The 144,179-nt window shown below is 34.0% G+C and overlaps 2 protein-coding genes and 1 pseudogene across 2 annotated transcripts; 2 read left to right on the top strand and 1 right to left on the bottom strand.

The window, feature by feature from the left end:
• Nucleotides 1-61,671: 61,671 nt before the first annotated feature.
• On the top strand, nt 61,672-63,867 carry LOC126878589 (E3 SUMO-protein ligase KIAA1586-like). The gene has a single exon (XM_050641397.1). The coding sequence runs from the start codon at nt 61,672-61,674 to the stop codon at nt 63,865-63,867; it is 2,196 nt and encodes a 731-aa protein (XP_050497354.1).
• A 5,293-nt stretch (nt 63,868-69,160) lies between these two features.
• LOC114340507 (electroneutral sodium bicarbonate exchanger 1-like) lies at nt 69,161-116,903 on the top strand. Its single transcript, XM_050641395.1, has 9 exons — nt 69,161-69,185; nt 71,721-72,179; nt 77,533-77,778; nt 83,735-84,504; nt 93,547-93,705; nt 97,848-97,994; nt 99,632-99,911; nt 110,599-110,984; nt 116,601-116,903. The coding sequence occupies exons 1-9, from the start codon at nt 69,161-69,163 to the stop codon at nt 116,901-116,903; spliced, it is 2,775 nt and encodes a 924-aa protein (XP_050497352.1).
• A 9,463-nt stretch (nt 116,904-126,366) lies between these two features.
• Nucleotides 126,367-129,836, bottom strand: LOC114340506 (putative ATP-dependent RNA helicase an3; annotated as a pseudogene).
• Nucleotides 129,837-144,179: the final 14,343 nt, after the last annotated feature.

The following is a 144,179-nucleotide window of genomic DNA, read 5'->3' as shown; positions in this document are numbered from 1 at the left end:
TTTTAACAAGAAAACATGTATTTATTGTAACATACAATATTTTCATTCATACAATATCAATCCATACAATATTTTTTTAAACCAAACAAGAAGAAGAAGAATAGTAAATGTAAAAAATATTCGAAAAAGTACATTCAAAAATATATAAAAAAACAAAACAGAAAGTTACACAAAACAACACATGACAAACAAAAAAATATATTTTAAAAAATACATATGACAAAGATTAGATGACTTTTTCTTGATTAGGCATTAGTAATCTGTCATATAATACTATCACAATTCAGTTGCTCCAACATTTCCTATAATACAATAGTGATATGTGCCTAGATTTTCTTGACACAAATTTAGCGGTAAATATAATTTTATTCTTTTTAAAGCCGAAAAAGACCGCTCGCCTGACACAGTAGAAGTTGGTATCGTGAAATAAACTTGCAGTAAAGGTAAAATACTTGGAAATGTTGCCTACAATCCTTACATCCTGGATGACACCAAATTTTATAAATTTATTCAACTTTTGGCATGTTATCATCATCACGTAGCGCTACAATCCTGGGTGGGTCCTGGCTGACTGTACAACTTTCTTCCAATTTGTTCGGTCTTCCATCAACCTAGGGTCAAATTGGATGTTCATTTTTCGGAGATCTGCTTGGATGTTATCTCTCCATCGCATTCTGGGACGTCCGAGTGGTCTTTTGCCAGTAGGAATCTCCAGTAAGTCTCTCGTTATGAAGTCTGTGCACGTGGCCTGCCCATCTTAGTCGTTGTGATTTAATTTCTTGGACAATATCGGTGTCAGTGTAGAGTTCTTTTAATTCCAAGTTGGTTCTGATCCTATACTGGTTTCTGTTAATGTCGTGGTGAAGTCCGAAAATTTTTCTAAGTATTTTTCGTTCAAAACGTCTGAGCTTTTCTTCGTTTGATTTGGTCATGGTCCACGTTTCGCAACCATATGTTAGTACAGGTCTGACGATGGATTTATAGATTTTGATCTTGGAACTTCTTGTAAGATTTTTTGATTTTATAAGCTTATCCAGTGCGAATAGACAGCGATTTGCTGATTGGATTCTGTCTTTTATTTCTTTAGTAACATCGTTGTCAGCTGTAATTATGGCCCCAGATACTTAAAACGTTGTGCTCTTTCGAAATTAAAGGTGTTGACCGTCACATTTTGTCCTATCCTGTCTCTTCGTGTCGATCTATTTATAGACATATATTTCGTCGTCTCTTCAATAATCCTCAGCCCTACTTCGCTTGTTGCTCCTGCCACCTTGTTGAAAATGGCTTTTGTGGATAAGATGGAGTCTCCAACGAGATCAATGTCATCTGCGTGAGTGCACTATATTATAGGCATGTTATAGAATGAGTAATTTTACTATGCAAATTCTCTTTGGTTTTATCAATATCTTTTTTATATTTCACACATAAGGTATTAATTGACGTCTTGACTGCTTCTTTATTTAGCGTAGAAGAACATCTAACAGCTGATGTAACATCTTTATAGCATTTAATTCTCTTTAAAAGAACTTGAGTAATTATTGTAGCATATAACATTAAATACTTCAATTTCGAATCTTTCTTTCCTCTTGAATTGTTTCACTTTCACCTGCTTCATCGAAAAATGTTTTGCTCTTCTTTGTTCTTTGAAGGTCAGTTGTATAGAATATGTTTGAGATATCCTCGTCTTCGTAAAAAAATATTTTTAGCTTCTAGTTCAATTTCCCTTAACATATTACCTATTTCTTACGTCTTCAACAAATCTCAAAATAGATGTCATTAATTCTACTTCAATTGACACGTTTAAGTCCACAGTTTCTTCACGTTCACGTTTTGCTTGTTGCATTACCTCGTTGCAAAATTTTTGTCCAAATCAGTGTCAACAGAACTGTCTCAAAGGTATCCATTTTATTCTGCAGTGTCTTGGCTTCATTTTTAATTGCTAATTTTTCGTCTCTGTTATTGCTTAACTGGAAAAAATAGATTTGATGAATGATGGATCCCTAGTTTTTAACTAAAGCATTTACAGCGTCAAAAGTGTCTACAAGTTTTGATTTCATTACTTCCAAGAATTCATTACAAATTTAGTGATACAGATAGCTAATTTAACTTTTACATTTATTCGCATTCCGTTGTAAATGTTCAGCTAAAAAGCAGTCAAATTTAGCCTAGTATACAAGACAACTTAAGTAATTTCCTTTATGACGACTTATTAAGTTAAATCCTCATTGTATCTTTGAGAAGCAAGTAATTTGGTAGTGAAAACAACTCTTCTTATGAAGCTTATCCAATAGTCAGCTTCGCGTTCTACTTACTCTTTCAAGGCAGCGTCTATAACTATAACTCCAATTAATGATGATCTTGTTCTTAATGTAACCATGAGTTCGGATGAAATTTACTTTCTTAATGTAACCATAGAGTTCAGATGAAATTTAATTTCTTCGTGAGATTTGAGCAAACTATTCAAATGTTTCCAGTGAATCCGTCCAAAATCAGTTAACTATTTTTTCAATTGAAAAAAATTTGCACGGGAAACAATAAACACTTGCGTCGTATATTAGCCAAGCTCTCTATTTTCTTTCCCTTCATTGGGTTTTCCTCTATAAAAGTTGCTTTTATTTAATCTTCTATAATAAGGTTTGTCTCCATCTTGATACATTGTTTTACAGTTTTCTCACTCCTTGGTTTAAAATCACTCTTTGGTTTAAAAGTTCACAGTTTTTAGAAAGTCATCAGTCTTAAAATCAGACCATTTCGAAATCGCAGGTATTTCGTCGTCTTTTTTTTAATTTTGGAAAATATGTAGATTATTTAGCGGACTAAACTTTTTTTATTAAGAAAAGGAACGGGTCTCTACGGGCCCCTCCGGGGCCCGGGCCCCTGGGCGCCCGCCCCAAGCGCCCAGTGCATAAACCGGCACTGAGCGAAACAGCCCCAGAGGTAGTACTTAATTCATCTCGCTAATACAGTATCTACTTCTAATTCAGTTTTAAACCGAGTTTTGCTTAAAAATAAAAATTGTCTCCATGTTTCATTAAGAAATGATTCGAAAGACTGATGCTTATAAGCAGAAAATTTCTCCGACATAAATAAATTAGAAGCAACTAAATGTCCGGAGAACGTAGACCTTTGAAAGATCTGGTACTTTGAATAATATGAACCTTTAAGTCGTTGTCTAATTCGGCGCTAAAATTGACCAGCTCCTTAAATATGCCTCTATTTTCTGAATTTTCTTTTTCGTCGTGACCTCTTAAAGCTAACTCGAAAGCTCCACAACACCTTATAACATTTGTAGTTTTTTTTCTAGCGAAAAACCAACAAAAAAATGTTTTAAGATACTAATCTTCATTGTCAATTAATAAATTAAACTTAAGAAATAATCAACATATTATCAAAATACCCACGATCATGATGCAGTAAAAGTTTAATTATAAATACAAAAACTTTTTAACAGAAAATATACATAATAAAGGCGACAAACCAGCACGTAAAGAAACTCAAAATAAATAGACCTGGCATCATACCCTCGTGCCTGGCACAGAGATTCTAATTTTAGGGTATACTAATAGTCCAATATAGCTCTTTCTCTGTCACTTACATAGAATGCTCGTAAAATCTTTCTCTCTTTAGTCGTGCCAGTATTGACTTCGGCACGAAGGAGATTCTCCTGTCGAATACTCTCCGCTGTCGGCAGGGATTGTATTACGCCCATAGTTGCCATATTTTATATAATTTATGAAGATCAAAAGAAATACACACAAAAAAATTAACAGGAATTAAAAAGCTTTGAAGATAAAAAATATGTTTCTGCATAGTTAGCAAGGTAGTGCCATGGCTCTATGGCACTACCTCACGGGCCGCCACTGCTTCATTTCTGTTTAAAACGTCACTAAATTTATCTTTAATTTTTTTTAATTGTCCCTGAAAGATTTGTTATTCTTTCTTTGATATTATTATTTGCAAATGCTATTTTAGAGTTTATAATTATGTCAAAATTCTATTTTATATAGAACAGTTCATTCTGAACAGAATTCTCACTAAAATTTTTTGACATTATTTAAAGGACGTTTTGCCAGAGAACAATAACCACAGAGAAACGACACGCCTTTGATCTTTCGTGGCTAAGCCGACAACAACACTTAAAGCAACCAGAGCGGCCATCGAAGCAATAGTCAGTGGGCATATCACACAATATAAATTCGTAAATAAAATTAAACATTTATCGTTCATTTATGTTGACTTTCAATAAATATAAAATATCTCACCGAGAAAAAAGTTGCGTACAGGGCCGGCTTTTGTTGGCATTCTTTATAAGAATGGAATTATTTTTGATTTACAAAAGGTTGCAAATATATCGCACAATGCAAAGTAATGGTGAAAATCATATGGATTGGAACCATAAATGAAAATACCTTTTTGTTTATCCTGATTTTGGCATTGAAAGACCAATAATAAAATATATCTATTTATTACGGTAGGTGTGCCATTTACTGCTTGTTTTTGGCTTGGGCTGATACAAGATATAATTTGTGCGTCGAGGTATTTCCTAATAAATTATATTTTTTTAATATAGGTTATCGAAAAAAACACAGCCATTGTAACGGCCACGGAAATGTCACAAACACTGAAAGTTCCAATTCTCTTTGGGTGACAAATGTTCGTGATCGATAACAAGAAACTTTATGTTGAAATTGAATATCAATATTGTTCTTGTCTTGGAAACGTATCAAAAGTACATTTTTCCTTTAAAGTCGAATATCGGAGCAAACGAATAAAAACCCAAGAAGTACTGTAAGAGTATATTTCTATAAATATAAATATGCAACAATCTAAACAATAATCAAAAAAGTCTTATACGAATCGTTACAATTACACCGATTTGTAACATTACATACACTACATACATTCAGTATCATTGTAAATCCAAGATGTCCACCGCTATAAAATGGCGGATTACATATTTTTTCACAACTACTTCAATATGGGTATCAAATGAAAGGGCTTGACTATTAATAAAGAGTTCATTATAGAAAATCCAAAAGGGCCGCCAAAAAAAAACAGAGTTTGATTCGTACAGCCGGTATACAATGAAAATTTACCTGTTTAGCAATAATATGATTACAGCGGTATTGTTTAAGAATCAAGCTACAACATATTAAGAAATCACTTAAATCGGCCAACAGGTTTAGGAAATACGAGATATCAAAAATGACCAAATTTTTAAATGGGCTGATTTCTATGCACGCAAGTTTATTTCTCCCTCGCTTTTTTGCGGCACTCCCCATCGGCTCGTGCCAACAAACTTCTGCGCTCGTGAGAAATATGTGTTTTTTCTCACTTGTTGTACAATATACTATTTTTAACTGAAATGTACACAAACCTAAAACGATAATCTTTTTTGGTGGTTCTTGAATATCTTCACCGTGGTCAATTATATTGCTTATATTGCATGGAAATATTGTAGGTAATGCGTCAGGGACTAATGTTTTTCTTGTATTTCCTTTTAAAATAAGCTTGTCTTCAAAGTGCAGTTCACAAATCCTATAACTATTATATAGTGAATCCATTTTAAATAGCAAATCTTGTCTGTTACAAGCTTTTATCCATGCTTGGGCACTACAAATGTTAAACAAAGAATTTATAGATTTTTAGATAGAAAGATATTTTTAAATTTTATGGACTATATATGGACTCTGATATATCTTTGGAGCAAAAGTATGAAGACATTTTACATTTAATTCTCTCCATGTTTCATAATTTGACAATTTTTCTTGAAGTTGAATTTTATCTCTGTATTTTAAATAATAGTAATAATAATAGTTTTAATATTTTAAATAGCTCTAAGCAGTACAAATATTGCCGAACGTCAAGAACCTAAAGCTTGTCACGCACGGGGACCTATACTGTAATATTCAGTGATAAGTGCGCTAATACCCGAAAAAATAACGCAAAAAACGGAAAACATAATACGTTGTGAAATAAAATACTAGACTACAATATAATATCGATGTATACACCTTTGTACCTTTGCATCCACAAAAGACATGTTAAACTACAAAATCGTCTATTTTCTTTGTTTCTAAAGATATCAGGTACATTCAAAAAACAAAATGTTAACAAAACATATGACTACAATACGATTTAGATGTATACTCCGATCGATATATTTAATCTTTGTTATATTTAACGAATTAAAAGTTGGCAATATTTTTGTATACTGCACTGCAGAAGGTAGATAAGTATTTAACTTTTTCATAATTTAATGTAAGTTTGTTAATTTACAACCGTGTTTTTGCAATTTTGAAGTCTTGTTCTTCTATAATTTTAAGATTTTCAAAATTATCGCCCCAATTATGTCTCCAACAATTTTTAGTTTGAATAGTATTTTTTTTTGCGTCGTTTAAATCAGATCAGAAATTGTCGTGTATATAGAACTCTTTATATATTTTTATTTCATAAAAATAGGATATCTTGGAATGCGATGACACCCGGACAACATCTGTTTTGACCTGGTTGGCCCTTTGCAGACTTGCGTCTGTTATGAAATACATGCACTGACACCAAATTTATTATTTTTTGAAATATCCGTTGCTTGGCAGAACGAAGTTTAGTTTTTTATGCATTACTTAGGGGTAATGTATACAAGAAAATGAATCACTTTCGTCATGATTTATTATCAATAATGTTTAATCAAGTCAAATTAAGACTATTAGAAACCTAATAACTAATATGTATAAATTACAAAGCAATAACAATTACCTGTTATTATTCTTAGGAAATCTAAATAAACTTATTCCTCTTCCTGTCGCAGAGAAACATCCGTGAACCACACACGAGTAACCAGACATTTTAACTATTATGTATAATTATTATATAAATGCTCAAACAAACTTGTTAAGTCGAGTATTTACCATACACGCCTACGGACTATCGTAAAACAACCAGAGCGACCGAATTAGCTGGAATTAGCATGTGTTGGGAACACTTAAAGCAACCAGGTTCGCGCATGCGTCTACAAAAACAGTACACGTTTTAAGTACGGTCGTGACGCTTCTCTGTGGTTATTGTTCTCTGGTTTTGCGGTAAAGGGGATTTAAAAACGAACTTACTATACTACCTGTTGGCCCTATTCTACTGATAAACAGTTCCAGATGGGTTTTCCCAAACAATAAAACTTGTAATAAAGCCATTTAGTAGATACATACTTGGAATAAAGTAATAAAGTTATTTAGTAGATACCCGAAGTTTATACCTGCTATGAATAATTTCAAGAAAGTATTATCTAAGTATACACTAATCACAAAAAGTATCGCATAATTTTTTAAACAGAAAAAAGTTTAAAAATAATTTTGAATTTTTAGCAGAATGTTATAATACCCGTCTATCGTCTTCTTTAGGTGCCTACAAACCCATAACATTTTAAGTTGTAGCGTGTTTTTGCCGAAAAAAAAAAAAAAAACAAGAAACAAAACGTTGCTAAAGCAGAATATTATTTATTTTGAACATTTTTGTTCGAGAATTTGATCTGTGCACTATGTCTGCTTGAGTTTTCAATGAGAAGGTGCGTTGTTACAAAAAATGAGTAATATAACGTCAGAACAAGCAGCCCAAATTGTATGTTTAATTGGAGATGGCTGATAGCAGCAATATCTTGCTGAAGTTATGAGAATCCACCTATCAAGCGTTTCAAGAGCTTTAAGAAGGTATAGAGAAAGTGGAGGATACACAAAAAGACCAGTTCCAGTACTTTCTAGGTGCATGAACCCAGCCGATGAACGTTATTTACATCTGCAGACTTTGCGTACACATCATGTTACAGCTGTACTCCTCTAAGTACAGCAACTCGTTTTTTTTTAAAGTTTTTTATATCAAGCCTTTGAAAAAGAGACGGTAGCTTTTATTTTTCACTTAAAATTTGCGAAACCGAGTCATAATAGGAGTTACATCTGGATAACTTTTGACGAATGGACTGATACTGAAAACGGCGTTTTTGCGTGTTGCTATTAATTTGCTCTCCCACATGCAGCGACAAGTTTAGACTTGCAAAAAGTACTCGGAAAATGTACTCGTATAATAAACGCGGGTACCGGGTATTTTATCCATATGCTACAGGTACGAGTACCGACTGCTTTATTGAAAATATACTCGGGTACCGGGTACTGAGTATCCAAAATGTACTCAGAGTACAAACTTCGAGTACTTGTACCCGGGTATTTCCCAGCTCTGGTTGTGTCACTTTACATCAAAGGAAATTTGACGTCTATACACGTTCTGTCCGTCAACGTGTTAACTGACACATGCCCAGTAAGGGAACCTGTTATAACTCTGAGCTGATACCTGCTTGTTTTCAGTAATAATTCAGCCATTAGCACATATCCGTCCGATATACATTCTGCCATGTGTTTGACCGGGTACACCCTCCCAATATAAGCTGTGTTGGCTTCGGATCCAGGCTTTTTTACGTTTGCGGACGGCACTCTTTTTGGCACTCCCACAGCCGACTTTCTGTAGCTGATGCTCTCCTCGCAAGTGCATCAACTCTTTCGTTACCGTAAATGACCCGATGACCTGGAACCCATACCAGTATAACACGAACACGAGGTGTCGACATTCCCACACCAATGAATGGTTTAATGTCACTCAGTCACATGTTTTACTGTTACTGGATGTAACTCGAGAAGACCCGGTCAAGTGAGACAACGGAGAAACGGTTGTTACCAGAACTTCTCTACAAAATGACTTTATATAGATATATATTATTGAGGTTTCCATATTTTTCAAAAATAAAACAGAAAATATTGAGACAAAAATCAAATCACCGACCAACAGATATCACAACACCTTGTAGGTATATTATACTAGTTAAGCATTAGATTTAGGAAGTGTTTTTCGGAATTACTGAATCGTATTCGGTTTAAAGACATTCTCCGAAGAGAATAAAACAATATATTGGTTTTTCTACCGTTTAGTTAGATAGACATTTGTAAACATTCGATGTTGAACTTTCTATTGTACGGCATACCACAAAACAATGAAAAGATTATACAAAGGTTTAGTAAATGGTCGTGGAGAATAGGTATAATTATCATTTTTTCCGTAGAAATTGAAAATGATAATTTGTCTTTATTAAAAATTGCTTACGAATTATTTGGTGGTAGAAAGTTGGTTTTTTTAGAAGACAGTAAAATTGGTGTGGATAGAGATATCTGCTGATGGGGTGAGAGAAAGAACGAAGTGGGAGATTTGAGGTTGATAGAGTTTTGCCATGAGAGAAAAATATCATTGTGAATTGAATACCGGAGGAGTACACTACGGGGTCTGCGGAGACGACGACGGTGCTAATTTGTTGCCAAGTTTTGAAAAAAGTATATGTTGTGAAAAGTTGTATTTGTGTGTGGTGGAAGGAGTTTCAACTGTGGTAGCAGATAGAAGAAATAACGGACATGCTGTAAGTAATAAACAAATGTATCGTTTTATATGGGACCAAGCCGATTAGTTGAGATATCCTTGTGTCTGGAGAGAAAGGGGTTTATTCATGTAGTCAAGATTTGGAGTGAAGGAATTGGCAGGAGTATTCGGAGAAACTGAAGGGTACGAGCAAGGTGGACAGGACACAATCAAAGGAGAGTAAGAGGAAGTCATCAAGTTTGGAGACAAAGGTTACTTTCGTCATTTTAGTAAACAGAGACTATCAATCACGACCACCTATGTAGATTAAATTACAGTTATTCATTTTGTTGGTTTTTATTGAGAATTAAAATAAATGATAATTTATTGTGAAGCACTAAAATTAAGATATCTTTAATTTGGATATAAGTGTAATTAATTTGAATTGATAATTTTGGATGTATGATTTGATGGATGTTTGAAATTGTATTATGCTAATCATTGTATATGGTACATGTTTATCCAAAATTTTTACTTTTAATATTTGATTGATTTTAAAATATAACTTGTGCTTTATAATTTCATAAATTTGTTGTAAATTTATTTTCCTATTGCCTATCCCTTTTCCTCAAAGGCAACTGGCAAAAAATACTTTAAAGACACGTTTGTTTTTTGATTAGTAAAAGAGCCCTGAGATATCATATTAATTTCTTTAATTTGATTTTAATTTTATTTAATTTCTTACATTTGAGCAAAGCACAACAATATATTCGGTTTCATAACGTCTTTCGACGTTGTCTGACTTCCAAACGCCACTGTATTCTGTCCTGAGTTAGGTCTTCATTTAGATTTCGAGCGCTAAACGACCTGCGCCCTGGATGGGCACCCAATCAGGCACGTAGCCAAAGGGGGGTCCATGGGGTCCGGACCCCTCCCAAAACTGTCTCAGCTTTGGTACCAAAGCAGCAAGTTTATCCCCAAGTTATTATTATTATTTTTTAAAAAGTAAACGAAATTATTATTATTTTTTACTAGGATTATTTGCTTTTATTTAGTGTACGTTTCAATATATATCCAGTTTAAAAATCAGATTTGCCACGAGGAAAAGTATTCTATCAACATTTTAAATTCTTTTACCTGGATTTGCCTCTACAGAAAAAGCAGAATTGCTAGAAAATTTGTCTGCCTATTATTCTCACGACATTTCTCTTACAGCGATAAAAGCTGAATATATGTTATGGTATAACTGTAACACAATATCATCTTTGGAACCAAATACCGAAAGTCTCCGCGTAATGAACATTGTAATAAAGATTTTTTTCCAAAAATTTACAAATTCCTTACAATTTTGGCAACTATCCCTGTCACAACGGCCAGTGTAAAACGTTCGTTCTCAACAATGAATCGAGTAAAAACTTCACCCGGAAACAAGATGGGAAATGAAAGCGAAAGACTCATTTTATTGGCTCTTTGGTCCGTTCATTGGAATGTTGAGTTAAAGCCAAGTACATTCTTTATCAAATAACCAAAATTACTGGGTCGACAACTGAATAGAAGACCAGATGTACTCTTTTCTATGGAATCCTATATTTCGTTATACAGTAGAGCGTCGATTATCCGAACGTCGATCAACCGAACGACCGCTTATCCGAACTCCCAACTTGTCGTGTACAAACTCGATTGAAAATGCCTAAACGTAAGCGTATTTTCTTTTCTATGAAAAATAAACACGAGATTAACAAACGGTTAGAGGGAGGTGAATCTGCAACCGATTTATCCAATGAATACAAAGTTGGTAGGCTGGTAAGACCGATAAAAAACCAAAGACGGGCATAAGTAACTTTATGTTCTGGCTTAATTCGTCTGACGGATCCACAAATCGTAATACGATAAAACTTGCCCTAAATACGCGATGTAGATGATGCTGTATATAAGAGGTATACTAAAAAAACCGGGGGGCGGGGGGGGGGGGGGGGACCTATTTCTCCTTCCTAGATCCCAGGGAGTTTTAACTTTGTTGCATGTAGTTTGTGATGCCAAACTGACACCGAAAATCAAATTTTATTTTTTAATCCATTCTGAAATACTTTGCCAGATGCATAGTTAAAAAGCACGTAACCCAGCCGCTCGTAAACTGGACAGTTGTATCGATTGATTCATAATTGGGGAAGGGGTTATTCGTAATTATTCGCAATTAGATGGTACCGAATATAGTACTAGCATAGTAGTTGGTCTGTAGAGTCTGAACCAAAGTTGTAGTACTCCGCTGCTGTTCAAAGAGGTAGGTGGCGCTATTTATTATATCAGAAATATTTCTTTTTTAAAATTTGTTGGCTTTGGTAAAGACCAATTATATTTATGTATTTATTTTCTTATTATTTATATTACGTCTTATCTACAAATATTTTATTTTTATGTTTGAATTGTAGTATTTTTGTAAAAACATTACAATGGTTCCTTTTTACATATTTTCAAAATATCAGATATTTATTCACAATAATTCCAGAAGAAATTTTTTAAATCGTTTAGTTTTTATATTATATACTTACAGGATTTCTCTAATATTTCTATACGTCTCATTTACCTTACCTTAGTGCCTCTACTGTTTTTTTTTAATCTATTAAGCATATTTTTTATTTCTTTTCAACTCTTTCATATAATAAGACTAATTTATATCATTTTTGCAAAAATATACTTGTTCTTGTAGGTACATATTTTATAATATCAGCTTATATATTTTGTACCTAATTTTATTTATTATTTTATTTTATTTATAATTTGACATTTTTCCATCAGATTCTAGGAAAGTTTTATAATAGTTTCCTTACATTCAAAATTTGGGATGGGATAGTTCTCTATTTTAGTTGGGAGTCTCTATTTGAAAGAATATAGTTCTCCAAGAACGCACCACCTTAAAAATTGGTCAATTTTTATCTCTCGAACTTTTTAAACCTGTTGTCCGATTAAGTGATTTTTTTTATTATGTTATAGCCTTATTCTTTAACAATATCACTGTAATAATACTGTTGCTGGACCGGTAATTGTCATTGTATACCAGGTGTACCAATCAAACTGTGACTTTTTCTCAAAGTTCGCGTCACCCTGTGGACTATTCTAGCATTTATAAAATACTGAAATCAATACCCAACTATAGCCTTAGATTTTCTTAATAGCCTGTTTTTTAATTCATTCGCTTATGTTGGATAATAAAAAAATTAGGTACTTTAACCCGAGAGCAGTCGCGCCGCGAGAAAGAATCTCACATTTTATCTAAAAGAAAAGAAAACATTCTTTTCTTTTCTTTTAGTTTATACTTTATTTACTTTTGTGGATATTAAAGGAAATAGTTCGCTAAAATTATTATCATGGTGAATGACAGGACGTGAAATGCAATTTTAGATTTCCCTTGTCGAGTATTTCACCACTCTGGTCTCAGAGGATAAATAATTTCGAATTTTATTTCCTGACTTATTTGACTTTTCACATTTTATCCTTTTCCGTGATCACTTGATGAAAAATTTTGCAAAATTACTTTCCACTCGTAAGTGCCTCGAGGAAGATCGTAGTAATGCGTGGAATTTTTTTTTAATTTTTTTAAATTGTTTTTTATTTTTTTTGTGGATTTTATGGCTTTGGTGAGAACAATTAGCTTTAAAATTGTTAGAAATAGATATTTTTAACATAACAATTCAATAAAAATATTATAAAATAGAAATTTGTTTTAAATTCGTATTTAAATTTGTATTGTGAGATTTTTTTCTACGCGTGACTACTTACGTGTGAGCGCGACTGTTCCCGGGTTAACAACTAGCCTTGTTTTTCATCAATACAGGGTGTTTTTAAATAAGTATGGCGAGAACTTTAAGAGGTTTCTGCATGAAAAAATATTAACAGTTTGCTTTATAAACGTATGTCCGCAAATGCTTGGTTTCCGAGATAGGGGGTGTATAAATTTTTCTTACAGACTGAGGATTTCTTTATTGCTCTAAAAACCGGTTGAGATATGCAAATGAAAGTTTGGTGGGTTTTAAGAGGTAGTTATTGTACATTTTTTGACATACAATTAAGAATTTTATGTTCATCATTGACGCACATAAGGGTTATATTACCCGTATGCACACCAATGGTGAATATTAAATGCCTAATTGTATATCAAAAAATGCAAAATAACGCTCTTAAAACGCACCATATTTAATTTGCTTATCTTAACTTGCTTTAGAGCAATAAATAAACCCTCCCATGTCTCGAAAACGAAGCATTTGCGGACATACGTTTATAAAGCAAACTGTTGTTATTTATAAAGCAAACTGTTATTTTCATGTAGAATTGCCCTTTAAAGTTTACCTGTTAAAGTAGCTAACTTTTTTATTATCCAACATAAGCGAATGAATCAAAAAACAGGATGTTAAGAAAACATAAGGCTATAGTTGGATTTTCAGTATACTATAAATTCTAGAATATTCCACAGGGTCACGCAAACTTTGAGAAAAAATCACAATTTGATTGATCCACCGGGTATACCTACAATGACAATTTACCTGTCTAGCAACAATAATATTACAGCGATATTATTAAAGAATAAGGCTAAAACATGTTAAAAAATCACTTAAATCAGACAACAAATTTAGGAAATTCGACACATCAAAAATGACCAATTTTTAAGGTGGTGCGTTAATTTCTTGGAGAAGTGTAGATCTTGGTCCTCTTGTATTTTCAAAGGTATACTTGTATTGTTCTTTATGAGGGAAAAATATTATTAATACGTAGTTAATTTGAGCTGCAAAAGTCAGTTAGAAGATCACCGTTTTCATGGCTAATATCCCTGTTCCTGTTGTTTTATCCCTGGTTCTTTGCTATCACTAACGCGGGCCCTTAAGAATCAGCTGCAGTATTTAAGTTTTATTTCTTCTCAATATATGCTCTAAATCAGATTGCCGGTTTTCTGTCATGTGGAGATTTGTATTATTCTTTCATCACGATTAAGAGCTTTAGAAACGACTGCTCTGAAAAGTTGATTCGATGTACCTACATCTGTACTATTTTCTCAGGTTGCGCAGCCACGATATTCGGCGTCTTCCTATGCTTCTTTTTCCTTTAATCTTTCCCTGCACAATCAATTCTAGCAAGTTATTTTTCTCTTCACGTGTAATATGTCCGAGATATTCTAATTTTCTTGTTTTGAGGGTATTGAAGATTTCCATTTCTGTATTCATCTTTCTCAGAACCTCTTTGTTTGTGGCGTGTTCTGTCCACGATATTCTCAGAATTCTTCTGTACACCCATAGCTCGAATGATTTAGTTTTTTCATTGATGCCGCATTCAAGGTCCAAGCTTCCATTTTATAAAACAAAGTCGAGAAAACGTAGAAGTTTGCCAACCTAACTCTTAGCTCTAACTTCAAATCTCTTGTGCACAACACTTTTCTTATTTTGTTATAATTAGCTCTAGTCTGTTATATTCTGATTTTGATTTCCTGGAAGTAACCACCTGTGGAGTTGATCATTGTTCCAAGATATGCATATTGGTCAACTCGTTCGACATTGGATCCGTTTATGAAGGGATTCTCGTTATTTTTTTTAAGTTTTCGATATTCTCATAAATTTTGTCTTCTTGACGTTCATTGTTAGACCGTTTTCTTGTCCAAACTTCGCTATTCTAGTCACCGGCCTCGGAATATCCTCAATATTTTCGGCTAAGATGACAGTGTCATCCGCATATCTAATAAAGGGAATGGGAACTCCGTTTACCTTTATTTGAGCTGTTTCTCCCTCAAGAGATTTTTTGAAGATCTCTTCCGAGTAGGTATTAATAAGTATTGGCGACAACACGCATCCCTGTCTCACCCCAGGTCTGAATTCAATTTCCTCTGGCAGCTGATCGTTAAGACGTCCTTTTGCTCGTTGTTCATATAAGTACTAAAACACAATAAAGATGCACTAGAAATAAACAAACGAAGACACGTTGAATGTTACGCGGAGCACCCAAAAATCATGATTTACAAAGCTTATACATTGCAAATCGTGATTCAGGATTGCTCCTAGTAACATTCAACGTGTCTTGGTCTGTTTGTTTCTATTGCATCTTGATTGTGATTTTAGTTTAGTATAAATTCGATATAATCATTATAATCATTATATAATGATTATATATATTTGGGACAGATGATAAAAATAAATAAGGAAAACCAAACAGCGGAGGTAAAAAGAAGGGTCAGATTGGCCTGGGCAGGATTTGGAAAATTAAAATGGGTCCTAAAGAATAAAAAAATACAACAATACTTAAAAACAAGAGTGTTTGACCAGTGCATACTCCCAATTCTCACATACGCATGCCAAATATGGACCTTGACAAAGGCAAACATGGATAAAATAATGAAGACACAAAGAGCCATGTAGAGAGCAATGTTAGGAGTAAAATTGACAGACAAAAAGCAAAACAACTGGGTAAGAAATAGAACAAAAGTCAAAGACGCAGGCCAACATATAGCCAGGCTAAAATGGAGCTTCGCAGGTCATAACGCTAGACAAACGGGAAATAGGTGGAATAGCACGATACAACAATGGAGACCATGGACAGGAAAGAGAGCAAGAGGACGACCCTAGATGAGATGGGGAGACGACATTAAAAAGATAGGAGGAACGCACTGGAAACAGAAAGCACTAAACAGAAGCGAATGGAGGAAACTGGGGGAAGCCTATGTTCAAAATTGGACGAATTAAAGGGCAAAAGAAGAAGAAAGAAGAAGATAAATTCGATATAATCCTGAGGTCATTGTAGTCTATCTTCTTTGGTTTCAGCACATGCATTAAATGTTCAGGTCACACTTTGTCGAATGCTTTATTACAGCCAATAAAACATGCATATACAGAGTTGGGCTAAAGAATGGAACCAAGCAAATATCTTTGAAACGAAAAGAACAATATTTTTGAAACTTTGCATGCAAGTACAGTGATGCAAAACGCATCTGTTGCTATACTTTTTGTTACTAGTTCACTTCCGGTTTCACCGGAAATACCCTTAACTTATTTACTTTAAATGGGGCACCCTGTACATTTTTGCAGATTTTAAAAGAACTTTTTATTTGTAATTCATAAATACCAAGTTTGGAAGAAAAAACTATTAAAACAAGAAATAAATCTCTTTACAGTTAAAAAATAGGTTAATTTATTTACGTTAGACCAATGATAATATGTAAAAATAAAAAAAAATAATTTCAAATGTTGAAAATGCCCGCCATTCACCTCTTGACAACGTGCAAGCCTATAAATAAATTCTTGAGTCACTCTTTCCAGAATTCCTCCAAGTATTAGATCACATTCATCAATTATTCTCTGTCTCAAATCCTGCAAGCATGTTGGTCTATTAACGTAAATCCGTGATTTTAGATAACCCCAAAGAAAAAAATCTAACGGATTGAGGTCGGGAGAACGAGCTGGCCACTCTAGGAATCCTCTACGTCCAATCCATTGATTTGGAAAATTCATATCCAAAAAATCCCTAACCCGTCGATCATAGTGGGGAGGCGCTCCATCTTGTTGAAACCAAAAATTTTGTGGTAACTGGCCATTCTGTTGAAGTGCAGGAATAATTTGGTTATTTAGTAAATTTAAATACTTGTCACCATTCAAATTTCCGTCTATGAAAAAAGGGCCTATTAGTCTATTTTGAACAATTCTCATCCAAACATTTAACTTTTGTGGATGTTGGGTATGTGCTTCAATAATCCAACGAGGATTCTCATTCGACCAATACCTACAGTTATGGCGGTTAACGGTTCCATTTAAGCAAAAAGTTGCCTCATCGGAAAACACTACATTACTTGCAAAATGTTCGTCATTGTTACAAATGTCCATCATTCGTTCGCAAAACTCTAGCCGTCGGTCAAAATCATCATCTGACAATTCTTGAACCAATTGTATCTTATACGGATGATATTTTTCCATTTTCAATATTCTCCTTACAGAACGTTGACTTATTCCATGGTTTAGTGCCAAATTTGTTGTGGAAGTTTGAGCTGATTCCTCTAAATCAATTGCAATATTTTGTTTAATAACTTCGTTCGTTGCAGTCCGTGGTCTTCCAGTTTTTGGCAAATTTTTGACTATCCCAGCTGCATTAAAACGTTTCAATGTTTTAGTAACCGTTGAACGTGATATAGGATTTCTTTCAGGATGCAATTCATTAAAAATATTACACACCTCGTCATGAGTTCTAACACGATCACCATGACCGATTATCATTAATATTTCAATGCGATCTCTTTCACTTAAATGAACGATTTTGAATAAAACTTATTTCTGTCAATCAGTTCAGTAACAGTTACCTACTATGCTAAATTCAAATAAATACAACAATAGTTTTAGTCTATAGTATGGATGGTAGTACTCGTTTATTTTTAATACAAAAAATTATCTACAGACACTTTTGAACTATTTTTTCTTCCAAATTTGGTAAGTATGAATTAAAAATAATAAGTTCTTTCAAAATCTGCAAAAATATACAGGGTGTCCCATTTAAAATAAATAAGTTAAGGGTATTTCCGGTGAAACCGGAAGTGAACTAGTAACAAAAAGTATAGCAACAGATGAGTTTTGCGTCACTGTACTTGCATGCAAAGTTTCAAAAAGATTGTTCTTTTCGTTTCAAAGATATTTGTTTGGTTCCATTCTTTAGCCCAACCCAGTATATCTTGATTGACGTCCAGGCACCTTTGTATTAAGTAGTATATTAAGTGAAAAAAGAGCTTCACGAATTCTTAGGTCTTTGCGAAACCCAAATTGTCCAAATTGCGAAACTTTAATTGCGTAGGTATCATTCATGTCTATGTCCAGTGCGTATCACTTTCAGACCAAAAGATATTAAGTGATTTTGAATATCACGGGAAGAGTCAGATTTAATTTTAAAATTTATATTAAAATCACCAAATATGATCAGTTTCTCTACTTCACTAAGCAGGGACGATATACCATTCTCAAAATTCACCAAAAATACGTCAAAGTCACCATTACCTGATCTGTATACAGTTAAAATATAGGTTTTTATTGAAGGTATATCCTTCCTCTGTTTCCTATCCGTTTCAGATGTTGGAAGTCATATTGGCAATCATAACCTTGCTCGATGCGGCTCAAAACAGTTCCGTTGAGGTTTGCTTAAACCATGTTGTCAAATTCCACAGCCATGATATTTTCCTTCTACCGGGTCCTCATGGACTGCAGCAGGGAGTAACGGTGCTGATTTTTCATAACGTGTCCCAGATACTGCAATTTTAAGCGTTTGATGGTAACCACAATCTTCGGTTCCTTCTTCATTCTTCCTAGAACTTTCTTGTTCGTGATCTTTGCTGTCCACGATATTCTCAGCATTCTTCTATAAAGTTACATCTCAAATGCTTCAAGTTTTTTAATAGTCGTGTCTGTAAGCGTCCATGCCTCCGCTCCGTACAATAATATCGAGAAAACGTAATATCTCAAATGTCTTATTCTTGTATCTACGGATATGTTGTGGCTTTTGAAGATGGCGCTCATTTTGTTCTTGCTTTTCCTGTGCGGCACTTTATTTCCTGTACATTCCTCCACTGCTCAATAATTTCCAGGTAGCAATACTTTTTTATGAGCTCTATCTGTGTTTCATTAATGCATAGATTAGCCCCGTTTATATTCTCCTTGAAGGTGTATAAATTGCACAAAACTCTGGACTTTGCTCTACATTATATTCATTTAGATTAAGAGAAGAATACATAAGATTATCTTTTACATAAATTGCAACTCCATCTTTATTCTTTTTTACCCTAAAAAAATTAACTGAAATACTAATTAATTTTAGATTTTCCTTAGTTTCACAGTGCTCTGAAAAAACATATGACGTCATAGAACTTTTGATACGCAAGGAAAGCATTGATTATTTCGACTTTATTTGAAATACACTGCAAATTTACATGAAACATGCTTACGGTGCCTTGTCGAATTAGTCTGTTTTGATCAAAATTTGTAGAATTTTACAGATTTCCTCTTCCATCTTCTTTATGTGTTCAAAATTTCTTTTGAAGTTCTTTTTCTTATTATTCTTCTTATTTTTCGTTTATATAGGCAGTACTGTCTATTTTCCTTCAACGCCTTTTGACTAACGGTGACATGTCCCTGGCTATTCTTACTATCCTTGATTCAGACATTCTACTAATGTGTTGATTCCACTCTTCTTTTCTGTTCTTTACCCACGATTTTATATTGTCTACCCCACATATGCGTCTGATTTCCTCACTTCTTACCCTATCCTGTAGTCCTTTTCCAGCAATCCTTCTTAAGATCTTCATTTCGTTGGTCTTCACATGTCTTTGTATTTTACTTGTGTCTGGTCTCGTTTCGGTCGTGTAAGTCATACCTGGTCTAATAACCGACTTATATAAGTATGCGGGCCTTTGTTTCCACTCTCAGGTGTTTGTTTTTCCAAATTATGTCAGTTAGGCATCCGGCCATTCTACTGGTTTTAAATATTTGGTCTTTTACCTCTTCTTCGATATTGTTGTCGGCTGATAGATTAATTCCCAGGTATTTGAAAGTCATTACTTCTTGTATAATTTGATGGTCTAACTCCAATCTTATTGGTTCTTCGGCTATTACTAAGCTTTTTGTTTTTTTTTGCGTTGATCTTTTCATATTCATTTCTTTTGCGTTAATGTTGAATTCGTGCAGTAATCTTTGTAGATCGTCTTCGCACTCTGCTACTATCACGGTGTCACTAGCGTAAGAGAGCATTTTTATCTCTCTATCGCCCATTTTGTTTTTTTTTTCTTGACTTGTTTTATTATTACATCCAACATTATGTTAAACAGTAGATGACTTATCAAATCACAATAAAAATACATTAGAAATAAACAAACCAAGCCACGTTGAATGTTACGAGGAGCACACCCGAATCATGATTTACAATGTATAAACTTTGTAAATCATGATTTGTGATTTACAATGCATATACATTGTAAATTTTGATTTGGGAGTGCTCCTCGTAAGATTCAACGTGTCTTGGTTTGTTTATTTCTAGTACATCTTTATTGTGGTTGTAGTATAGTGAATCTCCTTGCCTGTTTCCTGTGTTTCCTGTTATTATTCTATTGACTTTAATTTCTATCTTGTTTCTTACATACAGAGAGGGGCTAAATTATGGAATAAATTCATTTTCTCTAAAATGGACGATTTTACAAAAAAAAATCCCGAAACATGTCGAATTTTATTTTTAAATCACAATGTTTTGGCATATATTTCATATTAGTGGCGTCATCCATCTGAGCGTGATGACGTAATCGATGATTATTTTAAACGGTAATAGGTGCCGTGTGGTAGCACATTTGAAAGGGTGTTCAATTCTCTATTCAGTAATATAAACAGTAATGTCATTATTTATACAGGGTGACCAAAAAAATATTTTTTGTATTAAATTAATTGACGCAATAAGAAGAATGTATGTAATTTATTTATCTCAAAATACATTGTACTGCTCTCAGAATATAGAAAAAATTGTTTATTTTACAAATTTACATTTCTTTTCGCTTAAATTAAATCACAAACAGCCTCCCACCTACCTCTTGGCAGTTTGAACATTTAATTTAAGCGAAAAGCAATGTTTATTTGCCAAATAAACATTTTTTTAATTTTCTGACAGCAATAGAAAGTATTTTGAGTTAAATAAATTACACACATTCTTCCTTTTGCGTCAAATAATTTAATTCAAACATTTTTGCTGCCACACTGTATAAATAATGATATTAATCAAACTAAGTTCTCAATCTATATTAATGTTTATATTACTGAAGAGAGAATTGAACACCCTTTTAAATGAGGTAAAATACGACTCATATACCCATTAAAAAATCATCGATTACGTCATCACACCCCCAGATGGACGACGTCACTAGTATGAAATATATACCAAATAATTGTAATTTAAAAATAAAAATCGACCTGTTTTCAGATTTTTTTTCAATATCGTCCATTTTAGAGAAAATGAATTTATTCTATAATTTTGTACCTTTCTGTATATGTTTTCTATCAGTTTTATGATATCCAGTGGTAAATTTTTGTCATACGGTAGGTGTATCACATCTTTTAATACATTCTATCACACGCTTTTTCTAGATCTATGAAACAGAAAAAGGATGGCTTATTAGAGAGATTTTAGACCCTCTACTTTTTGACGTACGTTAAACGTAAAACGTTATATTTGTCATGCGCACTGAGTGATAAATAAGGGATAACGTGTTTGCTTAAAATAGTTTTTGAAACCCTTCAGAAAATACGCACACAGGTTAACGTTAATTGACATTTGGCAAACGTATCCTACAAAATGGCAGTTGTGTGCTATAACTTATTTTATTGAATTATTTGCCATAATTGAAGAAAATGTATTAAGACGTTCACCAAAGACAATTTACTACTTTAGGAACACAAAACATCCATCCTAAGTTTAACAAGACAATTCAATCAAGTGTCAGATTTTTCAAGAAATGGTGTAATTTAGAATTATTCTACCAGGGTTGCCAAGCAGATTATATTCAATTATATAATATGTTTATTACCTGATAGTTTTTAAGAAAAACAAATTTTGATTACAATTTTTTACATCGTTACAATTTTTTATTCTAGTTGTCTTTGGTTCAGCTCATATGCTTTTTTTTCGTTTTTTATGATTTAGATATGACATTTGGCAATCTTACAAATACGTAATCCCTTGATAACGTAAACCTTATTTCTACCTAAATAAGGGGATACTTTATCCGCTAATAAAGTAATACGTTATTTTTCAGTTAATGCGCATGAGCAGAATAACGTATAACGTTTAACATTGCTGAAATAAGGGGCTTAAAAACTCTCTATTATATTCTACGGATTTCTCCGCTATTTGCGTTATCACAAAAACTGCATTGTTACAATATGATCTTTTGAAGTTAATCTCCTGCAAATCTCTCTTTGCAAATCTGAACGCCTAACGAAATGTTACGTATACAGTGTACTATACACTATACAGGGTGTAACAAAAATACAGGTCATAAATTAAATAACATATTCTGGTACCAAAAATAGTTCGAATGAACCTAACTTACCTGAGTACAAATATGCACATAAAAAAGTTACAGCCCTTTGAAGTTACAAAATGAAAATCGATTTTTTCGAATATATCGAAAACTATTGGAGATTTTTTATTGAAAATGGACATGTGGCATTCTTATGGCAGGAACATCTTAAAGAAAAATTATAGTGAAATTTGTGCATCCCATAAAATTTTTATGGGGATTTTGTTCCCTTAAACCCCCCCAAACTTTTGTGTACGTCTCAATTAAATTATTACTGTGGTACCATTAGTTAAATTCAATGTTATTAAAACTTTTTTGCTTCTTAGTATTTTTTTGATAAGGCAGTTTTTATTGAGTTGAAGCTTATTTTTCAATATGTTTACATAAAAATTTTATGGGGGTTTTGTTTTTTTAAACCCCTCAAATGTTTGTGTACGTTCCAATTAAAATATTACTGCGGTACCATTAGTTAAACACAGTGTTTTTAAAACTTTTTGCCTCTTTGTATTTTTTCGAAAAGGCACCTTTTATTGAGATGTGACTTCTTTTTTAATATGGTTCAAAATATCCCTAAAAATGTAAATTATAAATAAATGTTCATATTATTACTCCAGGGAAATAAGGTTTTTGTCGGGACACTTGAGCAGCCAGGTTGCAAATGGGTTTTTTTGGTACTATATACCTAATACATTATAAATACAAAAATGCCTGTCACAGTTCGGACGAGAAATTTTAGTTATTAACAAATAAGTGTCAAAAATGGCAGTTTTTTCGTTTAAATCGCTACAGGTAAAAATAGGATAATTAAATATCTTATTTATAGTATTCTTCTTTTAGTAGATGAGCCAGTGTTTAAAACGGCTGTTTTTTAATTTTGGTCCGATCATTTGTTGCTTCGAAAATTGCAAAATAAGACTAAAATTTCGAAAATAAAAAATTTGCTATAGCTTTCGCGAAAGTGAGGGCGGTTGACCCCCTGACATTTTTTTTTAATTTTTTTGGACAAAATTGTCTATCTTAATTTTATATGATGTAGGATTAAAAAATACATACAACCCTTAATTTACACTTTTCCATCACCAACCCCTATTTGTTAATACCCATCTATATATTTACATCTATAAAATTCTCCTGTCACAGTGTTAGTTGTCATACTCCTCCGAGACCGCATGACCGATTTTTATGAAATTATATATGTATATTCGGTAGGTCTTAGAATCGGTTGTAATCTATTTTTCATATCCCTGAGTGATAAGGGGAACTCCCGCTAACATTTTGAAATGTTAGGTGGGGATTTACGTACATAACGTACTCTACAAGACTACGAGTACATACAATTTAAAAAAATTATGATCAAAATCCATCAACAAGCTCTGGAGATATTAATCGCAGCATGTTTGAAGAATCAGTTTAATTTTTTGAGGGCACGGATTTTAATAATTTATTTCCACCGACAACAAATCGATTTCGTTAGAACGTTATTTTTAAAGCTTTATTAACAACTCTGTTAAAGTTTAAAGTTTACTCAAACTTTAAATTTTACAATAAAATTTTTATACCAACTTTTACACATAAACTATATACCTTCAGCTTCGAAATGGCGCTAGTTGGGTTGCTTAATTGTTATAAACAAAGTAGCTGTCAATTAAATAAAAAAAGTGGCTAACTTAGACTGTAATATTAAGCTAGGCAAAAAGTGTTTTTTAAATTCGTATAAAAATACTAGCTTTTCAAATCCTAAAGTAGTTTTAATCTACAATCAATATTAACAAAGTTATTCAAATGGTTTATGGACTAAAAATGACCCTACTTTAGTAAAATGTTTTCGTAATGATAAAAATGACTGTTTAATGATTTTTTTAAATACTTTGAAATCATGATTTTCTTCTTTAATGTGGTTTTCGAAGAACTGCTGTTACATTACTATTTTCTGAACAATAATATTGCAAAAAAAAAGCTCATTGGGATAAACAAATTGAATAAAATTTAAACTAATTGATGAATCGTCTTAAAATTTTTTGTGCATTATGGGGTACATTCCATGTCAAATCACTCAGGCAAAAAATTTTGGATCTCAGATTTGTCTGAAAATTGGTATATAGCTTCTGCGGGACGTAAAAATAAGATATTTAAGGTCAAAAAATCTTCTTCTTCTTTTTTTCTCAAAATGTTATTTTATGCGATTTTACAGTGATTTGGTGTTTATTTAAACAAATTTGCATTTTCTGTCGTAAAGTATCAATGAAAAACATAATATTTTAATAGAAAGGACTCAAAAATGTCATTATATGGCATTATAACAAGTTATTTTGAATCAAAACAAGTTTTTGATCAAATTTTATAGTGTAAAAAACGTTAAAATACCGTTTTTTACATTTTACTCCATTCCCAAAATACATCATCATCGATTTGGCTGAAAATTTGCCCACAGATAGCCAAAAGATAGGAATTTAAGTGGTTAGAAGGATTTGAATTATATTACAATACCAAAAAAGTTACATGCAGTAATATCAGACTCAAAAGTATATATTAGTCCAGTCGGGATAGCATTTGACCGTGAATGCCGAGCTGCCCAAAATTTTATTTTTCTGATGTTTAGGGGAGTCAATAGTAGCCTTAATTTAAAATCACGAATGAATTCCTCCGTTACGTTAGCAACCATCTTGATTTTAAAGGAGAACCTGTTTTGCTCAATATCTCCGCCATTTTTAACTTTTCGACAAAAATGGTAGGAACTGAAATTGTTCCAAATAAATCGTGTTTACAATTATTACAATTTCTTTTTAACAATTTTTGTCGTGAGGTCGATATCTTCGAGTTAATTTTACTTACAGTAGACGCCTATATTTTTGACTATATTATTGCATGTAAGTTTTTTGGTATTGTAATATAATTCAAATCCTTCTCACCACTTAAAGTCCTATGTTTTTTATATCTGTGGGCAAATTTTCAGCCAAATCGATTATGATGTATTTTGGGAATGGAGAAAAATGTAAAAAACGGTATTTTAACGTTTTCTACACTATAAAATTTGATCAAAAGCTTGTTTTGAATCAAAGTAACTTGTTATATTGCCATATAATGACATTTTTGAGTCCCTTCTATTAAAATATTATGTTTTCCATTGATACTTTACGATATAAAATGCAAATTTGTATAAATAAACACCACATCACTGTAAAATCGCATAAAATAAAATTTTGAGAAAAAGAAGAAGAAGATTTTTTGACCTTAAATATCTTATTTTTACGTCCCGCAGAAGCTATATACCAATTTTCAGACAAATCGGAGGTCCAAAATTTTTTTTGCTCCAAAATTGTGTGATTTGAAATGGAATGACCCATGGACTGTTTGTCTCAACTTTTCGTGCAATATGAAAGTCTTAAGGTCATTTTCACATAAGTTATAGCAATTTTTTTATTTTCGAAATTTTAGTTTTATTTTGCAATTTCTGAAGCAACAAATAATCGAACCGAAATTCAAAAACTGCCATTTTAAACCTTGGCTCATGTACTATGAGAATAACAGTATAAATAAGATATTTAATTACATTATTTTTACCCGTAGCGATTTAAACGAAAAAACTGCCATTTTTGACACTTATTTGTTAATAACTAAATTTCTCGTCCGAACTGTGACGGGCATTTTTTTATGTATAATGTATTAGGTATATAGTACCCAAAAAACCCATTTGCAACCTGGCTGCTCAAGTGTCCCGAACATGGTATATTTTTGCCTTATTTCCCTGGAGTATATTACCAAGTTTCCTTAATCGTACTTAACCATATACAAATACATTGTATGTGGTGGATTTGACAAATATTTGAAACATCTCGATAAAAACTGACTTTTCGAAAAAGTACTAAGAGGCATAAAAGTTTTAAAAACATTGTGTTTAATTAATGGTACTACAATAATAATTTAATTGGAACGTACTCAAAAGTTTGGGGGGGTTTAAAGGAACAAAACCCCCATAAAGATTTTATGGGGTGTCAAAATTTCACTATAATTTTTTTTAAGATGCTACTGCCATAAGAATACCACATGTCCATTTTCAATAAAAAATCTCCTATAGTTTTCGATACATTCGAAAAAATCGATTTTCATTTTGTAACTTAAAAGGGCTGTAACTTTTTTTATGTGCACATTTGTACTTAGGTAAGTTAGGTTCAATCGAATTATTTTTGGTCCCAGAATATGAGATTAAATTTATGACCTGTATTTTTGTTACACCCTGTACTATGGAGTGGAATCATGGATGTTAAATGTAGGGACAATGAGACGACTTAACGCTTTGAAATGTGGACCTATAGAAGAATTATAGGGTTTCCTGGGTAGATAGAGTTACGAACGATGAAGTACTGAGAAGAATAGGTAAAGAGAAGAAAGTTGAACTTACAATTATTAAAGAAAGAAAACTACAGTATCTCGGACATGTGATGCGGGGCGAGAAGTATGGCATTCTGCGACTCATAATGCAAGGAAAGATAGATGGCAGAAGAAGCATCGGAAGAAGACGAATTTCATGGCTGAAGAACCTGAGAAAATGGTATGGATGCAGCTCAAAGCAACTATTTAGAGCTACTGCCTCAAAAAATAAAATAGCTATGATGATTGCCAACCTCTAAAGAAAAAGAAGAAAATCTCTCTTAAACTGCAGCTGCTTTGAGACAAATGTTAAGTCTGTAGATTTTACCAATTTTATCGAGATGGAAGAAATACCTTATAATGTAAAGTTTGTCAGTTCTACCTATGTCATTCTACGTAGTTGAAAGTAGCGTCTCCTTAATAATTTTAGAATATCATCCGATCATCGGTTTTCATAATAATTATCAACACCTATAACGTGACACATCTGCATGACCTTATTTAGGAATGGTGTTTATAGTTGACAATTCGTTGCTTCCTAATGGATTTGTATTTGTTTTCTTTTCTTTATTGGAATGAATATTCCAAGATGAGTGTCCTATGTTTAGATTGTTTGTATTTTTTTCTGTTTATCACTAATGTATGAATGATGTCGATTTTTGTTTTTGTTTAAAGAAAATTTAATGGGTTACCATTGCACCTAAACCAGAGCAGCTCGTGCCTGATTTATTTACAGTTCGCTGAATTTTTATTATTACCTACATTCATCCGTGACTAAACAAAAATAAATGGGTGATTCCATTTCAAATCACTCAATTTTGGATCAAAAAAACTTTTTGATCTCCGATTTGTCTGAAAAGTAGTATATATCATCTGCGGGATGTAGAAATAAAACATTTAAGGTCGAATTGTCTTCTTTGTCTTCTTCATTTTTTTCTCAAGATGTTATTTTAAGCGATTTTACAGTGATTGGGCATTTATTTAAACAAATTTGCATTTTCTATCGTAAAGTATCAATGGAAAACCTAATATTTTAATATAAGGGACTCAAAAATGTCATTATACGGCATTATAACAAGTTATATTGATTTAAAACAAGTTTTTGATCAAATTTTATAGTGTAGAAAACGTTAAAATACCGTTTTTTTTATATTTTCCTACATTCCCAAAATCATAATCGATTTGGCTGAAAATTTACCCACAGATAGCCAAAACATAGAACTTTACGTAGTTAGAAGGATTTGAATTATATTACATTACCAAAAAAGTTACATGCAATATCATAGTCAAAAATATAGGCGTCTATTGTAAGTACAATTAACTCGGAAAATATTATCCTCAAGACAGAAATTGTTAAAAAAAAATTGAAATAATTGTAAATACGATTTATTTGGAATAATTTCAGTTCCTACCATTTTAAAATGGCCTAAATGGCCTAGATATTGAGCAAGAACGGTTCTCCTTTAAAATCAAGATGGCGGCTAACGTAACGGAGGAATTCATTCGCGATTTTAAATTTAGGCTACTATTGACCCCCTTAAAGATTAGAAAAATAAAATTTTGGGCAGCTCGGATGCAAGGTCAAATGCTATCTCGACTGGACTAATATACTTTTGAGTCATGCAATTTTTTGGTATTGTAATATAATTCAAATCCTTCTAACCACTTAAAGTCCCATGTCTTGGCTATCTGTGATAAAATTTTCAGCCAAATCGATTATGACGTATTTTGGAAATGAAGGAAAATGTAAAAAACGGTATCTTAACGTTTTCTACACTATAAAATTTGATCACAAAGTTGTTTTGAATTAAAATAACTTGTTATAATGACATTTTTGAGTCCTTTCTATTAAAATATTATTTTTTTCATTGATACTTTACAATAGAAAATGCAAATTTGTTTAAATAAACACCAAATCAATGTAAAATCGCATAAAATAACATTTTGAGAAAAAAAGAAGAAATAGCTATTTGTATAACAAGGGAGGAAAGTGCTACTTTTCCTCCCGTGAATGAAGTTTACTGCCCGACGCGTAGCGGAGCGTCGGGCAGTAAACTTCATTCTCGGGAGGAAAAGTAGCACTTTCCTCCCTTGTTATACAAATAGCTATTTCCACCTTAAATATCTTATTTTTACGTCCCGCAGAAGCTATACACCGAGTTTCAGAAAAATAGGAGATCCAAAAGTTTTTGCCTGAGTGATTTGACATGGAATGTACCAAATATATGTATATCTACTTGTGTCGTGTACCCCAGTGAAGGAAGAAAAAAGGCTGAAAAAATCTTATAATATTATATTTGAAAATTCTTCAAGGTATACGAGTGGTAGATAATGAAATATCAGTGAAGACATACAGATGATTTTACTTTGTTTTTTTAACAATCATAAAGAGTGAAAAACGTGTGTTTTTCTACCAGCTTTCCAATGAGCCTACCTAGAAGCGTGTGACATAAAAAATGTCAAAGATATTATACATGTTATATTATCTTCTTTTTTTAACGTGCCCTATCAAGTCCCTCTTGACGTTGGCGATTAACATGGCAAAACTGTCTCTGTCTCGAGCTATTTCTAAATAGTTGCTCTGCTTTCTTTATTCCTGTCCACTCTCTGATATTCTTTAACCAAGAGGCCTGTTTTTTACAAATTCCTCTGCGTCCTTCAATTTTACTTATCATAAAAAGTTGAAGAATATTATATCGGTCTTCCCTTACTACGTGTCCAAAATAGGACATCTTTCTCAGTGGTGTCATGACAAAATTAACAGTGCCGGTACGCACTTTCCTTAACTTTTTTACGAGTAAAATAGTACCCTTTTTTTAATACAAGTTACGTCTGCATATTTTAAAACGTATATTATGCATTTCCTTAATTCAAAAATATTTTATTTACATATTTTATTTACAAAACCTAAATTCTCTATTTATTTTTTTTTCTTAACCAGTGCCGGAACGGCGTTCCGGCGCGTTCCGACACCATGACATCACTGATCTTTCTACATTAGATGTTATCAAGCAGCTCGCGAGCAGCATCTTAAGGACTGCTACATCTGTCAGCATAGCCGTCCTTGGTATTTTTAGTGTACGTCTGTGCAGCCACATTTCAAAAGCCTCCAAACGATTAATGGTGGTTATTTTTAATGCCAATACTTCGACACCGTATAAGGGGACTGACCAAATGTAACATTTAATCATGCGCTTTCGAAGTTGAAGTTGCAAGTTATCATTACAGAAGAATGACCTCATTTTTTAAAATGTTGTGCGGGCTATCTCGATTCTACATTTTATTTATTTATCTGGATCTAGTTGTTCAGTAATATGGCAACCAGTATATTTAAAACTGGGTACTGTTTGAATTATATGACCATCAATATACAGGGTGTAACAAAAACAGAGGTCATAAATTAAATCGCATATTCTGGGACCAAAAATAGTTTGATTGAACCTAACTTACCTTAGTACAAATATGCACACACAAAAAGTTACAGCCCCTTGAAGTTGCACGATAAAAATCGATTTTTTCCGATATATCGAAAACTATTAGAGACTTTTTAATGAAAATGGACACGTGGCATTTTTATCGCAGGAACATTTTAAAAATAAATTATAGTTAAATTTGTGCATCCCATAAAAATTTAATGGGTGTTTTGTTCCCTTAAACCCCCCCAAACTTTTTTGTACGTTCCAATTAAATTATTATTGTGGTACCCTCAGTTAAACACAATGTTTTTAAAACTTTTTTGCCTCTTAATATTTTTTCGATAAACCAGTTTTAATCGAGATGCGGCTTCTTTTTTAATATATTTACATAAAAATTTTATGGGGGTTCTGTACCTTTAAACCCCCCAATGTTTGTGTACGTTCCAATTAAACTATTATTGCGGTACCATTAGTTAAACAGGATGTTTTTAAAACTTTTTTGCCTCTACATAAGTATTTTTCCGATAAGGCACCTTTTATCGAGATGTGGCTTCTTTTCTAATATGGTTCAAAATACAGGGTGTCCAGAAACTCTACCGACAAACGAAGACAGGAGATTCCTCAGATAATTTTAAGACAATTTAACCCAATTCACCTAGTCCGAAAATGCTTCCTAAGGGAGCTAGAGCTCTTTGAAGATGGCGCCATGTAATTAGTTTTTCTTAAATACCTCCAGAATGCTTCTATTTAGAAAAACTAAAATTTGTATACTTATTTACTTTCCTGAAATGAATCGATTCCATCCAATTCGAATTTCTAGTACCGGTCATAGGCGTCCGTTTTGGGTAGGGCAACGGTTATTTTATCGCATAACTTTTTTGTCTTCAACTTTTAAGCATTTTTGATACTGGATTATTAAATTGTGAGGTATTCTAGTACTAAAAGGTACTCTTACTTTAAGTCGGTAGGATACACCGTTTTCTAGAAAAATCGATTTGAAAGTTTTTAGTTTTGGGAATTTGAAAAAAAAAGTTAAAAAAATTAAAAAAAAAACGATGTATTTTACCAACTTAAAGCAAGAGTAACTTTTAGTACTCGAATATCTCACAATTGAATAATCTAGTGTCAAAAATACTTAAAAATTAAAGACAATAAAGTTATGCTATAAAATAACTATTGACCTACCCAAAACGGACGCCTATGACCGGTACTAGAAATTCGCCATTCATGAAATCGATTAATCTCTGGAATATAAATAAATGTACCAGTTTTCATCTTTCTAAATAGTTTTTTTTTGAATCTTTTTTTTTAATTCAAGGAACGAAAAATATTCAAATCGATTTTTCTAGAAAACGGTGTATCCTATCGACTTAAACCAAGAGTACCTTTTAGTACTAGAATAACTCACAATTTAATGATTCAGAGTCAAAAATGCTTAAAAATTAAATACAAAAAAGTTAGGCGATATAATAACCGTTGGCCTACCCAAAACGGACGCCTATCACCTGTACTAGAAATTCGCAATAGATTCATTTCTTCAAAGTAAATATGTATACCAATTTTCGTTTTTCTGTATAAAAACGTTCTGGAGGTATTTAAGAAAAACTAATTGCATGACGTCATCTTCAAAGAGCTCTAGCTCCCTTAGGAAGCATTTTCGGACTAGGTGAATTGGGTTAAATTGTCTTAAAATTATCTGAGGAATCTCCTGTCCTCGTCTGTCGGTAGAGTTTCTGGACACCCTGTATACCTCAAACGTAATTTATAAAATTTTTTTCATATTATTACCAGCTCTCTACAATCGTACTTAACCATATACAAATATGTGGTGGATTTGACAAATAGTCAAAATATCTCGATAAAAACTGACTTTTCGAAAAAGTACTAAGAGGCAAAAAAGTTTTAAAAATAATGTGTTTAACTAAAGGTATTACAATAATAATTTAATTGGAACGTACAATAAAGTTTGGGGGGGGGGGGTTTAAGGGAACAAAACCCCATAAAATTTTTATGGGGTGCACAAATTTAACTATAATTTATTTTTTAAAATGTTCCTGCCATAAGAATGCCACGTGTCCATTTTCATTAAAAAATCTCTAATAGTTTTCGATATGTCGGAAAAAATCGATTTTTATCTTGTAACTTCAAAGGGCTGTAACTTTTTTTGTATCCTCATTTGGACTAAGGTAAGTTAGGTTCAATCGAACTATTTTTGGTCCCAGAATATGTAATTTAATTTATGACCTGTATTTTTGTTACACCCTGTATAACCGTGAATCTTGATGTGGCAAACGGCTAAACACCATGTATTTTATTTTTGAACAGTTTTTGTTTAGGCCAAACTCTCTTCACACTGTGTCCACTGTGTCAATGGCATTTAAAAGGCATTGTAATTCATTTATTGCATCACTTAAAATAACTGTATCATGTGCATATCTGATTGTATTTATCAAAATTCCATTAACTTTCACGCCCTATTTCCAATTATGCAGCGCTTCTTTAAATAGTCTATCTGAATATAAATTGAACAACAGTGGGGACAGTATACAACCCTGTCTGGCATCTCTTTGTATTTTACATATTTTTGTTGATTTTCCATTTATGCAAGCTGTCGCTGTTTGATGCTAGTATAATTTTTTTATGATTCGTACGTCTTACCTACCAACTCCTTTATCCTTTAATATTTTAATTAATTTGTGATGTTGTACTCGATCAAAGGCCTCTTCATAGTCAATAAACACAGAAAAGTCGTCTTTTCTCTGATCTCGATATTTCAATAATATTACATTTAGTGCAGAGTGCGTCCTGGGTTCACATGTTATGTACTAAGGATTTCCACAGTTTTCACTGTATTCCTACGCTCAACCGTTCTCTCCAGCTCTTTCTGTTTTGCCAGTCCCCTTCCTGTAGATTTCGTCTCTCCATTGCTTCGTCGTCTTAATCTCTGAAGGATCATCGGAATCTGCATCTCTTCCTTCTTCCTATCGGGGTCCATTGTGTTATTCTATATTCAGTGGCGTAGCTAGCGTGGGTGACACCCGGGGCGGTAATCGATGGTGTCACCCCAAATCCTAAAAATAAAGATTGTTAAAATCAACAAAAATCCGATAACCGTATGTTTTGAATAATGAAAAAATTAAGAATTATATTTAACGAAACTGCAGTAAATAGTATATCATCATCATCATCGTCTAACCGCTATCGTCCACTGCTGAACATAGGCCTCTTTTAAGTTTCTCCATGTCTCCCTATCTTGAGCTACCACTATCTAGTTTCCGGCAGTTCTATATAATAGTTTATTTACTTTTTTGGTTTACACTATGTGAATGAATTAAAATATTTTTTTAGCTTTACTAGCGAAAAGTTCTGAAATCACATTTTCTATATTTATGTTTTGTGTTGCTTCATGTTCGATAGTTAATCATCATCATCATCATCCAGTCTCATAAGTCCACTGCTGAACATAGGCCTCCTCCCCTCGTTTTCAACCCCATCTATCCTGCGCCGCTCTGATCCAGTTTTTTTAGCTTTCTTAGGTCGTCAGTCCATCTTGTAGGCGGTCGACCGACGCTTCTCTTGTCTTCTCTTGACCTCCATTCCAGTAACCTCTTCGTCCATCGCCGATCTCTCGTTCTGGCTATGTGTCCTGCCCATCTTCTCTTCAACCTGGCTATCCTTTCGATGACGTCAGTCACCTTTGTTCTTCTCCTGATTTCTTCGTTTTTGATTTTGTCTCGCATTGTTATTCCTAACATTGACCGCTTCATTCTCCTAACATTAACCGCTCCGTTCGACAGTTAATAAACCGAGATTATTTAGCCTTGTTGACGTCATTGTTTCTCGCAAGTAATTCTTGATTGATTTTAGCTTCCCAAAACTTCTCTCACATGAAGCAACCGATGCAAAAATGGTCATAAACAATTTTAAGGCGACCAAGTTTGGGAGAGATTCCATAAAATCCCATTCCACAATGAATTTTAAAAAGTCTACAGCTAACCATTTAGATGCTGTAATATTGGCCACTTGTAAAAGTCTTCTGAGCCTTGGTATTTCTAGCAGGAGGTCTTCTTCTGATACTTCTTCATAGTAAAAGTCACAAAATGTTGAAAGAGCTAATTTCAACTGTTCACTGTTCGTGGAAAAGCAAAGTGTGTGTCTGCACAGCCTCGAACAATGAAGCCATATGAATGGACTGATCTGGTTTCGAGTTCAACATTGAATGTCAAAACATTTCAACATAATATTATCTTTTTGAAGTTCGGCTCGAAGTGTAAGTCCTATATAGGTAGCTAACTCACCATCCATTCGTTTTCTACGTCGAATTAGTTTTTAGGTGGAAATGTCGTCGTCCTCATATTTTGTCGTTGCAAAATCTATGTATTACTTTATTTTATAATATGATTACGTTTTTCTTCAATATAAAGACGAAGTGCCCCTATTTTGGTCGCTGATTGATCAATGCCTTTAATTATACAAAGCGGGCATAAGGTTATGTGAAGCACCTCTGGTGTATAAATTTTCTTGTTGATGAGAGAATTTGTAAATTGAAGGAACAACACTATAAAAATGTTCTGCCAATACTTTAACTGCAGCCAGCATAGTGCGCAGTGACTGAGAACTCCAACGCGTTGTGGAAAGTCGCTGTTTTGCTGTGTTTATTAAGGGCACCCAAAGTCCAAAAATTGAATTTTTTAAGTTTTTTGGGTTACGATTAAAAATTATTCTCTGAAATCTTCTCTTTCCAACGGTATATAACACATTATAGTATAAAATTTCCATGGTTACAAAACTATTTGTTTTCTGAACGTCTGCACTCAACTTACCGTGTATTACCGGTAGCTTTATAGCCTATTAGAGTGTTTTACCCGAAGTGTATTTCCCGAATACTAGGTTTTTAACTTTTGATGCCAGATATCTCTGGTTCCTTAGATGATCGAAGGTCCAAATTTTTACAGTAGTTGTAGATAGATGATATCTAGTCCCGCGTAAAGTTTTATTGAAAATGTACAAAAACAGGTAAAATAAAAAATAAAATCTTAACTTTTTTTGGGTTTTTTTGTAAGAGTATTTAAAAAATTTTTAAAATAAATGTTTCTGTCACTCTAACTTTACAAAAATCTACGCGGGACTAAGCAATACATGTAGTTTCAAAATAAAACAAAAATTAGGTCACTAAGTGCTTTGGTTACAGAGCTATGTGACATATTAACATTGTCGTTAAATCGGACTTTGGGTGCCCTTAAGCACTTCCTAGCAGCTAATGGAAACACATAAAAAAACTTAAAAATTGCTTCTTCAGTTCTGGAAAATGTTACACAAGATGTGTTTTGTGCAAAAAAGTGCTGACCACATAAATTAATTAAATGATCAATAGATCCGAGGAAAATGGTCTTTTTGATTTTTGCTTTAATAATAGCTTGTATTCCTCCATGTACGCCGTTCATAACAGCTGCATTATCGTATCCCTGTGAACGGTACTTCATAATATTTCTACACCATCAATTTCAAGCTTCTTGAGAATTTCGTTACTTAGATTAACTACTTGCGCGGTCGCCATGCGACTTCTTACTTCTTTTTACGATTTTACTTCCAATTTTTCTCAGAGAAGTTCTAGTGTCCTTATTTATACTGTGGTTTCGTGTGTTCACAAAATAATATCGAACTTTAGATTGATACGTGAGTAAAGTCACAAATTAATGATTTATTCTTTTGTGATCGAGTCTCAGGGGTGACACCCGGGGCGGAGCGCCCCACCCTAGCTACGCCACTGTCTATATTTCCAACGATTTTGGTCTGCTCTTCTGACACGTCTGTACCAGTCTAGTCTATTATATCTGAGCTCACTCCCATTCTTCGCTTAATCTCTATGGTATTTACTTTATCTCTTCTTGTTATTCTGCAGCTTCTGCTTAGGAATTCCATCTCTGTTGCTCTTATTTTGTTTTGATTTTCTTATTTATTGTTCAATTTTCACACCCGTAAGTGAGGATACTCCTTGTTATGGTATTATGTATATATTTTTCTTATTATTTTTACGCTGATGTTCTTATCCCAGAGTACCCGGGTTCAATTTTCGTATGCAGTCTCTTGTTTGTCCTAGTCTATTTTTATATCTTCTTCCGTTGTTGCTTTGTTTGATATTACGAAACCTAAAAACTTATACTTGTTTTCTTCCTCAGCATATTTGCATCCTCTCCTGGACAAAGGCCTCCCCACGAGTTCTCAACTCTTCTCTGTTTTGTGGTGTTTGGTGTCAGTTTCTTCACATTTTTGCTTTGATGTCGTCTAGCCATCGTTTTTGTGGACTTCCTCTACTACGACTGTGCTCGCGTGGTCTCCAATGTACAATGTTTCTCGTCCAACTTTCGATGTTTTGTTGTGCCACGAGTCCTACCCAGTTCCATTTCATTTGCGTAATTCTTCCAATTACATCATCCATCTTCCTTAGAACTTCTTTATTTCGTATATGTTCCCTCAGAGATAGTCGTAACATAGCTCGTTCGATCGCCCCCTATGTCGTTCTCAATCTATTGGCTGATACCTCTGTAAGTGTCATGGTCTCCATTCCATACGTCATAACTAGTAAAATTCTTCTTCTTCTTATGCAATCCACTAATGGATGTTCGCGATCACGTTTGACCATTTTTTGACATTACGGAGCCATGACATTTTCTTCTTGCCCACTCCCCTTCTTCCTTCGATCTTTCCTTCAATTAAGGTTTGCAGAAACTGATACTTTCATTTCTAATTATGTGTCCCGGGTATGCCGTTTTTCTCTGTTTAATTGTGCACATCAGTTGTCGTTCTGTACCAATTCTTCTCAGGATTTCTTCATTTGTTATTCTTGCGGTCCAGGGAACTTTAAGGATTCGTCGATAGATCCACATCTCAAATGGCTCTAGCTTATTCATTGTGTTTATTTTTAAAGTCCATCCTTCCATGCCATTTAGGAGCACCGACCATATATAGCATTTTGTGAATCTTAGTCTTAGGTTTAGGTCAAAGTCAAGAGTTCGTAAAGACGTTTCTGAATTTCATGAATGCACTTCTGGCTCTTTCTATCCGACATTTAATTTCCATATCCGACATCCAGTCTTCACATAGCCAGGTTCCCAGGTACTTAAACTTTCTTACGCGCTCTACATCTTGGTTGTTATATGCTAGTCTTGCATTTTGATGTTGACATAATTGACGGCTGATTATAAGGAACTTCGTCTTTTTATGTTGATGCTAAGTCCCATGTTCTCGCTATGCTCTCCAATTTTATTAAGAAGGTTTTGGAGGTCTTCTATATTGCCTGCGATTAAGACCGAGTCATCCGCATATCGTATATTATTGACCCAGGTACCATTTACTTTGATGCCGCTTTCGCATTCCTCAAGAGCTTCCTGGAAGATACTTTCTGAATAGAGATTGAACAGTAGTGGGGAGAGAATGCATCCCTGTCTTACACCTCAGAGAATTTTTTGAGATTGCGTTGTTTCATTATCCACCTTGACGACAGCTGTTTGATTCCAGTAAAGAGCCTCTATGCAACGAATGTCTTTTTGATCTATGTCGAGTTGTTTTAGTATATGTACGAGTTTATGATGTTGCACTCGATCGAAGGCTTTTTCATAATCTATAAAGCACATCATTACATCTTTCCTTTGATCGTAGCAGTTCTGAGCTAGCACTTGGGCTGCAACTAGTGCTTCCCTGGTACCCAGGCCTTTTCGAAATCCAAATTGTGAGCAACCAATAACCTTATCGCATTTTGTGGAGATTCTGTAGTGAAGAACCTTGAGGAATATTTTTAAAGAATGGCTCATCAGACTTATCAGTAGGTGCTCTTGACACTTTGTTGCGTTGTTCTTTTTTGGCAAAGGGATGAAGGTAGATACAAGCCATTGGACAGGGAATTCTCTTTTTTTATAGATTTGGTTGAAAAATCTTTGGAGTATCGTAATTCCCTCTTCATCTAACAATCTGAGTAACTCAACAGGAATTTTATCAGGTCCAACTGCTTTCCCGTCTTTCGAGGTATTTATTGCTCTAGTAATTTCTTCAATTGTGATCTCGGGTCCAGATAGGTTGTTAATATCTATCACTTGTTCCTGAACGACTTCTATCTCAGGCCTCTCGTCTGCAAAGAGATTTTTGATGTATTTTTCCCATATGAGTTTCCTCTCTCTATCATCTTGTGCCATTTTTCCTTGTTCATTTTCTAAGTTAGAAAACTTCTTTTTTCTGTATATTCCAGCTACCTCCTTTAGTTTCTTATGTAGATTGTGGTCATCATGTTGTTTTTGTAACTGTCCCATTTTCTCACACTGTTTCTTTAGCCACTTACTTATTGCCGTTCTTATTTTTCTTCTTATGCGTTGTTGTTGTTCTCGATATTTGTCTCGGTTCCCTTGGTTTTTATGTTTTCTTCGAACATTGCCAGGATTTCGTCATGGATCCAACTTTTCTTTTGTATTTTTTGTTTATAACCTAATTCTTTTTTAACTGTATCCGTCATTGTTTCCTCTATGGCTCTCCATGTGTTATCCAAATTAACTTCTCTTTCTAGTTCTACTTTTGTATTCTTTGTTAGTTCTTTGTTTAATTTCATACTTAATTCTCTTCTGGTATTCTCATCTTTAAGTTTAGCATAGTCTAATGTTGGTTCTGGTTTAGGTCTCCTCATATTAGTGATTTTTATTTTTATTTCTGATAAGAGAAGGACATGGTCTGATGGAACATCGGCGCCAGGGTATGTACAAGTTCTAGTTATTGATGATCCAAATCTTTTGTTAACCATTATGTAATCGATCTGGTTTCGAACTATAAACTCGGGGCGGTCCGCTGGGGCTTTCCATGCATATAAGCGTCTAGGCGGTAGCTTGAACCAGGTATTAGATATTTTCATATCTTCCACTTGGCAAAATTGATATAGTCGTTCGCCTCGGTCATTTCTCTCTCCCAGGCCGTACGGGCCTATTAAATCGTCGTCTCTACCTCTCCTATCTTGGCATTAAAGTCGCCCATTATGAGGTTTACTTCATGTCTCTTCACGTTACTAAACAGTTGTTTAAGTTCTGCGTAGAACATTTCTATATCTTCTTCTGTTGAGTCCGATGTTGGGGCATAAACCTGAATTATGTTGATATTGACTGGACTGGCTTTCAGTTTGAGTAATGCCATACGGTCTGAGAGGGGAAGAACTGTATTACCGATGCAGATAATTTGCTCGTGATTATTATACCTACTCCCTTTCTGTGGTTTTTATCCTGGTTTCCAGAATAGTACATAACTTCCCCTTCGACAGCACACCTTCCTACATCTGGCCACCATGTTTCTGCTATCCCCAAGACATCTATCTTCAATCTCTTTACTTCTTGGATTACGTTAGTCAGCTTCCCAGCTTCATACAAACTTTGCACGTTCCATGTTCCGATCTTCATTTTACTTCGTAAGTTCAATTGGGTTAGGCTTTTATCATTTAACTGTGTTCCCCCCGGAGATCCGATTGGGGAACTGTTTATAACTCCGGAAATTTTATAATTAAATGACCTCATTGTTATTCTCTTGGGATAATAAGTAATGAAGGTGGTATCCCGTTGCCTTCCTTCATGCCATTTCTTGGCTTGAGTTTCGGCCGCCCACTCTGGGTCAGACGCCGTTTGTAACCGCCCACTCTGGGTACAGACGTTACAGTTTCACCATATCTGGTTACCCTTACTTATTTTAGCCTGCAGACCAATGCAGTTGCCCGGGGTGTGGCACGAGGAGCCATAAGTGAGAGTTAGGTTTCTTGCGAGGACCAGTTGTCAAGAACCATCTCCTGTCTATGACACTCGATGTGGTCATTCCGATAAAAGGTACTACCTCTGCAACACAACCCTACACCCCAACTAGTAGAATACAACTGTTGAATACCCTTCTCTTTAGATTTATTGGTATCTTTTTGTTTTTCAACATATTACTGAGTCTTCTAACTGCTGCCTAAGTCATTCGGATTCTTCTCGTTATCTCTGCCGTTTGATTCTGTTTGCCTAGCTTAGTGGTGTGACCTAAAAATCTGCCATCCATTTTAATTCCTCGTTGTTCCCAATTTAACTTCTTGAACGCATCTTTTAATGCAAGAGTAAATAATTTTGAAGAGATAGTGTCTCTCTTTTCGTTGGCGGGTAGCATTGTTTTTTTCTCTAACAATAGGTCATAGCATGGACAAAATTATTTATTTGTATTTCTAATAATAATAGTCTCCCGTTTTATACCGCTAACGCGGCTTTGGGATTATAGCAGGGTAGTCTGTTATCTCTAGGACCTACGGTATACAAGAAAGTTAACAGGGCCAGTGCTACGCGTTAACCGCCTATGATTACCTATGGTTTTTCCCAAAGTACTAATTTAAGTGGCGTACTGATAGATCAGCGGGCCCTGGTTTCACTTGGGATGCGGGCCCGCCTGCCCAATAAAACCACACATTGTATACCTATCAAAAGTTTTTAATAAACATTGAATATAGATTGTCATATATCATAAAATGTATCATATATTTTTTATAAAAACTCAAGCCAATTTATAGTTTATTTTACTCACGGTTTTGCTCCAAATTTTAAAGAACCGTTTGGATTGACATGAAATTTGGCATAAACATAGCTAAAATGCCAAAGAAAAAAAGTGATATTGTGCCGATGTGTGAGTTTATCATACGTTCAAGATAAGTCCGGAATTGGATAACCTAACTAATTCTAAGCAACTTTAGTTCCATAGATTGTTTTCACTAAGTCAATACTTTTTGAGTTATTTGCGAGTGAATATTTTCATTTTTCAACAAAAAAACTACGTTTCTAGACGGTTTTCGGAAATAATTCAAAAAGTCCTTTGTAGACCCAGTAGGAGCAGAGTTGCAGGTAATGAAAAGTAGGTTCTTATTCGTCAAATTCCAAATAGAATATTTTAAAGCATCACTCCGTTTTTAAAGTTAAATTAAAAAAGCTAAATTTCTGTTTTTTTTTAGTTTCCAGCATCAAAGTAAACAAGGTACGCTCAATACAAAGTTGGTCCCTTTTCTTGGTAAAATAAAAAGGAAAAATCACCACCTAATTAGCATCTCAAATGAAACTATTAGTTACCGCTTCACAAGTTACTTGACTTACCTATGTAGTGTTTATTTGTCATCTGTAAGTTTTATCGGTTCTCATTTTTGAAAAAAATTGGTTGAGTAAAGATTGTTTTTTTAATTATGAAAAATTTTTTTTTAAATAACTTAAAAATTATTGTTGATACCAAAAATCTCAAGTATGTAGTAAAAATATATAGGTTTTGCTATTGTAAATATTTTGGACTTTTTGTTTTCCTGAAGACAAAAATTGGTTAAGGTATGGCTATTCAAAATTTACATACACTCGTGATTAGTGACTCGTTTAGCCCATTTAACTACAGCCTTTTCAAAAATATGAACCAAGGAGCCTATGAACCAACCAGATCTTAAAAAAAAATACATACCTAAGTAAAGTAATTTGTGAAGCGGTAACGATTAATTTCATTTTGCATCCTAATTAGAGGGTGATTTTCTCGATTTTTTTACTAACAACATAAAAAGGGACCAACATTATTTTGATAGTAACTTACTTACATTTTCACTCGCAAATAACTGGAAAAATAATGACTTAGTGAAAAAACAGTATAGAAAAAAGTTGCTTAAAATTATTAATTAGTTCATCTAATTCAGGACTTATTTTGAACGTATATTTTTTCACCCCAAGAAGGGGCCAAAGTCACTTCCTGGGCAAAAGCACACATCGGCACAATATCACTTTTTTCTTTGGCATGTGTTAGCTATGTGTATGCCAAATTTCATGTCTATCCGAGCCGTTCTTTAAATTTTGTTGGTTTGAAGGTTTTGCAATATTTTACCGTGAGTGATTTGAGTATTATAGCAGTAAATTAATGTTAATTCTACCGTTATTATTCTTACCACTATAATTGTCTATATTTATGCAGTGTTATGAGGGCGCTATAAATACGAACAAAAGGAACATCGAGCGTCTTCGGATTATTTTTATGACCCAGCGTATAAAAATTGCATTGAGTATCTGTTTCCGAATTACTGTAACTTTGCAGTTTACAACCCTTACTCATAGATCGTGCTAATATAAAAAATACAAAAGTGTTTTTGTTAGCACGTATTTAGGCGGGCACCGGCGGTTATTCTAAACAAGTCTTGAGACAAGGGATTTGTTTAGCAGGTTAAACGAAGGAACCTTACAATCGCGTTCTCTGTATTTCTTAATAAAAGTTATTAAATTTTTTGATGAATAGATACTTTTTGTTTTTATTTAACTAACCTACACAAAAATTAAAATTTATTAAGCAATTTTGTAATGTTTACTTGTGTAGTTCAACATGTCCCAAACTAATTAGAACAAAAGAAGCCAAAGGCGCGATAGAGCGGGCCCCTGCGGGCTCTGGTTCCGCGGAACCCGCGGAATTATGCTCAGTACGCCACTGCTTCTCTCTCTGTTCTTATTTTGTTTATTGTTAGAAGTTTTGATACATTTATTTGCATAGTTGCATTGTCGTATATGTATTTTAGGAGTATTCTATATCTGGACTGGAATCAACTCTTGCCTTTTTCATTCCTTCTAATACGGTCCAGAGTTCTATGTAATCGAATGCCTTATTGTAATCCACAAATTCCAAATGAAGAGGTTCATTGTATTCGTTACATTTTTCGATGTGTCCTTATTGCACTTGTTTAGAACCTTCAAATATATGTATAAGATTTTTACGTGACATCATTTTTTACCAGGTAGACTGGGGTATTGTTGATGAATTCCTAGATGAGTAAGGTGTAAGAGAACTAAGATTGGACCATGTAAAATTAATAAAATTTATAAACATATAGTCAATGAATTCTTTTCGTTAATGCAATCAGTTTATGCAGAAGTTTATCTTTATGGTTATGTTTTCTTGGTAATTCACATACCACATTCATACAATTACAATTGATAAAGTCAATTAAGATAACGAAAATGGTCTATTGTACCTACCTATATTGTTTAACAGGTATTCCGTAGAACTCTGATAAACTTCAAATTAACTTTCAATTCCATATGTTTAATTAATTTGTATGTTTTGTATCTGATAGATGAATTAATAAACATTTAAATTTCTATAGGATAATAACATACCTATGCTAATGATATGATTTATAAAAACATTAAGTCTGTTTTCCTTTCAGAAATTATGATTATGGATCCCCTTTGCCTGGAAGACCTAGCACCCGGATCATCTCGCATTTTGGATGGTAAGAATAGTATCTTCACTGTTTTTACCATTTTTTAAATAGTATACCCTGTATAATTTCTCATATTTAGATTTCTCTCATAAACCCGTTCTTACAATATAAAGTTTGACGTTATTATACAGAGTCATGGCCATTTTTATTTCTCTATCGCTATGAAATAAACTAAACTATATACACTGTGGGCCGAAATAAAGGAGTACATTTTAGTTGAAAATAACTTTTTTGTTTTTGGGCGATTTAATTTCTTTTTGTAGGTCTTTAATAGCCCAACATCTCTTCGATATGGCTGTAAATTTGGAAGAAAAAGTAATGTACAGGGTCGGACACATAAAAAAATTTATATAACGGTGCATTTGAACTCGTTGCAAATGAAAACTGCCTTAGCTAAAATTGAACTGATTTGCTCGTTTGGTAGGTTAACTATCCAGAACACTTCAGTAAATTTTTTTTTAAATTACCGGATTCGCAAAATATCATTTTAAATAACGTTCAGAACACGCCTTCGCCATACAATTAAAAAAAACCCAAATTTGTAAAATATAATTTTTTACTTAAATTAGGAAATCTTATTCGAGTACTTTTCTAATATGTTCACTAGAACGAAACCCTCTTTTGCCCCATATTAGCAGTCATTTTTGTTAAAGGTCTTTTAATTTCTCAAACTTTACTTAGTAAGCCATGCCTGCTTAGGTTGCCATGGAATTTGTTTCACATTAATAGTTAAATAAGTAAATTGACCAGTTCATAATGCCACGTTTACAGGACCGCATTTATGTCAATTGCCGCCCCAGGCAATTCTCTAGTAGCCGCCCTTTAGTCCAGGGTAATAAGCTAGAAATAGACCATGTGCGGGACATTCAAAGATCCAGGTAGCTGACTACTTTTTTAGTTATTGTAGACCTATAGGAAGAATACCTACCTGTTCTAGAGTTTGCGTCCGTTTTTTAATTATTAACAATTTAGTGCAAAAATCGCGATTTTTTCGATTTTTTGCACCTCGTTCAAAAGCTAAACAGTTTACATAAAACTACAAAATTTAATTTTTTAGAACATTGGAAAACCTTCAAAATGCCGATTTTTTAAAGTTAAAAATTTGTTGCTACGCAAACTGCAAAATAAGTGAAAAATGTTATTTGTTAATAACTTTTACTAAAACTACTTAAAAACTTTAAGTGTTTCACCCAAAGTTGTGTATTGGGGTACTTAACAAACCCTCAAAATTTGAGATTAATCCATTAATTAGTTTAAAAGTTATTCTATTTGTTTATCCCAGAGACCTTTATTTTGCAATAACATAAGACAGAAAATAATGAAGATAAGGCAATTCAGCTTATGTCAAATGAAAGTAGAAAAGTGATACTATCAAAATGTACTAAAAAGAGATAAAAAAATTATCTAATATAGTCAAAAATACTACGGAATGGGACGTTTCGATGCCGCCGGTTCATCGCCGGCCGTTTCGATGCCGCCGGTTCATCGCCAGTCCATTTCATCGCCGTCATATCTCGCATTTCCTAGAATTCCTAATTAGTACTAAAAATAACTAATAATTGTAACTGTCGAAAATTCGGAAATATATCAGATAGCGATTAATTGACTGGCGATGAATCGGCCAGCATCGGCATCGAACTGGCGGCATCGAAACGGCGGCGATGAAACGTCCTAGACCCAAAATACTAATGCCAAATTTTTGAAATTTTATAGTTTATGAATATTTAGAACAACTTTAAAAATATTGTTCGTAGAAAAAATCATTTTACATATTCTAAAAGTTGGTATTTTACACGAATTTTTAAAAATGTTGTTCAGTTGGTGACTAGTCGTGGTAAGTGAAGGAGTAGCTGGGAGCCGACAAATGCACGAGTACAAAAACTAAAAAAGGCAACTTAAAACTACTATCATTTTTTTCTATATCTCGGGATCTACTAAATATATTTTAATCTTTTTGTTTAATTTGTATGTAATTTTTCTGTACATTAAAAAGATGTAATTTGTCTATTTGCCATTTGACATTTATTAATTAATAAAAAGCTTAATTTGTTTAAACAATTTTTGAAAAAATAATTTTGTTCCCAAAAATCCATGTTTTTATCCCAAAAATCCATCAGACTATTATTATTAATCATACAAAAAGTTAAGGTATACTTTAATTGATAAATAATCTTCAATAAACAATTATCTAATAAAAATAATTTATTTATGAAAGTGAACTTTAACTTTTTGTATTTATACTATGATTAAAGAATAAATTTTTGTGAAAAAAATTTTTTCAAGAATTGTTTAAACAAAAAAATAAAAATTATTATTTAGTTAATAAATTTATAAACAAATTGCATATTTGTAATGTACGTAGAAATTACATACAAATTAAAAAAAGAAAGATGAAAATCCATTGAGTTGATCCGGAGATACAGAAAATTGTATTAGTTTGAAATTGATTTTTCGGTATTTTAACTCGGTCGATTCGTAGGTTCACCCTAGTAACCGTTTGAACTACAATTTTGAAAAATCGTAGAGGGTGCTGTAAAGATACAATGTTTATGAAAACTTTTTAAGAAAAAATACAAATCCTATTATTTAAAATGGCATCAATGAAATTCCTTAATTATAATAAACAAATTAGCTGTGAATTAAAAAAAAACACATGGCTAACTTTGTCCCGAATGAACTCAGGCTAAATTTTTTTATTTGAAAATTCGTGTTAAAATACTGGCTTTTCAAATATATAAAAAGATTGTTCTTACGGATAACATTTGTAAAGTTATTATAAATGTTTATAAACTACAAAATTTCAAAAATTTGGCATTAGGATTTTTGATTATATTGATTAATTTTTTTATCTTTTGTTAATTCATTTTGACACTATCACTCTTTTACTTTCATTTGGCATACTCAGAATTGCCCTATCTTCATTATTTTCTGTCTTATGTTATTGCAAAATAAAGGTCTCTGGGATAAACAAATAGAATAAATCTTAAACTAATTAATGGATCGGTCTCAAATTTTAAAGTTTTGTTAAGTACCCCAATGCCCAACTTTGGCTGAAACATTAAAGATATAAGGTAGTTTTAGTAATAGTTATTAACAAATAACAATTCTCACTTATTTTGCAGTTTGCGTAGAAACAAATTAACTTTTTAACATTAAAAAATCGGCATTTTAAAGGTTTTTCAATGTTGTAAAAAACTGAATTTTGTAATTTTATGTCAACTATTTAGCTTTTAAATAGGGTGCAAAAAATCGAAAAAATCGCGATTTTTGCACTAAATTGTTAATAATTAAAAAACGGAAGCGAACTCTAGGCAGGAAACAGTTAGGTTTCTGCTTATAGGTCTAAAATAACTAAAAAAGTAGTCAGCTACCTGGATCTTTGAGTGTCCCGAGAAAATCCTTATTACCCTGTACTACTTCAACATGTACCATTTTTGTGTATTTTTGCTTTTGCCGCCCTCTCATAATTTGCCGCCCTAGGCAACTGCCTATATTGCCTAATGGATAAAGCGGTTCTGCACGATTAAGCAAAGAGGACAGCATATTAATTAAATATTACGGTGAAAAATATAATTATGGTGCAAGAAAAATTGTAAATGTATTTCCTGAGAAAAATTGGCATATTAGAGCGATAAGAAAGTTCTTAAGCCATCTAAGGGAAGCCCATGGGTCTATCAAACATAAAAGTGGAAGGAAGCGAAGGTCAAGAACTGAAAAAAAAATATTGCTAGAGTAAGAGTTGTTTTAGGAAATTTGCAACCTGGCCAATCTGTTGGAAAAAGGAAAATGGCAAAAGAAACTAGGACTTCCCGCATTTCCTGGCAAAAGTATTTAAAAAAGTTTGTTGTTAAATATTTGCTGTAAATGTAATAGAAAAATGACTTAAAAGATGTAATTTAATACTAAGAAGATTCTGCTCTCGTGAAGACATTAGAAAAATATGCTTTTAAGATGAAAAAATGATTTATTTAGGGCCTCCTAAAAATACTCAAAATAATAGGGTGTATTCTGACGTAAAATTTAAAAGAGAAATTCCCCTAGAACATCTTTTATTTGAAAAAAGTCATTTCTCAAAATGTGTAATAGTCTCTGTTGCAGTACCCATGTTGGGAAAACCTCGTCTGATTTTTGTTGATGCCGGGGTAGAACTTAATTCAGAAATATTGCAGCACCTTGAAACTTTATTCTGAAATTACCTTAAATTGAAGAAGTATATTATGATTACACTTTCCAGTAGGATAGTGCTCTTTCGCACACTTCCCACAATACAAGGATATTCTTGAGTGAAAATTGCCCGGACTATATTTAGCCAGAGATGTGGCCACCTAACAGCTCAGAACTAAATCCGGTGACTATTCAATTTGGGGAATTCTCGAACAAAATTTGTATGACGGACAACAATTTGAAACTATCGAACAGATCAAAGAAAGAATGCAGTTTGTTTGGAACAATTTTGAACAGGGTGTAATAAAGGGGGTTATTAATTTATGGCGCAGACTACTTAAAGAAGTGGTAAACAATAATGGTGGCCACCGTTCATAATATTTTAGTCTAAGTTTTAAAATTATTAAACTGTTTTCATAAATGTGTTATTTGTTATAATTTTATATTTTCCTAATTTAATAAAAAAATGATATCTTGCGAATCCGGTAATTTCTAAAAATTTCTTTTTCTGAAGTGTTCTGGATAGTTAACCTACCAAAAGAACACATCAGTTCAAAGACAGTTTCCACTTGCAACGAGCTGAAATGGACCGTTAAATTTTTTTTACAGTCCGTTTTGCTTCCTTTGCAGTAATGTTGAGGACATGTTAGGCTATTAACCCTGCAAAAAGAAATTAAATCACCCAAAAAATAAAAAAGTTATTTTTAACTAAAAAATATATTCCTTTATTTCGGCCCACAGTGTATATTTTATGTTCCCGCCGGCGCTGGGATTCGATCCCCGGCCTTCTGCGTGGATGTCAGACATTCTACGGCCTGATCTATCAGGCCATTTTATGATATTTAAGCAGGGCCGCATTTAGGTCAATTGACGCTCTAGGCAATTCTCTAGTAGCCGCTCTTCAAACATGTACCATTTTTGCGAAAAAAAAATTGCATACAGAATTTTTTATTTAAATAAGAATACACTAAAAATGGATTTATACTACGATGTTTATATACATACAACAGAAAAAATTGTCATTCCAGTTCGATCACATCAGAGATTTCTTTCTTGATTTTTCTTTGGCAAAATCATCTATAATGTCGTCATAATTTATCGCCTTTATTACGTCACTTTCCATGGACAAAATCGACAAATTGTTAAGACGTTCATACTTGACTTGCGTCATACTTGATCGGAAATTATTTTTAATTCTTGACATTTTCGAAAATGACCTTTCAGCGGACACTAGGCACAGCGAAAATTAGGGAAAATATCTTTTAATCCACTCTTCTTTAAATCTGTAGATATGTCAATTAGCAAGAAAACCTACTTGTTTCCTGCCTAGAGTTCGCGTCCGTTTTTTAATTATTAACAATTTAGTGCAAAAATCGCGATTTTTTCGATTTTTTACACCACCATTTTTTACAATAGTTGTGGTAAGTGAAGGGGGAATTGGGAGCCGACAAATGCACGAGTTCAAAAACTAAAACAGGCAACCTAAAACTACTATAATTTTTTATATCTCGGGATCTACTGAATATATTTGGATCGTTCTTTTTTTAATTTTCATGTAATTTTTCTGTACATTACAAATATGCAATTTGTCTAGACATTTATTAATTAATAAAAAGTCTAATTTGTTAAAACAATTCTTGAAAAAATATTTTTTTCCCAAAAATCCATGATTTTAATCATACTATCATTATTAATCATAGAAAAAGTTAAGGTATACTTTAATAAATAAATTATATTCAACAAATAATTATCTAATAAAAATCATTTATTTACTAAAGTAGACTTAAACTTTTTCTATGATCATTAATGATACTTATGATTAAAAAGTAGATTTTTGTAAAAAAATATTTTTTCAAGAATTGTTTAAACAAACTAAACTGTTTATCAATAAATAAATTTATAAACAAATTGCATATTTGTAATGTACGTAGAAATTACATACCAATTAAAACAAGAAATACCAAAATCTATTGAGTTGATCCGGAGACACAGAAAATTGTATTAGTTTGAAATTGCTTTTTCGGCATTTTAATTCGGTGGATTTGTAGGTTTTCACTTGTAATCGTTTGAACTACATTTTTGAAAAATCGTAGAGGGTGCTGTGAAGGTACAATGTTTGTGCAAATTTGTAAAAAAATACAAATCCCATTCTTTAAAATGGCATTAATAAGATTCCTTAATTATTATAAACAAATTAGCTGTGAATTAAAAACAAACACATGGCTAACTTTGTCTCAAATGAACCCAGACTATTTTTTTATTTGAAAATTTGTGTTAAAATACTAGCTTTTCGAATATATAAAAATATTGTTTCTACAGACAACATTTTTAAAATTATTCTAAATATTTATAAACTACAAAATTTCAAAAATTTGGCATTAGTATTTTTGACTATATTAATTAATTTTTTTTTAATACAGTTTGATACTATCACTCTTCTACTTTTATCTGGCATACTCAGAATTGCCCTATCTTCATTATTTTCTGTCTTTTGTTATTGCAAAATAAAGGTCTCTTGGATAAACAAAATATAATAACTCTTAAATTAATATTAATGGATCGGTCTCAAATTTTGAGGGTTTGTTAATTACCGCAATACCCAACTTTGGGTAAAACACTAAAGTTTTAAGGTTGTTTTAGTAAAAGTTATTAAGAAATAACGATTTTCACTTATTTTGTAGTTCGCGTAGCAACAAATTAACTTTTTAATTTTAAAAAATCGGCATTTTGAAGGTTTTTCAATGTTCTAAAAAATTGATTTGTGTAATTTTATGTCAACTATTTAGCTTTTGAATAGGGTGCAAAAAATCTAAAAAATTGCGACTTTTGCACTAAATTATTAATAATTAAAAAACAGACTCGAACTTTAGGCAGGAAACAGGTAGGTTTTCTTCCTATAGGTCTAAAATAACTAAAAAAGTAGTCAGCTACCTGGATCTTTAAGTGTCCCGAGAAAATCCTTATTATCCTGGCCTATATATTGAAGTATAATGTCATGTGTTAATATTAATGTTACAATTAAACTAGTTTGCAGAAAAAATTTAAAGTATTTTGTGTATTTTACAAATTTTTTATGACTCCATAAATTTGTAATAAAAGCTAGATTAACAGACGTGTGATTAATACATTCAATCATAACCACAGCTGTTAGTGTAATAATTAATCATTTGGCATACCTGGACACAAAGTAGGTATATGTAATAGAAGGTCACGTAAGTGAAAATTTTCGTGATATTCATTATTCAGAATTTTATTGTAGTGAATAGAAACAAATAGATGGATAAGAAGAAATTTTCCACAAGCAATAAAAATTGCTCATTGGGCAGAATAAACCATAAACTAATCTAATGAGTACGAGTATTTGTTTTTTTACTTGAAGCATGACTCATTTAAACAAAACACTAATGAATCGAATAAACAAATGAAAAACATCACAAATACATTATCAGAAAATATACTACTTCGAATACACTCTGAAATAAAAAAGTTGTTCGTAATTATAAAAATCAGAGCTGTACTTAGGTTCTTCTCTTCTTCTTCTTTGGGCGCCGTCTTCTTAGCGAAACTTGGCGATAACTTCTGCAAAGTATTCTCTATTTTGGGCTTTTCTTATTAGACTTTGAATTCTAATCCTGTCCATTCTTTGATGTTAAGCAACCAGGTCATTTGTCGTCTACCCGGGCTGCGTCTTCCTTCTATTTTCCCTTCTATATACAGGGTGCGTCATGAGGAACTGTACATACTCCTACCTCGTATAGAGGCTCCTATGGGGACTAACAAATGACCATTAAAAAGTGTCTTCTCCCATTGTTTAATTATATACAGGGCGAGTTTCGCATTTTAACAGAAATTTGTATTCGTCATAATTTTTGAACGGTCAGATCGATGTGTCTCTTATTTTGGTCAATCGTTACACTATTACCACCTAATCAACAGATTTATTCAAACTAGAAAAAATCAGGTCCGGCTTTAAAAAATTAGTTCGTTTGGGTATTAGAAAAAATTTTACCCTGTATACGCTTTTTGAAAACTCTAATATGAATTTTAGAAATTAGACAAATAGGCAATTAAAATGGCATATTTATTTATTTTCCGCACACGATTACTTAATTTTTTATAAAAAATCAAATTTGACTATGAATTAAAAGTTTGGTAAAGTCAACCACAGATGTAAAAAAATTAACTTTTATTACAAAAATTAATTTTTTTTTGAACAAATATTTAATTTATGTTACCACTCAATCAACTGATTTATTCAAACAAGAAAAAAATCAGGCCCCGATTTAAAAAATTAGTTCGTTTTGGTTTTAGAAAAAATTTCACCCTGTATACGCTTTTTGAAAACTCTAATATGAATTTTACAAATTAGACAAATAGGCAATTAAAATGGCATATTTATTTTTTCCCCACACGATTACTTAATTTTTTATTAAAAAATTAAATTTGTCAAAATCGGAATTTTAACCTAAAAATGAAAAAAAAAATGAAATCACGGTTTAACTCGCCACAACTCTGTTCCATTTTAATTTCTTTATTCTGAAATTTTTACAGCACATATCTCTTACCATTGTGAAGACTATGAAAATTGTTGTAGACTTTCAGTCTTCTTCTCGTAAGAGTTATGAATTTTTAAAAATAAAAGTTGCAGATTGGTGAATTGCAAAGTTAAATCGCAAAAATTAAGTGAAAAAATTTAATTCTATTAAATAAATATCTATTTTTGATCACGTCTATGTTAAACTATAGAGCCCAAAAGAAATGTTATGGGGAGTTTTAGATCTAGACGTGTTAAAAAAAAATGGTAAAACTTTTAATTATAAGAAAAGCGTTGTTTTTGTGAATTATTTTTGTAAAAAAAGTTAATTTTTTTAAATCTATGCAAAAATTTTGCCAAACTTTTTATGTATAGTCAAATTTGATTTTTTAATAAAATATTAAGTAATCGTGTGGGGAAAAAATAAATATGCCATTTTAATTGCCTATTTGTCTAATTTGTAAAATTTATATTAGAGTTTTCAAAAAGCGTATACAGGGTGAAATTTTTTTTAAGACCCAAACGAACTAAATTTTTAATCCGGGCCTGACTTTTTTCATGTCTGAATAAATCAGTTGATTGGTTGGTAACATAAATTAAATATTTTCAAAAAAATAGTTTTTGTAATAAAAGTAAATTTTTTTAAATCTATGGTTCACTTTACCAAACTTTTAATTATTCATACTTAGTCAAATTTGATTTTTTTATAAAAATTAAGTAATCGTGTGGGGAAAAAAATAAATAAGCCATTTTAATTGCCGATTTGTCTAATTTGTAAAATTCATATTATAGTTTTCAAAAAGCGTATACAGGGTGAAATTTTTTCTAAGACCAAAACGAACTTATTTTTTAAATCCGGGCCTGATTTTTTTTTAGTTTGAATAAATCAGTTGATTGGGTGGTAATATAATTTAAATATTAGTTCAAAAAAATATTTTTTGTAATAAAAGATAATTTTTTTAAATCTATGGTTTACTTTACCAAACTTTTAATCCATAGTCAAAATTGATTTTTTTATAAAAAATAAAGTAATCGTGTGCTGAAAAAAATAAATATGCCATTTTAATTGCCTATTTGTCTAATTTGTAAAATTCATATTAGAGTTTTCAAAAAGCGTACACAGGGTGAAATTTTTTCTAAGACCCAAACGAACTAATTTTTTAAAGCCGGACCTGATTTTTTTTTAGTTTGAATAAATTATTTGATTAGATGGTAATAGTGTACCGATTGCCCAAAATAAGAGACACATCGATCTGACCGTTCAATAATTATGACAAATACAAATTTCTGTCAAAATGCGAAACTCGCCCTGTATATTATTAAACAATGGGAGCAGACACTTTTTATTGGCCATTTGTTATTCCCCATATGGGCCTCTATACGAGGTAGGAGTATGTACAGTTCCTCATGACTCACCCTGTATAATAAGTTGAAGGAAATTGTACCTGTTGTGTCTAAATATATGTGTCTAGGATATAATAAGATGTTTTCCGTTTCTTGACAATTCCTGTGAGTTCACGTTCTCTATTCATATGCCTTAAAACTTCTTCATTTCTAATGCGGCCGATCCATGGAATTTTCAGCATACGACGAAATACCCACATCTCAAATCTCTCTAAACGTCCTAACGAGCTGACTGTTAACATCCAAGCTTCCACGCCGTGTAGTAGTACACTATGTCTTCTTCTTCTTCAAGTGACATCTCCGCGACGGAGGTCGGCAATCATAATAGCTATTCGGACTTTAGAGGCTAATTTAGTACACTATATACACAACACTTTATCATACGGTATCGTAGGGACAGATCAAGATTGCGGGCAGTGAGTAACTGTCGCAACTTTAAGAATTGTGTTTCTTGCCTGTTCTACTCTACACAGGTTCTTCTCATGCATAATTAATAATAACGTAATTGGCTCACTAATTAAATTGTCACACATTTAAGAAGAAAATTATTATTGCTTGATAGTGTTATTATGTTTAAAAAGAATCCGTTTTTCTAAGTGATATGTCCTTAAGTACCTTAACCATTGTTTAATTAATAAGACCACTGTCGATGGAATAATTCATATTTATTACTAACATGTCATTCAATACATTTTACATTCAGTTTTCTACAACTGTTGCTTGCCCCATTGTTCTCTGCTTTTCCGTCAGTCCGCATGGAACATCATCGCAGAACAGTAAGTGTCAGATGCAGCGGCGGCTCGTGGGTCAATCTTCAGGGGGGTCATTTTGGTTTGAAAACTTCAAACTGTTGATTTTTTAAAGTATTTAAAAGATCTTTTAGCATTTATATTTTAGATAAAAAATACAGACTTAGATAAAACTCAATACTATTTACCCTAGTTTTCCGAAAATTAAATTTGTCTTTTTTTAGAGTAAATCTTTTAAAAAATATAGGAAAAATGGTATGAACAGGTTATTGACTGATATATAGATAGGAATATTTATAGTATAATAAATTGTAAATTTATTAAAACGAAACTTACTTTAAATATTTTTATATTTTAAGTCAATTCTTCTATCCTTTAGTTCTGCAAAATAGTCTATGACCTTCTCATTGAAATTTGGAATGCTCTTGACAAGCGTTTTCTCGATGCTCAGCATAGACAAGGCACTAAGTCTAGGTTGTCCCATCGTATTACGCAGGAATGTTTTTACTCTTTTTAAAGTAGAAAAACATCTCTCACTTTCCACGGTTGTCATAGGGAGTGTGCACAAAATATTTAATAACTTCACTGCTTCAGAAAATGTTTCAGACAAATTCATGTTAATAAAAAGCTGAAGTATGGCTACTGCACCAGCACTATTGCGAAAATCCTCACGACAATATAAGACTTCAAGTTCCGATTTTAGTTTGGAAATATTCACTGTGGGATAATTAGCCGTCACCATTTTTAAAATATTTTGCGGAAAGTTGGTAGTGTATGCTTCAAATTTCTCTATGTAGAATAACTGTGAAATCATGAGATGATCATTGAAACTAAACCTGTGATTTATTTCAGATATAATAATATCACAAATTTCAAGTGCAGTTCGTCGCTTTGGATCCTCTGCAGTAGTTTTTCTTTTTTTTGCTGTTGATGTGCTTGGTACTTCTGATTCCAAAATAGTATTTCTAATTATTTGGATATTGTTGTTAAAAGACAGGATACAATTTTTGACAGATATAACATCAATGTCTCGCATTTGCAATTGTTTAAACAATATATCAACATGGGGCATTATTTTATGGAAAAAATTTAACCAAAATAAAAAATGCTCATCTTCCAAATGTCTTTTTAAACCAGTTGCTTGATTTATATTGTTACCATCTTGCTCCTCATCAATAATTTCCTCTAAGCAAGATTTTAAATCATCTTTATAAGTGTATACAATTTCAACACATTTTGTATTGAAAGCCCATCGAGTAGGCGCAGCTTTAGGTAGCCTTACTTTAACCACTCTATCCAGAACCATCGTACGTTTTGGAGATCGGCCGAAAAAGGACGAAAATCCGTGTAAATTTGCAAAAAATATTTTTATCGGTTTGTGTTGACTCGCCGCTTTTTGGAGGATAAGATTAAATTGATGGGCATAGCAGTGAATGAAGTGTGCATTTGGGTATATTTCTTTAATTTTTGTTTGTACTCCTCCCAGTTTACCGCTCATGACTGATGCACCATCGTAACTTTGGGCAATCAATTTTTCAGGTGCTTCATTAATTTTTAATAATTGAAGTTCTTCCAATATTACATTAGTTAAATGTTGTGCTGTAGTACCTAGGGGGTTAACAAATTTCCAAAATCTTTCATGTACAATACCAGTTAATACATATCGCAATATGATAATCATCTGCGTTTTATTGGAGCTGTCTGTGGTCTCATCTACTTGAATGGCCACAAAATTTGTCTGGCCAATCTCCTTCATGATATGAGTATGCACAATGGCTAACATTGATTCTAAAATATCGTTCTGAATTGTTTTCGATGTTCCTTTAAATACTGTACTTTTTTCAATGTGTTCTTTAAACATTAAATCCAGTTCAGAAACAAAATCGATAAGGCCCAGAAAAATTCCACGATTATTGGAGCTGTCACTTTCGTCATGACCGCGCAATGCAATTTCGAAAACTCCACAAAATTTTACACAGTCGATTAGTTTGTTTAAAATATACCTATTTTTAGATACCAATTCATTAAAGTCATGCACAGATTTACGATATACACTATCAAGTTGCTGTCTTATGTTAACACGTCCTAAACTTGCGTAACTCATTGATGAATTTATATGAGTAGTTGAAGAGGCATGTTTTGTAATTTTCACTTTTAAATGCTTAATGTCAGTTACTCCATTTTTCACCCATACAGCGTCATTCGAAAACAGTAAACACGGATAGCAAAAAAATGCATTTCTCACACTGCAGCCACAAATCCAATCACACAAATTGTACATTGATTCTTTAAAATATCTTTGAATGTCCTTACCCCTATCCTTTGTTGTTTGTTTTAAATTCATGTTTGGTTTTGGTCGACCACTTTCTTTTTTCTCAAGCCGCCGTTCATAATTTAGTGTTCCAGCAGATTTTAAGGCAATTATTTCGTCAACAACACTCATCTTGTTTTTGTTACAATCACAAAAAAATCCAACAAAACAAAATAAATTACGCAAATACGCCGCGATCGATATAGACCTGCCGTGAAGTGCGGTCAGCAGACGGTAACTAACTAAACGTGAGGCCGTCGACTCTACTAGAGGTATACGACGGAAAGGTCACTCCCACTCTCGCCCACGAAATTGCTATCTGCCGTCTCTTTTCTATTTTACATGCATTTGTCCATAAGCCATAAGAACTGTATATAGACAATTTAAAATACGGCCCAGCCACGGGCTTGTGTATAGCGCGAGGCGCGACGTTATTATATCTATTATATTTGTTTTGCCAATGCAGACTGCTGAGAGAGAATTTTATATTTCAGAGTGAAGTTTTAGATAAAAGATATTTTTAATAAAATTGGTATTTTTATGAGATTATTTTAGGGGGGTCATTGACCAATTGACCCTAAGGAGGAGCCGCGCTTGGTCAGATGGTCATCTCTCTCAGAGCTACCAACTCACTTTAAGCTGTGTTTACACTTAAAACATCCCAACTTATCACCCTCACACTTAATTTATATCTACCCAAATATGATTAATATGATTATGTAAAACCTAACTGAACAATTTTTTTTTACTTACTCTAGAATGAAATCATTGTATTTCTTTGGCATATTTGTAACACGTCTGCTTCTACCTGTTTGAGACATATTATCAGATTGATTATTAACAATAATGTTTTGTTCATTATCTGACCTGTAAACTGTATCAGTTGATGATCTGTTGCCAGTGTCTGAAGAAGTAGCCATGTCCAGCAAAACTGGCTCACCTTGGGTTTCCTTCGTTAACTTCTCCAAATTTGATTCAGATTGTGTTATACTCTCACCTACCGGATGTACTACGTTTGGTAGTTTTATATATTGAAAGTCATTATTACTGTCAAGTTCATTTTCCCTGTTGTTTGCAAACTCAGTGATACTACACCTGCCTACCTGATTCGTATGACGCTTCCATACCTGAAGTTTTCTTACCTACTTTATTTATTATTTTAGCTGCCACCCACAACTTTCGATTTGTTTCCCTATAGTCTCTTACCATAACCCTTTCTCCTATTTCAAAACATCTTTTCTCCTTTATAGAAATATTTTGCTGTTCTTTACTGGGCTTTTCGCCCATCATTGACATTCTTGTTCGCAATGATCTATTATATACAAGTTCAGCTGGTGACTTTCTGTTACTGGGTGTTTTGTGTTGCGATATGTTAGTAAATATCTTGATATTAATGTAGACAGCGAAATACCAGAGTTTCTTGGATCATCTAGGGCTGTTTTCAGCTTCATTTTAAATGTCCTGACATACCGTTCTGCAGCTCCGTTGCTGGATGGATGGTAAGGTGCCCCTGTTAAATGTTTAACCCCATTTTTCTTAAAGAATATTTCCATGGTTTTGTCAACTAGTTGAGGTCCATTGTCACTCACACATAACCTTGGTAGTCTCATTCTGGCAAAAACTTCCCTTAGTTTTTCTTGCGTTTCTGCTGCTGTCGCCCTACTTATAGGAAATACCTCTACCCATTTGCTCTAAGCATCCACCAATATTAAGCACAACTTGCTTTTTAATTGCAAAAAATCTATATGCACTCTGTCAAATATTTTGTCCACTTCAGGCCACGGTGAAAACTCTGATGGAGGGTTGTCTCTATTCTTTAAACATGGGCCACAACTTTTTACCCTATGCTCTATGTCGGAATCTATTTTAGGCCAGTAAACATATGATCTCGCTAATGACTTGCACTTGACTATTCCAAAATGTCCTGCATGGAGCTCATCGAGGATTTGTGGTCTTAGACTTGATGGTACCGCAATACGATGTCCCCACATTATTATGTGCTTATCTAAATACAACTCTTGTCGTTTATGGTAAAATGGCATTATTTCATCACTTAAATGTTTGGGCCATCTTTCCGTTTTAATATACATCTTTATTGCCCTTAAAATGCCATCTTTGTCTGTTTCTTCTCTAAGTACTTTGTTGTTAATTGGCCAGTATTCTATAGACTCTGTGAAATGAATATATGTCATTCCTTCCGCTGGTTCCTCTACTGTTCCCGTAATCTGCACTAGTGACCTTGATAAATAATCAGCTACAGCATTGTTTATTCCCTTGATATGTTCAAAACTGTAGTCAAACGATGCCAAAAATAAAGCCCACCTTTGTATCCTGTTTGCGGACATTTTAGGGATACTCCTGTGTTCTCCAAATAATGCAACTAGCGCTTTTTGATCTGTCCTTAATTTAAACTTATTACAGCAGAGGTACTGGTAAAATTTATTTATGGTAAAATGAACTACTAAAGCCTCTTTTTCAACTGTAGAATATTTTTTTCTGCTGGCATGAGAGTTCTTGACACACATGCTACTGTTCTCTCCTCTCCCTCTTTAACTTGGCTTAACATGCCTGAAATACCCTTGTCACTTGCATCTGTTGTTACTATTATTGGAAGGTCAGGGTCAAAATAAACTAAACAATTATCTAATGCTATTATATCTTTTATAATATTGAATGCCCCTTCACATTCTTTTGACCAGAAAAACTTTACATTACCTTTTAAAAGCTTGTATATTGGTTCTAAGATCTGGGCAGCCTGAGGTATCAATTTATGGTAATAATTTACTAGCCCTGTAAAAGCTCTAACTTCTGTTATATTTTCTGGTTTAGGTGCATTTATTATTGCAGCAATTTTACTATCTGTTTTCTTAAGGCATTCTTTTGATATTTTGTACCCCAAGTATTCAACTTCCTCTTTAAAAATACACATTTTTCTTTACAAACTGTCAGCCCAGCCTTTTCAAGTTTGCTAAGAACTTCCCTCAACTTAGTCATATGTTCTTCTGCTGTTTCCCCCGTTACTATTATATCATCTAAAAAGTTTGTTACATTTTTCATGCCCTTAAAGAGATTTTCAATTTCTCGTTGAAATATACTACTTGCTGATTTTATTCCGAATGGTAATCTTTTAACTGCGTACAAACCCCTGTGAGTGTTCCACGCTAACAACCTACTTGATTCAATATTTAAGGAGAACTGCATATAAGCTAGTTGTAAATCAATTTTTGAAAAACGTTGACCTTTTTTTAGTTTATTTCATAATTCATCAATTTTTGGAAGTGGATATTTCACATCTTCTAAATGTTTATTTATTGTTGTTTTGTAATCCCCACATATTCGTATTTTCCCATTTGATTTTTGAACAAAGGCTAAAGGTGTTCCCCAATCTGAATTGTCTATTAGTTCTATTACCCCCTCTTTCTCTAACCTATCTAACTCTAACTCTACCTCTTTCGCATAGGCTAAAGGAACAGCTCTGTGCTTGCAAAAAACTGGTTTAGCATTTTCAACAGCTTTAATTAAAATTTCCTTATGATTAAAATTTCCTAACTTACTAGTAAATACGTTTGAAAAACTGTTTATTAGATCTAGAATTTTACTATTACTTACAATTTGATTCATCATTTCAAGCCTAATATTGAAGGCCTTTATCCAGTCTCTCCCTAGAATATTTGCACAACCTTTTTGCACAACGTATAGCTTTACTGGTATTTTCTTGCTTTTATAGCCCATATCTATTATAAAATATCCCTCTGGTGAAAAGACACTACCTTCATAACTTTTTAGCAACAGATCATCACTGGTTAGCCTAAAATGAGAAAAATTATTTATATATGTTTCTTTTGTGATTGCACTTATACCAGCGCCACTATCAATGATCATCTCATATATTTTGCCTTCAATCTTTACCTGGATTTTAAAGGGATTGTCTACCTTGACTTGTACATGGCACAGATCAACAATTCTTGATTCTATGCAGTCTAATGTATAAATGTCCTCTTCCGCCTCACTATCTATAAAATTAACACTATCTTTATGTGCCAAACAGACCCTAGCCAAATGCCCCTTTTTTTACATATATTACAAATGTAATCTTTATATTTACAACTATTTTTGTGTTTATTTCCACATATCTTACATTTTGACATCTGATTGACACTTGAATTTACATTGACGTTTGAGCTGCCATGCGTTGTCCGCCTTGTCCCATGTTGCCAACCTCCATCCTGTCCCTGCCGACGAACTCGAGAACTCGACGATGACGAAGCTTGCTGATGATCTATCACGTGAACATTTACAGTTGACCTCGAGCTTGTTTTTGAAGCCATAATAGCATTTTCTGTCTTCATTGCCAAACTCACCATCTGCTCAGTGGTGTCATGGTGTGGGAACGCGTGGGAACGCCGTTCCCACACTGGTTAAGAAAAGAAAAAAAAATAAAGAATTTAGGTTTTGCAAATAAATCACGGATTATAGAAAACGCTCTCTATATTTCGATACAGTACAACGATTCACTCCGCTCTCCGTGAGTCGTTGTACTAGGCCTACTACTGCCTAGTGTACGAAAACCAGAGAGTACGGCCACGGCGTGAAAACTAGACTGTACTTCTACGAAACTCATAAAAGTTAAGTAAATCTGATAATTATGTACAAATCGGCAACACTGTCGATTTTCTACACTGTCTGGTACTACGCGAAAAATGCTGTGTCATTGTATTCACTGTCTGTTTGTTCACCGAGAAGTTCTGTACTAGTCTCTGTTAACTGTGTTCGACTCCTGGATTATTTATTTACGGTTTGTGTATAGTTTACTCGAAGAAATCATAGTAAATAATTCGCGTATGTTATGCCATGTTTTATGTTTATTTTAAATAAATGCTTTAGGCAGTACATATTAACAAGTATAGTAGGTGTACAGTATACAACTTTTATTCAAGTGAGATAAGTGATAAATGTAGTGGAAAATACTGCAATGGAATCCCAGAGGAAGAAGCAAAAAACAATAATGTCATTTTTCGAAGTAGGGAAAAAAGAACCAACTTCTGTTTCTCCTTCATCATCAGCTACAGGTGAGGAAAGTAAAGATAATTTAACCGAACAGTCTAATTCAATTGAACGTTGTCCTAAACCGGATGAGTCTGATAGACTTATAGTCACTAATTTAAAATGGCCATCTATTTGGAACCAAGAAATGTGGGAGCGAAAAAAACAAGCTTTTCCTTGGATTGATTGTAGGGAAGGAAAACTTGGATGTAGTGTTTGTAAACACGTGTCGCACTTGGGTGCTAATAAGACAGAGCGCTCCAGCATTGCAAAAGAATGGTGTTCTTACCAAGTTACTTCTAATGGTAAAACTAAGGCTGCTCAACTCAGATCGCTGAGAAAAAAAATGTTCATCCACAAAACAACCTCTAGTCATAAGGCAGCCAAAAAGATTATTGAAGTAAGCAAATCCCAAACTATTGAAAAAGTCACAGATGTCATGAATGTTTCGCACCTCGAAACAACAAAAGTTATTTTCAGAACTGCTTACTATCTAGCCAAGAGCAATAGGCCTTACTCAGACTTCTTTGACCTGTTAGAATTGCAAAGAATGAACAATGTTGATGTTGGAATCGGGCTACATTCTAGAAATACTGCTGTAGAAATAATTGATCACGTTTCAAGTGAAATGAAATCAAAAATTATCAAGTCAATTTTAAACATTTCGGGTAAAATATCAGTTATTATAGATGAGTCAACAGCTGTAGGCTCAAAATCTAATCTAATAGTGTATTTAAAATGTGAATTCAGCAAAGAGCAGAATCCTCATTTTTTGTTCTTAGAGTTGATTGAACTGAGCAGTCAAACATCTCAGGTAATTGTTGAAAGTTTGCTAAGCTGTTTGAAAATAAGCGGATTTGATGATGATTACTTGAAAGAAAATTTTGTTTCATTTGCAAGTGACGGTGCCAGCGTCATGTTGGGTAAAAAATCAGGTGTAGCTGAAAGATTGCTTGAGATGTACCCAGATATTATTGTTTGGCATTGCATGAATCATAGACTAGAGCTAGCCTTAAGTGATGCAGTTGATGAAGTTGGGGCCGTAAATCATTTTCAAATATTTATGGATAAAATATACTCCACTTACAGTAAGTCACCGAAAAACCAACGTGAACTCTCCGAGTGTGCCTCAAAGCTGGAACAACAACTCCAAAAAATTGGAAAAGTTTTAGGGACTCGATGGGTTGCAAGTTCCTATCGTGCAGTTTCGGCTGTGTGGTATGGTTACTCTGCCATTTACAACCACTTTGAAAAGGCGAAGACAGACAAGAACAGAAGTTCTACTGAAAGATCTATGTACTGTGGCCTATCAAGGCAATTATCATCATTACAGTTTCTGTTAAATTTAGCCATTATGTATGACATTTTGGCTGAACTTTCGATGCTTTCAGAGGCTTTGCAAAACAGAGAAACTACTGTTGTTTATGCTGATAAATTGATCAGAAGAAGCATTAGATTTTTTGAAACTCTGAAAGAAACGCCTGGAACCAAGAGCCTTGAGGCTTACATTGCTGAGAAGGACGGTAATTTCAACAATGTCCCCATTACAAACAATCCAAAAATTGCGACCATCAATCACAAACAAGTGATAACAAGTGTAATAAACAATTTAACTAGAAGAATGTTTACTACTAAATCCAGTCATGAGTCAAAATCAAGCGCCTCTTCAAACTGTAAGCAACAATACGATTCTCTTCTATCTGATTTAAAAGTACTGGAAACTGATCAGTACCCAACTGACAAATCAGTACGATATGGGGAAGAACAAATTCAAAATCTCTGCAAAAGGTTTAAGCTTAACAAAGCGAAAATAACAAACTGCTTTCGAGATTATATCGAAGCCAATTCACCTTCTAGAATACCAAAAGATCTCATCCCGTTGTTGAACTGCACTAAACTGATTCCATGTAGTTCGTCAGAATGTGAACGAGGTTTTAGTCTCATGAACCAGATAATGACTGATTTGCGAACTAGACTCTTAACCAGACATGTTTCAAGCCTTATGTTTATAAAACAACATGGACCAAGTATAACCGAGTGGAATGTGGAGCCCTATGTGAACACCTGGTTGAGGAGACACCGCACAGCAGACGACACTAGGACACGCACGGCAAAACCTTATCCGGAAGAAGAAAATCCATTTGTTCAGTTTTTGTAATTTTGATTGAATGTGAAACACTTTCCTTTGTATGTTAAACAACACCTTTCGTTCCTATGTTATCTTGTCATGTAAATAATAAAACTGGTTTATAATAATTGTGTGGTTTAATATTACAAATAAATGATTACATTTATGTCTCCAAAACATTTAAATTAGCTATGTTGTCTTATTTTCTCACAATTAAAATAAAATAAAAAAAAACAATTCCAGAATTTAAATATTTTTGAATTAAGCAAATGCATACACATTTTTAAAATCAGGGGGGGGGGCAGACGTGAAGATGTTGCACATTATATTTTGTATTTTTTGGATAACCATATATATTATACAGCACCTGAAAGGCAAGGGGGGGCACGCCCCCCCCCCCCCCCGCCCATGGGTATGAGCGCCCATGTAATATTTTAATTGTAAAAAAGTTAAGGAAAGTGCGTTCCCACACTGCTAATTTTGCCATGACACCACTGCATCTGCTCCATTTCATCCTCTTGGCATAATCTGTCGAGAATTTTACTAGGACACATACCACTCACGAACTTATTTAGCAGCACTTTGGTTAGATCTGCCCCAAACTTGCACGTAACTGCAGCACTTCTTATCCTAGCATACCAGTCAGCTATTTTTTCCTCAGTTTCTTGCCGCAGGTCAAGAAATGTACATCTTTCTCTCCATGTACTCACTTGACCTCCGTAATGGGTAGCTAATAACTTTGATAATTCTGCAAATGTTTTGGTTTTGGGAGCTTCTGGAAAACATAGATCTCTCAACAAGGTGTATGTGGGTGTACTCACCGAACTGATTAGGATCGCTACTTTAATAGCTTCCTCTTCAAGCCCATTTGCCACAAAATATTGTTCCAATCTTTCTTCGTAAAAATTCCACGGTTGTTAATCTGGAATAAATTCTTCGAACTTTTTGTTCGCCATCTTGATTCACTAACAAAGGTATCCGACATCGGTTTACATAAAACAATTAGTATTTACTTCGTTACCACTTTTATCCTCGTCGTCATTGATATGTTCTTAAGTACCTTAACCATTGTTTAATTAATAAGACCACTGTCGATGGAATAATTCATATTTATTACTAACATGTCATTCAATATATTTTACATTCAGTTTTCTACAACTCCTGCTTGCCCCGTTGTTCTCTGCTTTTCCGTCAGTCCGCATGGAACATCATCGCAGAACAGTAAGTGTCAGATGGTCATCTCTCTCAGAGCTACCAACTCACTTTAAGCTGTGTTTACACTTAAAACATCCCAACTTATCACTAAGCACTTTAAATTTCTTGCCTTTTCTGATCCCATTGTAAATATCCAATCACTGATGCAGAAACAACTCTCTGTGCCTATTTTTATGGTGTTGAATGGTAGACTTAAAAACGAAGATATGTGTAGAAAACTGGAAGCATTTGAGATGTGGCTGTACCGAAGAACTCTTAAAATCCCGTGGACTGACCGGGTCACAAATGAGGAGGTTCTCAGAAGAATGAAGAAGAACTAGGAAGTACTTCTTCAGGTGCCATCACTTCTACGGAGGTTGGCAATCATATTGGCAACCTATTTTGGCAATTCTATTTTAATTTTTGAGGCAGTAGATCTAAATAGTTGTTTTGAGCTGCATTCAAACCATTCTCTCAGGTTCTTCAGCCAAGAAATTCGTCTTCTTCCGATGCTTTTTCTGCCATCTATATTTCCTTGCATTATCAGTCGCAGGATGCTATACTTCTTGTCCCGCATCACATGTCCGAGATACTGTAGCTTTCTTTCTTTAATTGTAGTTCAACTTCCTTCTCTTTACCTATTCTTCTTAGTACTTCATTGTTCGTAACTCTATCTTCCCAAGAAACCCTCATAATTCTTTTATAGGTCCTCATTTCAATGGCGTTAAGTCGTCTCATTGTCTCTAGATTTAACTTCCATGATTCCACTCCGTAGTATAGTACACTCTATACGTAACATTTTGTTAGGAGTACTTTAAGAGCTAAGGTTAAATCTTTTTCATTTCCATTCAGAGGTACTGACCACCATTAATCTCGAAAGTTAGAATACTTCGCACACATTATGCGAAATGAATCCAGATATGCCTCCTACGAGCCATCCTGGAAACAAAAATATTTGGAAAGCGAGGTCCAGGAAGAAGAAGAAAATCCTGATTAAAGAACATCAGAACGTGGTTCAACATAACATCTGTGCAGCTTCTTCGCGCTGCTTCAGATAAGATAAAGATTGTCATGATGGTCGCCAACATTCGTCACGGATAGGCAGACTAAGAAGAAAAAGAAGATGAAGAATCATGAAGAAGATAGGGATGGACAAAATATGACAAAATTGATTGAAAGCTATGAAAATGGCAGTATAAAGGAGATCATACGGAATATCGCCACGACATAGAGCTAGAAAAGCAGCTCTTTTTACATTGTTTTTGATTGTACGCTACTTGTAGCCAATTTTTCCCGGCAGTCCGTTTCAGATCATCTGTCCATCTCATAGGAGGTCTGTCTCTGGGTGTTTTGTGTTGGTAAGGGTAAGGTCTCCAGATTAGAATTGTTCTGTGCCATTTGTTTAGATCGCTCCTAGCTACATATCCAGCGTATTCCCAATTTAATATTAATAATTTTTGTACCAGATTGGTTTTCTGTCTTATCCATGTGTTTGTTTTCCTGTCCTTAAGTGATATGCCTAGTATTGCTCTTTCCATCGCGTGTTGAGTGACTCTGAATATATTCATATTCTTTTTTTGTGATTGTCCACGCTTGTGCCCCATATTAATATCGGAATAATGCATACATCAAAAACTTTAGATCTAAGATATAGTTGGATTTGTTGATTTCTGAGTATATAGTTAAGTTTGCCGAATGCTGCCCATGCTAACTTTCTTCTTCTTTTCATTTCTTCCGATTGAATTTTCCTATTTAGTATGATTTTTTGTCCTAAGTACAGATTCTTCAACTTTTTCAACTTCGACTTTTGTTTGACTCCCCTGTTTAATGGTACAGGGTTCCTGTATTCATGTTCATTTAGTATGTAGCTGTAGCTTTGTTCATAATTTCTTTTACTAGGTTAATATCTGTCTATTCTACAATTTTTCCTTGCGTTTATTACGGCCGTGAGTTCTAAGGTGTCGAAATCTTTTTCGAAGTCTACAAATGCTATGAAAACTGGAAACTTGTATTCGTTATATTATTCTATTAATATTTTTGTGGTTATGAGGTGATCGGAAGTTCAATGACCTTTTCTAAAACCTGCCTGTTAATATGGTTGGTATTCATCTAATTTCCTTGCTGGTCGGGCAGTTATCACTTTGGTGAGTATTTTAAACAGGTGTGTCAGTAGACTGATGGGCCTGCAGTTTTCCAACTTTCGATTATCACCTTTCTTGTGTAATAAGATTACTTTAGAGTTGTTCCAGCTCTTAGGGATTTTGACCTAGTGTAAACAACTGTATATAAGCTTAGTTAGAATTGAAATTAATTCCTTATCTCCTTCTAATATCATATCTGTGGTAATCCTATCTTCTCATGCAGCTTTATTTCTCTTATGTTTTCCAATGATGTAGTTACCTCTGAAATTGTTACTTTTGGCATTATTTCCGATCCAACATTTTTTTATTAATTTCCATGCTGGTCTCATTGATTCTTCTTGTTGATGTGTTCTGTAAAGCTCCGTGTAAAATTCTTCTATTCGTTTCAGTATGTTTCCCTAACTGTGATTTATTTTTCGTCTTTTTCTATTAATGATATTATCTGACGTCGTCCTAGTGTCGGTCTGAGGCATTTCATACTTACTTTTTTCAATAGTTGTTATTAATTTTTCTTTTTTTTTTTGTTTTCTGATTCCTTTTCTAATTTGCCTATTAAGTTCTCTATGTTCTTCGGTTCCCTTTTTGTTAGATTTATTTAAGATCTTCCTTTTTTCTATTTGTTGTAATATTCCTTTGTCTAATCCATTGTGTGTTGTTTTTGTTTTTTTCAGTTGCAGAATGCTTTTGTTCACTGTTTCGATTATAAGGTTATTCAAATCATTAATATCATTGGAGTCTATCTGCTGCATGTAAACTTTATTTAATGCATAATTGGGCCTTGTTATGCAAAAAGCAACCAACCCACATTTTTGAGGAAAACAAGATAATGTCACATATCGATTTAAAAATGTGTATTCTACATTGTGTAAAAAGCAACCAAGCCATTCTAAATATTAAACCATGAAAAATACTACTCCAAATTATTTCTGTTTAATAATAGTTCACTTAAGATTTCGCATAAGACAACCAACCCTCTTGGATTGTTTGTGTGTATCACTGGACTGAACATATTATTACATTGCACTGTCGAAAAGTACCAGCCAAGTGGGTTGATATTGTTATGCCAATTACGGTTCCTGGAATGTTGCATCTTTTTGTTTTTACGTGTAGGTACTGACCAATATTTGTTCGTGCTTAAATATTAAAATATTTGTTGTGTTATATCTGTTACATTATGAAGAAATCTTTGAATCTTTAATGCGAAAAATATGTTTAAATCAAGAACTGTTAAAATAATTAAAGCGGCTGGCGAAATTGCAGAAAATGGTAAGTTTTAGGATTAAGGCTATGTTTATCTTACTTTTTAAATATTATGGTTTGTTGTTTTGACTGATTATCGCATATTTTTTATTTGTATTGTTATTATGTTTAATAGTAGAAATTCTGCTGTATGGTATTACTGAGTTGACTGAAATTATTCGGTTTTATTCATGGATTTTGTGGGTTGGTTGGATTTTCAGATTGCATTTTATTAGATATATTTCCAACAGCAAAAAGAAACCAACCCTCAATATGGCTATTTTTTTTGTAAAAATTTATTAGGATAATTTTGATACTACTATGATAAAATTGCTCTAAAATTAAACTATTGATTAGTGAAGTTATCGTTTAAAAAAATACGACGGAAAATTAAATATTTAGAAAAACATAAAAAGTTAATTTTCTCTTAATTTACAAATTGAGGGTTGGTTGCTTTTTGTTTAACATGGCCCAATTATCATTATTATTATATGCTATGGACGCTTCCTAGGTCAAACTGATTTAATACCGATACGTCTTCTATTAGGTTTCTATTTTTCGAAATAAAAACAGGAAAACATAGAAAGATAAAAAAATTTAATTTTTTCTAAAAAAATAGAAAATAGAAAAAAATAGAAAGCCAAAGTACCCTAACATGTGTAAACTGTCAAGTTTGAACAAAAAATATTGGAAGGTGTTAAAACAATGAGCTAAAATCATTTTAGAACATTTGTAATAAAACACTCTGCATGTCTGTAAGGAGGAATATGTTATGTAAGTGTTTTAGGTTAAATCTTTAGTTATTCACAGGCGTACTCAAGGATAAATTGGAATCACAGATAGAGAACATAGAAGATTAGCAAGGATTCAGAAAAGATAGGTCGACAACGGACGCAATATTTGTCATGAAATAAGTTAAAGAGAAGTCGATAGAATATAACAAACCTGCATATATTTGCAAGCGGGGTTTGTAAAGGGTAAAGGTACAAGGGAACAAATCCTGAACCTGAGAAAACTCATTGAAAAGTCTAGAGAACTTCAAGTACCTATGATTATATGCTTCGTTGACTACCAAAAGGCATTTGATTGGGTAAGCTGGATAAATCTGTGGTCAATTTTAATAGAAATGGGCGCACCAATGCACCTGGTGACACTTAATAAAAATCTGTACCAGTCTAATATAGCGACAGTACGACTAGATCAGAAGTTCTCAAACCAATTCAAGACCGAGAGAGGTGTTAGACAAGGATGCGTGTTGTCACCTGACTTATTTAACATTTATGGTGAACATGTCATGAGGATGGTTTTAGAAGGATGGGCCGGTGGAGTAACAGTAGCTGGTAGAAAAATCTCCAATTTAAGATTTGCTGATGACACTACACTTATAGCAGCAAATGAGCAAGAAATGTTTGATCTTCTGCGAAAAGTTGAGTACGAAAGCAATAAAGTTGGTCTGAAAATCAATAAAGCAAAGACAAAAATAATGGTGGTCGACAGATTTGGCACTATTCAACTGACTAACATATTACAGGAATACCAGATAGTAAACACCTTTGTCTATCTCGGGTCTAGTATAACTAACGATGGTAACTGTGAAGCAGAAGTTCAGAGACGTATTGGTATGGCAAAAAATGCGATGAGTCGCCTAACTAAAGTTTGGAAAGACAGATCTCTCTCTCAAAATATCAAGATGAGACTGGTGAATGCCCTTGTATTCTCAATATTTCTATACGGAGCCGAGACTTGGACTCTTCGCTCATGCGAGCGCCAAAAAATTGATGCCTTTGAGATGTGGTGATGGAGAAGAATGCTGCGCATACCTTGGACAGCTCATAGGACAAACGTTTCCATTCTAAACCAACTCAATATTAAAAAAAGGCTGTCCACAATATGTCTGCAACGAATTCTGCAATTCTTTGGTCACGTGGTTAGCAGAGGTGACGACAGTTTGGAGAGATTAATTGTTTCTGGAAACGTTCCGGGGAGAAGATCAAGAGGACGATCACCAACTAGATGGTCTGACAAATAAAGCATTCAGCTGGAAACTCATTCTGCGAAGCTCTTAGAGCAGCTGAAGATAGAGACCAATGGAGAAAAAATCAGGAATATTGGAAGAAATCACGATCCTCAGTAATGGGGAAACGACAGGAGAGAGAGAGATATATTTGCTTCGTAGACCTAACGAAAGCATTTGACAGAGTCACACTTAGCGATATAATAAAGAAAATTAAGCAAAAAAGGATACCGGCAAACATTGTTGAAGTAATAAAGCATATGAATAATAACAACACGACAAAAATTAAAACAAACGACATCACTACGGCCAACATACCAACACCAGGAGGAATTAGGCAGGGAGACAGCCTCAATCCATTTCTATTCAATATGCTAATGGATGAAATAATAGAAGAGTGGAATCACTACAACTCGGATAGAGACTCGGCTACAGTAGAATGAGTATAGAGTGCTATGCGAATGATGCAGCACTGATTGCAGAGGACGAGGATGAGCTACAAACACAACTTTATTGATTCTATCAATCATGTCAACGACTCAACATGAACATAATAAATAAAATGCGTTACCATTACGAAAGATCCAATTAGATGCAAGCTCGTGGTAGAGGGGAAACCCATATAACAGCTAAACCAGTTCAAATATCTAGGTGTACATTTATCAAGTTATCATGACCCAGCCAGAGACCTGAGAGGACAAATTAACAAGGCCGCTGTCTTGTCCGGATGTTTGAGAGATGTGGTCTGCAATAACCCATATATGAGAATGGACAGCAAAGTTAGAATTTATAAAATTTGCGTCAGACCTGTTATGATCTATGGCATTAAATCAAGAGAAGACACCAATAAAATTAGAAGCACTAAGAGCAGGAAAGGCAAGAAGAGATAGAATACGAAACAACATCATCAGGGAACAATATGGCGTGCAAGATGTAGTCAGATGGGGCAGGCAAAGACGAATAGAATGGTTCAGTCATGTAAAAAGAATGGAGGAGCACAGACTACCAAGTATTGCGCTAGAAGGAAAACCAGCAGGTAAGCGTCCACCAGAGGTACCACCAGATGAAGAGATAGCTGGCAGTCTACCTCTCAAGAAATACTTCAACGTCGGAATTAACAGAGTGACAGATCTACAACAAGTATAAGAAGAAGAAGGTTAAATCTTCGTATTTTGTACTAAGGTTTCTCCAATTACTATATGATCAATCCTTGATGAAATACCCTGCATAATAATAATAATGATAAACCTGCAATATTTGTAAATCAACAATCTTTAAAATAATAATTTTTCCAGGTACCACACCATCAGAAAAAGTCCAATCACTTCTGGACCAAGAAGAAAATACCCAGAATGGTCAATTCCGGCTTTTTTCGGAGATACAGGAGTTGAATATCGAACGTGGGGAAATGATCTGGCGAGAAACCGCCAGATACATTAAATTTGAGGAGCTTGTCGAAGACGGGGGAAGCCGATGGTCCAAACCACATGTGGCTTCTTTCCTCCTGCATTCGGCATTCGAACTACGAAGACTACTGCTCAGTGGAATTGTCATGTTCGACATGCCTGTTTTGTCGCTATACAGAGTTATTGATTTGGTGTTGGTGGATCTGGGCGAAAACTACAATCTGTCTGTCGATGAAAAATTTAAGGTAAAGAAGGTTTTGTTGGCTAGACACCAACATCAACATCAGAGAGATAGAGAAAGGCGTAAAAAGGCATTTATTAAAGTGAATCCATTTTCTTCTTCACAAAGTAAGTTTGATATTTAAATTTTTTTTTATTTGCTAAGTGCTACAATCTGGTCTTTGACCAATGAGTAACTTTTTATCTATCCTATCTTACTAACTACTTAATACCTAAGAGTTACCCTTTGATGTCATCTTAGTTGTCTTTATTTATACTGGGGCACTTTTTGCTTGCGCACTATCACACAAAGCGTTGCTTTTCTCTTTATCACGCACTACATCAACATGTTGCTTGCACACTAGTCGCCCAATGCTCCGCTATTAGCTTTGTCACACACTACACCAAATCGTGAGGTTTGGTTCTCTTCAGTCTTCTTTTCTGGTTTGAGTTGTCCAGGAGCTGGATTGCCTCAATATTTTCGTGGAGAAGAAGTCTTTTTTCATGACTTTCTGCGTGTTTTCGGATTTCTTTGTCGGCGGGCTCCATTCGTAAATCCTTGTGGAGGTCGTCATTGCGGATGTACCAGGGAGCGTTAACTATACCCCTTAATACTTTGTTTTGAAAAGTCTGTATTATTTTAAAGTTTGTCTCTTTTGTAAATCCCCCTAGTTGGATACCATACGTCCATACTGGTTTTATAACTTGTTTGTAGATTAGCATCTTGTTATACGTTGACAAACCTTAGTATCTTCCTAGTAGCCAATACAATTTTTTATATTTGATATCTAATTCTTCTCTTTTTTTCCTTACATGTGCTTTCCAGCGAAGCTTCGTGTCTAGGGTTAAGCCCAGGTATTTCGCTGTGTTGGCATAAGGAGTGTCTTGTCCATTAATTTTTATTGGTGCGTAGAGAATTTTTTTATTAGTGAAATCAACATGTACTGATTTGCTTTCATTCAATGTAATCTTCCACGTCTTAGTCCATTTTTGGAATTTGCTCATCGCATTTTGTAGTTTATTGGCTGTTTCTACGTTATCTTTACCTACTGCTAATATGGCAGTCTCGTCGGCAAAGGTAGCTAAACAGTAGTTATCGAATTCTGGTAGATCACATGTATAAAGGAGATATATGACCGGTCCCAATACGCTTACCCTAGGGGACTCCGGCTTTTAATTCTTTTAGTTCAGAATAAGCATCATCTTGCTTGATTCTGAAATATCTGTCAGTTAAGTACGATTTAATTATATCTGTGTATGATTTTGGAAGAAGGAAGAATAGTGTGTAATTTATGAAATAGTCCTTCATGCCTGCCATTACATGCCTGCACATGCCTGTCACATGCCTGCACATGCCTGTCACATGCCTGCGCATTATCTAAGAATAAAGCTGAACAAACTTTTCTTTCCTCTAGTGCATTTTCTATACTATCGGTGACTCTGTGGAGTTGGACTACAGTTGATTGTTTCTGCCTAAAGCCAAACTGGTGATTTGGAATTATTTTTTTGTTTACTATCATTGGTTGCAATCTTCTGTGGAGAAGTTTTTCAAATAATTAAGACATTGTGGGTAGCAGTGATATTGGTTTACAGGAGGAGGTTTTATGTGGTGGTTTGCCTGGTTTTGGTATCATTACTACTTCCACCACTTTCCACAATGAAGAAACATATTTTAATCTGATCGCAGCATTAGTTAAATAGGTCAACTTGACAATTGCTTTGAAATCAAAGCCAGGAGCTTTTCTCGGGTTTAAATTATACTTGATTTCTTTTATTACTTCTTCTACAGTTACTGGCATTATGTTTTCTTCTTCTTGTAAATGGTTGCTCTGTAATGCTTCTTCTTCTTTAATATTTAAATTTTTTTTGAAAGTGGAGGTTCGTAATATTTTTAGAGATAATTGTTATTAAGTTTTTAAATATTCCCTATAAAAAATGACAACTTACTTACTTTACTTTATCGTGTTCGGATATGTCATTCATTAAATTTCGGCCCAGTATCGGGCTACGTCGGTTCCATTTTTATTGGCGAGCCACAGATCTTCTAGGGTACATCGATGAGGACAGTTTCTGCACGTAAGAAGATGTTCCATATTTTGTGTTTCTCCACAGTCACAGTTCACATCATATTGATCTATTTACCCCCATTTTACCATGTTTGATTTTACTGCAGTCACCCTCGTTCTGATCCTATTGATAGTTTTCCACGTTTTAAAGTCTAGAGACTTGCCGATCCATTGAACCTGAGGAAGAGGACAATACTCAGTCGGTTCATCCTGCAATGTTCCAAGGAAGCTTATTCTGGATTTTAATCGCTTTCGTGGTGTTCTAACTTTGTACAGTGCATGTCGCTCGTCCGCAGTCTGTTTATTTTTTCTCTATGTGCTCTGCAACGCCTCTTCGTGTTGAGGGTTGTTTCTGCAAAACCCGCTGCTTTATATATAGATTTGAAAGTGGCGTTGGTTTCATGCACCCCGTTACTATCCTGCATGTCTAATTTAGCACAGCATCAACTTGTTTGGAGTGGGCAGATCTGCCCCAAACGAGAGATGCATATTCAGCAGTTAAGAAACACAATACATGTGTCGTTGTTCTTAAGACACCAGGACATGCACCCCATTTACTTCCCGTTAGCTTTTTGAGTATGCTGTTCCTAGTTGTTACTTTCTCCTTTCGTATTTATGCAATGTTGTCTGTAGGTGAGGGAACGGTTCCAGAGTTGCTCCAAGATATATAGGTTGGTCTGTGTGCTCCAGTGTATTACCATTCCACGCAATTTGGAGTTTTCTGGGCTTTCTTTGAGCGAAAGTGGAAGGCGCATACTTGAATTTTAGAGGGATTGGGTCTCAGTGAATTCTGCAGATAGTACTCTGTCATTATTTTTAAGGCAGTTTCGAGTTTCTCCTCCACTTCTTCAAAGCCATTAGAGCACATATTGTGAGATCGTCAGCATAGAGAAAATGCTTGGTTTCAGTCGGCGTAGATTGGTCGTTCCTGTATTATATTAAATATTATATTGAAGAGCATTGGTGCTAAAACACTTCCCTATGGGTGTCCGTTTAAACTCTCCACCTACTTATTTTGCCCTCCAGCATAACGAAAAAACGTCTGTTTTGCAGTAAGGAATATACGACCTTACCCAGATGGTGGTCATGTGTCATAGGCTGCTGTCAAATCTACGAAAGCAACCCCTGTTATAAGTTTTCTTCAAAGCCCTCTTCAATGTGTTCTGCTAGTGCGAGGACTTGACCGGTGCAAGATTTGTCGGGTCTGAATCCTCCTTGTTGTGGGATGAGGTGCTTGTCGACATTTTTTGTGACACAACAGCAAAATAGGTCTTAGGTACTGGGATTTTCTGGGTCCCTTTAGATTTTCTCCATGATTTTGGAATTTTGCAGTCTGTTATAAGTTTGCACATGTTATAAAGTTGCAAGATCCAGTCTTTTGCTTCTTGGCCTAAAGGCTTTCTTTTTTCACTGCATAGATACTGGGCAAAAGCCACCGATATTTGTGGCTTTTGCCCAGTATCTATGTTTTTGATTGTGTCGTTTAGCAATTGCTCTTCTATGAAGGTTTTATAAGAGGACGTAAGTTTTTCAATCTTTCTTTTTATAAAAAATCTTATCTTAAATGTCCTTTTAGGAAGGTCTGATGATGGCACGTTATGTGTTGAAAGTACTTAGCTGCTAATAAAACATTTTATACACACTATAAATTTTTTTGAGAACATACACTTGTTTGCCGTTTTGACCAATTATATCTGAGTTCATTCCCATTCTTTTCTTAATTCATCATCATTCTGTTTGCCTTATCTCTATGCGGGATCGGCTTCTCTAATTGCATTTCTCTACACAATTCTATCTTGTTTCATGACAGTATTAATCCCCTTTACCAACATGTCCTGCCTAATCGTCTCCTCCCAGGTCTTCTTTGGCGTTCCTCTCATACTCCTTCCAGGAATCTGCACTTCAGCAATTCTTCGTTTTGGGTAATTGCCGTCTCCACGTTGAACATGACCAAACCATCTTAACCTATGCTCTCTCATTTCGGCATCAATTGGTGCCACCTAGACTTCCCCTAATATACTTATTTTTAATTTTACCCTTTTTTGTCACTTTACTCATCCATCTAAGCATCCTCATTTCCGCCACAGGCATTCGTTGTTTCTCTTTCTTTTTCACTACTCAGATTCAGCTCCGTACATCATAGATGGTCTTATGGCTCTTTTATAGAATTTTACCTTCAGCTTCATTGGAATTTTTCTATCACACAACACACCATTCGCTTTCTCCCACTTCATCCATCCAGCCCTAATTCTACTGCATGCATCTCCATTACTCTATAGCACTAGTACCGATCCTAGGTGCTTAAAGCTATTACTTTTTACAATCATTTCACCATCCAAAGATACCATTTTATTTGAAGTAACTCCATTTTTAAATGAATATTCCAAATACTGTGTTTTTTTCCTACTAAGTTTTAGTTTTTCCTCCAGAGCTTGTCTCCCCTGTTCCAGTTTTTGTTCTAAGTCTCTTTCACTATTTCCTACTGACACTACATCATAAACACTACATCATAAACATACATTAAGTACCATGGAATGTTACCCTGTAGTTTCGCTGTTATCTGGTCGAAAACTAATGAGAATAGAAACACATTATTTTCTTAATCTGTATGTTATTTATTATATCTCTTCTTGGTACTCTGCAGCTTCTCCTTAGGTTAGGAATTCCATCTCTGTTGCTTTTATTTTATAAGTGAGGATACTTCTTGTCATGGTGTTATACAGGGTGTTTCATTGGGAAACGGAATTACTGGGTCTATTTATTATATCTTCTTTAGTTGTTCCTTTGCTTAATATTATGAAACCTAAATACTTGTACTTATGTTTTTTTTATTTGTTTATCTCGTCTATTTCCAGCTATTTTTTCTATATTCTCCGTTAATTGCTATTCTGTTTTTTTTAGGTTTATTTCGATCCCATTGCTTTCTTTGTATATTCCTGTTCCAGGTTTCTCATCATAAAACTGTGTTTCACTAGGTAAAAAATTTCACTAATTGCATTGGGATATTAAATTCTACCGTGGCCTTGTAAAGTGCGTTTCTACACTGTCAGAGGCACATCTAAAATCCAAAAACAAATGGTGAGGATCAATTCCATACTCATCTGTTTTTTCCAAAGTTTATCTTAGAAGGAATATTTGATGGATAGTTGACTTTTCTTTCAGAAACCCACAGTGGTATTTAGCCGATGGTCGATTGTAAAGAATATGAGACAATATTTTGCAGGTCAAGTTTTGCAGGAAATGTCTCTGTAGTTGTCACAAATTATTTGGTCTCCTTTCTTGTGAATTGGTACTTTACTTTTCAATTTATGTGTGTTTATAATACCTATATAGTATATAGTACCTGTATAGTATATAGTATATAGTACCTGTACATCTAAACACCCAATAATATTTTTAAGAACGCATTATTTTAGCATCAACCAGTAGCTTAGAAGATATTCCCGATGCTAAACAAAATTTAAAATTCATGAAAAAGATTCCGGAGGGAACAGAAGCAAGTAATATCCTGGTAGGCGGGGTGGAATCCCTTGAAAAAACAATTGTAGCATTCGTAAGACTGTCAGAAGCTGTAATGTTAGATGAATTGACAGAAGTTCCCGTGAAAAGTAGATTTATATTTATTTTACTAGGACCACTGGGACCGAAATCTGCAGAAAATGGTAAGTAACACACTATGTACTAAATCATTTATCTATTTTGCAATTATTGCTGATAACTTTAGTTGTACAGGGTGGCGAGAAAGGATGGAAACACGGTAATTTCTCGGAAACCCCTAGAACGATTTTTATAAATTTTGGTCGGTAAGGGTCTTCTAATGCGGCCGATATTATAGTAATAATTAATAAGTCTTTTGTAATTTTCCTGTAAAGTTAATCGTTTCCGAATTATAAACACTTTAAAACTGAAAAAAATCGAAAAACGTCGATTTCAAGGTTCAAAAGCAAAAGAAAATTTTTTTTTTTGAAATTACGAGGTACCTAAGTTCAAGCTCAAGCTTCTTCTATCAGCTGCCTATAAGAATTATTAGCACGTTTTATTCTAAAACATTGTTTTTTTTTTAATGTTAATGAAGTGCATATGAGAAGACGGGCGCTCGGGCTGCATTAATAACTAAAAAACAATGTTTTAAAATGAAACAAGACCAAATTACTTATCGGTAGCTGATAAAATAACGTTTAAACTTTAATTTAGGCACTTCGCGGTTTCAAAAATAATATTTTTTATTGGCGTCTTTGAACCTTTAAAATCTTCATTTTTCGATTTTTTTCAATTTTACATTGTTTATAACACTAGAATAATAATTTGTTTATAGAACTATTTCTCTTATATCACATGCCAGTAAAATAATGCTACATAATATAATCAATGAGAGAGTAAAAACATTCCTTCAAAGAGAAATTCCACAAGAGCAAACTGGATTTACCAAAGGTAGAGGTACTCGAGAACACCTGTTGAATATAAGACAGATAATCGAAAAATCTAGGGAATTCAATATTCCACTGTATCTACATATGCTTTATAGATTATCGTAAGGCGTTCGACAGGGTCAAGTGGAGACACTTATGGCGAATACTAAAAGAAGTAGGCGTACCACAACACCTTATTTCGCTTATAACTGAACTATACGAACACACTACTGGATCAGTTAAAGTGCTTGACACACTTTCAAACGAATTTCATCCAGAACGAGGTGTCAGACAGGGATGTATACTATCTCTACAATTATTCAAAATATATGAAGAGCATATTATGAGAAGAGCACTTGAAGGATGGGAAAAAGACATCTCAATAAATGGTCATAAAATAAACAACCTACGTTTCGCAGATGACACAGCCCTTCTTGCAAATAGTCAAGCAGAGCTGATTGATCTTATACGACTGGTTGAAAATGAAAGTCAAATATTTGGTCTGCAATTAAACATATCAAAAACAAAGATCATGATAGTGGATAGACTACATAACAATCATCCACACATAACCACAATTGATCGGTTTGAGGTTGTGAGCTCATACTTATATCTGGGATCATTAATCACAAACACAGGGTCACTACAGGAAGAAATAAAACGTAGATGTGATCTAGCAAAAGTCACCACAGCAAAAATGACCACAATATGGAAGGACTGTCAAATTTCAAGAGCGTTAAAGACGAGGTTAATCAACTGCTTAATATTCCCAATACTGACCTACGGATGTGAATCTTGGACCCTGAGAAATTCGGAAAGAAGAAAGATAGACGCCACTGAAATGTTCTGTACCAACATCTGGCGCTCCATAGCCCTCTGAGTGACTCGAATCTTGTTCACTACTTTTTTTGTGAGTGTTAAGGTTTCGGCTCCATAAGTGAGTACAAGCAACGCACACTGCTCAAAGATTTTCCTTTTGAGGCATATGGGCAAGTCCGATTTAAATACATAGTTCAGTTTACCAAACGCTGCCCAGGCTAATCCTATGCGACGTGGGAGCTCGCACAACTGGCTATCTCTTGCCAACCGAATTTCATGTCCCAAGTACTTATAAGATGCAGTCTGCTCAATATCCATTCCATCAAAAACAATATTACGATTTAGCACCAGATTAGTCATTATTTGTGTTTTATTGATGTTAATATTTTTAGTCCGACCTCTAAACAAGCCTGATATAATTTGTTCAACATTATTATTGCATCATCCATACGATCGGCTATAAGGACGATGTCATCTGCGAATCTCAAATGACTAAGCTTCTCTACATTTATGTTGATACCATATTCGTTTAGATCTGCCTTCTCAGAAGTGTGTTCTAAAAGAGTTGTGAATAGCTTTGGTGAGATGGTGTCTCTCTGCCGTACTCCTCGCTGTAACCAGAATGTATTTTTTGTTATTCAGACAGTCTTACACTAGCCGTTGCCTTTTTGATAGATATATTTGATCATGTTAGTGTAGCGATGATCTATTTGGCATTCTCTCAATGCTTTTAACTTTTTCTGCTGGCTTATGGTATCGAATGCTTTCTCGTAGTCCACGAATATCAGTGCCAATGGTTTGTTGTATTCCGCAGACTTCTCTATCAAGTTTTTATTACCAGTAAGTGGTCGTTAGTGCTATATCTAGATCTAAACCCAGCTTGTTCTCTAGGCTGATAGAAGTCTAACTTAGCCTCCAGTCTTTTTTGATAATTTTTGGGAAAAGTTTATATATGTGTGATAGTAAAATGATAGGACAGTAGTTTTTTAGATCTGTTATGTCCCCCTTTTTATGTAATAAAACAATGACTGCATTGTTCCATTGAGAAGGGGGTTTTCCTTGGCAAATGCATTCGGTGAAAAGTTTGGCCAAAGCCTGGATAATTTTATTTCCACCTTGTTTGATTGCCTAGATCACTATTCCGTCATCGCCAGGGGATTTATTATTTTTCATTTCTGAAAGTGCCTACTTCATATGGTGTTACTTCTGACATTAATTCTGATCCCTGGTTTGTGATTTTGGGCACAGGCTGATATTGCCTTTCGTTGGTGCTAGGGATGGGAAATACCTACCGGTTTAAACCTAAAACCGTTTTTTTACTTCGCAATAACCGGTTTTACCGGTTGTTTTTTTGTCCCGGTTATAACCGGTTTTTTCTTTTTAAAGTAAAAACCGGTTATTAGGTTTTTACGGTGATTAGGATTAGGTTAGGTATTATTTTGGATCCCAATCATAATTATTATTCTCAAGTAATTATTCCAAACAAAACCATAATTCAAATTTTATTTTATTTTATAAAATACAGAAGCAAACTGAAAGTGCAATCTCACATCAGCCAGAAACAATTATTAAGTGTTATTATAATATTTCCTTGAAAAGGTATTTGTAATCATAATATTTACATAAGAAGTGATCTGGTTGAATTAGACGCAAACATCATCTATTTTTCACACTTAACTCTTGACATTGAAAGTGGGTGAATGACTTTTTCTGACTACCAAAAATAATGCTCTGACTATCAATATCGAATTACTGATTACGAATACGAATCTCCAAGAATTTCGCTACGTTTTCAAAACGATACACTACAGGAAGTATTAAATGGGTTAAAATGTACCTATTCTACAAATATACAAACGTGTTAAAGGTAATACATGTTCTTTCGATAGTACTAATTTTGATCATATTGATATGATATCGAGTGGAATGGAGTATCGCAAACTAAAGTGTATTGTAAATGTAACTTTGTAACCTATTGTATTAATAAAACCGAAAACCGGTTTTTCCAAAAACCGGTTTTTTTGGCCGGTTATAACCGCCAGGTTAAACTGTAAGCAAAAAACCGGTATAACCGAAAACCGGTGTTTTGTCAAAAACCGCCATCCCTAGTTGGTGCTCTCATACATTTCGCGATAAAACGATTTGACAACCTTGAGGATTTCGGCTCTACTATCCGTAGCAATATTGCTATCTGTGTTTCTTATTCTTTACATATTTTTGTTGCCAATGTTATTCGTATTTCGCCTCAAAACTTTTAAACTTGTGTTTTCTTGAATTATTTGAGTTATTTCTCTCGTGTTGTTTTCTCTTATGTCTTTTCGAATTGATCGGTGCATATCTTTATTTAATTTCTTCAGTGTTGTGTAGTTGGAGTCGTATTTTTCCGCCAACTGTCTTCTTTTACTTGTGAACTCTTTGGTATTTTGGCTTAATTTTTCTTTTAGTGCCTCCGTTATGATACTATTTGCTTGTTCAGTGTCTTCTATGTCGTTTTCTGGGGCTTGTATACGTATACATACATTAAAACTCCAGTAAAAAACAGTAATCTCCAGGAGATTACTCTAAAAATGAGACCGACATTCTTCTTCTTTAAGTTCCATCTTTTATCTAAGGTTGGAAATCATCATGGCAATGCGGATCCTGTTGACTGCCACTCTAAATAGCTCTGCACTACTGCACTCGAACCATTCCCGTAAGTTCTTAAGCCAGGATGTTCTTCGTCTTCCCACATTTCGCTTTCCTCGGGTTTGCCTTGCATAATAAGTTGTAATAATGAGTATTTTTGCCCTCTCATCACATGTCCCAAGTACTGAAGTTTTCGCCTTTTGATAGTTAGTATTATTTCCGGTTGATTTCCTATCTTTCTAGTTACTTCCACGTTCGACATTCTTTGAATCCATAATATTCGTAGGATTCTTCTGTAACACCAAAATTCAAAGGCGGCCAACTTATTTAAATGGACTTGTTTCAACGTCCACGCTTCCAAACCATAAAGAAGAGTAGAGAACACGTAACATCGAAGCATCCTTAGGCGTAGTTCTAACCTTATATCCCGACAACAAAGAAACTTTTTAAGTTTAATGAATGATGCACGTGCTATTTCAATACGTGTCTTAATTTCTTTGGTTTGGTCTACATTTGATGTTATCCATGTTCCTAAATATTTGTAGTTATCCACATTCTTAATGACAGTATCTTCAATAGTTTATTGGATGTTTGCGTGTGCTGATTTAGTTATTATCATGCATTTAGTTTTCTTTAAATTCATCTTCAGTCCGTACTCATGACAGCGTTCATTAAGGCGTTGCATTACGTTCTGTAAATCATTGTTTTTATCCGTTATTAGTACTGTGTCATCTGCAAAAAGTTGTTCAAAACTTCTCCATTGATAGATACACCTTCTATTGAATCTGAGAGCGCTTCTTGAAATACCGCTTCACTGTAGACATTGAAAAGTAGTGGAGACAGCACGCAACCCTGACGGACTCCTCTCTGTATTTTGATATCTTGGGTGTCCTGGTTGTCAACTCTTACCTTGGCAGTTTGATTCCAATATATATATTAGATATAATTTTCATGTCACGACTATCAATATTTTTGCTTTTTAATATATACAAGCTTTTTATGTTGAACTTTATCAAATGCCTTTTCAAAGTCTACAAAATATAAGTACATATCCTGATTCATGTCTATGCATCTCTGGGCCAGCACATTCAAGCCGAACAGAGCATCTCGTGTGCTTATACCATTTCTAAAGCCAAATTGTGTGTCACTGATTTCATATTCGAGAGTTTTAACAGTTCTGCTGTGTATTATTTTCAAAAATGTTTTAAGTGTGTGACTCATTACAGATATTGTTCTGTGATCCGAGCAGATTGTTGCACTTGACTTTTTGGGAATTGCTACAAAGGTCGATTGCAGCCATTGTCTGGGAATTGTGGCAGTCTGATATATTAGATTAAAGAGTTCAACCATTACATCAATACCACCTTCATCAATAAGTTTTAATAATTCGATGGGCACATTATCTGGTCCAGTAGATTTACCCTCTTTCGTGTTTTTAATGGCATAGATGACTTCTTCTCTTAATATTGCTGGTCAGGTATCATCTGTGATTTCTAATTACAGTTCTCCTCTTTCATCATTTAAGAGTTGTTGGATGTAATTGGTCCAGTGACACAATCTCTCCTTCACGTCAGAAATAATATCCCCTTTATCATTTTTAAGGGTATTCGTTCTTGTGTTTTTTCTAGAACCTGTCATTTTTTGACAGACAGACATAGATCAGGCCAAACACAGATTCCCGTGTGTTGTATGATAAACCTTTAATATAATTGTATCATTACAGAATATGGACCGCTAAAGTTTACACTCTTTGTATATTTTTTAGGTTTTCACGAAATCGGACGCGCAATGGCCGCACTTATGTCAGACGAAGTCTTTTGCGAAGTTGCATATCACGCCCGCGATAAGAGCCATATAATAGCAGGAATAGATGAGTTTCTTAACGCAATAATAGCTATACCCCCCTCAGAATGGGATCCTGCTGTAAGAATTGAACCTCCTGCCTCAGTTCCTTCCCAAGATAGAAGAAAACGACCACCTGAAAAATTTATCATAGCAGTCGATGGTGATACCGAAGAACAAAGACTAAGAGAATATTCAGGTTTAGTCAGAACTGGAGTGTTATTTGGTGGACTCGTAAATGATGTTAAACGAAAGGTTCCGTTTTATGTATCTGACTTTAAGGATGCATTTGCTCTACAAACCATAGCATCTTGGATATTTTTATACTTCGCATGTTTATCTCCAATCATTACCTTTGGTGGGCTCTTATCCGAAGCTACTGGTAAAAGCATGGCTGCCATTGAATCCTTATTATCTGGACTTATTTGTGGCGTTATCTACGGCTTCTTTTCTGGCCAACCGTTGTCGATATTAGGATCAACTGGACCCGTATTAATATTTGAAACAATCATTTACGACTTCTGTGAGGCAATGACCTGGGATTATTTGAGCTTTAGGTTCTGGATCGGAACCTGGACTTCGATCATTTTATTGACATTAGTGTCTATAGACGCTAGCGCTTTTGTATCTTATATTACCAGATTCACCGACGAAAATTTTGCAATATTGGTCACGCTTATATATATTTATAAAGTAAGTAAAATATCATTTACATATTCATATTTTAAGATCAAATTGAAATATATATTAAGTTTAAACATCATGTGAATACGGGGTGGGCCAATGAAAACAGTCCACCTCGATATTTGCCAGTACTTATTAAATTTTAATGAAATGACGAAACAGATTGATTTTTGTTGTAAGGGAGACACATTTTTACGATACATACATCTGTCATTTGTCAACTCCCTCCCTTCCACGTCAACAACCCCTTATTTTTTAAATAGAGAATATGCCATGTGCAGCACATCATTAGAAAGGCATTGAGATGGAATATTCAGACATAACGATCATTGACGATTTTTTTTTTCGATGTTTGCACCGTCTTTGCAAAAAAATTGGCAATTCATTTGAAGTACGACACCTATTAAAAAAATAACGTAATGTCTATGGTTTGCTAACATGTAACTTTTCCTGCCACGTTATATTCACTTTTGATGTGACAAAAAATGACGTATTAGAAAACCATAGGCGTTACGTTTTATTTTTAAGAGGTATTGTCCTTCAAAAGCATTAAGAGCTTTTTTGCAAAGACGATGCAAATATCGAAAAAAAGTTTTGGACGGTCGTTATATCTAAATACTCCATCTAAATGCCTTTCTGATGTGCCGCACATGGTATATTCCCTATTTAAAAATAAGGGAAAGGGAATAATAAGGGAAATAACAAGGGAAATATTATATTATCAGTTGCAACAAGTAGTAGATCAAGTTAGAGGAAAGTTGAAAATACTGGGGGATATTAACGCTCGAATAGGCAACCAAGTAATACCCGGAATTAAACAAAAACATAATGAGAATGTCAAAAACGAAAATGGAGAACTGATGTTAAACTTTTTCACGAATAACGAACTTCGAATAAACAACACCTTTTTTGACTACAAAGACCAACACAAATATACATTCAATAATACCCGTGGACAAAGATCTACGATAGATTATTTTGTAACTAACAGAGATATACACCCATCAAAAATAATCGACGTAAGATGCCTCAACTCAGCAGATGTAGGTAGTGACCACAGCCTATAACTATGTAAAATTAGAATCACCATGATACCATGAAATGCTTCACACCTAAGAGAGTGGCACTAACACAAACAAAAATCAAAGTCGAAGGACTAAGTACGGAATCCACGGAGTACTTATACAGAAAAAGAATATCAGAGAAGATTGCTGATAATAAAATACTATAAAACGATAACATCGAGGAAATCTGGGAAAAACTCAAAAGTAACATAATTAACGCAGCAACAGAATCAATTGGAGAGAGGAAAGTAACGAATACTAATATATCAAAAAAGAAAACCTCATGGTTAGAGAGGAAGTGAAGATAAAATGTGAATAAAAGAAGAAAGCCTTTTTACAATACAGAACACAACAAACACAACAGGCATACAACCACTCTAAATGAATTAGAAACGAAACAAACACTTTAGTCAGACAAATAAAAAGGGAACACTGGGAGAGCTTCTCAAAACAGATGGAACACAACTTCTACGGAACACAAAAGGAAATATGGAGAATGATCAGAGGACAAAGAAAAGAGATGAACGAACTAATAAAAACGAAACACACTCAGAAGGAAACTTGGGCAGACTATTTTCGATCTCTTTTTGCTAAAGATAACGATAACGAACCACCAACACCTGAAGTGACAACAAACGAAGAAATAAATATTGAAGAAGCAGAGGTAACGAAAGCATTAAGGGAATTAAAAAATAGAAAATCACCAGGAGAGGATAGAATATCGAATGAACTCCTTAAGTACGGAGGACAAGATCTGACCAAACATCTATTAAAACTATTCCAAAAAATAATAGAACAAAACAGAATACCACAAGAATGGAGATCAAGCATCATAATACCACTCTTCAAAAAGGGAGAAAAATCGGACCCGGAAAAATACAGAGGAATTAATTTATTAAACACAACACTAAAATTAACGATCAAAGTGAAAACAAACAAACTGATTAAAATTATAACATTAGCAGAAGAACAATAAGGTTTTAGGTCGAGAAGATCATGCACCGACGGTATATTTATAATGAGGCAAATTCAAGAAAAATCATTAGAATACAACAAACCGGCATACTTATGTTTCGTGGACCTTAAGAAGACATTTGACAGGGTCAAATTAAAGGACGTTATCCATTTATTGTACGCAAGAGTGGTACTTCAGGAATAATTAAAACGATCGAAAATATCTACCACAACAACACAATAAAAGTAAAAGTAGATGAAGAACTAACTGACCCAATTGAAGCTGGCGATGCGATAAGGCAGGGGAATTCTCTGAGTCTTCTGTTGTTTAACCTGATCATGGATGAAATAATAAAAAAAGTAAGAACAAAAAAATGATACCAAATGGGAGAAAAACAACTTAAAATAATCTGCTATGCAGACGACGCGATACTAATCTCTCGAAGTGAAGATGATTTACAACGCATGCTGCACGAATTTAGTATAACCGCTAGATAATTTAACATGTTAATTTCCTCAAAAAAGACTAAATGCATGGTTATAACAGCAGATCTAACAAGGTGTAAAGTAGAGCTGGAGGGTCAAATAATAGAACAAGTCATGGAGTTTAAATATCTAGGCATCACACTATCAAGCTAAGGAAAGCTCGAAACAGAAGTGGAAGATCAGGTGAAGAAAGCAAACAGAGCCGTAGGTTGCCTGAATGAAACAATATGGAGAAATAAAACCATCGATAAAGAAGTGAAAGAAAGAATTTACAAAACAGTTATCAGACCAATAATGACATACGCGGGAGAAACACGACCTGATATAGAAAGGACAAAAAGAGTGCTAGAACCAGCAGAGATGAAAACACTGCGAAAAATCGATGGTAAGACGCTGTGGGATAGAGCTAGAAGTGCAGATATACGACGGAGTTGCAAGGTGGACAACATTAATAACCGGGTGAAAAACAGAAGAGTAGAATGGAACGACCACATAAGCCGAATGGCAACAAATAGAGTAGTAAGGACGGCGTTATACGGTTCCCCAATAGAAAGACGATCAGTGGGAAGACCACGACAAAGATGGAATGACAACTTACTGGAGGCACATTGAAAACATACAGAGTCATGTTTACATAAAAAGAGGAAGAAGGAAGAAGAAAATAAGGGTTTGGGGAAGTGGAAGGGAGGGAGATGACAAATGACAGATGTATCGTAAAAAGGTTGTCCCCTTAGAACAAAAAATGACCTGTTTCGTCATTTCCTTGAAATCTGACTACTTCCAAATATCGAGATGGACTGTTGTTTTTTGGCCCACCCCGTATATCTTCTGTCACTATTAAATGTTTAGTTCAAGGAAAATTTCAATGGAAGTTCTGCATACATGACCATTATGTAATAGATGTAAATTTGACTTATTGTTCCAATGTAAGGACCATATTTTTAACATAAATGAGCTTAAAACAATTTAGTGCCCCTTAAAGAAAAGAAACAGAGTTTATCAGTATTAGATTATCTAGTGTATGGAAGGACATAGGAAACAGAGATAAATAAAACAGAAGAAATGCGATAAGATAATTTGAAAAGAAAATAATGAGAACACTGCTAGAACCAGACATTTCTCTATGCGGAGAAAGAAAATTAAAAAGAATCAAAGACATAAAAAGGAGACAGAAAATGAAAATAGAGTGGGAGTAATTAGACTACAACGCTTGGATAGGATAGAACACTTCCTCAGAAGACTAACAAACGGGATGATTAAAAATGCGAAAGATATAAGACTTGCTGTCAGTGCAGGTAAATCTAAAACCTTAATACAAGCAAAACGCAAAATTTGACAATAGACGACGTAAATATTGAAGTTGTAAAACAGCAGATAACTGAGGACGGCAGCAAGGAGTAGGAAATACAGAAAAAGGTAATGCTAGCTAACAAAACATACCTCTCTCTATCGAAGGTGTTTGGATGTAAAGACATCCATAGGGAAGTAAAGTTCAAAATATATAAAACGACCAGTATCAAAATCACACGACCAACAGCAACATATGACACATAAATATGGATAATGACAGAAAAAAAAACAATAAATCTTATTAATACTTTTAAAAGAAAGATATTGAGAGGAATATTGGGACCCATCTGTGAGAATGGTATGTGAAGAATAAGGTGCAACGTCGAGTTATATCGATATTACAAGGCACCCTGTATAGCAAATTTATTCAAAAATACAAAGATTTCAATGGGCACGTCATGCGTCACCTTATAAGAATCAGAGGCGTAACAGAGGCCCCCGCAGCATGAAGCTTGCGGGGGGAGGACCATCTTGTCGTCTAATATACAGGGTGAGTCATGAGGAACTCTACATACTCCTACCTCGTGTAGAGGCCCCTATGGGGAATAACAAATGACCTTTAAAAAGTATCTGATCCCATTGTTTAATAATACACAGGGCGAGTTTCGCATTTTGACAGAAAATTTGTATTCGTCGTAATTTTTGAATGGTCAGATCGATGTGACTCTTATTTTGGTCAATCGTTACACTATTACCACCCAATCAACTGCTTTAATCAAACTAGAAAAAAATCAGGTCCGGCTTTAAAAAATTAGTTCGTTTGGGTCTTAGAAAAAATTTCACCCTGTATACGCTTTTTGAAAACTCCAATATGAATTTTACAAATTAAACAAATAGGCAATTAAAATGGCATATGTATTTTTTCCCCCCACGATTACTTAATTTTTTATAAAAAAAAAACAAATTTGACTATGAAATAAAAGTTTGGTAAAGTGAACCATAGATTTAAAAAAATAACTTTAATTACAAAAATTAATTTTTTTAAACAAATATTTAATTTATGTTACCACCCAATCAACTGATTTATTTAAACTAGAAAAAAATCAGATCCGGCTTTAAAAAAATAGTTCGTTTTGGTCTTAGAAAAAATTTCAGCCTGTATACGCTTTTTGAAAACTCCAATATGAATTTTACAAATTAGACAAATAGGCAATTAAAATGGCATATTTATTTTTCCCCACACGATTACTTAATTTTTTATTAAAAAATCAAATTTGTCAAAATCGCAATTTTACCATAAAAATAAAAAAAATCAAACAACGTTTTTCCTAAAATTAAAAGTTTCACCATTTTTTTTTGTATAACACGTCTAGGTCTAAAACTTCCCATTCACTTCTCTTTGGATTCTATAGTTTAATATAGTTCTATAGTTTTTTCACTTAATTTTTGCGATTTAACTTTGCAATTCACGAATCTGCATCTTTTATTTTTTTAAATTTATAACTTTTACGAGAAGAAGACTGAAAGTCTACAACAATTTTCATAGTCTTCACAATGGTAAACTATATGTGCTGTAAAAATTTCAAAAAAATATTAAAATGGAACAGAGTTGTAGCGAGTTACCCTGATTTCATTTTTTTTTTCATTTTTAGGTTAAAATTCCGATTTTGACAAATTTGATTTTTTAATAAAAAATTAAGTAATCGTGTGGGGAAAAAAAGCCATTTTAATTGCCTATTTGTCTAATTTGTAAAATTCATATTAGAGTTTTCAAAAAGCGTATACAGGGTAAAATTTTTTCTAAGACCAAAATGAACTAATTTTTTAAATCCGGGCCTGATTTTTTTTCTAGTTTGAATAAATCAGTTGATTGGGTGGTAACATAAATTAAACATTTGTTCAAAAAAAAATTAATTTTTAAAATAAAAGTTAATGTTTTTAAATCTATGGTTCACTTTACCAAACTTTTAATAATTATTCATAGTCAAATTTGATTTTTTTATAAAAAATTAAGTAATCGTGTGGGGAAAAATAAATATGCCATTTTAATTGCCTATTTGCCTAATTTGTAAAATTCATATTGGAGTTTTCAAAAAGCTTATACAGGGTGAAATTTTTTCTAAGACCCAAACGAACTTTTTTTTTAAAGCCGGATCTGATTTTTTTCTAGTTTAAATAAATCAGTTGATTGGGTGGTAACAAAAATTAAATATTTGTTTAAAAAAAAATAATTTTTGTAATAAAAGCTAATTTTTTTAAATCTATGGTTCACTTTACCAAACTTTTAATTCATAGTCAAATTTGATTTTTTTATAAAAAATGAAGTAATCGTGTCGGGAAAAAATACGTATGCCATTTTAATTGCCTATTTGTCTAATTTGTAAAATTCATATTAGAGTTTTCAAAAAGCGTATACAGGGTGAAATTTTTTCTAAGACCCAAACGAACTAATTTTTTAAAGCCGGACCTGATTTTTTTCTAGTTTGATTAAATCAGTTGATTGGGTGGTAATAGTGTAACGATTGACCAAAATAAGAGTCACATCGATCTGACCGTTCAAAAATTACGACGAATACAAATCTCTGTCAAAATGCGAAAGTCGCTCTGTATATTATTAAACAATGGGAGCAGACACTTTTTAATGGTCATTTGTTATTCCCCATAGGAGCCTCTATACGAGGTAGGAGTATGTACAGTTCCTCATGACTCACCCTGTATGTAAAAATGTATAATATGTTAAAAATTGTTAAGTATATTATTTTACGCATACATACGCAACGTTTTTTAAGCAGTGTAGTATTGAAAATGAAGTTGCTCATCAGATAGATATGTATTTATTAATAAAATTGTAGACATATTATTCGCTGATAATAGTGCACGAAGAAAGTTGTTCATCTCATGGAATATGCAGTACTATGTAATAACGTAATCATTTTATTAATTTTGGTTCTTAATCCACTTCAAAGTTTGACTTGTGCCATTTTATGCGTTTGCTTGGGGGGTTAAAGTCACTTCTCGTGGGTGGAAAACATATGTTTAAAATAAGTCTGGAAATGGATAAAGTGGCTAATTATAAGCAACTTTTGTTTTATAGAGTCTTTATCTAAGTCAATACTTTTTATCAAAGTCAATGCGTTTTTTCGCAAATAACTCAAAAATAAATATCTTATCAAATTAAATATTATCGAAAAATTATCAGTAGTAATTACCCGAGAGCTTTAAAATTATCGATTTGTATCCCGAGTGACACTTTGACAGTTTTAAAGTGTCACGAGGGCAAAACAAATCGATAATTTTTAAGAGCTCGAGAGTAATAATTTGGTAAGATTATTTCATGAACAAAACTGTCTTTTTAAATCATTTTAACTAATATTTTATTGATATCTTCACTGAATATTTGTTTCTTGATGTTCTCTGTGACAAGTGTAAAACATTAATTGTCGTTAATGTCACTGACTTTTCATTTTTTCGTAGCAACGAAGGGTATCTGACGTAATACTTGACGATGGAAAATTATCAAAAATTATCGCTGTAATTTTTATTTCTGTAGCTTTCTATTGATCAGAATCTCTATGAATGAAATAACCGAAAAAATATTTTTAGCAAAAATGTAGCTTATAAAAAATGGTATATTCGTGAAGTCTACCGACACAGTAAAAGCAAAGTTTTAGCTCATGAAAAATTGTTCTTATTCGTCCAATTGAAGATCGAGTATTTCAACGTGAAATAACCAAAACATGAAGCACTTTTCGGGGAAAACTCATTAAAACTTTTTTTAACTGTTTAAAAAAAGCTTTATTTCTATTTTTTATAAAAGTTTCTAGCATCAAAACTAAGCTAGTTACACTCAAAATAAAGTTAGCCTCTTTTTTTTTGGTAAAAAAAATCGTGAAAATCTCCCCCTATTTAGCACCCCAAATAAAATTAATTGAATTGTTAGCGCTTTACAATTATTTACCTTATATTATTGTATTGTTTATTGGATCTGCAAGTTTGACCTGTTCAAAATTCTTATTTTTGAAAAAACTTGGTTTTATAATATTTTTTTTATTTTGAAAAAATGCCATTTTTTGAAAATACATAACTTAAAACCTATCACTATTACGAAAAATCTCAAAAATTAAAGTAATGTACGTTTTGCTTTTATAAATATTTTGGTTTTGTTTTTCTGTAAGAGAAAAATTGGTTAAGATGGCTTTTCAAAATTTGCATACACTCGTGATTGGTGACTCATTCAAGCACTTTCAACTAAAATTCCAAAAATAAGCACTTTGCAACGGTGAAACTTACAGGATGTAAAAAAAGTAATTTGTAAAGCGGCATAGTTTCATTTGGGGTGCTAAATAGGGGGAGATTTTCACGATTTTTTTTTTACCAAAAAAAGGGGATAACTTTATTTTTAGCATAATTCGCTTAGTTTTGATGCTAGAAACTTTTATAAATAAAGGTTTTTTTAAACACTTTAAAAAAGTTCTTATGAGATTTTCCCGAAAAGAAAAGTGTTTAATTTTTTGGTTATTTCACGTTTAAATGTTCGATTTGGAATTCGACGAATAAGAACTTGGTCACGAATGAGAACGAATAAATGGTTACTTTTTTTAAGATATTTGCGAAAAATCGCCTGAAACCGTGGTTTTTTTGTTGAAACGTAAACATTTTCACTCGCAAATAACTCGAAAATTATTGACCCACCATTGACGATTGACACCAACACTTCGGTGGTGACACTGAAAATTACACGGTATCGCCGTATTTCACTTTCATTTACTGGGCTGTAACACATATAAGTTTTTATTATCTACACAAGTCGCATATAGTAATTTTTTGAAGTTAGCCCCTATTTCCAATTTTGCTGGGGGACCCGGCAGAGTTTGTTACGCCACTGATAAGAATGGATAATATCAGAACACCTAGTAGAAAGCTTTAATGGAACTCTGGTGGGACATCGCCCAGTAGGATTACCAAGGAAAAGGTGCTAGGACGAAGTGAGAACCAATGCTAAAGAGATATTGAGAGAAGATAACTGGAGGAGAGTAACCAAGGAAAGGTGTGCTTAGAGAGGGATGTCAATTTGTGTGTATCTACCGCTTAAAGAGTTTCATTTTTATGACAGTTGTTCACGGATGGATTATTTCTTACAAATAATGCCTAAATATGTGAATATACGTATATTTTAAATAAATAATATAATGGTAATAGCAATGACAGGAGTGATACGCAGGCTTAAACTTAATTGTTTTAAACCTTTATATTTCAGGCTTTCGAAAACGTATGGGCCATTAAAAGTAAATTTCCAATTAATTTGGATATAAACAGTATGAATATCACAAACTGTACATCCACTGGAAAAAATAAAACTATATCACAATTCCTAATTATGACTAATAGTTCCATCACGGACAACGCCACAATGCAGGTATAGTATTTGGCATAATAGACTAAGGGCTCTATAGGAAAAATTTGGTAATCATTTTAGGTACCGTAAGAGTTTATAACTTAAGTAGTAAAACCTAAAAGAAAACGTACCTACGTACGAGCACTATGCCGTCTTCCCCTTGGTCTTTCAGTTTCTGGTTTCCATCTGATGATCTTCTTAATCAGTAGGTCGTTTTTCCTCCTCTCCATGTGTCCCAGCCATCTCAGCCTCTGCGCTTTAATAAATATAACTATATCTTCTCCCTTCATTATGTATCTTAGTTCATGGTTCGTTATTCTTCTCATTTCTCCTTTGTACATTTTTATCGGGCTCATAATCCGTCTGAGGATTTTCCTTTCGAATATTTTCTTTTCTTCATCTTTTCCGTGAGGCACATTGTCTCAGCTGCGTAGGTAACTACTGGTCTGATTGCAACTCTGTATATTTTTAGTTTTGTATTTCTGGATAAATTCTTGTCCTTCATAAGCCTATGATATCTCCAGTATGTTTTGTTGCCTGCTAGTATTCTCTCCGTTACTTCTTCACTTCTCTTGTTTTGGCCCTTCACTATTACTGCCAAATATTTAAATTGTGGGACTCTTTCAAAAGTGTAGTTTTCTATTTTGATTTCTCTCTTCCTGCTATCTTCTCTTCTAGAGCAGAGTAGCTTTTTTGTTTTTCCTTCGTTAATTTCTAGACCTCTTTTCCGTGTTTCTTTTGCCAAGATTGTTACTGCTTCTTTTAATATTTCCTTGTCTCTTCCCTTAAGAACTAAATCATCTGCATATGCAACTATTTGTGTTGAGGAGTGGGCTGTAGTTCCTTTAATTTTGCTGGCCTTGACTGTTCCTTCTACTGCTATGTTGAATAATGTGGTTGACAGGGAATCGCCTTGTCGCACTCCTATTTCTATTGTAATTGATTTTGTGCTACCTTCCTCTGTTGTTACTTTAGCTCGAGATCCAACTATATTCATTTTTGTTAATCTGATTAAATTTGCTGGTATAGCTTGATTTTTCATTTCAATAAATAATTTATTTCTTCCAATACAGTCAAAGTTTTGTATGAAGTCTACGAAGAGGATGTGGAGTTCTATGTTGTGTTCGAGGTATTTTTCGATTGTTTGTTTAATTATGTGGATCGCATCTGTAGTGGATCTGCCTTCTCTGAATCCTTGTTGGTAGTTCCCAATTTTTTTCTATGTAAATTGAGTGAGTTTTTGTCTGATGAGGGCTGTTAGAATTTTATATGTTGTACTCCGTAGAGATATTCCTCTATAGTTGTTACAGTTTGTTACTTTTCCTTTCTTAAATATTGGTATAATTCTGCCTTCTTTCCAATCTTCAGGAATTTCTTCTGCTTCCCATATTCTAACTATTAGGTTATAGATGCTTGTTAATAACTTTTCCCCTCCGTTTTTAATTAGCTCGTTGGGAATTTCATCTGAGCCAGGTGTTCTTTTCTGTTTTATTGTTTGAATGATGTCTAAATATTCATTTTATGTTGGTATCAATATTTCATTATCTTTCATGTCTTCCATTGCGCCTACTTCCTCTTTCGGGCTTTCTTTGCATCTATACAGTTCTTAGAAGTGTGTTTCCCATGATCTATTGTCAATTTTAACTACTGGTTTGCCTTTCTTTTTTTGAGCTTTTAGGTATCCAAATAGTTTGGCGCTATCGTCACCATTCTTTTCTAGATCCTTTAACAGCTTTTCCATCCAGTTTTTTCGTCCTTCCAACATTTTTTATCTGCTACCTACTTTCTTTTTTTCTTTGTATTTGTTTCGATGATGTTCTTCTTTAATTGATTTCCATTTATCTCTTGCTTGGTTTTCTGTTTGATTTTGATTTCGCATTCTGCATCAAACCACTTCTTTCTTCTGTTTATTTCCCTCTGTCCTAGCACCTCTTCAGCTGAATTCAGAATGGATTCTTTTATATTTTCCCATATGTCCTCTGTGTTATTTGCTTCTGTTAGTTTTTCCTTTAGAGTTGTCTCATATTGTTCTCTTAGTTCCTGTACTTTAAACTTCTTCAGATTCTGTCTTCTTTTGTTTTGTCTTGTTCTCTCTGTTTTAATATTATCTTCATTTTGATTTTTCCTATTACTAGAGAATGGTCTGTGTCCGCGTTTGTTCCTCTATATGATCTGATGTCATGCATTATTGCTTTCCAGTTGTTTGATATTAGTATGTGATCTATTTGATTGCCATCTGTTGTGCCAGGTATCAGTCATGTTACTTTATGCTCTCTTCTGTGTATGAAGTTTGTGCTTATAATGTGATTGTTTGTTATTGCTGCTAGTTGGCATAATTTTCTTCCGTTATCGGCTGTCTCGTCATGAATAGTTTCTTTCCCTACTACTTCCTTATTATGTTTTTCAACAAACAGGTTTGAGCCCAGTTACGTGATAATTACGTTAAATTTACGGCAAATTTCAACGAATACGTAACTCGATGATTTAATGACGGGAAAAAAGCGTATTTCAGTGCCAAATCATTCACCTATATATTAGTGCTTCCTTTATACATGTTTGATATTAGAATAATATAAAATCATAATGACGAATATAGTACATGTTTTTTCTAATAGGTGTGAATGTCGGTTACATCGCAAAGATACGTTTATTTCACGTAATAATCACGAAACAGAAATAACTTCCTTTGGTCAAATTTTGAGAACTATTTTGAAAAACAAAATTTTACAACGGTGCTGGTTAATTACTTATCGCTTGAATTTTACTCAGAGTATTTTATGGACGTCGAGAAATTAGATGTATTTCACGTAAAAGTAATGTAAATAATACTAATATTTAAACAAAAATTTTATGATTTCTCTTTTAAAATCATTTAGCATAACTATTTCAATCCAACGTTGATTTGAAGCTATTTTTGCTATTTTTTTCTTTAAAAATATCACAGGAGCTAAAATGATGTTGAGTCTAATTTTCAAATCGCGCGCGGTGATGACGTACTACCAAGCCTTTCTCCTTCTTTAAATACTATCACGTGACCACTGTACCTGACTAACATAGTTGGTTCGAAAACTAAATTAATCGATTTATCGAATAATAGATACGTTCCGATAGGATTATTTTTTTATATTATTCTGGTATTGAAATAGATTTTTAGTAAGACCAATTAGTTAATAATAGAAGAAATTTACAAACAAAAAGAAAATACGTAATACTACTTTAAAGGAAGTAGAATAGTTTAACTGTAATTTAAAAATAATCGATTTTTATAATAGATGATCATAACCTCTAATATCAGCTTCTCACACATTTCTCACAACAAAAAGTGAAACGTGAAACGTGAAGAGCTTTATTTCTCTCGTTTTATTTTAGGCGGGTTTATTTATAATAATGTCTTTCGTATTAACGTTTACCTCACTGCTCGAGGGTTGAAGTGGCGATGATGCAATTAGAAAAAACAGGAAAGTGTCCTCCTCGAAATAAAAAGTGACAAGTGACCTGTGTTGTGTTTTGTGTTGGCAAATTTTTTAATGTGTCTTTAGGTCGGTACCATTTTTGGTTCATTATCTTGTATAATAATTATACAAGACTAATGTTTTAAAGTCTCTAAATTCTACTAAATAAATAGGTACATTGTTAATACTTTATATGCTTGTTTTATTTATATCATATGAGGATCATAATTACGTGATTCATAAGTTATTAATTAAGGTCGAATTATTTACGTGAACCGAGGACGTATCTTTCACGTGAATACTAATATATACATTCCCTAAAAGATAAGTTAATCAACACGTATTTGCAACGTGAATTTCCCAAAACATTTTATTGCTATTTCAGATAAATAACACGTCTATTGAAGACGAGTTATTCACATAATTTAAAGACGTATTTTCAATGTGACATTCCAACCAAATTTTCACGTGAAATTCACGTAAACAATTTACGTATATTGGTGACAAATGTACCCAAAATTCACGTAATTAACACGTCGGTCTGTTTGCTGGGTTTTCTTTGTCCATTTTTGCATTAAAGTCGCCAATAATTTTTTAATCACATATAATGTAATTATAGGCTCCTACGGTGCCTAAAATTATTAGTAAATTTTTCTTATATGGCTATTAGTCTATAAACTACAGCAATGTCTATATTTCTTTAATTTTTAGTTCTTAAATGGATCTTCAACTGAAGGTTGTCTTGAACCGCCACACCATCCGGGTATATTTTTTATGTCACTTTTCCTATTTCTGGGAACATTTTTTATTTCAATCCAATTGAAATACTTTAAAAATGCTCGCTTCTTCTCTTCAAGGGTAAGTAGAAATTTGGTAAGATGGTGTTTCTTAGAAATTTCTGTCGTTTCTTCATAATTATAATAGGTAATAATAACGCAGCACAAAAAAACAGACAATTTTTAGTGCTAGAGAAGTAAATACCCGCAATACCTAAAAACAAGAGTCTTCAATCAATGTATACTCCCTGTCCTCATATATGGCTCTCAGACATGGACGTTTACAAAGGAAAATATGGAGAAAATGGCAAAGACAGAAAGATCCATGGAAAGACAAATGCTGAACTTTAAACAAGTTGTCACCCAAACTCTGCCATGTAAGGTTCTACCTACAATTTCCCAACCAATATGGTTGATGTCATGTGATGCCAGGGGCTAATCTGCAAATATTTTTAACATCCTTTAAAATCGGATAATATAATGTAACCCCAACTATTTAAAATCAATTTAAGAGTTTTTACCCATACATTTTGGTGGCTTAAAGCATGTAAACCTGTGATAACACTGATGATGGAATATTGATTCCGAAAACGTTTTGTTGTGATACAGCCCTTTTTAGGGATTTTAAATATATCTTTTTCAAGATAAGGTTTTTATTTTTTGCAAAGTTGTCACCTAAACTCTGCCATGTAAGGTTCTACCTACAATTTCCCAACCAATATGGTTGATGTCATGTGATGCCAGGGGTTAATCTGGAAATATTTTTAACATACTTTAAAATCGGATAATATAATGTAACCCCAACTATTTAAAATCAATTTAAGGGTTTTTACCAGTACATTTTGGTGGCTTAAAGCATGTAAACCTGTGATAACACTGATAATGGAATATTGATTCCGAGAACGTGTTGTTGTGATTCAGCCCTTTTTATGGATTTTAAATATACCTTTTACAAGATAAGGTTTTTATTTTTTGTGATTTATGGTATACAGCCAGTACAGGAATTTTTCCTTGTGATATTTTTGAACATTTAACTATCAGATAGGAAAAGAAACGAATTGATCCGTAACAAAACAAAAGTGAAATATGTCTCAACCCAAGTAGCAAAACCTAAATGGAAGTTCGCTGGACACACCCTACGGCAAAAGGATGAAAGATGGACTAAGACGATTATACGTTTGGAACCACAAACGAAAAAGGGGAACGCCACAGATGTGATGGTCGGATGACCTGAAAAAACACACTGGGTCAAAATGGATGCAAATTTCCCAAGATAGAAAAGCATGGAAGAAAGAAGAGGAGGCCTATATCCAAGGATGGATATTTAGGGCTGATTAGATAGACAGAAGCAATAAGGAATCTTAAATCGTAGCTTCTACAGATTCCTTGGATTACAAGTACATAAACGTGGATGTACATAAATGTTCAAAACGTTTTTGAACCTATCAGTCTATCGTCAGTGGCATCGTCGGGCTCAATAGCCCGAGAACCAGTTGGACCAAATATGAAATTTACATTATAAAATTGTAAAATTGAAAAACTTAAAGCCGATAAAACTGGATAACTATCCGGGAACATGAGATGTCATTGCTCAAACATGTACGCATTGGTCTATTTTCGTCTGCCATATTCCATGTTAGCTCAGTCTCACAGCCATATTCCAAATGAAAAATTCAGTAACATTTTCAAAAATGCCATATTTTGTATTTTCTTTTGCAGGTACGCCAATACCTAAGTGATTTCTCCATAACCATAGCAATATGTTCCATGGCTCTGTTAGATTTTTACGTCGGAATTCCAACACCAAAACTCGAAATACCTCACGAACTCAAACCAACTCTTCCGGACCGAGGATGGATCATATTTCCCTTCAACGGCAATCCGTTATACACAGTGTTTGTAGCAATCTTTCCGGCTCTATTAGGCACCATTCTGATATTTATGGATCAACAAATAACAGCTGTTATAGTTAACAGAAAGGAGCATAATTTTAGAAAAGGTAATTGTGAAAATGATTTATATAACAGCAAAACACTGAAATCTTTTGATTTCAATACTTTCACATTTATTAAAAACTAATTTCGCTACAGCTGTTTCGGCAGAGTGCCTTTCTCAAGTAATGGATTTTACTGTGTATTTTAATTTTATAGTCTTTACCTAAATAAGTTAAGGGGGGAGCTGTTTTTCTCTAGTTGGTAACTGAGAATTATATCTATATTTTTTAATTTATTAATGTTCATAGATTATAATAAATATAGCTTAAGGCCTTTATTTTGAATAAGGAGAATTTTAAACTGGTCACTAAAATAATGATTATGATCTATAAGGTGAATTGCGTACGTGTTTTGCTATGCATTTATAAAAAGTTCTGCCCGTTTGACCGATGAAAGGTTACCCGATGACAGTCACCTCATGTAAGCTTGTACTCGTATATAGGTACCACCGTGTAATTGTTTTTTCTTTTGGCCTTTGTTGTTTTTAATGTATTTGCTTAAATTTTTGTTTGTTCTGAAAGCTGGTGTTATTATTCCATCTCTCTGGTTTCCCCATTACTGAGGATCGTGATTTCTTCCAATATTCTTAACAATGTTTCTCCATTGGTCTCTATCTTCAGCTGCTCTAAAAGCTTCGCAGAATGAGTTTCCAGCTGAATGCTTTATTTGGTCAGACCATCTAGTTGGTGATCGTCCTCTTGCTGTTCTCCCCGAAACGTTTCCAGAAACAATCTCTCCAAACTGTCGTCGCCTCTGCGAACCACGTGACCAAAGAATTGCAGAATTCGTTGCAGACATATTGTGGACAGCCTTTTTTTAATATTGAGTTGGTTTAGAATGGAAACGTTTGTCCTATGAGCAGTCCAAGGTATGCGCAGCATTCTTCTCTAGCACCACATCTCAAAGGCATCAATTTTTTGGCGCTCGCATGAGCGAAGAGTCCAAGTCTCGGCTCCGTATAGAAATATTGAGAATACAAGGGCATTCACCAGTCTCATCTTGATATTTTGAGAGAGAGATCTGTCTTTCCAAACTTTAGTTAGGCGACTCATCGCATTTTTTGCCATACCAATACGTCTCCGAACTTCTGCTTCACAGTTACCATCGTTAGTTATACTAGATCCGAGATAGACAAAGGTGTTTACTATCTGGTAGTCCTGTAACATGTTAGTCAGTTGAACAGTGTCGAATCTGTCGACCACCATTATTTTTGTCTTAGCTTTATTGATTTTCAGACCAACTTTATTGCTTTCGTACTCAACTCTTCGCAGAAGATCAAACATTTTTTGCTCATTTGCTGCTATAAGTTTAGTGTCATCAGCCAATCTTAAATTGGAGATTTTCCTACCAGCTTCTGTTACTCCACCGGCCCATCCATCTAAAACCATCATTATGACATGTTCACCATAAATGTTAAATAAGTCAGGTGACACCACGCATCCTTGTCTAACACCTCTCTCGGTCTTGAATTGGTTTGAGAACTTCTGATCTAGCCGTACTGTCGCTATATTAGACTCTTACAGATTTTTAAGTGTCACCAGGTGCATTGGTGCGCCCATTTCTATTAAAATTAACCACAGATTTATCCAGCTTACACAATCAAATGCCTTTTGGTAGTCAACGAAGCATATAATCATAGGTACTTGAAATTCTCTAGACTTTTCAATAAGTTGTCTTAGGTTCAGGATTTGTTCCCTTGTACCTTCACCCTTTACAAACCCCGCTTGTTCCTGAGGTATTTGGTAATGTAGTTATTATTTCATACGTTATGATAATTACTGTTTAAAAAGGCGGGTTTGGTGTGGTCCAGAGATAACCAACTGCTTCACGTTGATCTTCAGCATGTTAATAAAGTTAATAGAATTCATCATCATCATCATCATCAACCCGTACTCGTCCACTGCTGGACATAGGTCTCCCTCAGCTCTTTCCATATTTCTCTGTTTTGTGCGGCTTGCTTCCAGTTGCCGACAATACGCTTCAAATCGTCAGCCCATCTGGTTGGTGGTCGTCCTCTGCTCCGTAGTGCTTCTTCTCGTGGCCTCCACTCGACAATACGTTTTGTCCATCGGTTGTCTGACAATCTGGCGACATGTTCTGCCCAATTCCACTTGAGCGACGTGATTCTTTCGACGACGTCCGTTCTTTTTGTTCTACGACGTATTTCTTCGTTTGGGATCCGGTTCCTCAGGAAGCCACCCAACATCTGGCGCTCCATAGCCCTGTAAGTTATGCGAATCTTCTTCACTACCTTTTTGGTGAGTGTTAGTGTTTCCGCCCCATAAGTGAGTACAGGCAACACACACTGGTCAAAGATTTTACTTTTTAGGCACATGGGTAAGTCCGATTTAAATACATAGCTCGGTTTACCAAACGCTGCCCAGACTAATCCTATGCGACGTGGGAGCTTACACGTCTGGTTATCTCTTCCCAACCGAATTTCATGTCTTAAGTACTTATAAGATGCAGTCTGCTCAATATCCATTCCATTAACAACAATATTACGATTTAGCACCAGATTAGTCATTATTTGCGTGATATAACTTGTTCAACATTATTATTGCATCATCCATACGATCGGCTATAAGGACGATGTCAGCTGCGAATCTCAAATGACTGAGCTTCTCTCCATTTGTATTGATACCATATTCGTTCAGATCTGCCTTCTTAAAAGTGTGTTCTAAAAGGGTTGTGAACAGCTTTGGTGAGATGGTGTCTCCTTGCCGTACTCATCGCTGCATACAGAATTTATTAGTTTGTTGATCAGAGAGTCTTACGCTAGCTGTTGCATTGTGGTAGATATATTTTATCATGTTAGTGTAGCGATGGTCTATTCGGCATTCTGTCAATGCTTTTAACGTTTTCTGCGGGTTTATGGTATCGAACGCTTTCTCGTATACCGCGAATATCAGTGCCAATGGTTTGTTGTATCTTCTCTATTAAGTTTTTATTACCAGTAAGTGGTCGTTAGTGCTATATCCGGATCTAAACCAAGCTTGTTCTCTAGGCTGATAGAAGTCTAACTTAGCCTCCAGTCTTTTTTTGATGTTTCTTTGAAAAGTTTACACAGGGTGTCCAGAAACTCTACCTACAAATGAAGACAGGAGATTCCTCAGATAATTTTAAGACAATTTAACCAAATTTACCTAATCCGAAAATTATGCCTAAGGGAGTTAGAGCTCTTTGAAGATGGCGTCTTGTAATTAGTTTTTCTTAAATACCCCTAGAACGCTTCTAGTTAGAAAAACGAAAATTGGTGCACACATTTATCTTCCAGAGCAGGGCCTATTTTACCACTAGGCCCATGAGGTACCTGCCTCGGGCCCGCATTTGAATGGGGCCCGGGAAGATCACCAAAAAAATGGCGAAGATATTAAGCAAAAACGGTTCTCCTTTAAAATCAAATGGCGGCTAACGCAACGGCGGAATTCGCGATTTTAAATTTACACTAGTATTGACCCCCCTTAAAGATTAGAAAAATATAATTCAGGATAGCTCGGCATGCAAGGTTAGACCTGCTATTCATCTAAACCGACTGGACTAAAAAGGAAGCATTTTTTGCTTGTCACTTACAAACAGTGGTGGATCTAGACATTTACCTTGGGTGGGGAAATTTGCTTTAGGAGACAATAGTTTAATCAAATATATAGAAAACTTAATGAGAAAAATTTTCAGAAATTGAACATGAAGCCTAAAAAATTATCGCCGATAAACGCTTCATATAGAGATGAACTTTCTTCTTCTTTAGGTGCCGTGTACGTATTCAGACCTTGGCCGTCATCATATTTACAAGTTCCTGAAACTTTTCTCTATCGGCTGCTGCGCGAAATAACTCTTCTTCCGTGGAACCACACCGTTATCTAATATTACGCAACCATGAAAGTTTCTTTCGACCTATCCATCTCTTTCCCCCGGTGTTCCTGGACTTCCAGTCCTCTAATTATATGTCTGAAGTATTCTGTTTTTCTTCTCTTTATGGTTTTTATGAGCGCATGTTCTGAATTCATCATTTGGAGAACATCTTCATTGGAAGTGTGCGAAACCCGCGATATCTTTAGGATTCGTCGATAGCACCACAATTCGAATGAGATGGGCTTTACCAAGGTCGAAAAAAAAAAACAAATTTTTGATGAAAATTCTAGTGTTCTCGAAACCATTTTTTAAAAGGACTTAAAATTTTTTAAATAAATAGTATTTACCTATGTGTGATCCTATCTATAGCAAATATCTATACGAAAAGATGCTAATAATTATTCTGTAAACGATATTTTTAACATAATATGTTTGTAACATTGTCACAGACAATAGTGAGACAGTAGACTTGAAAACTTAATATATTACTGAATACATATTATGAGAACGATACCGATGTTGATGATTTAGTGGAATAAGTGGCACATTTTAAAGAACTTTGTAGCACATCTAATGTTTAATTGTTTAAGTGTAAATTTTATATATTGTTAATAAAAATTTAAATTTCTGGTGCAACCATATTTCTATTAAATAATAATTAACACATTTAAAAAAAGTTATTATTATTGAATTATTTTATTTAATGAATTTAGGGGCCCGAAAATTATGTAGTGCCTCGGGCCTGATTTAAAGTAAAATAGGCTCTGTTCCAGAGATAAATCGATTCCATCCATTGTGAATTTCTAGTACCAGTCATAGGCGCCCGTTTTGGGTGAGGCAACGGCTGTTCTATCGCGTAACTTTTTTGTCTTTAACGTTTAAGCATTTTTGATAATGGATTATTAAATTGTGAGGTATTCTAGTACTAAAAGGTACTCTTGCTTTAAGTCGATAGGACACACCGTTTTCTATAAAAATCGATTTGAAAATTTTTCGCTTCCTGAATTTGAAAAAAAATGGAAAAAATTTTCAAAAAAATGCTTTATTTTACCAACTTAAAGCAAGAGTTACTTTTAGTACTAGAATACCTCATAATTTAATAATCTAGTGTCAATAATTCTTCAGAATTAAAGACAAAAAAGTTATGCGATAAAATAACCGTTGACCTACCCAAAACGCACGCGTATGACCGGTACTAGAAATTCGCAATTAATGAAATCGATTCATCTCTGGAATATAAGTAAATGTACCAGTTTTCGTTTTTCTAAATAGTTTTTTTTTAATTTTTTTTTGATGTTCAAAAAACGAAAAATTTTCAAACCGATTTTTCTAGAAAACGGTGCATCCTATCGACTTAAAGTAAGAGTACCTTTTAGTACTATGATACCTTACATTTTAATAATCCATACTTAAAAATGCTTAAAAATTCTTCTTCTTCTTCTTTCTCGAAACTCCTTATGCCCCTCAGGGGCGTCGGATGCTTAAAAAATAAAAACAAAAAAGTTATGCGATAATATAACTGTTGCCCTACCCAAAACGGATGCCTATGACCGGCATTAGAAATTTGCAATAGATGGAATAGTTTTATCTCTAGAAGATAAATACGTGTACCAATTTTCGTTTTTTCTAAATAGAAGCGTTCTGGAGATATTTAAGAAAAACTAATTACCAAACGCCATCTTCAAATAGCTCTAGCTCCTTTAGAAAGCATTTTCGAACTAGATGAATTGGGTTAAATGGTCTTAAAATTATCTGGGTAATCTCCTGTCTTCGTTTGTCGGTAGAGTTTCTGGACACCCTCTATATGTGTAATAGCAGACTGATAGGACGGTAGTTTTTTAGATCTGTTATGTCACCTTTCTTGTGTAATACAACAATGACTGCATTGTTCCATTGAGAAGGGGTTTTTCCTTGGTAAATGCATTCGGTGAAAAGTTTGGGCAAAACCTGGATAATTTTATTTCCACCTTGTTTGATTGCCTCGATCACTACTCCGTCATCCCTCTCGACATTTCTGAAAATGTCTTTTTAACTTCGTATGGTGTTATTCTGGCATTAATTCTGATCCCTGGTTTGTGATTTTGGGCAGGGGCTGATCTTGCCTTGTGTTGGTGCTCTCATACATTTCGCGATAAAACGATTCGACAACCTTAAGGATGTCGGCTCTATCCGTAGCAATGTTGTTGTCTTTGGTTCTTATTCTGTACAGATAATAAAAAATAAATAGAATTGCTATACATAATATATAAAAAAATATTTCATTGACAAAAACTTTTGGAAGTGTTATTTAAATCATGTGAGTGTGCTACATTAATTTTTTCGTGTTCTGTTATATTTCCACCTGTTTACTCTGGAGCTGTTCCACCGCTGCCCCTGTGCTGAAAATTTCTGATCCGCCAACACTTCCACAGCTCCTAACGCAAAATTAACATTTGGTTTTGCAATTCCATTTTTTGTTGAATATTATTGTAATATTTCACGTACTTCTTTAGCAATTTTATATCACACGCCATCATTCATATGTCTCATTGTTCTTCTTCTCTTAGTGCCGACTTCAATAATGAAGCTTGGCTATACCCATTGCAAATTCGTCTCTATCTTCTGCTTTTCTGAAAAGCGTCTGTGTGTTTAACTCGGTTCAGTCACGAATGTTTTTCAGCTAGGACAGTTGTCGTCTACTAGGGATCTAGGACAATTTCCCGAAAACAGTTTCCCGAAAGACAAATCCCCGAAAGCAATTACCCGAATGGACAATTACCCGAATAGACAATTGGCAGATAAACAATTGCCCGAAAAGAGCATTGACCGAAAAATATATTTAAATAGTTATTGCTTTATATGTATTTCCTATATACTAATACGGTAACTTACGTGCTATTTAAATAGTTATTACTGCTTAGATTGTGTTCGACCTAGCTATGTCCTTAATTAATATATTATTATAATATCAATTTTTTTATTTCATGTTCCCTTCACACTTGTACCGCTAGCGTGTTTAGAACTTGGAATAAACATCCAAAGTATGATGAGTGCTATAAGACTAGAATATCCCGACTCAAGACATCGTGGGTGCTTTTTCCATTTCACTCAATGTCTCTTTAGAAGAATCCAGTCAGACGGTTTAAAAAGAAGATATGAAACTGATTCAGATTTTAAAGCTCCAATTATTGGCGGCCTTGGCATTCGTTCCTACTGCAGGCGTATTGGAGGCGTTTGAAACGAATTGCGAGCAAGATGTGTTGACAGCAGAAGCCCAGTCAGTAATTGATTACTTTGAAGATACCTGGATCGGGCGTCCACAAAGAGGTAGACAATGTCGTTTGACCCTATTCTCACATGATCTGTGAAATTATTATGATGGGGTCCAAGAAAGTTTACCAAAAATAAACAATTCCATAGAAGGATGGCACTAAGGGTTTGAACAACAGCTTTCCGCAGAGCATCCAAACATTCGGAGATTTATTAAAGGCATTGAGATGGATCAGAGCTTACATGAACTTCAAATTGAACAGTGTATATAGGAGGGTTGGAAAGCCCTCCTACACGTGAAAAATACAGAGATTGTGCAGAGCGGATTGCAAGTCTGGTAAACAATTACGACCCTGCGAACACTTACGAATTCTTGCGGGGAATAGCACATAATTTATCGTATTAGTATATAGGAAAATAAAGATCATGTGCATAAATAAATTTTAAAAAATCAATAAAAATTAAAATAAACTCTAAAAAAATTCAAAAATATAAAAAGTTTAAAAAAATTAACAAAAAAAAAGTAAACTGTAAAAATAATTCAAAAAAATAAAAAATCTCAAAAAAATGACAAATTGGATGTTTATTCCAAGTTCTAAACACGTCAGCGGTACGCTGCCATTCCTAAGCCTGAGTAAAGTGTGAAGGGAACATGGAATAAAAAATATATATTATAATAATAAATCAATTAACTAGATAGCTAGGTCGAACACAATCTAAGCAGTAATAACTTATATAAAGCAATAAATATTTAAATATATTTTTCGGTCAATTATCTTTTCGGACAATTGTTTATCTGCCAATTGTCTATTCGGGTAATTGTCCATTCGGGGAATTTCCATTCGGGGAATTGTCTTTCGGGAAACTGTTTTCGGGCAATTGTCCGGGACCCGTCTACTAGGACCACTTTTTCCTTCGATTATACCCTTCATAATCAGCTGCAATAACTCATACTTGTCATTTCTAAGTATGTGTCCCAAATGCGGTTTTTCTCTTTTTAATGGTGGTCAAAAGTTTTCTGTCTCTTCCCATTCTGTGTAACACCATTTCGATCGTAATATGATCGGTCCACGGTATTTTCAAAATTCTTCTGAAAAGCCACATCTCAAAAGCTTCCAGCTTTCTCATTAAGTCAACGTTAACTGACCAAGCTTCGAGACCATAAAGAAGATAAATCATTAATAGGTACCTATATAGTATATGTCTCATTAATAGGCAAGTACTATTTTCTAGATCCAACTGGATGTTTTGATCTGTCTTTATTTAGTTAAAGACATTATCTCCCATATAGCTTCAGTGTTTTTCCTTATAGCTTGAAGCTCCTTTAGCATTCTTATTGGTTTAATTCGTCTCGGGTCGGTATTCTTTTAAAATCTTGTCTTGAAATGCAACATCCCACATATCTATTTTGCACAAGACTGAGAGTATAGATAGATTGCCTTCATCTTATAATTTTATGCCATTTGGAGTACTAAAAATCATTAACCACACTCTCTAATGTGCTTATCGGTGATCCATTTTTCCATCCATGTTTATATCGTTAATCTGATCTTCCATTCAGATTTAATTGGTGATCCTCTACTTCCACTAGGTTTGATCGCCGATTCTTTCCTTCATCCGGGTTTTTATCGGTGATCCTTTCCTTAATTCAGGTTTTGACGGGAAGTTCTGATCCTGATCAATATCGACTTACAACTAGGCATTTGCGACCAAACTATTTTTATTGGGTTCTGTTCTGGATAACATGGTAGACGTTTTAGGGAAATATACCCACATTCTTGCAGTAAATTGTTTTTATATTATATAATATATAATTTTGTTTGTGTCTTTTGATGATTTCATATAGTTCCGGTTTTAAGATTAATGTTAGAAATGGTATATTTTTTTCTGTCGACCAAGATAACATATCCTCTTTTTTATAGTTACTGGTAGATGCTCTACTAATTTGTACATTATGGAGTATTGTCAGTGAGGACAACAGATCCTGCAGGCAAATAGAAGATTAACTGTTCTTTTAACCATTTTTTCTAATTTTCTGTATTCATCATGATAATCATGTTATCTTCCAAGTTGATGAAAACAGACACCTGATGTAAGAATCAAAAGAGCATTCGGTACGACACTCATTTGCCCGCCACCGTGTATGACTACCAACCAACGCCCTTTTGAAATATTTTTGAACAATCCTTTACTACTATCATCTGGCCAGTTATTGGGTGTATTTTTTGCTGAATGTACATAGGCATCAGCACCATATGCAATTAGCTTACCTCCACTTTTATAGTATTTAATTTTATCCAAACACTTAAGACACTCCATTTTTTCCATTGCCATTAAATTTTTTTCCATTTTAATCCCAAATATGTTACAATTCAATATAGAGGACTCACACTTCTAGTTCACTCATACGCCTCTTCAAGCCTTTTCTGCAAAAGCTTCAATGATATATGACAACCTTAAATCTCATGGTAAGTGGTAAATTGTATTTCTTTTAATGGACAGTTTGTCTGAGTCCCTCAAGTCTGTCAGAATTGCTTTCTGTTTAGCAGCTACTATAGCTGGAAATTCTTGTGAATTGTAATCTTTGTCATCATCATCATCATCATCAGTGGCGTTACAGCTCTTTATGAGAACAGCCTTCTTCAGAACAATGATCCATTCGCCCCTGTCTCTGGAAACTCATCTCCGTGCCCTAATTCCAATAGATTTTAAATCGTTTTCTATGCTGATTTTGTACCTAAGTTTCGGTTTTCCTCTTGCTCGTTGTCCTATCGGCCCTCTTCGGTCAAAAACTCTTCTGACTATGGCATCTTCCTCACGCCTGATTACATGCCCTATCCATCTAAGGTGTGCTAACTTAATGAAATTTACAACGTCAGGTCCTCCAAAACTTCTATATAACTTAAAGTTGTAACGCCTGCGCCACAAAACTTGTTCTTTTATCGCTCCATATATTCTTCTTAGGATTTTTCGCTAAAAACGTTTCAGCAGTTCTTGGTCATTCTATGTAATTGACCAAGTTTCTGAACCATATGTTACCACTGGCCTTATTAGTGTTTTGTAGACAGTCAATTTAATTTTTCTAGGTATTTTTGAGGCCATCTGTCTTCTTAAGCCATAGTAGCACTTATTGGCGAGCACTATTCTTCTTTTAATTTCTTCACTGACATTGTTATCTTTAGTTAGCAGCGAGCCTTCCAGTTCTACGTCGTCAATTATTATTCTTGTAGGTGTCGGGTTGCTTGACCGAGTACAACACATAGGTCTTTGGAACATTTATATTGTTTCTTGTTCTTTTGAACCTTGTTCTTTTATCCCTCCATATATTCTTCTTAGGATTTTTCGCTCAAAACGTTTGACCAGTTCTTGGTCATTCTGTGTAAGTGAATAAGTTTCTGAACTATATGTTTTATGCACTGGTCTCATTAGTGTTCTGTAGAATTGTAATATTCGCTTGTTATCATATTTGCTTGAATTATTCATGCTACCGTACGTACAGATACTCCACTATCTGGAATTATATGGAAGAAGAAGAGTATCTGGAATTCTCGAAATTAATTTTTTTCTTAAATAGTATATTTTTTATTGCAGGCTGTGGCTATCACTTAGACCTCTTCGTTCTGGCGATCCTCATCCAAATTTGCTCAATCATGGGACTTCCGTGGTTTGTAGCTGCAACAGTGCTATCCATAACACACGTAAACTCTTTGAAACGGGAAACAGAATGTACTGCACCAGGTGACAAGCCTCAATTCTTAGGTGTTCGTGAGCAGAGAGTGACACATATCTTGATATTTTTGTCCATTGGATTATCAATATTTTTATCGCCTGTATTGGAGCATTTACCAATGCCTGTGCTGTACGGTGTGTTCCTCTACATGGGAGTAACCTCGTTAAAAGGACTACAATTTTTTGACAGAATATGCCTTTTGTTCACGCCAATGAAATATCAGCCGGACTACATCTACTTAAGACAAGTAAGTAAAGTTATATTAATATATTAACAATTAACTTTCATGAAACTATCTCTCTTGATGTTGATGTCTCTTTTAACATGCACTACACGTAACAAGTATATATTTATAATATAGGTAATAAGCGAGTCATCTACAGCTGGCGCCGCTTCTCGAATCCTCATTTCCAGCGTTTTTTATCGAAGCAATCTTCAGTTTTTAGATCTCTGGCGGTCATTGCATCTTCGAGATCTTCTCTCTAAGATCGTCGTGGTCTACCTAGTTTTCTTCTAGGGAATGGAGTCCATTTTTATATTTTTTTGGTCATCTATTTTCAGGCATTTTCTGAAGGTGTCCCTACCATCATAGAACCAGAGTGAATGGTTTGGATGCAGCTCAAAACAACTATTTAGAACTACTGCCTCAAAAATTAAAATAGCTATGATGATTGCCAACCTCCGTAGCAGAGATGGCACCTGAAGAAGAAGAAGAAGTCCAAAGCAGTTGAGTCTTTTGGCTTCGATTGTGTGTATTATATCTAAATCAATTTCCATTTCTCTCCTAATATCTTCGTTTATCACCCTATCAAGTCTAATGAGCCGGCAACATCGTCTCCAATAGTACATTTCCATGGCCCTTATTTTTGATTTGTTTCTTTGGTATATTTCCCAGATTTGCCGTACAACCCAATACTGTCTATTGTTGTTTTATATATTCTTCTTTTATTTTCTTTTGTTATTTTATTATTCCATAATATTCCGTGTAGCTGTCTGGCGGCTGATCTTGCTTGGCCCATCCTGGAATGTATTTCGTCGTTACTCCCTGCTATTGAAGTTTGTCTTTTTGGACTCCTAAGTATTTGAAAGTTTCTGTTGAGTTTATAGTTCCCATTTCAATTTGTAGGCTTTCTGGTGCTTCTCCTAAAACTAAGTACTCGGTTTTTTGTATATTAATTTTAAGGCTCCACTTAGTGTACTCCTCTTCCAGTTTTCTGAGCATACAGTCTATAATATCACTCTTGTCTTCAGCTAGAATGGCTTGGTCGTCAGAACTTGTTCTCCACAATGAAAGCGCCTCATTTAAATATATTTTAAAGACTGTAGGTGCTATGCAGCAGCCTTGCTTTAGACCCTTACTAATAGAAATTTCTCTCGTTAATTTGTTTCCAGTGTTAATGTTTACTGTCATATTTTTTAAAGCTGTTGTACTGCTTGTATATTTTTTAGCTTATTTCTTGCTTTTCAATTGCTACCCAGAGTATTAAAAGTGGTACACTCTCGTATGCCTTTGTCAGATCTATAAAGACTATATGGGTGGAAAGGTTGTGGACTAATTTTTTCTCAATAACCTGCTTTAGAGAAAATATGCTGTCCATACAGGATCTGCCTTCACAAAAGCCATTTTGTTCTTCTACATCTGTCAGCTCTTTTTCAATTTTATTTTTTATTATTTTTCCATAAAGTCTTGAGAGTGAAAATTATATCAATCCTGATGAAAATTTTGTTGCCTGTGATGGCTACAGGTCTATTACTCACCTATCAAACGAGTGTAGCCAACTTTCATCTTCAAACGGTACAACTGTCATTCTACAATGAACCTTACTCTATGTCTGTGGAGAATTTGGGAATCATTTAAAGCATTTCCTACGATGTTTGTAAAATTCAGGAAGATTTCACTACATTGCCGAAGATGGGTGGCACTCTACAGAACTATAAAGTTGATATAATTAACATCCAGGACAAAATTGAATCAATGTCACAATTTGTCACTGGAGACACCAAACCAAAGACTGAATAGAGTATGGAGAAGCGACAGGCCTAGAGCAAGATTTAAGGACCAGTTGGAAGACGACTTACGAGTATGAAATTAGAAAACCAAGGCGAAGGAAAGGAAGGAATGAAAACTGATTCTAGAACAGGCCAAGATTTATATTTTACAGCTACCAAAATTTCCTTTTTTCGAACATGACTTTAAAATTCTGATAAACATACCAACCATTATAATGCCATCTTATTCAGACTTGCCAACTTTAACAAAACTTACATTTAAATCCATACCAAGCAAATCAGGGAAAAATTTAACAATAATTTATACAGATGGATCAAAAAAAGATGAAAATATGTACTGGTTTCGCATTTTTTGTTTCAAACAACAATTATGCAGAAAAATACCGAATTCCTTATTGTTGTTCTATTTTTACAGCTGAGGCTGCTGCCATACAGAAAGCACTAACTTGGTGTGTTTCTAATTATTGCGAGAACGTTGTAATAGTCTCAGACTCTCAGGCAGTACGACAAGCTATTTGTAGCCATCCATTAGATAATTTCCAGAACTACATTATTCTTGATATCAAAAAAATATTACATAATCTAAAATCCACAAAAAAAACAGTGACTTTACTGTCGGTTAAAGGACATAGTGGAGTAGTTGGAAATGAAATAGTGAATGGAATGGCAAAAAATACATCTGAGATACCAGAAATCACAAACATTTTCAACTTCAAAGATCTATTTTCTATTATCAAAAGTGTTGGCAGCGAAAGATGGAGGTCCAAATACGAAGATGTTCAGCAGACATCAAGAAATCATTACTTTTCTAATCCACGAGGAAAAATTTCCTGTAGTTGGCTGTATACCATTACAAAAACATAAAATCCTTTATAAAAGGTATATTTGTTAAAATCCCTATACAGGGCTACATCAAAGACAGACCTAGTTTTCGATCGGTTGACCGATCATCATCAGTGCAATCTTAGAATCTATATTTTTACTTTGGTGGTTAGCATGTAGATTCTAAGATTGCACTGATGATGATCGGTCAACCGATCGAAAACTAGTTCTGTCTTTGATGTAGCCCTGTATAGGGATTTTAACAAATATACCTTTTATAAAGGATTTTATGTTTATGATTACTTTTCTATTCACCCATTATTACCAAAAAATATACCTCATTTTAACTATAATTATAACAAAGTACATTCCTCATTAATAACCCGGCTAAAACTTAACCATGGCCTTTTTCCAGAGCACTTACATAGGATTGGAATCTATGAAACTCCCTTCTGTTCTTGTAAAAATCAGTCCATCGGGGATCTGAACCATGTATTCTTTGATTGTCTTAATTATAGGGATCAGACTAGAAACTTATATTTGAGTTTAATTGACCTTAACATTAGCCTTCCAGTTAACATCAGCAATCTTTTATCTTATCTGACAAATCTATATATAATACCTTAATCAAGTTTATATGTGATACTAAGATAAAAATTTAAACATCTTTATAACAAAATTCTGTGGCAAAAGGACTCTTTGCCTAATGCCATCTCTTTCTCTCCATACACACACACACATACACAACAGGCCAAGAACTACCATGAATATTTACAGACTATCTCCATTTTGGGCTATCAATATTGGGCAGTCAATGTAACACAGTATTTTTACTTTTTTGGTTCTCATCCTCTATTATTCCTTAAATTTCATCCACGATTAAACAATGAGTCACCTGTCTTATTCCGGTGACTGTGTGTATAGCTTCTGCAAGTTGTGCATCTATTATCACTTTCATTTTGTTGTTTTGGTATATGTTTTCAATAGTTTTTATAATATCTAGGGAAACTTCTCTATTATACAAAAGATGTATGATATCTTTGATTCTTACTAGTGCTGCCCAAATGCAAGACCAAGACGAGACTTAGACAGTCTTGGTCTTGGTCTTGCGCCAGTACACCTGGTCTTGGTCTCTGTCTTGGTATTGCGCTCTTAGTCTTGGTCTTGCAGCAAGAGTCTTGCAAGTCTCGCAGTTGCCCATTAGCCTATTTCATATCTTAGAACAACGTAACAGAGAGGTACATTTTAAGCTTGAATATCACAGCATGGTAAAGAATAGCCAAATTAATAAATATCTAAACAACTGACACCGGGTGGGGTTTGAACCCACGATCTAAGTGATACCTGCCTATGTTCTAACTAACTAAAGTTAAAACTACCTCTTAAAACCCACAAAATTTCATTTGCATATCTCAACCGATTTTAGAGCAATAAATAAATCGTCAGTTTGTAAGAAAAATTTCAACACCCTCTATTTGGGAAACGAAGCATTTATAAAGTAAACGTTTATGAAGCAAACTGTCACTACTTTTTTGTGCAGAACTAGGCACCCATTAAAGTTTGCCATACTTATTTAAAAACATACTGTATTGATTGAAAAATATGGCTAGTTAAAAAAGTACCTAAATTTTTTATTATCCAATATAAGTGAATGAATAAAAAACATAATGCTAAAAAATATGAGGCTATAGTTGGGTTTTAATTTCAGTATGCTATTGCATGCTTGAATAATAAGTTAGCATAATGCTAGAATATTCCACAGAGTAAGAAAAACCACAGTTGGATTGATACACCTGGTATACAATGACAATAATTGACCTGTCTAGCAACAATATTATTACAGCAATACATATTTATAAAGAATAAGACAACATATTAAAAAAAATCACTTAAATCGGACAACAGCTTTAGGAAATTTGAGACATTAAAAAGGCCCCTTTTTGAAGGTGGTGCGTTAATTTCTTGGAGAAGTGTATGTCGTTAAAATAATATTTCGGTATTTTGTTTACACAATATCCGGCATTATCTGTACTTTTGTCTCGTATCATTATCTTTTGACACTTTTAAATAATAGCCGCGCTGTTTCGGCAAATTTTGTTTACCCGAGTGACCTCATAGCACAGTCAGCATAAACAATACATAATAGTCTTACTATAATATGTATAGCGATAAGATTTCTGGTGTTTGGATTACTAGAAAACTAATAATGAAAAAAATTAATTAATAATGACCTCTGAGTACATGTCAAATGTGTCAAGTGTTTTTTAATGGATATTTTGATTCGCTATGTATGTTTATGGTATTGTTCGTAATGCGCATATATCCAATTTTCAAAATTTTATTATTTTTTTATTTCTCATAGAGTATCTAAGAATATAGTCGAACTTATATACTCCCTAAAACGACCTCCAGTTCTAACTGCAAGACGCAAGAGTCGCAGGCTTAGTCTTGTTCTTGCTTAAGTCTTGCACGGTAAGTCTTGGTCTTGGTCTTGCTAAAATTAGGCGGTCTTGGTCTTGGTCTTGGTCTTGCGAAAACGCAAGAACAAGACCAAGATTGCAAGACCAAGACCCATTTTGGGAAACAATAATTCTTACTCATGTCAAATGCTTTCTTCAAGTCAATCAAACACAGAAATGCTGGTCTATTAATCTCAAGTGATTTCCCAGTAATTTGTTTTATGACGAATATTGCATCTGTACACGATCTTCCAGTACGAAAACCCTGTCGTTCATCTGCTAAACTTATCCTCTGATTCATTAGTTCTAGTAAAATTTGAGTTGTAAGTTCTAGGGGGTAGTATTTAACAAGTTTATACGTCTGTAGTGTTCTGGCTATTTTTTATCTTCTTTTTTAAATAGTGGAATTAGTTCGCTAGTTCTGCAATATTCCAGTAATTTATTGTGTTTTATATAATTGTATTAATTAATGTTGTTAATTGTTCTGTCATTGCTGCTCCACGATGTTATTACTACTTACTGCACATTGCTGCTACTATGTATTTTATAAATGATCTTATTGTATTTTTCAGGTGCCAATAAGGAAAGTCCACATATTCACCATCATACAACTGACCTGCTTAATTGGTATGTGGCTGATAAAATCTTTCAGACAAACATCCATTTTTTTCCCTTTGATGTTGGTAGTAATGATCGCAATCAGAAAGTCGTTGGACTTTGTTTTTACAAAAAAAGAACTGAGAGCTTTAGACGATCTCTGGCCACAAAACAACCAAATTCAAAGAATTGAGGAAAGCCGCTGTTGGATGTCTAAATATATTTTAGGCCCTAAATTGATCCCGAGAAGGGAACACTTGGATACAATTGAGGTTTAATTTGGTTTTAAAATACATATTTGTAACTTTATTTTTATTTAAGAGAAGTGTTAAGCGTGGAAACACATTTATTAATCAGTTATCACTCTTAATCAGTTATTACTCCTATACACTGCGCGCCAAAATTAACACAATTTTAAAATTTTAATTTCAGTCCTAATGAAAAAAAAAATGTTTGTTTTTTTGTGATATATGGTTTCTTTTAGAATATCTGAAATAAAAAACTTTTCTTTTTTACGAAAAATGTATTGAAATAAACAATCTAACATCATAAATTTAAACATCTAAACAAACTAAAATCATAAATGAGGGAATTGAAATTTTTAAAGTTCAAGAAATTTAAACTAGTACCGAGTACATATTGCCTTTTCTTGCATTTAGTACTACTTGACAACGAGCTTTCATACTGAGAATTACCGTTCTTTTTTCTTATTGTTTAATTTGATCCCAAATTTCAATTATTCGCACAGTTGATCTAATGTATTTCATGCATTAGGTAGTTGTAGTCGTCTTGCTACAACACACCAAACATGTTTTATTGTGTTGAGGTCAGGACTTCTCACAGGCCAATCCATGGCAGGAATCCCAACCTCCTGAAGATATTGCTGCACAATTCTTGCCATGTGTGGCCTGATATTATCGTGCATAAGTATAAAGTTATTTTCTATAAATGATGCAAATTGCACGTCATGCTCTTCTAAAATGTCTGTAACATACCTGTGTGATGGAAGCCCTAAAACATGGCTTGAATTCTTCTTCATACCGCTGCCTAAAAAGAAGAACGCCAAACTATGCCAGGACTTCCGCCTTATAAGTCTATTAAATAACATTCTGAAGCTTTTCTTGCGAATCATACAGAACAAAATATATAAAAGATGTGACGAGGTCACCGGTCAAGAACAATTTGGCTTCAGGAAAGGTATGGGGACACGAGAAGCAATATTCTGTCTTCAAACTCTGGCACAAAGATGCAAAGATCAGCAAGCAGACCTCTTTGTCTGTTTTATAGATTTTGAGAAAGTGTTCGATAGGGTGAAGCACAAGACCTTGATAGAAAGATTGAACGACATCGGAGTCGACAAAAGAGATTCTAAAATTATAGATTCTGTTTATTGGAATCAGATAGCAATCATAAAGACCAATGGTAACACGTCAAGGTCAATTGAAATACAACGAGGTGTTAGACAGGGTTGTGTGCTATCACCCATACTGTTTAACGTCTACTCTGAGGTAATATTTGGGAACGCTTTATCGCAATCTTTAGAAGGAATCAGGATAAACGGTCAGAGAGTAAATAACATCCGCTATGCAGATGACACGGTATTAATGACTGATTCGGACCATAGTCTGCAGATACTGTTGGATAGGGTTACTGAGAGTTGTGAAAAAATGGGGATGAAGATCAATACTGCGAAAACCAAAGTTATGAAAATATCAAGGAACAAAAATTGACCTCTTCCAATATATGTGAAACACCAACAGCTTGAATACGTAAGCCAATACAAATATCTTGGTTGCTGGTTCAACAATCAACTTGATTATAAACAAGAAGTAAGAGCGAGAATAGAGGTAGCCCGACAGGGGTTTATCAAAATGAAAAGCTTATTTTGTAACAGTAGCAGTACCATCAACCTTAGATGTCGTTTTCTGCATTGCTATGTGTGGTCAATACTTTTGTATGGAACTGAGGCCTGGACACTCAACACAACACTGATGAACAAGTTAGAAGCCTTTGAACTCTGAATTTATAGAAGAATCTTGAAAATACCTTGGACAACCCACACCACCAACGAAGATGTTCTGAGGAGAATAGGTACAGATAGGGAACTGCTAAAAATCATTTAAGTCAGAAAAGTTAGCTACCTGGGACAGATAATGAGAAACGAAAAGTACCGCCTCGCGCAACTGATCATCCAGGGTAAGCTTGAAGGAAAACGGGGTCCCGGTAGGCAACAGATTTCATGGCTTAGAAATATCAGAGACTGGACCGGCCTTGATTCAACATCTTTGTTTAGAGCTGCATTGGACAGAGACAGATTTGCCAGTGTAGTCGCTAACCTCCACTAAAGGAGAAAGCACCACAAGAAGAAGAAGATATAAGCCGCCGGCAATCCGCGATATATTCTAACTAACTCCGTACAAGCCTCCAAATTAATCCCACCCCACATCATTACCGAGCCACCACCATACTTCACAGTCCCTACGGTGTTACACTGTGCGTAGGGTTCCCCAGGCCTTCTGTACACTCTGTTTTGCTTAGCATTACAAAAAAGACAGTACCTGGATTCATCGTTAAACAATATTCTTCCTCAATCGTCATTATTCCAAACAAAATGTTCAAGAGCCAAATGCACTCTTTGCCTTCTATGGTCTCTGGTCAATAATGGGCCACTGGGTGCCCTTCTAGGATGTAGGTCGTTTTCAGCAAGTCTCCTTATAGTCCAGGGCGCATCTGTTTTGAGATGGACGTTGAGAGGTGACTAAAATTTTTTTGCAGAAATTGCTTGAAAATAACTCAAACAATACGGAGCATTGTTTAAATAATCAAAATGTCAAAATATGAAGGAAAAATTCGATTTTTTTTTATTGTTTTTTTGATTATAACATAAAGTATTTATTTCCGAGAAAAGTTGTAGTGACATAAAAGTTGCGTAATTTAATTTTCTACAATATAGAATTGGTTGAATATTTAAAAAATAGTCACCCTTGTTGCAAAATAGCAATAATTGCGAAAAAACCATACAAAAACAAGTATTCGCATTTTACGTTTTTCAGCCATTTATTCTATACCTAGGACCTTCATCTTTTACCCAGAAAAACTTTATGATATAATAAAACAACACTGTAAATTTTATTAAGATCGGTTTAATAGATTTTGCAAAATAAATTTTGCAATCCAGCTTTCGAAAAAACAATTCATTTTTTAAAATGTTGCAGGACTGAAAATAAAGCAGATAGCAAGTTGAATTTTATTTTCCTTATAGAAGTGTACTGTACCTTTCATTTGAAATTTGCAAAATTAAAATCGATTAATTACCACGGCGTCAGGAAATTTTTTAAATAAACATTAATTTTTGGAGCTACGCGCAGGACAGCGGTGTTCGATTCACACAAGTTGGTTTCCACCAAAATTTCTTCCAATCTTTATCTAATATATTATTTTCTTACTCTATATTTTGTTGTATTTTAATATTTTAATTCCACAAAAATCAAACTAATTTTATTATTGTTTGTGAAATATTGTTTAAACAATTGCATATGTTTAAAAATAATAAACTTTTATTCTCAAGTTAAAATATATGAACAAAGAAAGTTTTTGCTAAAAAAAGTGTTATTTCAAAGGATGTGTTTTTATTTTGCAATAAACAAATTTATTTATTTATATTGAAATGTAATAAAAATTAAAATGTATCAATCATTATTAAAGGTCATTGGAATGCCCAATCAGAGCAAACTATCCGCTGTCCTGCGCGTAGCACCAATAATTAATGTTTATTTAAAAAAATTCTTGACGTCGTGATTGTTAATAGATTTTAGTTTTACAAATTGCAAATGAAAGTTACAGTACACTTCTATAAGAAAAAAAATTTCAACTTGCTATCTGCTTTATTTTCAGTCCTGTAACATTTTGAAAAAATGAATTTTTTTTGCGAAAGCTGGATTTCAAAATTTATTTTGCAAAATCTATTGAACCGATCTTAATAAAATTTACAGTATTGTTTTACTGTATCATATAGTTTTTATGGGTGATATATGAAGGTCCTAAGTGTAGCATAAATGGTTGAAAAACGTAAAATGCGAATATGTACTTGTTTTTGTATGTTTTTTTTTCGCAATTGTTGCTATTTTGCAACAGGGGTGACTATTTTTTAAATTTTTAACCAATTCTATATTCTAGGAAATTTAATTACGCAACTTTTATGTCAGTACAACTTTTCTCGGAAATGAATACTTTTAAAGTTATAATCAAAAAACGGAGAAAAAAATCGAATTTTTCCTTCATTTTTTGGCATTTTGATTATTTAAACAATGTTCCGGACCTTTTTGAGAGGGAGGATAACTCACATATTATTATTTGAGTTATTTTCAAGCAATTTCTGCAAAAAAATTTGAGTCACCTCTCAACGTCCAAATGTACTAATATTTTACAGGTGCGCCCTGGTCTATTATCGTATTTTGGCTGATTGTAAGGTTATAACGATCCAAAAATTCATTTTGCAGAGAATTATTGGTAACAAACAAAAAAATGATAAAAACATCAGCGTTTTTTACCATTCTTTCAATAATTTATACAATATACTGGAGGTAACAATAATATATTAGACACAAAAATCGAAACATTAAAATAATTTATTTACCAGAATTTTTAAAATTAGGCGTTAATTTTGGAGCGCAGTGTATATTATGATCTTAATGGGATCAAAAAATTAGTGTGTAGGTATATTCGTATTATAGTTACTGTGTAACCATTATCGCAAAGTTACATTGTCATCTGGGTTTATATAGAGTGTTCCAGGTTAATTACTTACTTTCCGTGTCCGGAACACCAACAACTTTAAATTCTGTATTTCCAACTATTGGCCACGTAGATGGCCCTGTCATTTGCTAAAATTAAGTCTTCTTCTGTGCAGGTCTCTCTCATCTCTGTGCATGATAGTAGATGCCGGCTGGTCTGAACCGCGCACCGTCGCAGGTATCGTCCTCCTGGTATCCCAATTTTTTCAGGTTACTAGCACAACGTGAAACGCAGGTTCTTAGTCTGTTTAGCGCTTTCCAAGTCGGATACGGTAAATTGTGTCCAGCAGCCATTTCCTCTGAGGGAGGAAAATGTGTTGCGGTAGCTGACGCTTGCCATAGGTGTATTCGGCGCGTCTCTGGCGCTTCGGGGAGAGATCTTAATGTTTCTTGATGTTTTCAAAAAGCTTTTCCGAGATCTTAGTCTACTTGGCTGAGTTTGGTCATATAAGGGGTGTCTTCGGTCCGTCTCCTGATTTTTTCGTTCTACCTCTGACGTGACCTTCCTCCTGATAGTGGTGGAGCAATCCCAGCTATGGGGTATACTTCTTCCATATATATCGGTTTCAGGCAACCCGATATTATACGAACCGTTTCATTTAGAGCCACGTCGACGTTCTTTGCGTGAGCAGAGTTTGTCCATATTGGTGTTCCAAACTCCGCGGCCGAAAAACATAATGCTACGGCAGAAGTGCGGAGAGTGTGGTTGTGCTCCCCATTTTGTATTAGTTAGCTTGCGGATGATATTATTTCTGGCACTTACTTTCTTCTTGACATCTTGACAATGGTATCGGTAACACATAGTTCTATCCAGACGTACGCAGAGATATTTTGGCGTCTCGTTTTGTTCCAGCATCTGACTACCCCATTCCACCTCCAGTGGCATTCGGGCATGATTGTTTCTAAGGTGGAAAACACATACCTGGGTTTTTGTGGGATTGGGATTCAGTTTACAAGTGTTACCAACATTGTAAGATATTTTGAGATGTATAATGTTATCATCATCGTTGTGGCTTTATAACCGCTGTGTGGGTCCTACCTTCCTCAAGAATTTCTCTCCAGTCCTCCCTATATTCCCGAGCATGTATTCTCATATTTCTCAGGTCTTCATCGATATTATCAAGAAACCTTGTTCTGAGTCTTCCTCTTCTTCTCTGACCACTAGATCTATCAAGGAGCGTTTTTCTAGCTACGTTGGTTTCGTCCACATTACATGTCCTATCCACCTTAAATATTATATCTTAATATATTCTATGATATCTGATTCCTGGTATACTCTGTAAAGCTCTAAGTTGTATAGTCTTCTCCACAGTCCATTGTCGTACTTCCGCTTCATAGGTTCACCGTAGTACTTTTCTTTCGAAACATTCCCAACATGTTTTTATTACTTTTTTTAGTGTTGTATATATACCAAGGATTTCCACAGTTTTCACTGTATTCCTTCACTCAACCGTTCTCTCCAGCTCTTTCTGTCTTGCCAGTCCCCTTCCTGCTTAGATTTATTCTCTCCATTGCTTTGTCTACTTCATCTCTGAAAGATCTTCGGGGTCTGCCTCTCTTCCTTTTTCCTATCGGGCTCCACTCTGTTACTCGGTTTATCCACCGATTTTGGTCTGCTCTTCTGAGATGTCCGTACCAGGTTAATCTCTTCTGTTCGATGTTGTATTATGTCTGAGTTCACTCCCATTCTTCTCTTAATATCTATGTTATTTATTCTATCTCTTATTGTTACTCTGCAGCTTCTCCTTAGGAATTCCATCTCTGTCGCTCTTATTTTATTTTTGGTTTTCTTATTTTTTATTTTCCAATTTTCACACCCATACGTGAGGATACTTCTTGTCATGGTATTATATATTCTTCTTTTTGTTTTTATGCTGATGTTCTTATCCCACAGTATCGGGTTCAATTTTCGTATGCAGTCTCTTGTTTGTCCTAGTCTATTTTTTATATCTTCCTCAGTTGTTCCTTTGTTTAATATTATAAAACCTAAATACTTGTACTTATCTGTTCCTCTGATTTGTTTACCTTTGTCTATTTCCAGTTGTTTTATTTCTGTATTCTCCGTTGTTAGGTATTCAGTTTTCTTTAGGTTTATTTCCATCCCATTCTTTGTATATTCCTGTTCCAGTTTCGTCATCATAAAACTGAGGTCATCTTCGTCTTGTGCGATCACTATTTGGTCGTCAGCAAAACTTAAGGTATATAGATACTCATTCCTTACTGGTATACCCATTCCTTCTCACTTTCTTTTCCATGGTTTCAGGGTCTTTTCCAGGAATATTTTGAATAGGGTAGGGGATGTGGAGCAGCCCTGTAGTAGTCCCTTTGTCGTCTTAAATGGACTGCATATTCAATTGCCCATTTTGATAGCTACTGTGTCATTTTTGTAGAGTGCCTTTACTGCTTTTATTAATCTTCGTGGGATTTCGATGTCTTCCATTGCTTCCCATAGCTTGGTTCTATCGAGTCATACGCCTTCTTAAGATCTACAAATGCCAGATGGACGGATCTACTTTGGCCATTCGTTTTTCTATTAGTTGTTCGACCGTATAGATGTGATCCAAGCATGCTTTCCCCGCTGTGAATCCTGCCTGGGCTTCTCTCCATTTTTATCGTGTATATATATTTCTAATTTTTCCTTTATGGTCTTTTCATACAGTCTGTCTATAGATGATATTATGCTGATTCCTCGATAGTTAGTGTTGTAGTGTTGTTCTGAAGCCATTTCTTTGTGGCATTTTTGTAATAAACTATCCTAAATAAAAAAGAAATATCCAGAAAAATCAAAATAAATAAATCGTGTCTTTAACACGATATACAGACCAGTACTTACATACGGATGCGAGTCTTGGGTATTAATAAGAAGAATGTAGAGTAAGATTCAGGCACTAGGAATGAAATACGTAAGACGAGTAAAAGGGATAACAAAAAGAGACAGCATAAGAAATATCGATATACGAGTTGAGCTGAAAACTAAACCACTCCTAGAATACATCGAAGAAAAACAACTGAGTTGGTGGGGCCACATGAAAAGAATGAAAAGAAACATACGAGTTAGAAAAGTATGTGAAGCAAAAATAGAGACAAAAAAAACAGAGGAAGACCAGCAGAAAAATGGGATACAATCGCGAAGATTATCAAAAAAAAAATAGGAAAAACCGTAGCAGAAGCAAGCAGACTGACGCAGGATAGGAAACAATGGTCAACGTTTATGCACACACACATGTGAATAGACATTGTGAATAGACATTAGTCCCGACACTGAAAAGTAAAAGGGACTTAAAAGACTATATATTATATTATACTATTCTAAATGGGAAATAAACCACAATTGAATTTAAAAAATGATTTTATTAACGTTTCGACGTCCAAATCGGACGTCATTGTCAAAATACAAAATATTTTTTGTATTTTGACAACGACGGAAGCAACAGAGGCTTCGGCAGTGGCAGCGGCAGAGACAATAGAGATAGTAGAGAAAGCAGAGAAAACAGCGATAGTATAGATAGTAAGGACAGCAGATATGGAGATTTTTCCAGTTTTAATACAAGAAGTAGAAGAGATTATCAAAATAAAGATTCTTATGAAAGGAATGAATGGGGTACATAGTAGCCGCAATAACGACAGGGACAAGGACCGTAACGCCGACGTTCAACTACGCAACGGTCGCTGGCAGGAGCCGGAACGCCCTGCGAGGGGTAGCGAGAGCAGAGACGGTGGTAGTGGTGAACGATGGAACGACAACGGAGGTGGCGCGGCTATGGTCGCTGGAGCGAAAACCGCCCCAACATCCCTCTGTCCCTCTATCCGGGGACGAAAGTCTTGAGCAAGAGCTCTTTGGTACTGGCAACACCGGAATCAACTTCAGCAAATACGAAGATATACTGGTGGAGGCGACGGGAGACAAAGTGCCGCGTCACATTACATCTTTTGAAGAAGTATAGCTGACAGAAATAATTCGCAGCAACATTGTAATGGCTCATTACGATTCCCCGACTCCGGTACAGAAGTACGCGATACCGATAATCATATCGAAGAGAGACGTTATGGCGTGTGTATAAACGGGATCCGGCAAGATGGCCGCTTTTCTGGTATCCATTTGAATCAGATGTTCGAAAATGGCCCGCCAAACATACAACACGGAAGAAGTAGATGCAAGCAGTTCCCTCTAGGATTGGTCCTTACACCGACGAGAGAATTGGCCACGCAAATTTATGACGAAAACAAGAAATTTTCTTATAGATCAAGAGTTAGACCATGTGTAGTTTATGGAGCTCGCATAAACTTGTCCGAAAACGATTGGATTGTCCCTCTATCCAGGGACATTAAGTTTCCTATACGAGAGACATAAAGTTTGAAATTAAAAAAAAAACACATTGTCAGTCACGCAAACGTAGTGTGTGTGTTTGTTGGGATTACTAGAAGCGTAAAGGAAATTAATTTCTGATAATAAATAAAACTTCGGAAAGAATCAACTATTCTAAATGGGAAATAAGCCACAATTTAACTAAAAAAATGATTTTATTAACGTTTCGACGCCCAAATCGAATGTTGTTGTCAAAATACAAATATTACTTAATATTGAGTACCTAATATTTTGTATTTTGACAACGACATCCGATTTGGGCGTCGCAACGTTAATAAAATCATTTTTTTAGTTAGTTAAATTGTGGCTTATTTCCCATTTAGAATAGTTGATTATAAAAATGCCTCAAGGAAATAGCTTCAGAACAACATTCGGAAGGAATAAATATTATCGGTGAGAGTGCGGTAAGGGTAGAAGAAAAACACGGACATTGAACGTTATTGGATTACTAGATGTACTTACGAATTGGTGGTAATAGGTACGTAAGTAATTTTATTCTAATCAATTATTGAAGTGACTTATTCTTTCTCCCACCAGTTATCACGATTATTAGAGTTGCTGTAGTTTCCTCCAAAGTTTTCCTCAGCCAGACCTTTGACCTCTTTGGCTACCGCCACCAGATGTTTGACGGTAATCTCTGCTACCGAAATTACCTCCACAACTGCCATAACTTATTTTGCCACCTCTTCTATTGGAGCTGGGAGCTCTTCCATCGGATGCTCCGCCTTCAAGCCAACTGGGGTATTCCTGTTTCGCTTCGATCAAAATGTTTAGCAAACCACTTAGCCCCATCAGGGAACACAAAATTTTACGAAAACCTTCAAAAAATAAAGGAGGGAAGAAAATTTGGAAATAGGTAGTTGAATTTGTCTATTATTATATATAAGAAAAAGTTTACAATTTTACATCCCCTCCATTTTACAAAAAATGGGAAATACGGGGGGAAAAATATTTTCTCAGGGGTGAAAAAATATACGTTCAAAATAAGTCCGAAATTGTATAAAATGACTAATTCTAAGTAACTTTTGTTCTATAGAGTTTTTTCACTAATACTTTTCGAGTTATTTGCGAGTGAATATGTTGATTTTTAACAAAAAAAAATGTTTTGGACGATTTTTCGCAGATAACTCAAAAAGTAAGTATTTTAGCAAGATTAGCAAAATATTCTTAGCAAAAATAAAGCTTACAAAAAAATGAAAAAATGGTGTATGCATGAGGTCAGTAGACCCAGTAGAAGCAGAGTTGTAGCTAATGAAAAGTAGGTTCTTCTTCGTCAAATTCCATATCGAATATTTCAATTTGAAATAACCCAACAACGGAGCTCTTTTCGGGGAAAATTCATTACAACTTTTTTAAAGTGTTTAAAAAATGTTTATTTCTGTTTTCTAAAAAAATTCTAACATTAAATGTAAGTGAGTTACGCTCAAAATATTGCTGGTCTTTTTAATTTTTTGCTAAAAAAATCGCTAAAATCACCCCCTAATTAGCTTCCCAAATAAAATTAATCGTTACCGCTTCACAAATTACTTTACTTATGTATTGATTATATTATCTATAACTTTCATTGGTCCAAAGTGCTCATTTTTGAAAAAAAATAGGGTTTAAAATAAAAATTGTTTTTTTATTTTGAAAAAAATTGAATTTTTTATGGAATTAACTTAAAAATTATTGGTAATACAAAAATCTCAAAGAGTAATAAAATGTTTGTTTTGCTTTTCTGAATATTTTTGATTTTTTGTTTTCTTGTTAGACAAAAATTGGTTATGCTATGGCTGTTCAAAATTTGCCTAAACTTGTGATTAGTTACTCGTTCAAGTCATTTTAACTACAGCGTTTTCAAAAATAAGCACTTTGAACCGATGAAAATTACAGACCATATAAATAATACATAAGCAAAGTAGCTTGTCAAGTGGTAATGATAAAATTTATTTGTGATGCTCATTAGGGGTGATTTTCGCGATTTTTTTTACCAAAAAAAAAATAAACCTTTTTTTAAACACTTAAAAAAAGTTGAAATGAATTTTCCCCGAAAAGTGCTCCGTTTTTGGGTTATTTCACATCGAAATATTCGATTTGGAATTTGACGAAAAAGGACCCACTTTTCATTAGCTACAACTCTGTTTCTGCTGGATCTACAGACTTCATGCATACACCATTTTTTCAATTTTTTATAAGCTATATTTTTGCCAAGAATATTTTTTTGATAAAACCAAAATTTTTTTTGAGTTATCTCCGAAAAACCATTTTGTTAAAAATTAACATAATTTACTCGAAAATAACTCGAAAAGTATTGACTTAGTGAAAAACGCAATAGAACAAAAGTTGTTTAGAATTAGTCATTTTATCCAATTCCGGACTTATTTTGAATGTATATCTTTCACCTTCGAGAGGGGGTATTCCCCTCCATTTTTGTAAAATGGATGGCCGGAGGGGATGTAGAATTGTAAACTTTTTCTTATATAATAATAGACAATTTCAACTACCTATTCCCAAATTTTCATCCTTCCTTTATTTTTTTTGGGTCAGATTGTTCTTTGATTGGGCTAACTGTCCAGGTTTCTATTGCGATCGTTGAAAAATAATGTCACAAGATCAAGGTTACCCATAACGACCAGTACGACCAATAATTCTGTGTACACATTCTTCAATATCTGATGGTAAATCGAAATTAATAACATGTTTAACATGTGAAATATCCAATCCTAGGAGTGTTTCCTGATCTAAATTGTCTCAGATCATGTTCTCTTTCTCTCTGACTACGGTCTCCGTAGATGGATGTCACTGGGTATCCATCAATATATAAGAATTTTTCCAAATAGTTGGCACCTTTCTTGGTTTCGACAAAAAACAGTGTCAAACTTTCTGGTGAAGGTTGTTGTAAATCTGCTACGTATGGTTAATCCAATAGGAACGATCTTTTGTCGTGTTCTTCTACCCAGACCACCTTTTGTGTAATATTTTCGGAAGTACTACCAACTCTTCCTACAGCCAAGAAAATATAATTGTCCAAGAAATCTCTGGCTAGCATTTAAATAGGTGAGGGGAAAGTGGCTGAGAACATAAGTGTTTGTCTCTCCTCAGTTTTGGGCATGGTTTCTTTTTCAACAATACGTCTGATTTGCACCTCAAAAACCATATTAAACATTCTGTCAACTTCAGTGAGCACCAAATAACGGCAACAATCCAGACCGATGCGCCCTCTTTTGATCATATCGAACAAACGACCTGGGGTTGCGACAAGGAGGTGACAGTCGCATATGTCCACCTCCATAAACTACACATGGTCTAACTCTTGATTTATAAGAAAATTTCCTGCTTTCTTCATAAATTTGCGTAGCCAGTTCTCTCGTCGGTGTAAGGACCAATCCTAGAGGGAACTGCTTGCGTCTACTTCTTTCGTGTTGTATGTTTAGCGGGCCATTTTCGAACATCTGATTCAAAATAGGTATCAGGAAAGCGGCCGTTTTGCCGGATCCGGTCTGTGCACACGCCATAATCGGTATCGCGTACTTCTGTACCGGAGTGGGGGAATCATACCGTGTCATTGTAATGTTGCTGCGAATTATTTCTATCAGCTGTACTTCCTCAAAAGATGTAGTGTGACGCGGCACTTTGTCTCCTGTCGCCTTCACCGGAATATCTTCGTATTGGCTGAAGTTGAATCCGGGTTGTAAGTACCAAAGAGCTCTTACTCAAGACGTTCGTCCCTGGATAGAGGGACAGTCCATTCGTTTTCGGGCGAGATGTTGCGGCAGTTTTTGCTCCAGCGACCGTACACGCGCCGCCTCCGTTGTCGTTCCATCGTCCACCGCTACCTAACCGTCTCTGCTCTGGCTACCTCTTGCAGGACGTTCCGGCTCCCTATCGTTGCGTGGTTGAATGTCGGCGTTACGGTCCCTGTCCCTGTCGTTATTGCGGCTACTACCCCATTCTTTCCTTTTATGAGAATCTCTATTTTGATAACCTCTTCTATTTCTTGCATTAAAATTTGAGCCATCTCCAGATCTGCTGTCCCTACTATCTCTATTATCTCTGTTTTCTTTGCGTTCCATACTATCTCTATTGTCTCTGCCGCTGCCACTGCCGAAGCCTCTGTTGCTTCCATCGTTGTCAAAATACAAAAAATATTTTGTATTTTGACAACGACGTCCGATGTGAACGTCGAAACGTTAATAAAATCATTTTTTAAATTAAATTGTGGCTTATTTCCCATTTAGAATAGTATATTACTTTTTGTTAGAATCCAGGTCTCTGAACCATATGTTTTATTTATTTATTTATACGCATAACAGACCGTTAAAACCTAGGGAATTTTTATAAAAGAATCATACAATTAACGAATTACAATTATTTTAAACAAAATTTAAGTATATACAAAATTGTTAACTACTCTGAACGACCAGAAAAACAATATTTCTCCTCTCACTTCTATTTTGTGCTTTTCTTTTCCAGTTCCTCACCTTCACGTGTTTAAGGTCTTCCTTCACTTTATTAATCCACCTTGTTCTGGGTCTACGTCATCATTTGAGACCGATTAATTTTCTGCTCATTACTAGTTTATCGGCATTCTGTTCACTGCCATTCTTTCCACATGTCCCAACCATCAGATTCTTTGTGGTTGACGAACCTGGTGATGGTTCTTTGTACAAAGCTATTAATAATTCGTTGTTGGTTCTTCTCTCCCAACAGTCTTCTGTCCTTCGTCCTCCGAATATGCGTCTCAATCTTTTCCTTTCCTACCTTTCCAGAGTATCCTCTTCTTTCTTATTTAATATCCATGACTCGCAGCCGTATGTCACTGTTTACCTTGTCTAGAAACGTATTTTCAGTTCATAAGGGGTCTTAAACTATCCAATGTTTTATTCCCTTTTGCTATTCTGGCATCGAGTTCCTATTTTTCTTTTCCGTTTTCATCGAATTCTACACCCTAGTTATTCAAAATTGTCCACCCTTTTAAAACTGTAGCTTTTACCACTCCAAACCTCACACTAAAGTTTTCTTCTTCTTTTTTTCTTTTGTCCCTCCTATGATCATATATTTGGTTTTGTCTTATTTAGCTCAATTCCGAATTTATGTGCTTCTTCAATATAATTATTTTCTTCACAACTCTTCTTAATTCTCTCGCGGTTCTTGCTAGGATCATTAGATCATCAGCAAATGCCAAGCATTGGTGCTCATTTGTTAGGACTGAGCCATATCTTAGGACTGGGCATATTATTGTTTTGTAAAGTTACTCCAGTAAAATAAGCTAGAAATATACCAAATTCGGGACACTCAAAGATCCAGGTAGCTCACTACTTTTTAGTTATTGTAAACCAATAGGAAGAAAACCTACCTGTTTCCTGCCTAGAGTCCACGTCCGTTTTTAATTATTAACAATTTAGTGCAAAAATCGCGATTTTTTCGATTTTTTGCACCACATTCAAAAGCTAAATAGTTGATATAAAATTACAAAATTTAATTTTTTAGCACATTGAAAAACCTAGAAAATGCCGATTTTTGAAATTTAAAAAGTTAATTTGTTGCTACGCAAACTGCAAAATAAATGAAAATCGTTATTTGTTAATAACTTTTACTAAAACTTCCTTAGCACTTTGGTGTTTCACCCAAAGTTGGGTATTGGGGTACTTAACAAACTCTTAAAATTTGAGACCGATCCATTAATTAGTTTAAGATTTATTCTAATTTTTTATCCCAGAGACCTTTATTTTGCAATAACATAAGACAGAAAATAATGAAGATAGAGCAATTCTGCATTTGCCAAATGAAAGCAGAAAACTGATGTTATCAAAATGTACTAAAAAAAGAAAAATTACCTACTATAGTCAAAAATCCTAATTCCAAATTTTTGAAATTTTGTAGTTTATAAACATTTAGAATAACTTTAAAAATATTGTCCGTAGAAAAAATCCTTTTACATATTAGAAAAGCTGGTATTTTACACGTGTTTTTAAAAATGTAGTTCAATTGGTAACTATGTATATAGTGCTGTTAAGTGAAGGGGGAGCTGGGAGCCGACAAATGCACGAGTTCAAAAACTAAAAAAGGCAACTTAAAACTACTAGCATTTTCTATATCTCGGGATCTACTGATTATATTTTGATCGTTCTTTTTTTAATTGCTATGTAATTTTTCTGTATATTACAAATATGTAATTTGTCTAGACATTTATTAATTAATAAACAGTCTAATTTGTTTAAACAATTTTTGAAAAAATTATTTTTTTTTCAAAAATCCATGATTTTAATCATACTGTCATTAAATTATAGAAAAAGTTAAGATATACTTTAATAAATAAATTATCTGCAATAAATAATTATCTAATAAAAATAATTTATTTATTAAAGTGTACTTTAATTTTTCTATGATCATTAATGATACTATGATTTAAAAAAATGAGTTTTGTAAAAAAAATATTTTTTCATGAATTGTTTAAACAAATTAGACTGTTTATTGATTAATAAATTTATAAACAAATTGCATATTTGTAATGTACGTAGAAATTAAATACACATTAAAAAAAGAAAGATCAAAATCCATTTAGTTGATCCTGAGATACAGAAAATTATATTAGTTTGAAATTGCTTGTTCGGTATTTTAACTCGGTGGAGTTGTAGCTTCCCCCTAGTAATCGTTTAAACTACATTTTTGAGAAATCGTAGAAGATGCTGTGAAGGTACAATGTTGGTGCAAATTTTTTAAGAAAAAGTCCAAATCCCATTCTTTAAAATGGCGTTAATGAGATTCCTTATTTATTATAAACAAATTAGTTGTGAACTAAAAAAAAACACATGGCTAACTTGGTCCCAAATGACCACAGGCTAAATTTTTTTATTTGAAATTTCGTGTTAAAATTATTAGCTTTTCGAATATATAAAAAGAATGTTTCTACGAACAACATTTTAAAAAGTTATTCTAAATGTTTATAAACTACAAAATTTCAAAAACTTGGTATTAGGATTTATGACTATATTAATTAATTTTTTATGTTAAATGGGTTGCATATGAGAGTTCATTTTGAATGAAGTAAAAAACAGACGTACTCTCAATCATTCAAATGATTGAGAGTACGTCTCTTTTTTACTTCATTTATCTTTTTTTATTACATTTTGATTCTATCACTCTTCTACTTTCATTTGGTATACTTAGAATTGCCCTATCTCCATTATTTTCTGTCTTATGTTATTGCAAAAGAAAGGTCTCTGGGATAAACAAATAGAATAACTCATAAACTAATTAAAGGATCGGTTTCAAATTCTGAGGGTTTGTTAAGTACCCCAATACCCAACTTTGGGTGAAACACCAAAGTTCTAAGGTAGTTTTAGTAAAAGTTATTAACAATTAACGATTTTCACTTATTTTGCAGTTTGCGAAGCAGCACATTAACTTTTTAACTTTTAAAAATCGGCATTTTGAGCGTTTTTCAATGTTCTAAAAAATTAAATTTTTTAATTTTTTGTCAACTATTTAGCTTTTGAATGGAGTGCAAAAAATCGAAAAAATCGCGATTTTCGCACTAAATTGTTAATAATTAAAAAACGGACGCGAACTCTAGGCAGGAAACAGGTAGGTTTTCTTCCTTTAGGTCTACAATAATTAAAAAAGTACCAGTCAGCTACCTGGATCTTTGAAGGTCCCGAGAAAATCCTTATTTTTCTGGACTATCTGTATTTCTCGATATATAATTGAGGATTTAAAAAGGAGATTGACCCCAAAATAGCACGGATAAACCGTGTATTGTCAGTGTTGACGTGGGCCCACAGATATACAAAATTTTTAACTGTCTGATGACGTCGTTTTTTATATAGTCATTTTGTAGCCGCTTCTTTTAACAAGTTGTTCTGCCAACAAAATTCATATCATAAGCATGGGCAAGGATTTGTACTGATTTGTCATACAGTGTATTCATAAAGTGTGGAAACGGTCTATTATCTCATGACTTGATTATTTTCAGAGATAAAGCTCTGACAGGCCGATTTTTATTTTTGTTTTTTAACCTTTTTGGAAAAAAATTATCTTTTGCTCCTACTACCTTGGCATATGTGACGTCATCGATAATTTTTTTAAAATGGTAACAGCATATTTTTATCTAAAAAAAAGCTCTTTTTTTCTGAGTACAACCGTACCAAGCTCATCACATTCAAACTTCAGTATACAGAGGGTAAAGGAAACCAGTGCTCGTATTTCTTAAAATTTAATTCAAAATTTATTCTAAAAGGAAAATTATTAAAGAAGTTATTTAATATTAGAGACAAACAAATAGCATAATTACAAAAAATGCTCGAATTCAGCTCCTTGGTTTAATTGACAGTATCCAAAACTTGCAATGAATTCTTGGATTATGTTTGACAACATCACTGGTGTAATTTGTTTTCAACAAAATATCATTTCAGTACGAATTCTATGAGGGTCTACCAAATTGCTGGGTCGGTTTGCATATACCTTACTTTTCAAATAACCCCAAACAGAAAAGTCCATGGGACTCAAATCTGGCGACCTAGCAGTCCATTCAATGTGGCCGCGTCGTCCAATCTACTGATTGGGAAAAGTTGCATTTAGAAAATTTATAACAACTACAGCATAATATGGACTTGCTCCATCCTCATGAAACCAAAATGGTCGTATATATTTGATCAGGATTACCTGTGAAATACCTTTCACCCGTCACAGTACCGTCAAAAAATACGGTCCTACAATGGTATTCCTAACAATTCCAGCCCATACATTTACTTTTTGGGGATATTGGGTATAAACTTCCACTGTCCAATTGGGATTTTCTGTTGCCCAAAAGCGACAAGTTCGCCTATTAACGGTACCATTTAAACAAAAAGTGTCCTCGTCGGAAACGAAGATATATTCAAATCCATTATTCCGATTACACAATTCTTGCATATTTTCGCAAAACTACATGTGTCTATCAAAGTCGTCTTCATTGAGTCCATGTACAAAGTTAATTTTATATGGATGGAATTTGGCTTTTTTAGAATTTCATGAACAGCATCACGACAGATCTCATTGTTAGTAGTCTACTTAGTTAGTTATAGTTGTTAGTTAGTTGTAGTTATTAGTCTGTAGTTAGCTAGATCTCATTGTTAGTAGTCATTAAAGTTGTAATTGAAGAATGAGGGTTTTCTTCAATTTCAAGTAGGTAATGCATTTAATTGATTGTCGTCGGAAACAGTGGGTATTGGGTCTTGGGCTTATCTCTAGCATTGCCAATATCATTAAATGTATGCAATATTTTTCTTACTATCGCCTTACTTATTGGTACTTGATCAGGATATTTTTCATTAAAGATATCGCATACTTCCGCCATACTTCTTTTACGATCGCCGTGACCTAAGATCATCAAAACTTCTATTCGCTGTTTTTCTAACAGCACCCTCGTAATTTCAAATAATTTCTATTAGGGTAATATTTCTCAAAAAAATACTATGTAAGTGCAGATTTCTAAATAGATGTGACACAACAAATCAATTTAATATTGACATATTCAATTTCCAATGGTAACTACGAATTCACTGTCTGGTTGCTAGGGAATTTGACATGTCTTCACAGCCTGCTTGATTTTTGGCAATATACTGAGTACAGGCGTTGCCACTTTATTTTATTGTATTGTTTTTCTACAACCCATACAAAGCCATTATCATTTGAATGGATTTGGTTATACTTAATGGATAAACAACCTTTTGTATCGTACAAAAATAGGCCACTCCATTCGAAAATTTGTTGTAATTGAAATGACTTTAAAAATTTTTTTTTTTTTGGAAAATAAATTATGAATTAAATTTTAAGAAATAAGATCACTGGTTTCCTTTACACGTTGAAGTTTGAATTTGATGAGTTTGGTACGGCTGTACTCAGAAAGATATGTGCTTTTAATTTTTTATAAAAAAATATGCCCTTTCTATTAAAAAAAAAAAAAAATCATCGACGACGTCACATCTGCTAAGATAGTGGGTGTAAATTTTTTTTTTCCAAAAAGGACAAAAATAAAAATCGACCTGTCAGAGCTATAACTCTGAAAATAATTAAGTCGTGAGATAATAGACCGTTTCCACACTTTATAAACACACTATATATCGAACCGGTGGTTGTGATTTGTGACATACCTATTACTTTTTCCAATGTCAGATTGAACAAAAGACAGAAGAGAGGTGAGACCCGTTATTTGTTTTAAACGATTTAGACAGTTCCTCCTGGATTTGTACTCTACATTCAACTTTTTCAATAGTTAGTGTTGTTAAATAATTTACCAACTGATTTGGTACTCCTAGCTCTTTTATCGATCTGACCATTTCTCTTCTATTTACTCAGTCGTAGACTGCCTTTTAGTCCATAAATATTGTGATGAGTATCTATGCCATATTCTAGTGTATTTTCTAAAAATTTTTTCAGAGTTACAATCTGAATTGTTGATTTACCACGATATCAGCCTGGTAGAGGTCCCGTCTTTAGCAAGGCACTAATTTACATATTATGGCGCATCCAAAAATGGTCTAAGAATTGTCTTTAAGTTAATGATTGGTTACTGACATTGAAATTTGATAACTGAGTATTGAAATTATTTAATGCTAAGTCGTGGCTTAGAAACTTCAAATTTGGCTTTTATACAAGTGCAATAATATGCAAATTAGTACCTTCCCAAATGACGGGACCTCTATGTTCCTATTGTTCGTACGTCATATGGTGCTATAAAGTGGCATAGTATAGTGGATAACATTTATTATGCTGCATTTAAAATCGTAATTCCTCTATGGTTAGAGCATTCAAAGATATCTCTTTTTGGCTATATATTGCAAAGTATTTTAATTTTCCAATCACTAGGCACGGATTTCTGTGTCCATATTTCTTTTAAAAGTTGATGTAGCCCCATTATGGTATCGCAGCCATCTTCTTTATATAGTTCAGCTGGGAGATTATCTATTCCAGTTGAATTTTTTTTCTGGCTAGTTTTTTTTAACTGAGTCTTAACTTCACGAATTGTTATTGATTCCCTTTTCCTCTCGTATGCTCTAGTTACCTCAAGTCTTTTGTCTTCCAGGATTTCTTTTTCTTTCTCTATATTAAGTACCCATACCCGCATAGTTTTACATCTTTCCTTATCATTAATAGGTCAACATTCACACTTCTGCATTTACTGTCTTAGAAAATGCTTTGAATGCTTTCTCTCTGTTAAGGTTTTCTCTTTATTTACGTTTCTGTTCTACTCCATCTTTTGCTGCTGCGTCAATATCTTCCTTTTTCTGGTACAGTAAGAGTCATTATCTTTCTGGGCTTCTTTATCTACATTTTGATTTCTTAGCTTGTTACTGTGATACCTGGTAATACTGTGATGTTTTTGAGTACCTCTCTGCAACTGCTGCATCACTCAGATTTTGCACATTATATTTCTTTCTAGCCATTTTATTTTCTTTTTCTTCTTCTTCTTTTAATAAGACTATGTCCTGTTTCTTCTGTTACAGTCTCTGCTGCGAACCGGAGCTCCAGCTCTCGTACCATCGGTTTTTGGGTCTTCCTATTGGTCGCTTGGTGTTGAGCTTCTGTGTCTTCTCCAATTTCGCCATATGTTCAGGATCCATCCGATCTACGTGGTCTCTCCACATGCGTTGTCGTGCTCTTGTCCATCTCACTACGTCTTGAACGCCTAGCTCTCAATGTGTCTTCGTTTCGTATTCTATATTTGAGTTGACGTTTGACTCTGAGTTGTTTTGATTTTCTTTGTTTTTCTTCATCTTTTATATAGGCAGTACTGCTTGTTTTTCTTCAACGGTGCCTTTCATTCTGCCCCTAAGTTGTCATTCCATCTTTTCCTTGGGCGTCCTATACTTCTCCTGCCTAACGGTGACTTGTCCCTGGCTATTCTTACTATCCTTGATTCAGACATCCTGCTTATGTGCTAATTCCACTCTTCTTTTCTGTTCTTTACCCAGGTACTTATATTGTCTACCCCACATATACGTCTGATTTCCTCGCTTCTTACCTGTAGTCCTGTAGTCTGTTATCCTGTAGTCATTTTCCAGCAATCTTTCTTAAGATCTTCATTTCGTTGGTTTCCAGATGTCTTCGTGTTTTGCTTGTATCTGGTCTTGTTTCGGCAGTGTAAGTCATAACTGGCCTAATAACTGACTTATATATTCGGGCCTTTGTTTCCAATCTTAGATGTTTGTTTTTCCAAATTGTGTCGTTTAGGCATCCGGCCGTTTTACTGGCTTTAATTATTTGGTCTTTTACCTCTTCTTCGATATTGTTGTCGGCTGATAGATTAATTCCCAGATATTTGAAAGTCATTACTTGTTGTATAATTTGATTGTCTAACTCCAATTTGCATCTTATTGGTTCTTTGGCAATTACTAAGCTTTTTGTTTTTTGGGCTGATATTTTCTATTCATTTCTTTTGCGTTAATGTTGAACTCGTGCAATAATCTTTGTAGGTCGTCTTCGCACTCTGCTACTAACACGGTGTCATCAGCGTAACAGAGTATTTTTATCTCTCTATTGCCCATTTTGTACCCTCTTTTTTTCTTCACTTGTTTTATTATTGCATCCAATATTATGTTAAACAGTAGAGGGCTTAGTGAATCTCCTTGCCTGATTCCTGTGTTTGTTTCTATAGGTTCTGTTATTATTCCATTGACTTTCATTTCTATTGTATTTCTTACATATACGTTTTCTATCAGTTTTATGATATCCAGTGGTCAATTTTTCTCATATAGTAGGTGTATCACATCTTTTAATTGGATTCTATCAAACGCTTCCTCTAGGTCTATGAAACAGAAAAAGGCTGGTTTGTTATATTCTAATGATTTCTCCGCTATTTGCCTTATCACAAAAACTGCATCGTTACATGATCTTCCACTTCTAAATCCTTGTTGTTCATCCGATATATTTATGCACGCCATTATTTTCTCCATAAGTATTTTTGTTGTGAGTTTCAGTATAGTGCTCAGTAAATTTATCCCTCTATAGTTACTGCGGTCTGCCCTATCACCTTTCTTAAATAACGCTATCATTTGAGTGGTTCTCCATTCTTCTGGAATTCTTCCTGTATTTATTATTTTACTTATAACGATATTCAGTTATTTGTGAAGTCTATCTCCTCCGTATTTTAAAAGTTCATTAGCTATTCCATCTTTCCCAGGAGCTTTTCGATTTTTCATCATTTTCAAGGCGTTCTTTATATCTTCCTCTTTAATTTCTGTTTTCTCATCCGATTCTAATCCTGGTGTTTCCAGTTATTTGTGATTAGCTGTTTGATAGAGGTTTTTTAGGTAAGTTGTCCATGTATTTGTATCAATATGTTTTTCTTCTATCAATTCCCTAATCTCTGCTCTTTGACCTTTTATCATTTTCCACATTTCCTTTTGCATCCCATAAAATTCGTGCTCCATCTCTTTTGAAAATGCTTCCCAATGTTCTGTTTTCTTCCTTCTTAATATTGAGTTTAATTCATTTCGTACTCTTTTATATTCTTCATATATTTGTCTCGTTCTTTTGGACTTGTATTCTAGGTAGATTTTCTTTTTTTCTTGGCATTTTATTTTTATTTCTTCACAGAACCATGGAGTTCTCCTTTTCTTTCGTATATGTTTACTTAGCTTACGTTCTCCAAGTGCTTCCGTTGCTACCATTTTGATATTATCTCTGATCTTCCTCCATCTTTCTTCTATGTCTTCATCCGGTGTAATGTAGTTTTCATTCAGTACTTTTTGCAGTTTTCTCTGGTATAGATCTCGTGTTGACAATTCTCGTAGCTGTTCTACCTTTATTCTTGTCTCACATTCAACAGGGTCTTCTTTCCTGTTTCTTTGTAGCTCTATTCTGATTTTTCCAAGTACTAGGTTGTTATCGCTTCCAATAATAGCTGCACTTAAACATCGTATGTCTAGTACTTGAAGAGTGGTGGATGTTTCTGTTTGTCAATATATAATCAATAACGGATCTGTGTCCTCTTGTATTTTGGAATGTATATTTTTGTTGATCTTCAACAGTTAATAAGTAGTTCTCCATTTTCATTTTTGTTGTCTTCAACAAAAATGAAAATGGAGATCAGTTATCCCAGACAGTGTTGCCGGGTGCATCTAGTAGCTTGGTAGTTATCACAGCCGGTCCCAAGCTCGGATAAAAGTGGAGGGTTAATAGGCGAGGTTAGCAACCTACCTATCGTAAAATGAAGCAATGCTCAAAGAAGCAACGGGATTTTCTTTGTTGACGTTTCAAATTCTATAGCAGCAGGTGCTTCTGAGATATAGCACTGGTACTCGCACCTAATCAGTGCGTGGAGGGAAAGGTTCACGATCATGGATACCTAACTTATCATCTGCACTGCCTTTCAGAATGTCCGGCGCAATTGCAGAATGAAAATCAGTAATTTCAGAACAGAACCCTCCATATAATATTCCCCGATAACACTTAATAGTATTATTATTATTATTATTATGTTTATTATGTATTTTTATGTTTAAATATGTTTTTGTTTATTTACGTTTAAATTTGAGAATTCTTGTATGTGCCATATATTTATATCCTATGTATTATGTACCATGGATTATCTAAATAAAGTAAATGCCTAATACATAATTTGTTTTTGCTTTACGAATGGGTCGCACCTACCTGTACTGTGCCGAGGAACATACAAGATGTAATATATTTAGTAAAAAGAAAAAGTATAATATTGGATTTAACCTATTTCTGCGAGAAGGTATGCACATTGTCTCTAATCAATATAGACGTAGGCGGAGGTCTCCAATAAACGTCATACTCCGCGTAAGTAGAGCGTTACGCCATGGTTACGCCGCACGATGCGTAAATGTACGCTTGTATAGCAGTGGCACGCTGCATTCAGCGTGCAATAAGAGACCGTAGCTACTATTTATTACTTCACAGAACAAATCATAGGAGAATACCAGGCCGGATTCAGACCAGGACGGTCTACTGTTAACCAGCTGTTCAACGTGAAACAAATATTAGCTAAAGCCTGGGAGCACGACATAGCTATCTACTATGATACTATGATAGATACTATCATAGAGATAAAATATAAGTAATTATGCAAGAATTTTGTATACCAATAAAGTTAGTTCAAGCCACCATGACTCACACAGAAGAGCAAGTACGAGTTCAAAATGAATTGACAGATCCCTTCCAGATAACTAAAGGGCTAAAACAGGAAGATGGGCTGGCACTGACTCTGTTTAATAATAACTAAAGAATTTACTGTTTAAAGTCTAAGCAGATTTCAATGTATGCAGATGATGTAAACTTGATGGGCAGAACCGCAAGAGACGTCACAGAACTATATGTGGAGCTGGAAGAAAATGCGAAAGGAACAGGGCTGGCCGTCAACGTACATAAAACTAAAGCCCTAATACAAGCAAGAAATCAACGAAACTTGCAGAATTTAACAATAGACGACGCTAACATAGAAGTAGTAGAAGTAGTAGATAACTGAGAATGGCAGCTAGGAGGAAGAAATACGGAAACGGATAATGCTCGCTAATAAAGCATACTTCTCTCTGTCGCAGGTGTTTGAATCCAAAGACATCCATAGGGAAGTAAAGTTTAAAATATATAAAACCATCATACGGTCAATAGAAACATATGCTGTAGAAACGTGGATCATGACTGAAAAGACAATAAATACTCCAGGGAAATAAGGTTTTTGTCGGGACACTTGAGCAGCCAGGTTGCAAATGGGTTTTTTGGGTACTTATATACCTAATACATTATACATACAAAAATTCCCGTCACAGTTCGGACGAGAATTTTGGTTATTAACAAATAAGGGTCAAAAATGGCAGTTTCTTCGTTTAAATCGCTACAGGTAAAAATAGGATAACTAAATATCTTATTTATAGTATTCTTCTTTTAGTAGATGAGCCAATGTTTTAAAACGGCAGTTTTTAAATTTTGGTCCGATCATTTGTTGCTTCGAAAATTGCAAAATAAAACTAAAATTTCGAAAATAAAAAATTTGCTATAACTTTCGCAAAAGTGACCTTACGACTTTTATATTTCACAAAAAGTTGAGTCAAAGAGTCCATATACTGCAAAAAAAATTATAAGAAGATTCGTCAATTAGTTTAAATTTTATTCAATTTGTTTATCCCAAAGAGCTTTTTTTTGTAATGTTATTGTTAAGAAAATAATAATTATATAGAAATTCTGTGAAAACCAAATGAAAGAACAATAGTCTTGTTTTCAAATTATTGAAAAAAATCATTAAAAAGTAATTTTTGTCACTACGAAAACATTTTACTAAAGTAGAGTCATTTTTGGCTTGAAAACAATTTGAATAGCTTTGTTAATATTGACTGTAGAGTAAATTAACCTTGGAATTTCAAAAGCTGGTATTTTTACACAAATTCTCAAATAAAAACTTTTCGCCTATGTTAATTACGGTCAAAGTTAGCTACTTTTATTATTTAATTCACAGTTACTTCAATATACATAAAATTCTCCTGTAACAGTGTTAGTTACCATACTACTCCGAAACGGCTTGGCCGATTTTTATGACATTTTATAAGTGTACCCATACGTTATAAGGGGGGTTGCCCCCCTGACATTTTTTTTTTATTTTTTTTTGGACAAAATTGTCTATCTTAATTTTATATGATGTAGGATTAAAAAATACATACAACCCTTAATTTACACTTTTCCATCACCAACCCCTATTTGTTAATACACATCTATATATTTACATCTATAAAATTCTCCTGTCACAGTGTTAGTTGTCATACTCCTCCGAGACTGCTTGACCGATTTTTATGAAATTATATATGTATATTCGGTAGGTCTTAGAATCGGTCGTAATCTATTTTTCATATCGCCGAGTGATAAGGGGAACTCCCCCTAACATTTTGAAATGTTAGGTGGGGATTTACGTACATAACGTACTCTTGAAGACTACAAGTACATACAATTTAAAAAACTTATGATCAAAATCCATCAACAAGCTCTGGAGATATTAATCGCAGCACATGTTTGAAGAATCAGTTTCATTTTTTGAGTGCACGGATTTTAATAATTCATTTCCACCGACCACAAATCGACTTCGTTAGAACGTTAGTTTTAAAGCTTTATTAACAACTCTGTTGAAGTTTAAAGTTTACTCAAACTGTTACGCATAAACTATATACCTTCAACTTCGAAATGGCGCTAGTTGGGTTGCTTAATTGTTATAAACAAAATAGCTGCCAATTAAATAAAAAAAGTGGCTCACTTTGACTGTAATTAACCTAGGCAAAAAGTGTTTTTTTTTGTTGAAAATTCGTATAAAAATACCAGCTTTTCAAATCCCAAAGTAGTTTTAATCTACAGTCAATATTAAATCTACAGTCAATATTAACAAAGTTATTCAAATTGTTTATGAACTAAAAATGACCCTACTTTAGTAAAATGTTTTCGGAATGATAAAAATGACTTTTTAATGATTTTTTTTAAATACATACTTTGAAATCATGACCATTCTTCTTTCATGTGGTTTTAACAGAATTGCTATTACATTACTATTTTCTGAACAATAATATTGCGAAAAAAAAAGCTCATTGGGATAAACAAATTGAATAAAATTTAAACTAATTGAAGAATCGTCTTAAAATTTTTTGTCCGTTATATGGACTGTTTGTCTCAACTTTTCGTGCAATATGAAAGTCTTAAGGTCATTTTCACAAAGGTTAGCAATTTTTTTATTTTCGAAATTTTAGTTTTATTTTGCAATTTCTGAAGCAAAAAATGATTGAACCGAAATTAAAAAACTGCCATTTTAAACCTTGGCTCATCTACTACGAGAATAATAATAATAATATAATAATAATAATAGCCTTTATTGCCCAACATTTACAGAGCAAATTTTACAATGATTTTTATAACAGCACATACGAATAAAGATACTAAAGTAAAGAAAAATAAAAGAATACTAAAATAAAGAAAGAAACAGAAACAATAAAATACATAAATTTATAACTTACTTTCACACATTCAAAATATGTGCCCGTGATTTATTTTTAAGTTCACATTCGCTGCACGTGAATATATCACAAACACCTACTAATTTATTAGCATTACGGCACATTAGATTTAATGGTGATTTGTACAAAATATTAGTTTGTGCTCTGTTACATAAAAATATATTATTTTGTTGTCTGGATGTTAATCTAGGAACCCATATATTAATTTGTGAAAGTAACTTAGCACAATCTACCTTATTGTTTAACAATTTATGAAGAAATATGACAGAAGCTTGATTTCTACGCTTTTCTAACGAGACAAAGTCAAACTGATTGAGTAAGTTCAAGTAATTACAACCTCTAGGAGGATAAACTCCTGTCAGTTTAAAGCTTAAATGTTATAAAAATTTCTTTTGAACTTTCTCAATAGTGGATGCATATTGAATG

The sequence above is a fragment of the Diabrotica virgifera genome, chromosome 10 (assembly GCF_917563875.1).
Source record: "Diabrotica virgifera virgifera chromosome 10, PGI_DIABVI_V3a".
NCBI classification, from domain to species: Eukaryota; Metazoa; Arthropoda; class Insecta; order Coleoptera; family Chrysomelidae; genus Diabrotica; species Diabrotica virgifera.
This window is presented reverse-complemented; position numbering and strand designations above follow the sequence as displayed.

Excerpts from the sequence above, each read along its gene's own strand:
- LOC126878589 (XM_050641397.1), top strand. The coding sequence starts at position 61,672 with ATGTCATTTTTCGAAGTAGGGAAAAAAGAACCAACTTCTGTTTCTCCT.
- LOC114340507 (XM_050641395.1), top strand. The coding sequence starts at position 69,161 with ATGTCTGTAAGGAGGAATATGTTAT. Across the intron at positions 84,505-93,546 it reads CGCTTATATATATTTATAAA|GCTTTCGAAAACGTATGGGC; the intron begins GTAAGTAAAATA and ends TTTATATTTCAG. Across the intron at positions 93,706-97,847 it reads CGGACAACGCCACAATGCAG|TTCTTAAATGGATCTTCAAC; the intron begins GTATAGTATTTG and ends TTTAATTTTTAG.